This window comes from Tauraco erythrolophus, chromosome 8 (assembly GCF_009769465.1).
Source record: "Tauraco erythrolophus isolate bTauEry1 chromosome 8, bTauEry1.pri, whole genome shotgun sequence".
Lineage (NCBI taxonomy): Eukaryota > Metazoa > Chordata > Aves > Musophagiformes > Musophagidae > Tauraco > Tauraco erythrolophus.
Window position 1 is genome coordinate 4,089,012 of NC_141472.1, and position 115,532 is coordinate 4,204,543.

Genomic DNA, 115,532 nt, shown 5'->3' on the forward strand with positions numbered 1-115,532 from the left:
GTTGTAGAACAGATACCTACCATAATCAAGAATTACAATGAATTAATGTAAGTTCACATCTCTTTTTATCCTCTACCCCCTGGAAACTGGTGCAACCCTCCAGACTCTGTGACCAGGAGTAGTTTGGGACACAAAGCAAGAAGATATTAAGCTAAGCAAGTTACTTCTTGCACCTCACCAAGACCAGCCAAGCAAGACCTACCTCCAAACACCCAAACAACAAAAGTCACATTATTTACTGTCTTAAACCCACTTTTCCCACTGAGCCAGAGACTTGCTGTTGGCTCAGTCAAACCAGGTCTGAACAAAGTTTTGTTTCAAAACCCTGCCAAGAAGCACATTACCTCTGCAAAAAAACTGCTGTCCTTGCTTCTTCTCCGGGGCCACCCTCAACAGGAAGGTCACCTCCTCATCCACCCCTTCCCAGAAGCACCCAACTCCTTCTCCTTTACTAACAAGGGTGCTGTGGAGGGGGGAATATAAGAGAAACCCTGATCAGGAACACCTGTGCTTAAATGCTCCTCTTTTCCATAAGTTGTCAATCAGTCTCTAAGAGACATCAGTCACTTCTTCCTGCAAGACTCTGCTGCTTCTTTTCTTCTGATAACTAATCTCAGCTCCTGTGATTTTAGGATGGTTTTAGGGAAGTGTGATGCTAAAACTCATCTCTTGTTGATGAACAAGTCCCTCTGCTTTCATATAACTAAAAACGCCATGATGGAGGTAACAGAGAAAGCTGGAAGTAGATCTGGAGGCCTTCTAAAGGCTAAAACAGAAGAGAAGGTGACTAAAAAGAACAGCCAACTTATTATTGCTTGAAAAAGGCATTGTATGTCCCAGATGGCCAGGGCAAATAAACCAAAGCTGAGACTGAGTGTTGTTTTAATACACTGTGATATCCAGGTTTAATCTCATGCTGCCCCAAGGGCTGACTCGTGACTTTCAGCCAGTTGGGTTTGCCAGGATGGACGTACCTAAAATATAGCTGGTGGTTTCTCTGCTGCAAGGCTCTGGGGCTGAACCATGACCCAAAGACACCTAACGGGGGTGGGCTCAGCCCTGGCTCTCCCTGGTCTCTTTGTTTGAACATGGGCAAGGCAGTTCTTCAAGGGGTTTCAAGCCAAAGGAGCCCTAAAGATGTAGGCGTAAATCAGCCACTGAGTTTGGAAATCCCATTCAATGTAAAGCCCAGTTGCCCACCACCGTGGGGGGGTCACGGCGGGTGTTGTGGGCAGGGTAGATTTCGGGGAGATTTGCTTTTCCCTCTGCTGTGTTTCATGGCTGTAAACAGCCCCATAAGGCTCTCCGCAGCTGCTCAGCTTTAAAATCAAAAAAACCCACATGTTTGCTTCAGCTCTGTCATTTATTAGCTGGCAAGACATTAATTTTCACTAGTTTATCTTGATGCTCTGCTTGCTCCCAGCTGTTGCGACTGCAGAGGGATAGGGTGCCAGCAGATAATAAACAGGACAATGACGTAACTTCCTGCGTTTTGGAAAAGAAATACTTGCACTTTTATGGTGTACGTTATTTTAATGGGCTGTTTTTCCATAGTATGCGTTTTATTTCACGTTTTTCATTGATTGCTAGCAGCATTTTTACTCCTGATGGATGCTGCAAGACAAGCCCATCTCAAAAATCTTGCAGCTCTTCCATAAACCTCTTCTACCCAAAGGGAAGATGCTCCAGTGGAGTTAGATGGGTGGTTGTCACAAGCAAACCTCAGCTCTTAGACCTACAGACCTTTCTGCATTTGTTTTCAGGGGATGAACCTTTCAGATGGCTAATCCTGCACCCATGGGGACGCAGAGCCCAGCTTTCCCCCCCTTCGAGTGTCCTTTGGGTGAAACTAGGTTTTCTGGGAACAAGCTGTAAATCAGGGACACGGTCCAGCAGAGCAGGTTCGCTCCCACTGGAGGCACTGGGAGGTTTGGCTTGGACTCCGATAGCCGGGGGAATGGATGGGTGCCAGATAACAAGGATGACTTTTTAGGCTATTTATGAATGATGGTGTTACCTCTGGGCTGCAGCAGCTGCCTCTATAAATTGAGGAGTTGCCAATAACAGGGAAGACTTGTCATGTCTTAGTTGATACTGCATGCTAGCTGTTGGCTCTGGCTGCCTATTAAATGTATTTCCACTTCTTCTTCTTCTATAGAATCATAGAATGGTTAGGGTTGGAAGGGACCTCAAAGATCATCTAGTTCCAACCCTCCTGCCATGGGCAGGGAAATCCTCCACTACACCAGGTTGCCCAAAGCCTCATCCAACCTGGCCTTGAACACCTCCAGGGATGGGGCATCCACAAATACAAACATGGGCATCCCCATATACAAACATGGGGGGAAACATAGAGGCTAACTTTTGCCTGACTCATGCTATGTGACATTCATAAATACCATCTGGAGCACATGGAAGTGCAAACACTGGAAACCCCTTCTCCCAAGGAGGACCAGACCCCAGCCCAGCTTTTACACTCAGGGTGCCAGTGGAAGTGTCAGGGTCGCGTCGGATTTTGGGAAACAAAGCAGACACCGTCCCCTCCTTTCCACCAGCTCCTCCTCTGATAACCCTGAGGATTGTCTCTTCACTGGAAGAAGGATCAGCTGTTTGGATATTTATTTCCGAATTTTCCCCAATTCCCGGCACTTGGTTCTGTTTCCGGCTATCCTGATGATGGCCATCTGTGTAACTGTCATGGCTTTCCTTAAAGAGGGGGCTAGTCTTCCCACTAGCTCTCTTAGGCTCTTGTTATGACTCTTAGGTCATAATTCTCTGGATTGATGGAGTTGGCCAGGATGGTAATAAGAGTTTTTTTTTTTTTTTTTTTTTTTTTTTTATGATGACCTGGTTAGTAGCTTGATGTATTTGAATCGCTTTTGGCTCATTCGAGTAATTGAGCTCCTTCTGGGGAATGAAAAGTATTAAATCACTGCATTCCCTTTTGGGAGGATATTTTCTCAGTTAAGCAAGCCTTGCTGGTTTCTGCTCTGTAGGCTTGGAAATGAAGATTAAGTAATAAATCGGCCATCTCTATGACAACAGATAACACAGCTTTCCCGAAGAAGACATTGTTTCAGAAGGCTTGCCAGGTGGATCACAGATAAGAAACTTGCACAAATTACATTTTTGGCTCCAACACATAAAATGTTATTCTTGGTGCCTTTCCAAAATGTGATCAGCCAGCACAGGCTATTCCACCGCCTGGGCTGTGAGCTTGGGGCAGTCCAAGGGCTTTTTGCTGTACAGCCAGATCATGTGGCTCACTTGGGTCTGGAGTAATTAAATTTCCATTTGTATGTTTGGGACAGCCGAAAAGGTGAGCTGAGGCAAAGAGGGACGTTCAAGTCAATGATTATTACAGCATTTGTAAAAAATAAAATAAGAAACGGCAACAGCAAGAGGGAATGTGTTGGCCAAGATGTTTTAGCTAAATGGTGAGGAAGAGAGGTGAGAGACCATCATATATTTTGAGGTTTGGTGGTAGAAACCTCAGCTGGCCATTTTCTTACGTATTAGGTATTACCTGGGACAACATAGGCAAGAAGAAAGACATCTAAGTCCACAGGGGTGATTAAATGCCAATTATGTGACTGATGATTCTTCTTCTGAAGAAAGTCTTGCTCTGAAGCAGACTCTATCCAGCATTAAAATATTTTTTTCCTGCCAAAGTGCCACAAAAGCATTGCAAAACCATGTGGTTTGGCTTTTGTATCTTGTGCCTTATCCACGCCGGGCCAGCACTGCTGCTGTTTCTCAATCTCCCTGTTTTTCTCCCTTAGGTCTCACATTGGGTGCTTCTAAACAAAGAGAATTAAAGGAAAACTCAGATAAAAGACCAAAATGAGGAAACACCGACATTTGCCCTTCGTGGCAACGTTTTGCCTCCTACTCTCAGGCTTTTGCTTGGTTCATGCCCAGCAGCAAGCAGGTAAGACTGGACTGCTTCACCCGACTTCACCCCCGCGCAAACGTGCCGCTAGTTGTGCCATCTGGTTTTTAACACGCATGTGGATGGAACACGGTGGTTTTACCTTCTGCTCTTCAGCTCCCATTCAGCTGAGGGTCCTTTCGGACCCAGACCTCAGCCAACGCGCGCGGTGCTTTCCCGAGCATGTCGCTGGCCGGTGGCGTGCCTTTGAGGATGCTCTGCTGGGGACAAGGGTGCAGGATGTGCACCCGGGGTGGTCTCGAGCGGGTTTTTCTCCTGGGCGGAGTGGTTTGGTCCACCTTGCATGTGTAGGAGGGCTTTTTGAAGTGAGAAGAGCATTGCCACTGATCTGCAGAAAGCCTGTTTGTTTTTTTTTTTTTTTAAGAGGAGGCGCTGGCGCCTTTGGGACCAGAGCTGGCATCATGAGGAGGGGTGTTAGCAGCAGGAAAAATACGGCAAACTCATGCCAGCACCCAGGCTGCTTAAACCAAACAGCCCTTCCTTGAGCACTCTTGTGGAGCCAGCAAAGCCCTGAGTCAGCAAAAATTTGTGCAGGAGACCACGGGCAGCTAGAAGCTGAGCAAGCCTAAATTCACACGTGAAGCTGCGGGCGTCTTTGTCTGGCTCAGGGCTGGTGGTCAAAGCCGTATGGTGAGGGTCCAGGTGAGGAGAAGCATCTCGCTTCCCCCTCCCTGGGAAGGGTAGGTCGCATGCTGTCCCCTCCTGTCACCCAATGCCTGCGGTGCCAGGGCGCTGATGGCTGCCTGGGTTTTCTCCAGTGCTTCTCGTTTTGCTGCGGGCGATGAGGGGAAGCTGAGCTTCACTTTCACCATGCGAAAGAGGCTGTTGGTCGTTTGGGCGAGGAGGAGGAGGCATGCTTGCGCTGACCGATAGAAAATCCTAAACCCCCATCTGTTTTTTTAAAGCTGTCAAAACCGTTGCCGTGGCTGATATAATATTTCTAGTGGATTCCTCTTGGAGCATTGGGAAGGAACATTTCCAACTCGTTCGAGAGTTTCTGTATGATGTTGTAAAAGCTTTAGATGTGGGAGGAAATGATTTTCGCTTTGCCCTGGTCCAGTTCAGCGGAAACCCCCACACAGAGTTCCAGTTAAACACCTACCCCTCTACCCGAGACGTCCTGTCCCATATTGCCAACATGTCTTACACGGGGGGAGGCACCAAGACTGGAAAAGGATTAGAGTACCTAATCGAGAACCATCTCACTAAAGCTGCTGGAAGCAGAGCCAGTGAAGGCGTCCCCCAGGTGGTTATAGTGTTAACGGACGGACGATCCCAGGATGATGTGGCTCTGCCATCATCTGTCCTTAAATCGGCCCGTGTAAACATGTTTGCGGTCGGCGTGCAGGATGCAGTGGAAGGGGATTTAAAGGAAATAGCGAGCGAACCCTTCGACACGCACCTTTTCAACCTAGAGAATTTTACCGCTCTCCACGGCATAGTTGGAGACTTAGTGGCGAGTGTCCGTTCATCCATGACTCCAGAAAAGGCTGGGGCCAAAGGACTGGTTAAAGACATCACAGGTAATGGCTGACTGCTGGTGGCTCCCATCAGCACGGTGTCTGCTGGCATTGCGCTTTTTAAAGCCTTCGTAGGGGCAAGACTGAGATGGACGTTCAGAGGTTTAAAAACAAAGGTTTGAAGCGCGTGGCCCCGTGTTTGTAGCTACCGAGCGTGCCGTCGTTTGCAGACCGAGCTGGCATCCCTGCCAGAGCTGCCAGGAGGTAGCACAGGAGCCCTTGGATGGGCAGCAGCCCGCTGCAGACGTCCTTTTGCGCCCGTGGCGTGGAAATGCGAACGTAGGGAGCTCTGCAGTTATTAAATTGCCCCATCCTATCCACTCTGAAGGCAAGGAAGTAGGGGGATGAACTCACCAGCCATGACAGTGACTCTTTGAGGCCCTGTCCAAAAACCCTCTGGAGACCAAGAAGGTCGCTGCTGGCTGCAGGGACACCATGTGGAATGTCTCCTTGCAGCTAGCAGAGGAGATAGGCAATGTGCTACTCCAGAATGTCATATTTTTAGCTGAAGAGAGCAAAAGCGTTTTGGTGGAGAACTTCTCTGCTGAAACCTCATCCTTGAGCTGGCCCTTAGCCTCTCTCCTCATCGCTTGGAGAAGGCGTGTGGCTGGAGAGTCCCTTTCGCGATGCCACTCAATGCCTTTTTACAAGATGATGGCTTCCACCTGCCAGAGCACTGGACCCTTCCTGTAACCGAAACCTCTCTGCAAACCACGTTGGCTTCAATGGATCTGTGCTGACCGCAAGTCAGGGGCCTAATGTGCCCAGAAAAAAAATAAGACAGTCTTCCTCCGTCCTTTCTCTGTTTATGAAATTTCGGCGAGGAAAGGGCTTTCTGAGCAGCTTTGTTGTGTTTCAAAACAGAAGTCCCAGAGATCAAACCTTTCTTTTTATTCCTGAGACTCCATCTGAAGGTCAATAGCTTGTGGGGTGATGTAAGGCAACGGCAGTACAATGAGGCAGTGTAACATTAATCCCCCTGTGTTGTCTTGCCTGATTAACCCTCACGCCAGCCCCCCTGGGTGCTCTCCATCACTGCATGACACCGAGCAACACCAAAAAGCTGTGCTCACGTGTGTTTTTATTGTGCAAAGTGCTTGACAGGGCAAATATCCAGATCACGTGAAAGCCACAGGGAAGAAAAGCAGCTGCCCCAGAAAGATGACACAAGGTTCACCAATTCTAAGAAAATCATGTCAATCTATGCAGAAAAGGAATGTCATACCCAACCTGCTGACAGCACTGCAGTAGCTGTTTGACGTCTTTGCCATGAAGGACCTCATTGCTTCCCTGTTGAAATCAGTAGGGGAGTTGGTCTTTGGCAGCTGACTGTCCTCCTCTGGGGCATGCCAGCAGGTAACCCCATAGTACGTAAGCATCTGGAGTCACAGATATTTCTTTAAAAACTTTAAAGGAGAATTCCTACTTCATGTATATCATGCATTTCCAAGATCGTTTCTACTGAAAGATATCTTTTGCAAGGGTTTCCTTCCTCCTTTATAACACAAATTTATGCTAATCCTACTATTGTACTTTTGCCCCTGTGTGACGTGCATGGGCGATCTACGGAGTAGCATTAAACGTGGGAAAAGATTTTACAGAGCCTAAGCATTGGATGACAACGGTGTGCAAAGCATGGTACAATTAACCGTTTGCATAAGAGTTTCTAGAGTCATTTATTCAGCTGCTAACTCCATGTAGCATTAAAAATGTATAAAAATTCCATGGATGTTATGCTAGTGATGAGCCCTAATTTGAAACAAAAATGTAAAAAAAACAACCCAGTCCCATAGTACTTCCAGTACATAGTAGCGAAGCTGTTGGTCTGTGGCAGTTCCCAGAGCTGAGTAGGGTACGTGTGAAAGTCAGCCCCAAGTTTGCCCTGATGTATTTGTTAAATCTTAGCTGTCTGTCTCATCTGACCCTTCTTGCTTAGTTGTGTAACAAGCATGCTTTTATTTGTTCTCCAACACCAGCTTGTTCCATAAACGTGTGCTGAAGTACAAGGTTTTTTGACAGTGATGACAAATTATCCAACGCATCTGTTTCATACGTGTTTTCTCTCCGGCGGGAGCGACCCGTGCTGCTGTGATGACACCCATCGGTGTCTGAAATCTCGTTCCTCAAAAAGATGTCCATGGTCTCTAAAGCAGTGCTGGGTACAACCGCTCTGAGATTTCCCTTTCATTTATAAGATGAAGTAGAACATGTACATCCCAAACGAAAATGGCACAGTAAAGACAGCTCTAAGCACCCCTAAATTTCAACTCGATGGAAAAATAAATCCTGGAGCCCTTTGCAATTCTGAACTACGCTTATGTTCTCCAAGCCAACACTAGCCATTGAATTGGCCAGGGAAGCGGTGATGCCCTGAAGACCTCCTTTGTCGCTGGAGTTGCGGCATTGTTTGAATCTCTTGGTGGTATTGTGATGTACGAAAACATTTACTATAAAAACAACTAAACAGGAAAAAAAAAAATCATTGACTCTGTCGGTTAATAGCAAAGACCGCAGATTTGGCCTTGCTAAACTGCGTGCCAGTTTTGCTACTGGTTTCACTTTTGGCTTTCAAAAGTTGAGAGCTGGGTGGGATCTCCAAATGTTGCTTGTCATTCATTTGCAACTAGTCTGAAATTTGATTTCTTAACGAGATTGGAGAGTAATAGCATGGAAATATCTGAGCATGCTTTGGGGTCTTCTTTCCCCCTTTCTTGCATGCATGCAGCTCTTGGTGATGTTGATGGTAAAATCAGTTGAGCAAAAGGAATTAAAGCAGACACCAGGGTATTTTGGGTCTGCTTTGGTAAGTCTACCAGCAAAAATGCTTCCCCCTCAACAACTATGTTCATGCCGTATAAAAGTTGTATTTGGTGGGTGTATATTCTCAGCAGATGCTTGCGATCATCTGGATATGGTTACAACAAGTAGAGTTGGATAATTGTGTCATGACTGATTTCATCACCCTGTTTTAACCTGATTCTGCATTCCCTGATTGAATATCCAGAGTCCATATGAAAAATACAGACCTGACCCCTCTATCGATAATGAATGCATCTTTGTGCAAAATAATTAAAACAAAATGATTTTTGCGTGGCACAGGCTGACGATTCTGCGGGTCAGCTTGCTGGACAAATACCATCATGTGTGTGCTGGCAGCTGGTAAAAGAGTTACAGTGCAAGAACAATAACCAAAACCTGAAAAAAACAATAACCAAAGGCTGAAACTTTCCATGCATCCAGTAAATGGTGCGTATTTTTCCTCCCCAAAAAAGAAAAAAAATAGACTGCAAATGAGGAAAAACCTCCTACGAATATTACTGTCCTCACCCGCTATCTTCAGGGTGAATTATCACCAAACCTCACCTTTTTCTTTTGGCTCTGTCTAAATATTTGGACAGGACTGGCCATTGATGGAGTGGATCTAGAATTCCAAAGACTGTATTTTGCCAAGTTTTCTCCTCACCTGCCAAGAACATTGACCCCCGTGTGACTGCAGCCACCAGCTCAGGCTGCATCTGCTCGGGCCGCCTCTTGAAGGGCAGCAGGTGCCACCAGGGTGGGGCCGAGAGCTCGTATTCAATCAGAATGCAGAACTAAGAGGCAAACGTCACCTCCTCAGTGAACATGTGTTTTGTTTTCTCATTTTCGTGTTTCTTACTGGTTTTCCAAGAAACATGTCAGAACACTGTACAACCGCATGTAATCACCCATTTTAATGCTTTCACCTTTTGCATTTCTTTTTTTAAAGCTCAAGAGTCCGCTGACCTTATTTTCCTTATTGACGGATCAAACAACATCGGAAGTGTCAATTTTCAAGCCATACGTGATTTCCTTGTAAATTTGATTGAAAGCCTCAGAGTTGGAGCTCAGCAGATACACATTGGGGTGGTGCAGTATAGTGATCAACCCAGAACCGAGTTCGCTTTGAACAGCTACTCCACAAAAGCGGATGTTCTGGATGCCGTGAAGGCACTTAGGTTCCGCGGTGGCGAGGAAGCGAACACCGGTGCGGCACTGGAGTTTGTGGTGGAGAACCTCTTCACCCAGGCGGGAGGCAGCAGGATAGAGGAAGCAGTGCCTCAGATTTTAGTGCTGATAAGTGGTGGAGAGTCTAGTGATGATATCCGAGAGGGCTTGTTAGCGGTCAAGCAAGCTAGTATATTTTCATTTAGCATTGGGGTCCTGAATGCTGACAGTGCAGAGCTGCAGCAGATTGCTACTGATGGAAGCTTCGCATTTACTGCCCTGGATATCCGTAACCTTGATGCTCTTCAAGAATTATTACTGCCCAACATTGTTGGAGTGGCACAAAGACTCATTTTGTTAGAGGCCCCAACCATTGTGACTGAAGGTATGTATGCCTTTCTAGACTGTTGAATTTCGATGAATCAATGAATGAATGAGTTTTTGAACGCTTTAAAAATATATCTATATTTTTTTTAAATTTAATTTTCTATTCTGCAATGCATCTCTCTGGTCTGGTTATGGAGAAACAATGGGAAAGACTAAATAGACCTGCGGCTGATGTGCAGAAACTCATTTGCCCAGTGGGTCATCTTTTGAAAACTGTGAGGTTTTGTGTCAATAACTCGCAGGGCATGGGGTTTTAAAGGACACAAGCGGAGTATAAAAAAGCTCATCCAATCCTTATTGGGATATCTAAGCACCCCAGGGATTAATACTGCAGCACGATCAGTTTTGAAAACATTTATGTCGGGTGAGCTTACATTGTATGTCAGTTGAAAGTGCCATGAGAATGAAATTTGACTGGGGAAGCCAACAGGGATGTTAAATGGATCCCTGTTTCACAGAGTTGAAGTTATCAGTTTGCTAAACCAGTAAAATTCCTTACCTCACTGAAACCGTGTACTATCCTTGGGAAAAGGATGAAACTCCTGCCTTGTTGAACTGAAAAGCAAAACAGCCCTTAATTCTTCTGAAGTGAAATCCCTACCTTGCTGACATGTATTTCCCTCCAATCCATAAGTGGAGAAAGTTTGCAGCTTTCCATGAGGCCATGGGAAATGAAAACGTAGGTGTCAATATTCCACTTAGGTCACATTGTTGCTCTAAAGTCCCCGTTGACATTGTTCCTGGATGAGCATTAGCCTGGGTGCAGTAGAATAACAAATATCTGGATTTATGGAGCAAGTAGGTAGTTAGGAGTTTCTCACCTTATGGTTTTACGACTAAGTTAAATTTACTGATAGAGAGGCTTTATGAAAGACACAGCGTGTCGTATTTCAGAGGCCCTGGGAAAAGGCCAGGCTGGAGTTGTTGCACTTAATTACCAGGATACATCATGCAAACACCACTTTTGGGATCCAAGTGCCAGTCTGGAGTTCTGTACATACTGTTCAACTCACGATGTATGTTGACATACAAAGCTGCATTCCAGATGTCTTCACTGATCTATGTCTAAACATGATTGCTATCCTGTGGCTCAAATCAAAGGGAGGAATTTGCCTAAAAGATCATTTTATGACCTTGCCTTGATTATTCCAGGAAAGAACATAAAGAACTTTTGCTTCTAGCACCCCACGAGAACCATATTTAGCAAAATATATTGAAGTCTGCATGTCTAGCTATAATATATGTGCCAGGACCCATGCGAGTCAATGGAAAACCTCTTTCTGCCCCACTGATTTTTAACAGTTTGAATGGCAAGATTAAAAACGTTGGTACATTTGGTTTCATCTGCACTTGCATATTTTTCACTTAAAACGCCAGCTCGTTTGTAGAAGACACTACAGTAGCACCAGCCTGCGCAATTCCATATAGATGGATGTGCTAAATGGAGAAGTGGGTATTTTCAAAGGAGCTTTAGGGAATTTCCTTTCCCTAGCATTGATGGAAATTGATTTTGACTGGTCTGCTTGATTCACATCAGTGCCTTGGAAGTCTGCAGCATAAAGCTTGGCAGGCACACCGCAGCCTGAAAGGGATGCTAAACCAAGGTGCCAAGCGTTCCTGTGAAGTACTGAAGTCACCTTGCTTCACTGCACGCTAGTTCTCCTGGGATGAATGGATGTCTCAAAGTGACTTTCTGCCTCTCTCCTCTCCTTTAGCTACTGGGGGAGCCTGGATGATTAAATTAGTTGAGATGCTTCACCAAAGATAGCTCAGATGGCAATGAGGAGGGCACTATGGAGGGTTGAGTTCAATGCTGACGCCCTCCGACATTCCCAACTTTTAGAGTCAAAGATATAATGCTTTGATTCCAAGTTCTTTGAAATTCCTGGGAGTTTTGCCATCGACTTTACTGGGCTCTGGATCAGACCCTATGAGATGTGTACAGCCTTGCTTAAATGTGTCTATTGAAATCAGCCCCGTGGGCTGTTTCTTCCTGTGGGTTTTGGTTTCAGTTATTCTATTCCTCTTCTCCAAGGAAACATACTGCAGGATTTGAGAGCTGCAACAGGAATGAGCAGCGGAGGGAGATATTCCTTCCCAGCATCTCTCATCTTTGCAAAGCCCCTTTGATGTTTCCCACAAACTTCTATATAAAGTCAAAAGTTTTCAGGGTTTCCATTTTTGGGTATCTAGCTGCCAACAAACTAAAGAAGTGCTTTGGGCATCTCTCCTGGGTGATACAAAGCAGAGATTTCAGCCCGTGTTATCCATTTGGAAAGTCTCCTGTTTTCAGCCCTCTCCTCCTCGGAATGACTGATGAGACAAAAAACCTGGCTCGGGGATAAATGCTGGAAATCACGGCCCTGGGAAAGGGATTTCTTTGTGAGTAGCTCCGTTTCGACAGCCTGGGCAGTCAACTGCAAGCCACTGGCAGCTCATGTGAGGCTGTGGCTCAAGCTGGGTCCCACCACATTTGCTTCGTGCAGGTTCTCATCGTTTTGTGTCTGACAGCACCAAAACGGGCCATCTTAAGCTTCCAATTTTGACAAATCAATCCTTAATCAAACTATTTCCAGCAAGGCTCTGCGAGAGGCTTTTGCAAAGGCTCGCGTTTGCTGACGGAGGCACGTTTCTTGAGGGCAGAGGGGGCAGCCGAGTCACAGATGTCATCTGCAGCTCTAAATCACTCCTTGAGGTAGCCCAATCTCATGGTGCTCACCTGTAATGAGAAACCTGGCGCAGACCGGCCTTTGGGAGCACTGCTTTCTGTGGCCAGCTGGTGTCCGGCCAAGGAGGACTGCAGCCAAAGCTTTGCTCTTTGTTCAAATCCAAAGTAAATAGCCTCCATGCAGAGGAGCCCTGATGGGCCGAGGGGCTGCCCTTTTCCATCCAGGCAGGACAAGAGAGTGTTTGCTACCACTTGCCCCGAAGGGTGTGAGATCCCGACGATGCTGAGTCTCCTCTTCCCTCAGGCTGTGTGCTGGGCATAGCAGTGAGCTTGGGTGGTGATGGACCTGCCACCTTGAGTGTTGACCACATCTCAGGAGCTCTTAGGTGGGTAGGCAATTTAAGGACATCTTAAGTCCAAAGTAGTGCAATGATCCATAATGCTCCAGCATAACTCGGAAGCAACACAAGGTTTCCTTTTCCACTTCGATGGCACAAAAATCAGGGAAGCAATGATGTGGTCAGGTTGTCTAAAAGATGATATTTTCTCCCGTGATGATCATGTATAATGCTTTTATCATAATGGTATCAGCCTTGTTAATATTTATTGGGGTTTTTTTTGGTGTACATTTGCTGTATTAAATATGGTGGTGCTTTGGTTCCAGTGCTGCACAACAGGTTTTTTTCCCTCCCTAGCTGTCTTCCTTCAAACTTAGCCAGGGAACTGGAAAGCTAATTGCACTCTCTCTGTGTCCTATGCCATCATCAATAATAAAGTTCCAGAGATTACAACCTAGGGGACCCATTTTGTTAAAGACATGGCAACCGGAATAATTCAACTCTTCCATGACTGGGCTAGCTGTGCCAAGAAAAATCATAACTTCTTTTTGTTAGATAAGGAATAAGTTGTAGGAAGTGAAGACCCAAAGTCCAGGTATGTTCATAGAATTCATAGAATTCATAGAATTTCTAGGTTGGAAAAGACCTTAGAGATCATCCAGTCCAACCGTCCCTAATCCCCCATTAAACCATATCCCTAAGCAGTTCATCCACCCTTTTCTTAAACACATCCAGGGATGGGGACTCAACCACCGCCCTGGGCAGCCTATTCCAGTGGCTGACAACCCTTTCAGAGAAGAAATTCTTTCTAACATCCAACCTGAACCTCCCCTGACTAAGCTTATACCCATTTCCTCTTGTTCTATCACCCATCACTAATGTAAAGAGCCCTTCCCCTACCTCCCCACTATTCCTTCTCAAGTATTTGTAGGCTGTAATCAGGTCTCCCCTCAGCCTCCTCCAGGCTAAACAGCCCCAACTCCCTCTGCCGCTCCTCATAAGTTTTATTTTCCATTTTATTTTTTTATTTTTATTTTATTGTTGAGTAAGTGGAGACTGTTCTTTACTTGTGTCATCGTGCTCAGGAACCAAATCCTTCTGAGGCCAAACCACGCTCTGGCATGATTCAGATGGCTCCACTGCAGATAGAGGGAGCATCACCTGCTGCTTTTATCTCATGTGCCAGCTGAGTGCCAAGATGTCCCCTGACTGTTTGCCTTTTTTTCTTGTTTTGACATGTTAATTCTATATTAAGATTTATAAACGATGCAATTCTTGCAATTCTTCAACTCTTCTGTGGTTTAGAAAGGGGAAACGTTGAATCAGATTTCTTACTAGCTCTCTGCTAGAACCTAAAAAATAATTCTGTTCTGAAAGCAAGACCCTTTTAAAGATGTTGAGAGTAACAGTACTTCAAGCAAACAAGAAGTCCTAAAAATGTTGCTGAACTGTTGATGTAGACTTGATGTGCAGACTGTGGTGAAGGCTTCCACTAACATTATGTTCATGTGTTACTTGCAGTTATTGAAGTGAACAAGAAGGATATAGTCTTCCTGATAGATGGCTCAACTGCTTTGGGGTCTGGCCCCTTTAATTCAATTCGTGATTTCGTTGCCAAAATTGTCCAAAGGCTGGAGGTTGGACCCGACCTGATCCAAGTTGCGGTGGCACAGTATGCAGACACTGTGAAGCCAGAGTTTTACTTTAACACCCACCAGACCAGAAAGGATGTGATGGCTAACGTGAAGAGAATGAAGCTCATGGGTGGTACGGCACTCAACACTGGCTCAGCACTGGACTTTGTGAGGAACAATTTCTTCACCAGTGCTGCTGGATGCAGGGTGGAGGAAGGGGTGCTCCCCATGCTGGTGCTCATCACTGGTGGTAAGTCTGGGGATGCTGTTGACCAAGCTGCAGCGGAGATGAAAAGGAACCGCATAGTGATCCTTGCCATTGGGTCAAGAAACGCCGACCTGGCAGAACTTCAAGAAATTGCCCATGAGAGAGATTTTGTGTTCAACCCAAATGACTTCCGCGTTCAGTTCATGCAAGCCATTCTTCCCGAAGTGCTGTCACCTATCCGGACCCTCTCTGGAGGATTGGTTGTCCCAGAACCACCATCAGGTAATTAATTACCTTGTTCTAATTATGGCCACGTGGTTTATATGTTTGTTTGTTAACTCTATTCTATGAGTGTAGAGATAACAGGGGAAAAACATCAAGCAAGTGCTTCAGCATAGCTAAATGTTTGCTCTTTGATTTGCAAAATGTGCATGAACAGATTGGTGAATTTGGTAGCGTGCTTGTTGTTACAGCTTTGTCGTTCCTTCCAGGAGACTTTTGTCCCATTCAGTGTTTGTCACCAACATTTAAAGGCCTGGACATGAAAGACGTGCTTTACTAGTTAGGTACTGAAATTGTTCAGTGGAGACTTTTTCTTTCTTAGGGTTTGTATAACCTGTGAATAGGACACACTGTGCATGTTATAATCTCTTCCTCAGTTTGAAAACCATCCGTAGTGGTTATTTGCTCAAGAAAGCTTAGAAGTTTCTTCTGAGTGTAAAAAAATAAAGAAGTTTGTTCATGGAGATGTTCGGAGAAAGCTAGCCTTGACACTGTTGGACTGGAACTCACCCTTTAAGAACATATTTACAGTTTTCTTCTCATTTGCTCAGCTCAAGCCCCAAGAGGTATACCAGGCTATGGCAGTGTTGATTTTAATTTAATCTGTTTAGAAGATGATCCAAAGCCCCATGAAGCCAGTAGATTTTTTTTTGCTTGATCTTGCCATTGACAGCAGTAGACTTTGGAAGCAATCCAATCGCTAGTCATGCCTTTTGAGGAAGTTTCCCTTACGTTTCAGGAGGTGTTCTAGCTGCATGGAGATCGCATACCAAATTTCTCAGGACTTCTTCCTGATAGAGATGCTTGAGTTTGAATTATTGTTGTGCTAGATCATATTTGAACCTTGCATTTCTGTTCCATGGCATACGGACATTGGAAAAACAGGGCTTCATCCAGCTCCCATTGGCTTATGTGGATGTCAAACTACATCCATATTTTCTTCTAGTTTCTCCAAGTAAATTAAAATCATAAACCGCAGCTTAAAAGAAACTGAGTTTTATGGAAAGGATCCTTGAAAAATTAAAGCCTGTGACTGAGTTGCATGAAGCGCAGACACTCTAAAATCAGTTTACAAATACTTGTCCTTAATTAAGATGAATATCACAGGACTTAGCATTTAATAAGCTTTTTTTTTCAGAATGTGTTTCCTGCTAATACAATTTTGCATGGCTATACAACCAAACCTGACATTTTTATTTTTCCATGTAAATTAAAAATGTTCCTATATTTCCTTGTTCTTTAAAGCTCATTCATACAGCTTCTCTTTTTTTCCAGTCCTTTTGCTCTACTGTACTCACAGCTACTCACACACACAATAAGCCAGTAACCATATCCTACTCCATCGAACAACTATTATTAGTAACATAACAGATTTTGACACTAGGCAGTCTGTGTCACATTTCAACTAGATGTTGTCTCGCCCTGGGCCTTGAATGGCACTTTCCTGGGGAAAATTCAAAATAGAGAAAGCCAAGACAATCTGTAAAACGTCTGTACTCCAAAGAGTTCTTTTCTCCTTTTTGGTTTTAATATCTCAGTATTTATAAACTTTATATACAGGACAGCAAGATTTACAGGGACAAGGCAAGCTAGAGAGATGGATGAATATAGCCATATATCCATAGGTAAATGCTGTAAAGAGAAAGATATCGAACAGAATTAGCAACAGGCACAAATATATTCTCAAATAACTTACTTGAAGGAAGGCACCCAAGGGGGATGCATTAGATGAGCCCACTCATCAGTTCTCTGAGATCTTATTTAAAGTTTTGGCATTTGGTCTGCCGTGTGGACATGACGTATTTAGAGCAAAAAGCACAGGGGGATGATCCTGTGGTGCCTTTGGGGTAACATTGCAGATCTGTGTCTTGGGGCTGAGATGCTGGGAGACAGCCCGGGAAGGACTTAACCTTAAAAAATGAGCTGAGAGCTGGCTGTTTGCTGCCAAAAGTAGGAAATTTCTCCCCCTTCAATAGCCCACAAGATGGATGTCTGTAACTGCAGACATCAAAACGCAGTTTTCTGCATCAAATGTAGACATCAAAAAGGCAGGTGTCTCAGGCAGCCATTGCAGCCTTGTCTGGACCAGCTTCTCTAAACCTATTAGTAAAAGCTATTTTTAATACCCACTCAAAATACCAACCAAATTGGTTACTTGGCAGAAGTGTTTTCCCGTGCAAGTGGAACTTAACTCTGTGCTGCGGGCCAGCTGCTGCTGGCTGCACAGCATGACCATGGCAGTCACTGCAGGACAGGACATGGTTCTCCACATCTAGGGATGCATGGGAGCACCCTTGTGCAACAGGGATTGCTTAATAAGGGGGTGATAGCGCTGGGTGTCAAAAGCACACTTCAGGTGCCAGAAAGCAGAAACGTTCCCTAAAGCTTCGTTGGAAAGCTCCAAATAAATGCATGGTGACTTGCAAATAAGCAAGGCATCTGTAGGCGTAATTCAGTGTTGCTCCACCAAAATCAATGAAGTTGCCTTTTCCAGGCAAAGGATCCAGCCCAGAGCATACAACTCTGACATTACCAGCTGCTGAAAACATCTGCCGTGATGGAGGCTGAGCCCCATTGATAAACCTGACATTTAAAAGACTTTTCAACAAGTCAGAATCCTTCCCTGCCTCCCCTGTCCAATTTACTCATTTAGAGCAAGGTCCTTGTCACTGCTGTGCTGATCACACTCTTTCTCTCCTCTTTTTCTCCACACTTCCTCCTAACAAGGTTTACATGCGTGTGCAGTGTATGCTGTATGCATGCATGAAAAAAAATATCTATTTTTGTTTTCTGTGATGTCTCATGTTATTTTCTGTGCTCTACTGCAGTTCAAGTAACCAAAAGGGATATCATCTTTCTTTTGGATGGATCACTCAACGTCGGAAATGCCAACTTCCCCTTTGTGCGTGACTTTGTTGCCACCCTAGTTAACTACCTTGATGTCGGCAGTGACAAAATCCGAGTTGGCTTAGTGCAATTTAGCGACACTCCTAAAACCGAGTTCTTTCTATACTCGTACCAAACCAAATCAGACATAATTCAACGTATGGGGCAGCTGAGGCCCAAGGGAGGGTCAGTGTTGAACACCGGCTCTGCACTGAACTTTGTGCTTTCGAATCACTTCACGGAAGCTGGTGGGAGCAGAATAAATGAACAAGTGCCGCAGGTCCTAGTCCTGGTGACGGCAGGGAGGTCTGCCGATCCCTTCTTGCAAGTTTCCAATGAATTAGCTCGGGCCGGAGTGCTGACTTTTGCTGTTGGAGTTAGGAGTGCGGATAAGGCAGAACTTGAACAGATTGCCTTTAATCCAAGAATGGTATATTTTATGGATGATTTCAGTGCTCTGGCAGCTTTACCCCAGGAGTTAAATAAGCCTATAACAACATATGTTAGTGGAGGTGTGGAAGAGGTTCCACTCGCCCCAACAGGTAATACCTACCTTCCTTCATGTTGACTGCATTAAGTTGATTTTGTGTCTCTTGACTGTTTGTTCCCAATGTACACCTTCAAATCTGTCCAAGGCCCTGAGTCACCAAAGCGTTAACGCTGTGCTTAACCATCAATACATGGCTTGACACAGTCAGCCCTTCGTTTTGTTCAAGTCACTGCTAGCACGCTTTAAGGATGGCACAATTTTAAGTCTTTCGGCAGGTCAGGACGGAAGGAGAATCTGAGTGAGTCTATGCCCACCGGTCACTCACTCAGGTGTTGCCTTTTGGTTGCTGTAATAATGTCACAACCTTTAAATGCATCACCTGCACTAGCTCAGGTATGGCAGCACGCAGTTCTGGCCATGAGGAGTGGGGTGGAATGGTTAACGTCGTGCCAAAGAGCACAGGGGAGCAGAGGTCTAGCCAGGTACAGGTGGCCAAATCCTTCCCCAAAACCATTCTGCCAAAGTGTTTTTATCAGGCTGACAGAGAGGCTGAATTCGACTCCAGATGTGCCAAGTTATCCTCCAACATTAAACCCAAAAGCTGTTGGCAAGTTTAACCCTTTTAAAACAGGTATTTGCTTGCTAATTCCCTCATTGTGGCTATGTGTACGTGTATATGAAGACATAAAACCAACCAGGATCGCTTAGTATGGGAAGGAGACTGTTAAGATGAATATGAAAGATGTGAAGACACACAGATATGAGGTGCTTGGTTTTGCCTTGGATATTCAATAAGAATGAAAGGGCAGCAAACAGAAACAAGTAACAGGATTTTTCTCCTTCCAAAGTCATAACTTACCTATGGATTTAGATGCCTCCTTGTGATGCAACTGGGAGAAGTACTTCAAGAGAATAGAGAAACCGCTTTGTGTGCGCGTGTATGTATGAACTAATGTCTGTTTGTTAACTATTGAGCCTTTAAATAGGAAAAAAAAACCCTCAACCCTCCACTGCTGTTGTACTTCATGTCTGTATTATCAGCCTATTGCTAGAGCATAAACTTTGCTGGCCGAATCTGAAACAGCCAATTTATGATATGACTGATATGATGTGATGCAATACATGATATGATTGTCTGGTGCCTGAATTTATTGAGTCTTAGGATAGAGGTGTCCTTGCTTCCCTTTCCTCCTCAGATAAATATGTCAAAGATACTGTTTAGCCCTGTAGCCTTTGAATACTTTGGTAAATGAAAATCACTTGCTTTGCATATTGAAGCCCAGATAACTTGCAGAGAAGTTTCTAGGATGACGTTTAAGAAGAAAAATGCCTTCATATCTTTTTTTTCCCCTCTTTTCATTTGTGAATTTATTCTAGAAAGCAAGAAAGATATTTTATTCCTGATTGATGGCTCAGCCAACCTCTTGGGTAGCTTTCCTGCCGTCCGGGACTTTGTACACAAAGTCATTTCTGACCTGAACGTGGGTCCTGATGCCACACGAGTAGCTGTAGCTCAATTCAGTGACACAATCCAAGTTGAATTTGACTTTGCCGAACTCCCATCTAAGCAAGACATGCTTCTCAAAGTGAAAAGGATGAGGATAAAAACTGGGAAGCAACTGAATATTGGAGCTGCGCTAGATGAAGCGATAAGGAGGCTGTTTGTGAAGGAAGCTGGAAGCAGGATCGAAGAAGGAGTTCCTCAGTTTTTGGTCCTCCTTGCTGCTGGGAGATCATCCGATGACGTGGAGCAACCGTCAGATGCTCTGAAGCAAGCTGGAGTTGTGACCTTTGCTATCAAAGCCAAAAGTGCCGACTCTGTAGAGCTGGAAAGGATCGTTTATGCCCCACAATTCATTCTGACCGTCGACTCCCTCACTCGTATTTCAGAGCTTCAGCCAAACATAGTCAACCTGTTGAAAACTATCGAGCTTCAGCCAACAGGTACATGGACCCCTGGGGCTTCCAAGGGGCCAAAAGACACCACTCACATGCCTCCCTCAATTGGTAACTGGGGCAGTTTGGTCTGTTGATGTTTAAAACAATTATGTAGAAGCTGCTATTGTACTTGGATTTTCCTCTGCTCAGACGCTGATCCAGCAAAGCACTAAGGTCCAAACTGAATTTTAAAGATGAATAAGGAAAAAGCTTTTCATTTGGCTGCAAGAGCTGCAGTAGGTGCCATTACCAGTGTGTAAAACATAGTATAAACCTGAAATAAGAGGATCGTTGGTGCAGAGTTCTTGCATAAATTGATGTACAATGTTGGGAAAAGGCTAGAAGAAGCAAATGAAGGCTTGTCTCGATTTATCTTTCCATCCTCCCTTTTCTGGAGGAGTGGCAGGGAGTAAGGAGCACTGCGGCGTGCTGGATTCACTCTTGCTCCGCTACTTCTTGTGGAATATGACAGCAGTTTCTACATTTTGTACCTCTGCACCAATAAAATAGATGCTCTTGAATTACTTACCATTATAAGCTCAGTAGCTGAGTATGGATTAATTAAAGAATAAAAAAAATGTTATGAAAAGAATCGCATGGCCACAATTATAAATCACCACTGTGGTACTGGAAATCATACATGTCCAGCTGTGTGATTTCAGCAGCGTTAATTTGAGAATTAACCTGTCTCCCAACAGCAGGTAGGGACAGGGAAAAGTGTAAGAATGTCCTCGTCATCTCTCTGTAAAAGTCCTGGGCAGATGGACTTAGAATCATAGAAACATAAAAAAGAAACAGGGCTGGAAGGGATCTCAGAGTGCCATCTGCTACATACCCTTGTCCTCAACAGGATCTTCTTGTCCAGAACCAGCTGACATTGGTCCAGTCTGTTCTGAAAACGCTCCAGTAGAGGAGATTTTGCCAGCCTCCATAATCCATCTATTCAATTGCTTTTATCCTTATCTGTAGGTAGTTAGTCCTCAATGACAAACCTCTGTCTTTCTAGTCATAGTTTAAGCCTTTTAGATCTCTTTCAACTTAAGGATACAGATGTTGACTCATTCCCATGTTTTGTGTGACAGCCTTTCATTTACTTTAAGCTTGCCATGTACGTCTTGCCTTGGTCCTCATATCACCAGCTGTATAACCAGTTTATTCAATCTTTCCTTGTAGGTCTTGCAGGTTTTCTACCTTTTCACCCCTCTGTCTCAAACGTCAGCCTGCTCCAAATGACCAGAGTGTAATGATGGTGTCCCCTGGTCATCTCTTACCTCATCCTTGCCATGCAGAGTCATTGCCCTCCCCATATTTGTGCAGCTTCTACCTCAACATAGAATAGAATCATAGAAAGGTTCGGGTTGGAAGGGACCTCAAAGATCATCTAATTCCAACCCCCCTGCCATAGGCAGGGACACTCTCCACTACACCAGGTTGCTCAAAGCCTCATCCAACCTGGCCTTGAACACTTCCAGGGATGGGGCATCCACAACTTCCCTGGGCAACCTGTTCCAGTGTCTCATCACCCTCACTGTAAAAAATTTCTTCCTTAAATCTAATCTAAATCTCCCCTCTTTCAGTTTAAAGCCATTGCCCCTTGTCCTATCACTACACACCCTTCTAAAAAGTCCCTCTCCAGCTTTCTTGTAGACCCCCTTCAGGTACTGGAAGGCTGCTATAAGATCACCCCAGAGCCTTCTCTTGTCCAGGCTGAACAGCCCCAACTCTATCAGCCTGTCTTCATAGCAGAGGTGCTCCAGCCCTCGGATCATCTTCACGGCCTCCTCTGGACTCGCTCCAGCAGCTCCATGTCCTTCTTGTGCTGGGGACCCCAGAGCTGACGCAGCACTGCAGGTGGGGTCTCACGAGAGCAGAGTAGAGGGGCAGAATCCCCTCCCTCACCCTGCTGGCCACACTTCTTTGGATGCACGCCAGAACACAGTTGGCTTTCTGGGCTGCGAGTGCACATTGCCGGCTCATGTTGAGCTTCTCATTCATCAGCACCCCCAAGTCCTTCTCTTCAGGTCTGCTCTCAATCCATTCTCCACTTACCCTCTACTTGTGCTTGGGATTGCCCTGACCCACGTGCAGGACCTTGCACTTGGCCTTGTTGAACTTCATGAGTTTCACACAGGCCCACCCCTCAAGCCTGTCCAGGTCCCTCTGGATGACATCCCTTCCCTCCAGCGTGTCCACAACTCCACACAGCTTGGTGTCATCTACAAACTTGCTGAGGGTGCACTCGATCCCACTGTCCATGTCACCGACAAAGATGTTAAACAGTGCTGATCCCAGTACTGACCCCTGAGGAACACCACTCATCACTGACCTCTACTTAGGCATCAAGTTGTTGTCCACAACTCTTTGAGTGCACCATCCAGCCAATTCCTTATCCATCACGTGGTCCATCTGTCAAATCCATGCCTCCAATTTAGAGACAAGGATGTCATGTGAGACAGTGTCAATTGCTTTGGACAAATCTAGGTAGATGACATTTGTTGCTCTTCTCTTATCCACCAGTGCTGTAACCCTATTGTAGAAGGCCGCCAACTCAGTCAGGCACGATTTGCCCTTAGTGAAGCCATGTTGGCTGTCACCAACCACCTCTTATTTTTTGCATGTGCCTTAGCATAGTTTCCAGGAGGATCTGCTCCATGATCTTGCTGGGCACAGAGGTGAGACTGACTGGCCTGTAATTCCCCAGGTCTTCCTTTTTCCCATTTTAACATGGGAGTTATGTTTCTCATTTTCCAGTCAGTGGGAATTACACTGGACTGCAATGACTTCTGAAGTATGATGGATAATGGTTTAGCAACTTCATCTGCCAGTTCCCTCAGGACCCATGGATGCACCTCATCAGGTCCCATTGACTGGTGCACCTTCAGGTTCCTGAGACAGTCTTGAACCTCATCTTCTCCTACAGTGGGCGGTTCTTCATTCTCCCAGTCCCTGCCTTTGCCTTCTGTGTCATGGGCAGCGCACCCAGAGCTCTTGCCAGTGAAGACTGAGGCAAAGAAGTCATTGAGTACCTCAGCCTCCTCCATGTCCTGGGTAGCCAGGTCTCCCATTTTGTTCTGGAGAAGGTCCACATTTCTCTAGCCCTCCTTTTATCCCTGACATACCTATAGAAGCTTTTCTTGTTGCCCTTGGTGTCCCTGGCCACATTTAATTCTATCAGGGCTTTAGCTTTCCTAACTTGATCCCTGGTTGCATTTTGTCTGAACATGTGCAGCAGCATTTATTCTAAGTTCAGAGATGCCTCAGAAAAGCTTTTCTCTCCCTCTCTTCACCATCTCCCTGTAAGCACCCTCTCTGCAGTATGCTGTTTCGTTCAGAAACTCAGTTGTCTCTGGGAGCACAAGACCCCTGATGCCCCAGACTCCTTTTGCATATTGCAAAGCCATGTGCCAGCTTCCCAGTCCCCTTGGGAACAGACAGCTTCTCCCAGCCTCAGGTAGGAGATGGCACCCGGAGTCCCTTGGCACCCTATTTCCTATGGGTCTATGATTCTATGACTTGGTGGGTAAGACATGGCACGCGTTGCATTGCTTTTTCCACCGACTTCCACCCATCTGCCTCTTCGCCAAGGGATTGCATCCAATGGCAAAGGAACTGAACCACCCGTCCTGACATCTCGTTTGCCCCTCCCCGAGCTTTTGTACTCCTTCGGTTCAATGTATGCGGAGAATAATAATCGTTACAAAAGAAAATCTCACTCTTCCCCCTTCCTTTACTTGTCTCAAACAGTAGTTGAGAGAGGTGAGAAGAAGGATGTGGTGTTTCTAATCGATGGCTCAGATGGTGTTAGAAGAGGTTTCCCTCTACTGAAGACCTTTGTTCAAAGAGTTGTTGAAAGCCTGGATATTGGTCGTGACAAGGTCCGTGTTGCCGTCGCGCAGTACAGCAATGTTATACAACCCGAGTTCTTACTCGACACCCACGAAGACAAAGCAGATCTCATCAGTGCCATCCAGGAGCTGAAAGTTATGGGAGGATCTCCTCTGAACACCGGAGCAGCCCTCGACTATCTCATCAAGAACGTCTTCACGGTGTCAAGCGGTAGCAGGATAGCAGAGGGCGTCCCGCAGTTCCTGATTCTGCTGACTGCTGATCGGTCCCAGGATGACGTGAGGAGGCCCTCGGTGGTCCTGAAGACGAGTGGAACAGTGCCCTTTGGCATAGGGATTGGAAATGCTGACATCACAGAGCTGCAGACGATCTCCTTCCTCCCGGATTTCGCTATCTCTGTGCCTGACTTCAGCCAGCTGGATACAGTGCAGCAGGTCGTCTCGAACAGAGTCATCCGGCTGACCAAGAAAGAGATAGAGTCACTTGCCCCTGATCTGGTTTTTACATCACCCAGCCCAGGTGAGAAGATGTTTGTGTCTGCACCAAGAGCCAGCGGCAAAATATGATGTTTAGTAACATCATGGTTGCAACACAAACTGAGAAAAGCAAAGATGGTCACGGCTAAGACTCCAAGTCCGTCTTGGTCTCACTGTCGATGTATTTTTTTGACGTGCTTAGGGTTGGCAGGAGCTCTGTGATTCAGCTGAGTCACCTTTAAGCCCAGTCCCTCGAGGTGGTCCATGGTGTACCTACATGGAAGATCCACAAAGTGAATGCTACGACCTTAATTTTATTTTAACTTGATGGATCTTAAGTCCATGCTATTCCTCCTGGAATGGAAATCATGTCATTTAGATGACACAGGGACACCTTCATACCATTTTGATTTAAAGTCAGCTTTCTGCTAAATGTAAGACCTACTGATGTGTCTTATGTTTGCCATGCTCATTCACTGGGGGAAGGGAAACTGGAAGCGGGCATCAGGAAAAGGATCAGATCTTCCATTTCTGATCTCACTTGGAATGAAATACACCCAGCGTATGCCTGGGACGAAGGGTACCCACCCCAAATGAGTTCCTTTGAAGTCCACCATCCTACTCTATCTGTTCCTTCCCTTCAGAGCCAGACTGCTTTCCTCCATCCCTATTTATCAGTGTGATACTCAGTGATAATTCAGGCTCTGACCCGAATTACCACTGCAGAAAACACTTTATTAGGAAGAATAAAATCATCCTGGAAAGCCAGAAGCTGAGAGAATAATAGGATAGAAGCTGTCCTAGAGGACAAAGCCAAGGAAAGATGGGTGGTACTGAGTGTAAAACAACCCCAGGCTGCCTGGCAATCTGCCCTGAGTAAGGAGAATCACGAGGCTACCTTTCCTTTGGTGAAGATGCCACGAGGAATTATTGTTCCAAGTTTCCCCTGCTCCCTCTTGCTTCCTTTGCTCTGGAAGTTGCTGTTCTTGCACTGCCTGGGGATGTGCCTAGCAGACTGGTCCTGTCTCTGAGCCGAACCCAGAGCTGTCTGCTGGGGTTCCCAGGAGATATCACAGGGAACAAAACAATAAGCTTCCTCCCCATGGCCAAAGGCATGGGCCAGTGATGTAGATGATGAGCTTAGCTGCTCTCCATAAGTAATGCCTGAGGCATCTTCTGACCACTGCCTTCTTTCCTGCAGCGGGTGTGAAAAGGGACGTTGTGTTCATGGTTGATGGCTCCCGCTATGCCGCCCAGGAGTTCTACCTCATCCGTGATCTCATTGAGAGGATAGTGAACAACTTGGACGTGGGCTTTGACACCACCCGGATTTCGGTGGTCCAGTTCAGCGAGCATCCCCGCGTGGAGTTCCTGCTCAACGCCCACTCCACCAAGGATGAGGTGCAGAGCGCTGTGAGACGGCTGCGGCCACAGGGTGGCCAGCAGGTGAACGTTGGGGAGGCTCTTGAGTTTGTGGCGAAGACCATCTTCACCCGGCCCTCCGGGAGCCGCATAGAGGAAGGCGTCCCTCAGTTTTTGGTCATCCTCTCCTCCCGCAAGTCCGACGATGACTTAGAGTACCCATCACTCCAAGTCAAACAAGTGGGGGTGGCACCTATGGTGGTAGCAAAGAACGTGGAACCTGAGGAGATGGTACAGATTTCTCTTAGTCCTGATTATGTATTCCAAGTCTCCAGCTTCCAAGAACTGCCTAGCCTCGAGCAGAAGCTTCTGACTCCTATTGAAACCCTGACCGCGGACCAAATCAGAAGGCTGCTGGGAGACGTGCAACCCCCCACAGGTAAGGCTTGTCAACATTGGCTGCCTTTGGGTTGCTACTCGAGTAAATGTTGCCCAAATGTGTAAATAGCTTTCCATCCTTTCTCTATGAACCAAGGTTTTCCTCAGTTTAAAGCAAAGGTGGAGCACGTGTATAGTTTTAGAAGGAAACTTTTAGATATGTGGAAATTCGGCTCAAGTACCTAAACACATTATAACTTACGATTTTCCAGTTGAGTACCTAAATACATTACCTATTTTGATTATCAAGTCAAATACTGCAATGTGTACAATTGCCTATTCCCATTTAGCAGCTCTCTAACAAAGAGAGATAGATCTGAGGCAAAATGAAGCTGGAAGCATTGAGAAATCCAGATAAGAGTGTTAATGAATGAAACAGATAAGACTCTGAGTAATGCATGCTTTGAACATTAGGCAGACTTTGAATATTAGGCACGCTTGCACACAAGCCCTTTTGGAGAGGGTCCCCAAAGCACCATGCCTAAGGTCAGCTGAAATATGCCGTGCAGTTTTACGTAGCAGGTAGCACAGAAATCCTCCAGCAAAGCTGAAGCAAAACCAGCACACGAATAATTTCCTCTCTTCTTGCTTCTCTGCAGATGTTACTGGTGATGAAAAGGACGTAGTCTTCCTTATTGACAGCTCTGACAGCGTTAGGTCCGATGGGCTTGCTCACATTCGGGATTTCATCAGCAGAATTGTTCAGCAGCTGGAAGTGGGGCCAAACAAAGTGCGAATCGGTGTGGTGCAGTTCAGCAATAATGTCTTCCCTGAGTTCTACCTGAAGACCCACAAGTCCAAAAATGCCATCCTGCAAGCCATCCGCCGCTTAAGGCTTAGAGGGGGCTCCCCCGTGAATGCCGGCAAAGCCCTAGACTACGTGGTGAAGAACTACTTTATCAAGTCTGCGGGGAGCAGGATAGAAGACGGGGTGCCCCAGCACCTAGTCGTTATCCTCGGAGACCGGTCCCAGGATGATGTGAACAGGCCTGCTAACGTGATCACTACAACCAGCATTAAACCTCTGGGTGTTGGAGCCAGAAACGTGGACAGGGGCCAGCTGCAGGTCATCACCAACGATCCTGAGCGTGTGTTTGTGGTACAGGACTTTACAGGACTCCAAACTTTAGAAAAGAACGTGCAGAGCATTCTTGAAGAGCTTCCGATACCTACAACAGAAATCCCTGGAATTCCAGGACCTGGTAAGACCGCTATTCACCCTGTAGACTTTTCTGGACAGGGCACAGATAGAATTTGTATAATGTGAAAATGATTCTTTCCTATGCTCAACATAATAACACCTTTTGATTCCCAACCGTTTAGTCATATTGCTTTAAAGAAGACTTTGAAGAAGATCTTGTTGAGCACAGGAAAGAATAGAACTAAATTTGAAATGAGATGAGGGTGTCTATCACAAAAAAAAAAATCAATGTTGTACAAAGTACAATAAATGTGCTGTATGAAACCTTTCTTCTTGTATGAATGTAAAATTATGCCAAAGATTGATGAAACTAAAAAGGTAGAAGGAAGAGGGAAATGCAATGCTACTTCACAAAAGCATCTTGGACATTATAGGTGCCACAATTTTTAACGACTGTGTTTTCTCTGGAATCTTTTCAGGAGCTAAAAAGCAGGCTGACATTGTGTTTTTGCTGGATGGCTCGATCAATCTCGGGAGGGATAACTTCCAAGAAGTTCTCCAGTTTGTCTACTCTGTGGTGGATGCCATTTATAGGGATGGTGACTCTATCCAGGTAGGACTGGCCCAGTACAACTCAGATGTCACTGATGAGTTTTTCCTCAAGGACTACTCCACCAAACCTCAGATTTTAGATGCCATCAATAAAGTCATCTACAAAGGTGGCCGAGTGGCAAACACTGGCTCAGCTATCAAGCATATCCAGGCGAAACACTTTGTGAAGGAGGCCGGCAGCCGAATTGACCAGAGGGTGCCCCAGATCGCCTTCATTGTCACAGGTGGGAGGTCCTCTGATGACGGGCCGAGTGCCTCCTTGGAAATCGCACAGAAAGGTGTCAAGGTGTTTGCAGTTGGCGTGAAAAACATCGACCTGAAGGATGTCAGCCTTCTGGCAAGCGAGAGTGCCACAAGTTTCAGAGCATCCACAGCCCAGGAGCTGTCAGAGCTGAATGAGCAGGTCCTGGTTACACTGGAAGCCGCTATGGAGGAGAGATTGTGCCCAGTAACGACGGAAGTTTTAAGAGGTAAGTGCAATCCTTTTGTAATGTGCTCAGGTCATTCCCAAGGGTGGCTTTTAATATCCAACACGTTTTGACAGACTCATCCAGCCTGTTCTTGTTCTTATCCTATAGCCTGAGGTGCAGAATGGACTAAGACCTCCTCCATGAGCATGGTGGTAGGCTGCAAGCCTTTGGTAGGAGGCCATCGTGTTGGAAGAGTTTCAGACATGACAGACAGGCACTAAATCACTGACCTCCTACTACTGCATCAGAGGGGCTCCTTTAATTAGCTGCCTGTGGACTAAGTCTCACCACCTTCCACTCCAGATACATAGGCACATGATGCCAGTGGAACGTTGGCAGACCAACTTGTTCAGTGCCAAAACGAAAAGTGATGGTCCTTGTTTTGCCTGCTGCATTATAACAAGCTGATCGCACTCCTTGGCCATTCAGTCCCTGGCACACATGATGTGGCAGAAATCAAAACGTCTCTTGCCAGATCATCCAGGGTGCCCACTTGATCTCATGACAGGTATATGAGGAAAAGTCAGGGCACAAGTGGTTGTATTTCAAGGTGAAATTGCCTTAAGAAGGGATCTCGTGATTTGGCTCCTCCTGAAGCCAAGCAAGGCGAGCTGGGATGAGTAAGTGAGCTGGTGTTACTGTCGGACCAGACTCCCTGCAGCTGGTTTAACTTACTCCAGTACGGCAAATCCTACTCCCAGCACAACTGACTGTGGCTCAGCCCTCTGGCTTTTGAGCAGAGGCATCTCCCAAACCTCTGGAGAGCCATAGCAGCCCTGAGCTGAGCAGCACCTCCAGCCAGGATGAAAAACTGAGCGCAATGAAAAGCAAACTGGTCCTGACGGTCACCATAGGCGCTTCTCAAGTGCAGTACCAGTGTGATTCATATCAAAGACGTTTCAAACACCTCCCTGCTTGAAAGCTGATGTAGCTGCAGGAGGTGTTACATCCAGACAAAAGACAGCTGGCAGCCTGATTTGGGCAGTCTCCAGACCAATGGGTAGCTCGGACCTGCATGGTGGCTCTAAGCCCACGCTTGATATTCTTGCAGAAAGGAATGGCTTATCCCAGTGCTAAGCACAGGGAGAAAAAAAAATACACAGATTTTACCAGGTTATCATTGCTGTGATGAAGAGAAGTAGAAGGTGCTTATGTATCAAATGGTGACAGTTCTCGATGCAGAGACCACCTTCTCTAACGACTAACAGAGTAATTAAGAAAGTCACTACTTGAAAACCAATGGTTATTTTGCTCAACAGTGACACTCTCCTCTCTTTCCGTGTTTCCCTTTCAGATTGTGACTTAGACGTGATACTCGGCTTTGATGTCACGGATGTTGGGCCTGGCCAAAGCATATTCAATTCCCAGAGAGGTCTGGAGTCCAGAGTCGAGTCTGTGCTGAACAGAATAACGCAGATGCAGAAGATCAGCTGCACTGGCAACCAGGCGCCCAACGTCAGGGTGGCCATCATGGCCCAGGCTCGGGGGGGACCCGTGGAGGGACTGGACTTCTCCGAGTACCAGCCTGAGCTCTTCGAGAGGTTTCAAGGCATGCGTACCCGCGGGCCCTATTTTCTCACGGCGGATACGCTGAGGTCCTACCTGAACAAATTCAGATCTGCACCCTCCGGCAGCACCAAGGTAAGTCAAAACCAAGGCCACCGGCACAGTGTTGGCAAGGACAGCTGACTCCCGATTTTAGCTGGCAAAGCAACTGTAATTAATAATAAATTTTAAAATAAATAAATAAATAAATAAATTTATTCAGAATAAATTTGGTCATTTAAGCCTTACTTGTTTCCTGCACTCTCCCTGCATTGTCAAGGTCCTATCCTGACGATTGCTGAGCATCACTGCAGCCAGTACCCATGAGCACTGTTGGGCTGCAAACTATTGCTTTCCAGACATTTCCCTGTTTGTGCTTTAGCAACAAAGACCTGCGTGATACGATGCACGGAAACATGGCACAGAAATGCGAAGCTCTGTGGCCTGGAAAGGGTGTAGCAACTCCCCATCTCCTCTCAGATGAAGCATCCCTTGGAAGAAGGGCCCTTCAGGTTGCACATTGATTATGTTTCATACCTGAAGTGTTCTGGGTCCTGATATCGATTTGTTTCTCTCCCAGGTCATAATCCATTTTACTGACGGTGCAGATGACTCGATAGATCAGCTGGAGGCTACTTCGTCTGAATTGCATATAGAAGGTAACTTTTTTACTCTTCAAGGCAGTGATTATAGTCCATGTTAACATGTGGCCCATTTTACCACCATTTCTCATTAATCCACCAGCTTCTGATGATAATTAATAAGGATTTCATGGTTTCTACATGCACTTTCTGTTATTTGTTTGCCTTCCTGTGATATTTAGCTGCCTGCTGGCACCTAAGTGTGTGGGTAACCTGCTGAATGCGCTTGAAGGTGGTTGTTCTCGATTGAATAAGCTCCATTTGCAATCGAAGAGGTGGACAACCACCCATCCTTACCGGAGAGGGTGTGGGAGGCTCTGCAGAACACCTTGCCCCATCACAAAGCTCCTTCTGCTTCCTTTCCCCTCAGGTGTCAACGCTCTCATCTTCGTCGGGCTGGACCGAGTGAGCAATTTTGACCAAGTGATGCAGTTGGAGTTTGGTCGTGGGTTCACCTACAACAGACCGCTCAGAGTTAATCTGCTGGACTTGGATTTCGAGCTGGCAGAGCAGCTCGTAAGTAACTTGGCACAGGCAGCACTGCCTTGTAATGCTGGAGGAAAGCCGATGGCTGGATCTCCTGTGGGGCTGAACTGTGGCTCAATTACACCCTCTTGGCTCTGGTTCTCTCTCCTCCCTACCTCACGTCAGCTCTTTCTACAGATGCCACAGCAAATAAAGTTAAGAGCAGATCATGGTGCTGCCTGGTCTCGTACCACTCCTAGAGAAGTCCCACTCCAGCCAAGGCTACAGCACATGGGATTAGGTTGAACGGGATGGGATAAGATGCCACCAAAAGCTGCCGTGCCAAAAAGCCCACCCTCTGCTTATATTTATACTCTTTTTTTTTTTTTTTAACCTTACAAATAATGCACTGTCACGCCTTGTCAGAGCTAAATCTCTTGCAGGATCACTGCTTTCTAGGTTTCCTTCTGCAAGTTGATACACTGACTGTATTCCAGACATGCTTTTAACAGATGAAGTTTTCCTTTCTTCCCCCTAGATTTTCTTCCCTCCCATGTATGTAGTCTCTCTTGAGCTCATGGAGTTAATGTGCTGTCAACTCCAGTATGTCTGGCTCCTCCCAACTCCACATCTGCGAGTAGCATCGTTAGCCTCGTTCTCCAGCAGGTTTAATAAGATTGGGCTCAACCACCGATCCCTGCAGTAACCTTGCTGGGCCCTTCTCTGCAAATCAAAGTGCAGCCGCTTGGGAGCGAACATTGGGTTTTGGGATAAGAGCTAGCCTTCAGCCCATCCCCACGTAATTCGGTTGCCTAGGAAAATCCTTTCGAAATGTAAATGTGCAAAGCTGGCAGGAAACGTTTGCAGCCAGCAATGTACTTGGCAAAGAAAGGGATTTTTTTCTTTCTAGAGGATGATGCAAAACCAAGCTGTGATTTCTCTGAATCCATATCTTTCTTTTTTTTCCTTCTTTTTCCTCTTTTGCTGTGTGCTCACAAATTGCTCTTAGCCTGCAGGTTGCTGGTGAGCTACTCACTGCAATGACTTTCTCGTGGCCTATTCCACAAACTGGATTTGTTTCTTTGGAGATGAGATTGTTCTCTTCAGTGACAAGTGCTGCTCTGGAGACTGATCTCCTACTACATGCCCTCTGCAACTTCTGCCCTGCTCAGTTCCCATTTAAACCCTTGTCTCTGATGTCTGTACACAAATGATAACGTTGACTGCTACTTCCTAACCGTGCAGCCTAACCAGTCTGCCAACAGGAGCTTCCTTCTCCTGCTGTCATGGCTGTCTCAAGGCAAAGAGACCCCAAAATGCTGCTGGACCAAATTTATGCTCAGCAAAGGAGCGATTGTGTAGACCTGAGGACTTGCAGGAGTTATGATGTTGGGGCTCTGCTGGGTTTCTAACACTTTCCCACTGTGTCATGTGCGTTTTGCTGCAGGACAACATCGCAGAGAGGACGTGCTGCAAGGTCCCATGCAAGTGCTCGGGGCAGAGAGGGGACAGAGGTGTGCCGGGCCCCATAGGACCAAAGGTGAGTTGCTTCATTTGAGGATGAAGGGTCCCTGTGCAAGGCCAGTGTCCACCACGGTGGTGATGGGTGGGTGACGTGCAGGCTGCACACGTTGTACTGAGTGATGCTAATGGAGGTCATCTCCACTTACCCCCCACTTTAAAACTAGCCCTGGGCCATGCGCAGCCCTTTAGAGCTGCTCTTCTCTTTCCTCACAGCCTCCGTGTTGTAAAACAACCAAGAGGGCAGTGATGAGTGGCTGGAAGGAGGGGGCGAAGTGTCTTGTGAAACAGTTTGGGGACCTCGAAGGGAGATGGTTTCTCTCACTAACTTGTTCCCACAGACAACCAAGCAGATGATTTGTGCAAATGTAGGGAAATCCTGAATATCAGTTTAGAGGGAGATCACAGAACTATGAAAGAAATGCAAAACCCTCTTTGCTGTCTTCTAGGGTGCCACGGGTGATCTTGGCTATGGAGGCTATCCTGGTGACGAAGGAGGACCGGTAAGTGATTGCTCCTGCTCTGTGCGGTAACTGCTCAAATTAGGGACCTCACTATAGTGAAGCATTTGGAGGATTTTCCACTAAATATTTTCTGCTGTGACTGCGGGGGGTAGGTTAGATGAGAGAGCAAGCAGAACTTTATGTCTTCCTCACCTGATGGCCTGAGTCCCAGCTGCTCCTGGGAGAAGGTCAGTAAGGAGCTCCTTAAGAGCTGGAGAAAGCGTGATGAAGGGAATAACTCCCATTATTTGATATGATCCAGCTCTGTGCTATTCCTCCAAGGCAGGTGGGAATGTTTACAGCTGGTTCCCAAAACCTGTGAGCAGGGCAGTGTGATTATAAACACAATAAAATCCCCAACTTCATTAAAGCTGCAGCCTATGCCAAAGTTATCCATATCAAATGCAGACGAAAGATTTGAGTTAGTCCAAGAATGAGATCAAGAAGGGGTGTTTCTATCCATCACAGTGGCAGACAACATGAGTCCCATGACTTCTTGCTATCACTGTTGCATCCAAACTCTTACTTCATGAATCCCACATCACCCCTGGAATAAACAACTCTCCACACGTCATGCCCAGGAGGTGAAGCCGAGGCCAAGGGGCTGGCGGAGCTCATCGCTTTTCCAATAGCACAGGCAGGGGCCAAACACTGCTGTCAGATATCGCGTGCAATGCAATGTTGTCCTGGGGCTAGAAGGTTGGAACAGGATTAGACATCTGTGTTGGGCTCTGAGGGTTTTGTCTTGTCATTTTATTTTTGAAGGAGAAGTTTTCTAAAACTCTTCCACAGCTGAGAGTCTGGAAAGGATGTTTCTCAGCCATGAAGAGTTGCAGTTGACCTTTATGGGATGAAGGTTGCGGGCAGGAGATGGTCGGGTGGCTGGACGTTGACCTTTCAAAACCTCATTCACTGTTTTCTCCTGTGTTTCCAAGCCACCTCCCAGGCTTGCTGATGCCCAGTCAGCTAAAGAAACGCCCGCAGCAGGCAAACCCTGACCATTGTGTTTTCCTCTTCATGCCCCAGGGTGAGCGTGGACCACCGGGCGCGAACGGGACGCAGGGTTTCCAGGGATGCCCCGGGCACAGAGGAACCAAGGTATGTGTGAAAGGATCCTGAACGGAGCAGACCCAGAGTCTGGCTGGTGGGAGTCTGCTGAGGGCAGCTCCTGCTGCTTTAGGATGTCACGCAACAGCTGCCAAGTCCACTGGGGTGGTGATGTCTCCCTGACCAAGCACCGAGGCTTTCAGCAAGTGTCGTGGCTTTAGCATTGCTAAGAAGAGCAAAAGGGCAGCCCAGGGACACAGGCTGGATCTGCAGACTTATTTTCTGCAGTTTGGCTCTAGGGGAAAGATGTGAGAAGAGACGGATTTGTTCTTAACACCAAGAAATGGCGCGTGCATGTCTTGTCCCAAGGGTGGGATGGCATGACGGTGGAAATCTGCATTTGGAGAGGAGGGAGAAAAGCGAGCCGTGGCTGCTGATTTAAAGAGGAACCTTGAGCGAATTGTTCAGGACAGCAGCCGCGTCACAAGCCAGAAAAGGTGATGAAACGTATAATATTTATGGGAAATATTCAGTGATATTAAGGGGATGTTTCCTACCATTTGCTCCAGCCACAGGATCCTCTGGCAGGGCGCAGAAGAGTGCGTGAACCAAGCCCGTTAGTTGCAGCTGAGATACCGAGTCTCTTTAAAAAATTGTCCAGTCTTGGACAAAGCCACTGAGACTGGATCTGGATTCATATAAAAATGAGCGCAGGGAGAAAAGTCAGTGGAGAAAGAGTTGTAGCTAAGGAGTAAGCTATTTTATATTGGATCACCTGGCTAAAAGTCACGATGCACATATTTCATTTTGGCACGAGTGTTGAGGAGGCAGCTGAAGGAGAAGATTGATGTAAGAGAAATAAGGGGCAGTTGAACCTCAGTGCTGCAAGCCCTGGGATTGCCTCAGTCCTGGCTCTGGGTCTGCGACCAAGCACAGCCCCTCTTTTCCACCGCTTCCCATGGCGATGAAATGGGTAAAAGTGGAGTAATTCCCTGTTCTGATCTCTTTAGGGTTCTCGGGGATTCCCAGGAGAGAAGGTATGGAGCTGTTTCCTCATGCCACGGTGGTGAGCGTGAGCATATGGACACACTGGTATCCCCCTCCCCATTCCCCTTTCCCTCGGTGAACATTTGCCCCTCGCCTCTCTTCTTCAGGGTGAACTGGGAGAAATGGGTCTGGATGGCATTGATGGAGAAGAGGTCAGTCATTTTAATTGATTTTCTCTTTATAACGAGATGCTCTTTGAAGCATCTAAGAAGCTCCTTGAAAGTGGCAAATATTCTAAAATATTTTTCTTTTTTAGGGAGACAAGGGTTTGCCCGGCTCCTCTGGAGAGAAGGGATACACTGGCAGGAGGGTAGGCTTTTATCACGTTTACGACGGGGCTAAATGATGGTGAAAAGTTGGATTTCAGCCAGGGGAGGGTGGAAAGCCACCACACACCGCTCGGAACTCAGGACCCGGGCAGAGGTGCGTGACAGTAGAGATGCTTTTGGCAGGCAAGGGCCGCCCTCGCTGACTCTCCGTTTCTTCCGCAGGGTGATAAGGGAGTTAAAGGTGAACGAGGAGAACGAGGTGATCGTGGGCTCCGTGGAGACCCGGTAAATATTTCTAAGGCATCTTCTTGATGAAGTCCTGGGGGTCATCAGCTAGGATGCACTCAGGCTTGCTAAATGTCACTTGACGTGGGTAGGTCCGGTGACAGAGCAAGGACCCAGAGATGACATGTGGGTAACACGTGCCTCTTGATACCACCCTGCCAATCACTGTTTCAGTATATTAAAATTTCCCTTCCTCTTCTTCTTCAATATTATTATTTCTCAGTTGAAATGCTGTGTCTTTCTGAAAGAACCAACAATACTTTATCTAATTCAGTCAAAAAAGAAAAAAAGAAATGCTGGTTCTGAGCTACAGCGGAGCAGTTTATGATGTCTGACTTCCATGTCCCACTTACACAGATGTTTCTCATCGCTCTATTGCTTTCAGGGAGATTCAGGAGCTGATAATACTCAAAGGGGAACCAGAGGCCAAAAGGGTGAAATTGGACCAATGGTAAAGTTTCTTTGTTGTCTTTTGTTGTTTTTCGGTTTTTACAATTGGATGGGACAGAAAAAGTGAGAAAAGAAGATGCTGCCAAAAAGGTGCGAGTTTCTGAAACTCATCCTGCCTTGTCAGATGGAATATTTTTCCACTGGAAAATGTTGTTGGTTTGCAACCAAAACTTTCTCTGGGAAGATGTCCGTTTAGATGTTTTATGTAAGAAGTGCGCTTTTATTTTTTATTTTTTTAAATTATTTTATTTTACCATGCCTTTTGGGAGCTTGTCACTGAGAACAACTTTGTACTTGGAAATTAACTTCATATGTTCTTGCGGGTCATATTCAAAAGCAGAGAACCGTTTAGGCGATACCAAATCTGAATGTCCTGATTGACCTGAAACTTTGGAAAAAAAAAACAAACCACGTGTTCCTTGGAAAATTTCAAAACCCATTCGTTTTCATATCAACTCAGAATGAAAATGCATCTTAAAATGTCAGAAGGTATTTCACGAAGAATGGGATTGTTGGCATGCACTAGCTCAGAAACTTGATGGAAAGCTTCCATGAATTGTTAGAAGGATTTCCACCGATGTGGGAATACCAAGTAGCTTGTGTAAGAGCATGGAAGGACCCAGTTTTTGAGAATTGAACTTATTTTCCTCGTGTCTGCTTGTCTCGGGACTCTCACTTGAGTTTGGTGTTTCCCTTAGGGAGAGCCAGGACCGGTGGGTGTGGATGGCCAAGACGGTGGAGTTGGGAGGAAGGTGAGCTGCCAGACCCGCAGCCAGCGGGGGCCGAGCTTAGATTGACAATAACTTTTTCCCTCCTGCCTTCCCATGTATTTTATTTCACAAGCGTCAGGAGTTCAACCTAAAAAAAAAAAAGGAAAAAAAAAAAACCTCAAAAGGAAAATGCCTGGTGCTTTGCTGCCTTGCATAGACTTTCAAGGTCTAATCCTGAATTTATTCCCGTGCAAGTAACTCAGGGCTCCGATCGGTGAAACTACACCTGATTTACTCCAGCATATGCATCTGCATTTCACTACTGGTTTTTAAAAGGCAAAAAACAAACTGGAGCTGGTGTAGCTGGGATGTCCGGAGATGCTTTCCCTGCTGCTCCAATGCCACTTGTCCCTCGGGCCAGTGGCCCAGGGACTGTGGCATCCTTCTGCGTGTGTGAGTGAGCAACTCACCTGTGCAGAGGGCTGGGGGGTGCAAGGAAGGAGAAATTTAGGATTTAAGATTTAAGAGAGCTGGCTGTCTAGCAGAAGGTGGAGTGTGGATTTCTCTCTCCCTCTCCCCAGTGGTTTAAACTATTCAAACATGATTTTGGACTAAGAGAAGCGGTGATACACGGATCAAAAAGCAATAGAAAAATGTGCGTGCTTGCACACTGCGTAACAAATCTCATCGTTCCTTCATTCGCAGGGTATGGCAGGACGAAGGGGACCGATAGGCATTAAGGTAAGTGCTGATGGGGACAACGCCTTGGACTCCTGCCATGTCACCAGCCAGGCAGCCACAGCACCCAGAGGGATGTGCCAGGAGAAGAGACATGCAGACTTTGCTTCTTCCTCTCTGCCTCGTCTTTCCTCGAAATTTCCCTCCTCCTCCTTGGGCTCATGTCCCTGTATGCTCCTTGCTGGACTTGGTGCAAAGCCCGGCGTCCACGTGCCTGGGGCTGCCCATCCTCTGCAGTGTTCCCTGCTCAGATGCTTTGTCTCCACGTGCTGCTGAAGCAGCATAATGGGACCAAAGCATGAAGGAGATTGATGTCCATTGATTGCAGGAGGAAAATTACCCTCCTGGTTCTGATCTTCTAAGAAAAGGTGACCCACTTAGTGAATTAGAGAATGGCTGTGGATGTTGTCCACTTAGACTTTAGTAAAGGCTTTGACACTGTTTCCCATAGCATTCTTCTGGAGAAACTGGCAGCTCATGGCCTGGACAAGTGTACTCTTTGCTGGGTAAAAAACTGACTGGATGACTGGGCCCAAAGAGTTGTAGTGAATAGAGTTTAATCCATTTAGTGGCTCGTCACCAGTGGTGTTCCCCAGGGCTCAGTACTGGGGCCAGTTCTGTTTGATATCTTTATCAATGATGTGGATGAGGGCATCGAGTGCATCCTCAGTAAGTCTGCAGATGACACCAAGTGAGTGGGAGTGTTGATCTACTCCATAGAGGGATCTGGACAGGCTGAATCGATGGGCTGAGGTCAATAGTGTGAGATTCAACAACGCTGAGTGCCAGGTCCTACACTTGGGTCACAACAATCCCATGCAACGCTATGAGTTGGGGAAGAATGGCTGGAAAGCTTCCTGGTGGAAAAGGACCTGGGGGTGTTGGTCGACAGGTGGCTGAATACGAGCCAGCAGTGTGCCTAGGTGGCCAAGAAGGCCAATAGCATCCTGGCTTCTATCAGAAATAGAGTGGCCAGCAGGACTCGGGAAGCGATCATCCCCCTGTGCTCGGCACTGGTGAGGCTGCACCTTGAATACTGTGTCCAGTTTTGAGCCCCTCACTACAAGAAAGACATTGAGGTGCTGGAGTGCATCTGAAGAAGGGCAACGAAGCTGGTGAAGGGTCTGGAGCACAAGTCTTATGAGGAGTGGCTGAGGGAACTGGAGTTTTTAGCCTGGAGAAAGGAGGCTGAGGGGAGACCTTACCACTCTCTACAACTATCTGAAAGGAGGTTGTAGCGAGGTGGGTGTTGGTCTCCTCTCCCAAGTAACAAGCGATAGGACAAGAGAAAATGGCCTCAAGTTATGCAAGAGGAGATTTAGATAGGATATTATGAAAAATGTCTTTACGGAAAGGGTCATCAAGCATTGGAACAGGCTGCCCAGGGAAGTGGTTGAGTCACCACCCCTGGAGGTGTTTAAAAGATGTGTAGATGCGGTGCTTAGGAACATGGTTAGTGGTGGACTTGGCAGTGCTACCTTAACGGCTGGACTAGATGATCTTGAACATCTTTTCCAACCTAAAAGATTCTATTCTGTGCTTATTCTCTGCTATAACCATATTCTGAAAAAAACCCTCAAACAACTGTTCTATAGAATAACTGTTCTTCCCTGCTCTTGATGCAGCTGTAAATGCCCTGAAATCTCCTCTCCCTCCCCATGATGTTGACCACGTCCCCCACGCTAACCTACGTTGTCCTATTTTGCACTTCAAGGGTACCAAGGGCTCACCCGGACAGGCGGGGCCGGCTGGAGAACAAGGCATGAGAGGGCCACAGGTCAGTGAGCTTACGACAAGGTGAATGTCTTATGTCATGACGCTGTTGCGTTATTTCGTCACAGCTGCTCCCTCAAAGAGCCTCAGCAGTGAGGACTGCCAGGATTTGGGTATTTCTGGGTGCACTGTGGCCTGGCTGTCCTGCCCTGGGACATCAGGTCTGCCATTGCATTCACACCACCCGAGCTGTGACGTGTTTGAAAACCATCTCTTGGGCGCTGTAGTGTTTGCTTCCCTGTGCGATCTCGTGTAGCGCTGGTGTGCTTTGACACAGTCTGTCTTTTCTCCCTCCACAGGGTCCGCCCGGCCAGCTTGGCACACCAGGCTTAAGAGGAGAGCAGGGCATGCCTGGACCCAGGGTAAACCCTTCTGCTGCTCCTCAGCCATTGACCCAACTGTGCTCAGCAAGAACATCTCACTCAACTAATAAGATGCAGCCAATGTGTCTTCCCATTTCCCTCTCTAGGGCTCTGACTCTGTTTCATTCTCTTATAACACACCCTTCCAGTACAATCCTGCTCTCAGCTTATGCTAAAGATTTCTTCATCCTACAAAAGAGAAAGAGTTAAAAGCAACCACAAAGGGGTCAGGACTTCAGCGTTCGGTCCATTATGGTTTGCGATCTTAATTAAAGAACATCTCTGAGTGTCTGGCAGAGCCTCCTCTGTGATATTTCAACCTCTGAGGCCAGAGCACGACCATCTCACGTGTTTGATGGGGACGCCCAGGCATTTATTTCTCTCTCCTGCTGCTGACCCCAGCAAGACTCGTGTCCATAAAGCCAGACGCATCTTGCATTTCCCCATCCTGAGCAGGACTTTGTTCCTCTTGCTCGCACCTTTCCCAAGGGATTTTTCTGGAGACAATATAGGTTGCTGCTGATATTTGCATTCAGCTGACCTGGTCCTTCAGCTCTTCCCAACCGTGAATTAGACTTCTGAATTTCCTAAGGTGCTTTGAGAGGCGCCAGCCCTAGTAGTTAATACATGATTTCTACATTCATCCAATCCCCTAGTTTCTGGCACCCAGTTTTATTGATACATTGCCAACGTGCCTCTTCCTGTTTCTGTTCCAGGCTGGTGGTGGACCACCAGGAGTTCCAGGAGAGCGGGGCAGGATCGGTCCCCTAGGACGAAAGGTATGTCTTCACAAGCACGGGCCATCAGCAACTGAAACAGCAAAGAAAATCTTCTGGATAGAGTGAGCTCAGAAAAATACTGGAGATTAACATCTTGGAGTGAAATCTGCTTATCTTCACGGAATTGCAGTGTAGAGTAGAGCAAGGTCTGTGCTCTGGTTGTTTCGTTAGGCTTCCATTTTGTTACACAGAGGTGGAAATGCAATTGAGTAACTGAGATTCCCAAGGAATTTTCCAGAGTGGATTCTTAGCTGGTACCCACATGGGGAAGTGGTCATGCTGGATCTCTCCAGACCCTCCATTTGGTTCTCTCTCTCCAGATTCACACATGCTGGTTCATTTCTATAGCTGCTCCATTGTCCATTTGCACTGGCCAAATCCCCAGAGCTTGAGAGCTTTTATTTTTGCAGTTTTTATAAAAAACAAACACGATCCTGTGATGGGGGCTGGCTGTTCTCCCATGTCCCATTGCTCAGCTTTCCTGGAATCACTAAAGGTCCCACTAAAAAGCAAGCATTTTGCAGCATTGCTGGCCGTGTAGGTCCAGCCATGACTTTCTGCTGCAAGAACGACTGAAGACTGGTCTATGTAAAGAAACCAGTGCTGGTGGGGCGGGAAAGGCTCAGAGTTGCCTGGTATTTCAGCACATGCTTTAATAGATGCTCCTGTTTTCAGGGTGAGCCTGGAAACCCTGGACCCAAAGGGCCAAATGGACAGCAGGGCCCACGAGGAGAGATGGTAAGTGTGGCCATGCACTCACACCTTTGAGGATGCTGGGCTGAACCCTCTCCTGTGGCAAATGGGTCACAGTCCTTTAGAGTGGAGAGTTTAGCTCCCTTATGGTCTTTGTATCCTCCACAGTACATGGTAAGAGAGGGAAATCAGCCTTATGTCTTCAGCTGGCATAAGCACAGTTGGCGATGGTCATCCCTTGAGGAGGTGAATTCTATTGACTAGAAAAGTGACTTTTAACATCTCAGAGATCAGTCTGCAGGGCAGAGGCTGTCCAGAGTTGCTTGGCCTTGTCCTGGCTCATTGCGTGAGGATCATGATCATGATCTGAGCTGATCCTGTGTGCTAGTTGAAAGTAACCTGTAAAAAGGATGTATGGACTAAGTGAGCCCTTTCATGGGGTCTGATGCTTGTTACTCTGTATAATGAGGAGCCAACTGAAGGAAAAATGGTCTGTGCAAAGCAAGGGAGGACAAGCTTGGGTCAGACACAGCTATAAGTACACCCCTAGCGTTGACTGACCTCGTAACCTGCTTCCCATTGCTGACTTCCACCTGGGTTTTACACACTATATGTGTATACTAAGAGGGTTTTAATTCAGATTTGTAGTTTTGGCACCACTTTTTTTTCTTGTAATAGATTTATCTATAGAAGGACTTCTCAAAAGTCCATGGCATCAGTGGGTTCCTTCTATTGATGCCTGTGAGATTTAAACTATTCACATATGACTGCATATTAATGACTTCGACTTTCCAATTTTAGGGTGACGATGGACGAGATGGAATTGGTGGCCCAGGCCCTAAAGGCAGGAAGGTAGGTGTATGTTCAGCGTGCCCACCTACTGACATGAGTTACCAAGGACAAGGAAGTAGCCGAGGTCTTCAGGGAAGGTGGGCAAGGCCAGAGCCTGGGTGAAGTCAGACACATACATGGACAAAAATCTCCCCTATGGGTAGCCTGGTGAGAAAATAAGGCAAGACACTTCAAACCTTTCCCCTCCATCTTTTTCTTGGTTCTGCCTACGTAAATCAGCTTCTCCAAGGAGGAGGTATAATCTTTTTGTACTTTCTAGCCAGAAAGCCCTATGAATGTCTGTGGGAATTTGAAAACAATATGCCATCATTTCTGATAGTTCCTCTACAGCTGAAATCAGCCTTAGAGGAGCAATCAGACCTCAAAGAGTAGCTGTTTGCTCTCCGTTAATCATATGAAGAGCAAAGTTGCAAAATGAATTTGCAGCCTCGCTGTCTTTTTCCTCCGTCATTTAATTCCTTCAGTTGTTACAGATCTGCCTGTAGAATCGGGTTCATTTTCTAAACCCCTATATTGACGTAAACCCTTTTGTTGTTTCAGGGAGAACGTGGCTTCATAGGCTACCCAGGGCCCAAGGTACGGTGCCACCCATGAGCTATGCATTCATTTTCCAAGCAATGCAGCCATTGCCTATGGCCCTGTGCAGATTTAGAGCTACCATTTGTGTTTTTCCCCAACTAGGGTGGACCTGGTGACCGTGGTGGTGCTGGAGGCCCTGGCCCTAGAGGAAACAGAGGCCGCAGAGTAAGACCATGACACAATTTTTCCCCTCTGCATGAATGGCCTGAAAGATGCGTGCATCTTTTCCCAGTCAGTGTTGACCTATGCTGCTGGAAGTCCTCCTGCAGAGGTTCATGGAGAGGACTTCTTTGCTCTCTTTCTCTCTCTAGGGAAATGCAGGAGATCCTGGGACACCTGGTCAGAAAGGAGAGGTTGGATACCCTGGACCATCTGTAAGTGTTCATTGCTGATGGAGCCTCTGGCTTCCTCCCTGGAGAGACTCCTGATTGCCTCTCTGAGAAAACGTGGCAGTCCCTATTGGTGTCAAGGGTCAAAAAATATGTCCACCTCCATCTCCTGCTAATTTCAAGCTGGACAAATTCCTCTTTATTTGTCTGGGATGTGTCTCCGTAAATTTCTCACTAGCTGTTGATTGTTGATAAATATTCACCCCTGCACAAACTGCAATGCACAGCAGAAGGAAAAAGTCAAGAGACAGGCTCTTACCAGACACTAGGATTTCCCTGTGGCAGCATGTTACTTAAAGCTCCTTCCAGGAAGTTCTCAGCTCTTTATCATTTATTATCCGGTATAGGATATGGTCCATGATCAAATCTGACTGGCACAGAGCTCCCTAGAAAGGCCAAGGCCACTTGGTTTGCTTTGCATATGAACCTGGAGCATCATAAATATCCCTTTTGGGTTTGGTCTCCGCTAGGTTTACTCCTCACAGGGAAAAACATTTCCCTCTGTTGTTGGAAATACAACTGAAAACAGGCAGGTTTCCCCTTAGCTTCTGCATGACCTATGGGTAAATAATTATTCCAACTGGGTTCGTGGGGCACCCTGAAAATAAACATCGCACTCAGTTTGACTTTATTTTTTAAACAGGGACTTAAAGGTGATAAAGGAGAATCCAGAGATGTAAGTTGGCATCATTTCTCTCTTGTTTTGAAATAGTCCTTTGTTGGCTGTGTCACACATCTCTTTTTTCCTTTTTTCTCTCTCTTTCCTTTTATGTTCTAAAGCAATGTGCGCTTGTGCGGAACATCAAAGACAAATGCCGTGAGTACATTGGTGCTTTGCTAATTCCCTGTCACTACCCTTGCACGCCCATCACCTTCCACAAATGGCACTGACCAAACTGCTTTTTTCCCCCGTCTTTTCCACAGCTTGCTGCTATGGTAAGTCACCTTCAGTCCCTTACACCCCAGTGTGACCGTGTGCCAGAATTGTTTCTCTCCCCGCATACGCGGTATGAATGATTTACCCCTGACAAGGACATGGTCCTTGCACCCTGACAACTATTTGGGGCACTGTTTGTTCCCAACGGACGTTTCTGATAGGTCCCAAGGAGTGTCCAGTCTTCCCGACCGAGCTGGCCTTCGCTATCGACACCTCCTCGGGCGTCGTGACGGGTGTTTTCAACAGGATGAAGCAAACTGTGCTCAGAGTGGTCAACAACTTAACCATCGCTGAGAGCAACTGTCCTCGGGGTGCCCGGGTGGCTCTGGTCACCTACAACAACGAGGTCACCACAGAGATCCGCTTTGCTGACGCCAGGAAGAAATCAGGCCTCCTCCAGCAGATCCAAAACTTCCAGGCGACCCTAACGACAAAGCCACGCAGCCTAGAGACAGCCATGTCCTTCGTGGCCAGGAATACCTTCAAGCGTGCCCGAAGTGGCTTCCTTATGAGGAAGGTGGCTGTCTTTTTCAGCAACGGGGACACGAGAGCCTCCCCACAGCTCAATGATGCCGTGCTGAAACTCTACGATGCTGGGGTTATGCCTGTGTTCCTCACCAGCCGGCAGGACCCGGTTCTCACCAGAGCTCTGGAGGTTGGGGCCATTCACCCTTTCTTTCCTTTTCTGCTCATGATCTTAGTCTGGTTTGCTGGGGACACTGATGGCTTTGGTTCCTATGGGAACTTAGTGAGGTTATGACGAGTCATTTGTTTCCCTGAACTTGGCCCCAGGGTGCCAGCTTCGGTATGAAACCAAAGAAAAGACAGTCCATAAGCGAGAAATGTCTGATTGGACAGAAAGGCAAAGGGTGAGAAGGTAAAAGTCCTGTTGGCAGAGAGAGAGAGGAAGTACAGAGATTTAAAGCAACAAAAAAGCCCCAGACGAGCACACTGAGCACTTGTTCGAGTGCTTGACCCTTTTCTTGGAGTTTATGTCCCTAAACTCGACCCACTGACTGATGTCAGGCCCATTAGGCTCCTCCAAACAGGATCCACCAAAAGCAGCATGCTGAGCAGAGAATCCCTTAGGGTTATAGATTGCCCTCTCCTACTTTGAGCTGAAAACAACAGAAGGCAGCGCTACTAACACCATATTTTTCTCTTTGCATCTCACCAGATCAACAACACAGCGGTTGGACATGCAATTGTTCTTCCAGCCAGTGGCAGTCAGCTGAATGAAACTATCCGGAGGCTCTTGACTTGTCACATTTGTTTGGGTAAAACATCCAATTTCTTCTCTAGACAGTGCCAAATCCTTCCGGTCGCGCAGCAGTCAGTTGTCAGTGGTGCAGAAGGGAAGCCCAGTTGGGAGTTAGCCCTTTTGCTGCTGAAGACAAGGGTTTCATATTCTTAGACTGAGCAGGAAACGTTGGCGTTGGGAACGATGCTCGCTGTTTAGCATGGGTGTTCTCCACACTGTAACGAGAAGCTCCTTTTTTGGCCAGTTGCCATTTTTACAGCCCAAATACCGATAGCTGAGTGCTGTAAAACATGGCCTTCTGCCATTTATGACAGAGCACTTCAGGGATCCCTTTGGACAGAGGAGCGCATAAAAGCACTAAATGCATAACTAAATGTGTTTTGGGATGAAATTACTTTGGTATCAAGTAATGGATCAGTGAATATTCATGGCTTGACAGGAGAATTTCGTATGACACGAGATTTTTACAGCAACAAAGAGGGTCATCTTCAGTTCCTCCAGGTGAGACCTACTGTATTTCTTCCCTAGATGTGTGTGATCCTGATCCTGCCTGTGGTTTTGGTAGTCAGAGACCTGTATTCAGAGACAGAAGGGCAGCCCCAACAGATGTAGACACTGACATTGCCTTCATCATGGATAGCTCGGAGTCCACCACCCCTCTGCAGTTCAATGAGATGAAGAAGTACATTTCCCACCTCATAAGTAACCTGGAAATCAGCTCTGAGCCAAAAGTATCTCAGCACCACGCAAGAGTGGCAGTTCTCCAGCAAGCTCCTTATGAATATGAAACCAACTCAAGCTTCCCGCCAGTAAAAACTGAGTTTTCACTAACTGATTATGGATCCAAAGAGAAGATTATGAATTACCTTCACAACCAAATGACCCAGCTCCATGGCACAAGGGCTATAGGAAGTGCAATTGAACATACAGTGGCTCACATTTTTGAAAGTGCACCAAACCCTCGGGATCTAAAAGTCATCGTTCTGATGATGACCGGAAAAGTGAATAAACAAGAACTTGAATACCTGCAGAAAGTTGTTATCAATGCAAAATGCAAAGGGTACTTCTTTGTTGTCTTGGGCATTGGCAGGAAGGTGAACGTCAAGAATATCTATAGCCTAGCTAGCGAGCCAAACGACGTGTTCTTCAAATTGGTCGATAAACCAGGAGAGCTTCATGAAGAGCCCTTGCTACGCTTTGGGAGATTGTTGCCATCTTTTATCAGAAGTAAGTATAACATCCTGCAGCCAAAGTGCTATGGAAGGGGCAACGGGTGACATCAGAGGGGTTAATCTGCCAGGTTTGGTCTACCTGCCTTTTGGTTGGGTGGACTCTATCCTGACTGCCTCTCTGGGCAGTGGAGCCCACTGAAGTGTTAGTCTCTTTTTATATGTTCTATACTGTTTGGTCTGCTTTGTTGATGCTTATAGGTCTGTCTAGTTGAATATGTCTGGGTTTTGTTCACTTTGGCCTCCCCAGTTCACTCTGTGCAGTCTGTTCTGCCAAGTAGAGTCTATACTTTTGTCTGGTTTGACTTGGACTCTATGGGCTCACCTGTGCCATCTGACCTAATCCTGCCTGGCTTGCTGGTCACATCTGCAACATGTCCCATAAAGTCTGGTCCTCAGCCTTCTGCAACCCAGCAGCCTGCAAGCATTCCCCTCGAGCTCCCTGAACACCCAGCAAATCTTTCTTCCCAACTTCAGCATAAACACCACGTCTAGCAGTCATTTGGAGAGCTCAGGCTGAGATCTGGAGTTGGTTTACGCAGATTTAAGGACCGGATGAACAGGGTTCTTTGCTCGGGGATAAATAATGCTACTGTGTTTGGGATGTGCAGATTGTGCCCTGAAGATTTGCATCTCATCTTAGCTAGAGATCCCAGGCTGGATCTCCAGCCACAGCCAGCTGCCAGAGATCCTAAACAGATCTGACTAGAAAGGACAAGAAAGGGGCCTTTTCTAGGAAAGCTTGTTTTATCAAAAAAGTCCTGAAAATCAGTCTAGTGGGCTAATAAATCACTGATTCAGGAATGCCTTGCACTAAATAGGAAGTAAACACGAGCACATCTTTCCCTTAAAATAAATGTTTACGTTTTCTCAGTTTGCTTTTTCCATTTAGCATTTACAGGAGTTCTGGAAACTATTAACTCTTGAACAATATATTAACTGTATGTTTGGAAGTGCCTTGTTTATAAGAAAGCTGTTTATATGTGACAGACTAAGACATACAGCCCTCTGGTATCGTGTAGTTACTGCTCTCATGTTTGTAAATCAGAATAACAAATCTCCCAGCCCAGGATGCTGCAGTAACCACACCAAACATCAAGAGATATTCCATAACTTTTATCAGAGCAAGCAAGAAGAGGGTTTTTTGTTGTTTTTTTTTTCTTAAATCAAGAAGAAATAGATGTAATGCATTGTTGGTAGGTAAGCACCATCCTCAACACCAGTGTTTAATGCCAGGCTCTCTCTGTCTCCAGGTGACTTTGCTTTCTACCTGTCTCCAGAGATAAGGAAACAGTGTGAGTGGTTCCAGAGTGATCAGCAAGCCAAGAGCCAGAGCCCTGGGCACACTGGGCAGAAAGCAGTGTAAGTAGTGGTTTGTCTGCGAGAGAATGAGCTTTGCTAACAGCCCGTTTGGGGGAAAAGCCTTCACTTCAGAGCCCCTGTTTGGAAAAAGAAAGAAAAAGCGACTTTGATGCTAAAAATCAGGATTATCGGTGTTTTACTAGTTCCTTTAGTGCTGTGTCGAAAGAGCAACAGATATATCTACTAGAGAAGGGTAGACAAGTACACATGTGAAATTAAACCCAAATTTAAAATTATATTTATATATGTATAAAGGATATGAAGGAGGTATATGCTACTGTCATCATGCAGGTCAGGAATTCCAGAAATTACTAGAAATTTGGGGTTTTCCACTCAACAAACAATTTTCGGAGGCTGGGATGCCCCAGACTATCTGATATTCAGGATCCATCACAGAATATATCCTAATATTTTCTGAACAGGAGTGAGAGCTTGTGTCACCAAGACGTGCTCATCGGTGTCACAGAGCTGGTCCTGGCTTTAGGAGGTTGCGCCCCTTGAAATCAGGAACGCTACAGATCTGTCTGCCGAATTCACTCTTATGTGTGTAGAGTTGACTTATAGACAGACTTGGGCCCCAGGTTTCACTGCTTGGCTGTGGGCATACCTAAAGCTGACAAAGACTATTGACCTCAGCGAGGTTCTTGCCAATGGTTTCTACATCGACTCCTCTCCACTTGAAAATTCCGCTTATATAGGGGTGACAAAAGAGCTGTATCAGCCCCTTTTGCTTTGACAGGTACGTGGCACCCAACGTGACCATAAGCCGGACCCTCAGTGCCAGCACCACGGTCAGTACGAGCGCCAAGCCTGTTGCGAGCACCAACGCCCGTGCCAGAACCACCACTGCCAGCACCACGGCCCAGACCAGAACCACCGACCAGACCACAGCCAGCACCGTGGTCCAGGTGAACACCACCACGCAGAGCGCAGCAAGCACCACCACCCACGCCAAAGCCACCGGTCGCACCACCGCGAGCACCACGGCCGCCACGGCAGGTGGCAGGAGAAGACAAGGCGGTAGGTGAAAGGCTCTCCCTATGTGAGAAGGGCCTCTTGCTTGTCTGTACCACAGTGGGCTGCGGCTTTTTTTCCTCCCTAAGAGGAAAGTGACATTTCCCATAGGAAATGTCACTAAGAGGCCAAATGTCGTGCCTGCAGAAAACAAGTTTTTAGGTGCAAAACTGGAGATCTGCACTGGGGGCGTTGAGGCTTTGTCAACTTGGGTTGAGGATTTTGTGCAAAACCGGGTCTGGGGCAGGTTGTCTCTAGGGAAAACACAAGCAGGACATCTAAAGGTGAGACCATCCATCATCTGCTGCCTAGGTCAGCAGTACAGTGACAAAGTGCTTCTCTTTCTAGTGTGGCCTGTTTGCTTTCTATGTTTTCCTCGTAGCATTACCCCTCGGCTAAGTTTTGCTATTTATGGTGATTCATACAGTGGCATGGTTTGAATTCTCCGTCAGCTCATATAAATAGTTAGCCCAGCTAGTTCCTCGCTGACTCAGTGTGGAGACCTATTATTTGAGACTGCTAAAGCTCTTTCCTGTGAGCACACTTCACATAAAAAGGAGTTTTCCCCCGTGTTTTTTTTTTGCAAGGGGGTGCAGGGAGCTCTGTGTTAGCTGAACGAGTAGCAAAGAACATGTGTCAAAGCCCAGGGACGCTTAACCAGTCAATGAATGTGTGTCTCTCTGTAAATAATCAATAAAAAGCAATAACTAAGAGCGATCAGCTCTTACAAGGTTCAGGCTTTCATCAGCCTGCCGGGACTAAACGTTTCTGCACGTTTCTTGCTCCACTTTTGCTTCCAAGCAGTGTTTATAAAAGTTTCATCCAATACTCTGCCATAGCAGGAAAACCTTTCCCTAAGGGCTTCTTTGACCTGTCCAAGGTTACGTTCAATCTCAAACAGGCTTTGCTTGAAGATCTTCAGCAGTTCGGTGACTCCATTGCACCCTGGAGAAGGATTTGACTGGACAGGTTTACAGTTGTTGGGAAAGTTGTGCTGGGAATCACTTTTTTAGCTTTGATTTGCTAAATTGCAGCATATTTTTAAAAAATAAATAAACCACTTGGTAAATCACCTAGGCTATGAGGAAAAAAGCCTCCCCGCAGCGTGCTGGGTGAGGCAACTGAGGCAGCAAAGTCACAACCCGCTTTGCACATGCCACAACTGGCTGCAGATGAGTTTATTTGCTGCAGAGTGGGAATTTGATCCACGATTTCCTTGAGACCTTTCCTCTTCAAGTCCTCGCTTAGTGTTTCTTCTGATTTTGCATCGCAGCCAAGAGCCACGACATCCAGATCTCAGACGTGACGGAGAACAGTGCCAGGCTGCGCTGGGCCAGCCCCGAGCCACACAACGCCTACGCTTTTGATATCACCGTCACCTTGGCGCACGACCACTCTCTCGTGCAGAAGCAAAACCTGACCGGCACCGAGCACGTCATCCGAGGACTCAGAAGCGGACAGAAATACCTCGTCGTCATCACTGGCTACCAGAAATCCCAACCCAAAGTGACCTACACAGGGACATTCAGCACAAGTGAGTACCTCTTGAGGAAAACACAAAAACAGACACAAAAAATGGAAAAAGCCACGTGAGGAACGGAGAATCAGTTGGTACCAAGGATCCCAGTTGTGTCACTGCATGTCTGGCATCCTCCAGACCAGCAGCAGGACCTGGGTTTGAGATGCTGTGAATGCGTGTCCTTGGCAAATGCAAGCTGACACTGGGCTGGTGTTAAATCGACACAGATTCTGGGAGAATTACAGCCAATTCCAGAGGGAGGGACTTGTCTTACTGCGCGCACGGGAGGCTTTGCACAATGGGTCTTGGTGGGGTCCAGCCAGCGTTGCTGTAATTAGTAATAAGAGCCAAACTGGGTTAACACAGAGCAAATTCAGTCCAGCCCGATTGCAAAATAAGCAAGAAAACCTTCTTTTCCAATGGCCATTTCCATAGCCACCTAGCTGCTTTGCATACTGTATTATCAAAAAAAACTCCACAAAAAGCCTTATCTGTGAAGACTCGAGCGCCATATTGGGGTCTCTCCCCCACGCTGGATCCAGAGCCCCCTAAAGTCGCTGTGGTCTTCATGGGGGACTCAAAAAACCCATGGAGGGTTTAGTCCTTTGGGAATCCAAGCTCCATGTGTACAGATCACATGTAAACCTCACCAAACCATTTGGCTTCACCAAAAGTTGCTATGTAAGACACAGCCAATTTTTTTTTTTAATATAGTTTGGCGTCGAGGTGACTTGGCTTGGCGGTGTGGAGAAGTTTGTGCTCGTCCTGCCAGTGTTGCATCTGGTTTCTTCTGGCATTTCAGAGCCAATTTCGGTGCCCACAGAGAGCCTTTCCGTTGGCTTCAGTAGGGTTTGGACCAGGTCTGAAGTCTCTTACCTTCACAAGCAATAAACGTGGCCACAAAAATGTTGAGAAAAGACATCAATGTGTAGAAGTAGCATTGCATGTGCAGAGCTGGAGCTCTCGATGCCCAGGGAAGCTGAGTTTCCCATACTGTAAATCTCAAACGGGAACAAACTGGGCAGGCAGCGGTGATGCCAGCTATGCCCGCAAGCTGTGACCTGTATGCTGGGTAGCACTGTCCTCTTTACCCACACCCATAACCTCCACCAGAGAAAAGCAAATCCAACCCTTCCTGTGACTGCAGCCCCCTCCAGCCCCCTGCACAATGAGCCACGAGTTGCCCTAGAAAGAGTCATGATGCCATATGGTGCATTTCTGCAGGGCATGATGGAATATAAGCCATGTTCTCCTTTCCATCACAAGGGATTTCTTCCCCTGGTGACAGTCCTCCACAACATAGTTCCTAGAGGGATAACCTGCCCATGGCAGGAGGGTTGGAACTAGCAGATCTTTAAGGTCCCTTCCAACCCAACCCATTCTGTGATTCTATGTGAGGTTGTGATGTGCGTGTGATCAAGGAGAGGCATGCAAAGCATGGCCAGTCCTTGAGGACAGCAGGGGAACAAGAGAAGATCCATCATGGACTATTTGCTCCCCTGGAGGAAGCCTTTTTTCCCTGCCCTCTCTAAGGCCAGAGGAGCAAAGCTAAACGGGCTACAGAAAGGCCACGTCTGCTCCTCCAGAGCTCTCTGGTTGCATGCTGTGGGGTGAGCAGGGGCCATCCAAAGCAGTCGCCTGGGCCTCCTTCACAGTAACCCCCGAGGATGAGCCCGACCGTGCAGCAGAGCCACCAGCTGAGAAGAGCAAGCCGAACCCATCCCGGCGTGGCTGGGCGGTTGTGGATTACTCATCCCGTCAGCTGCCTCCAATAAACACTTCTGAAATGTATGTGCTAGGGTAAACAGATCCAGACCCGACTCCTGCGACTTGTGCACGTCCCCCGTGCTGGAGCTGGGGCCAGGGAGTTCTTTCCTGGTTGCGCCAAGGGCGCTGCAGAAGATCCCCTTGGCTGACCCCTCTGCTTCTTCCCTCCAGAGACCCCAGCGCAGACCAAGGTGTCCCTGGCCAACGTGATGCTCAACGCCGAGCCGCTGGAAGGGCCTGAGAGTGGTGAGTAAGGGCGATAGTGGGAGTGCTGGGCTGGGGGGCTCTGCCAGGAACCTCACCGAGAGCCTGGCCATTTGCACCGATCTTCCCTTTGCCTGCCCCCAAATCCAGCCTTTCTCAAAGCCCTGCTGGGACCAAAGGATCTGCGAGTCCTTTGCTTCACAGAGCCCGCAGATGATGAGCTAGATGACAGCCTTGTCCATGCAGACCTGAGCCCTGTATTGGAGTCTCTGCCCCATGCTGGATCCAGAGCCCCCTGAAGTGGCTGTGATCTTCATGAGGGACTCAAACCACCAGATCCTGTTTCCATCAGAAGGATGGGAGATTAACCAGGGCCCAAGCACTGGCTACTCTCCAGGGATAGGCTGTGCCCCGTGGCCTTTCCAGCATGTGTAGATGGAGGTGTAGACATAGCACATCACCTGATGCTTGCTCACTCCCTTGCTCCTGATTTGCGGCAAGGAGTAGGTCATGGCTCTCAAGAAGGGCTTGACCAACAGCCAGGGATTGCAGGGCTGTTAATGTCAAACATTGTGTAAATTTGGCTAATTGGTAGCCTCCCTCCAGTTTCACCCACCTGTCCGTCCCTTGTTTCTCCACCACCAGTGGCGTATGTATTGAACTGCTCAACGGGCAAGCTGTCAGATCCTACTCTGTTGTTTATCCCGTTAACTTGCATCAATAACCCATAATAATCACTGTAGCTGTTAATACGACATCTCATTGCTTTTGTTGACATGAAACTCATTACGTCAGCGCTACTACACTCAGTCGTACCGCGAGTGCCAGGCTGCCACCCTTCCTCCACGGGTATGGAAGGGCTCTCGGCCTTTGTAAAGCAGCACAGCCCTGTCACAGGCACCAACTACGGATCTGGCATCCAAAATCCATCCCCAAGTCATCACTCTCATGTTTTTCTTCAAGCATTTTGCCTGTGCTGTGGCTTGTTTGCACCCCGAGAAGATTTGAGAGCGTGGGGAGACGCTGCTGCTCAGCACGTTCAGCCAACGAGCACTGCAAAGCTGCTGTCGGGGTCCGGGTGTTTGCGTTGAAAGGGATGAGCATGGACCCTGGCTGGTGGTACCACCAGAGCTTGCTGCAGCAGAGGGGCTGAGGGCTGGTGCTGGTCAGGGACCATCTCATTTCTGCCTTGCTGCATGTCCCACCCTTCCCATGTGTTCCCACTCATTCGGTTCCCTCCCCAGCACTGACATCCCCTCTGAAGCCTTCACCTGGCTTGTCCCTACCAGGTGACACGCACCCCCATGGCTTTGTTTAACCCCTTGTGTGCCAGCCCTTTGGAAACGAGGTGTGTAGGCTCGTGTAGGTCTGCCCGAAGGAAAATGGATGTGCTGTGTACTCACTCTGCGCTTCAACGCAGACCTCTCAATCTCTCTTGTTGACCCCCCTGTAGCAAACATCTCTGCCCAAAGATTGATGGCAGCTGGCAATTTTGGGAGAAACATTCCCCAAGGATGCTAATCCAAAGTTTTTCAACAGGCTAAAGACATTAAACAGGGCAGGAGATATGGGATGGGTTGTTTAGCTGAGTCTTCTCTAGTTCTCTGTGCAACGGGAGAGACCCACGCGTAAATCTTCCAACAGACCTCGGAGGGAGCCCCAAATTCTGCCCTGCCTTATATAAGCAAAGCAGCCACTAGCACGAATGGCCTGTCTTTGCTAATAAAAACTCTGAGATTTGGACCTAAATTAACATTTCTGAGCAGGAAAAGAACATATGTTTAAATCTTCATCAAGCCTTAAAGTCTACCAGGTGTGGCTTGACTTCAGAGATAAAACAAACACACTTAAGGATTAAAAGTTACTTCCAAGACAAATATATTTGAGAAAAGACAGTGGGGAGTTGTGTGAGGGCCCGATCCAGTGTGCACCAACGGGGAGTAAGGGGCTCCCACCACTTTGGGCCAGGGACTTGGGGCTTGGATGCACAACGAAATCAAGAGTGGGGAGAGGCAAGCTGGAGGCTGGGGAAGGTTTGCATTCAGTGAGAGAAATCATACAACTAGGAAATGCCACCAGACCTATACTGGGCTTTTTTTTTTTTTCTTTTTCCTTCTCAACCTCTTGGCTTTTTCAGCTTTTAACCCTTTCAGAGTTACTTAACCTTTGCACCTTTTGACATGCAGATTGGCCAGACCCTTGCTTGCTGGACTTTGACATGGGCATGCAGTGCAAGGACTATCAGATTGTGTGGTTCTTTGACTACAAAAACAAGATCTGCAGCCAGGGTTGGTATGGTGGCTGCGGTGGTAATGCCAATAGATTTGAGGCCGAAGCTGAGTGCGTTAGCAAATGCTTGAAACCATGTAAGTACCACGTGGGGATTAATGCTTTTGTATTTTATCATATTGTCAAATAATGTTTGGATCGGAGAGAAAACAGCGTTTAAAATCCAAACCCACGCACTTTTTCCTCCAGCAGCAGCTGAGAAAGCGATGCAGCAGCCACCCCTTGAGAAAAGATTATCGTCAGGTAACATCCCCAAAAGATAATAATCACAAACCAAAGCAAATTCATTCTTTCATCTTGACCATTTCATAGCATGCATCGAAGCTTTTCCAACACAAGATCACCAGTACTATAGACTTGTTTTTTCACTTGCTCCTTGACATGACCATACCCTACCATCTGCTTTGCATGAGCAAGTCACTTTGCATGCCTGTTGTCACACCAGCACACGTTGTGTTTGTAGGGCCCGAGTACAAACCACAGCTATGTGGCAAAATCCTGTGCTGGGTTTCACAAGGAGCGTGTGGTCGCTGAACCGGAGCGTGGCGCGGTCCCAAAGCAATTCATGTTATCGCGGCGTGACTAACTGATGCCACCACTCAGCAGCGTGCCTTTGCTGAGATGCAAAGAATTGCAAACGTCTCACTGCCTGTAACCAAAACACTTGATGGAAAACTACTCCACGGGCTTGGGTCTTGTGCGCAGATGTTTTCCTTTTGCAGCAAGAGCTAAAAAGCAAAGTTGAAGGAGAGGCCCACAGGAAAATGGCAAGTAACTCCTCAAGGAGTTTCTGAGATTAAGGGGTTGTGTTTGCAAACCTCTTCAAGACTTGGGAAGGAAGTAGAGACTTGCCATCACCTGTGCTGGTGTGGGATGGGACCCTGACCCCAGCAAAGCCTTGCTATCATCCTTGCAGGGATGGGAGTGAAACCTAGGAGTGAAGTAGACTCTAGTATCTAATGGCAGGGCTTTAATCCTCATAGGAATCATGGAATCATAGAATCATAGAATGGTTTGGGTTGGAAGGGACCTCAAAGATCATCTAGTTCCAACCCCCCCCGCCATAGGCAGGGACACCCTCCACTACACCAGGTTGCCCAAAGCCTCATCCAACCTGGCCTTGAACACTTCCAGGGATGGGGCAGCCACAGCTCCTCTGGGCAACCTGTTCCAGTGCCTCACCACCTTCAGAGTGAAGAATTTCTTCCTTCTATCTAATCTAAATCTCCCCTCTTTCAGTTTAAAGCCATTGCCCTGTGTCCTGTCACTACACGCCCTTGTCAAAAGTCCCTCTCCAGCTTTCATGAGCATGGTTTTGAAAAGGCAAATTAAGGACCCCTCCCACCCATTTGATTTTCTTAGGTGTGTTTTAGGCTGCTTAAATCAGACTTAGGAATTTTTGTCACTGGCAGCGGTGCAGCCTGAGTCCAACCCCTGCAGAAATATGCAAGCGAGCAAAGAGAAGGCCACCACCAGCCATGGAGCTGCCTGGGGCTGCAGCAGCTTGCAAAAGGAGATTGCAAGGTGCTTCTGGGCTGCAAACGAGCATCCAAAGATCCACTGGTTGCAGTTTGAGGACTTTTCAGGCAGAGGAAGCAGCATATGGCTTGTTCAGAAACCCGTGGCTTCAATCTAGAACAGGATTTCACCCTCACAGAGCAGGGAAGCCTCCCTGATGTGTTTTTCTCCAGAAGGCGCGTGTTTCTGCTAGCCTCATCCCATAGACCAGCCCCTTCTGATCATCGTCACATGCCTTGATGATGTTTCCAGCAACTGTTGTTCAGGCTAAAGTGATATTTCATGAACTTGGCACCGTTCTGCCCTGGGCAGATAGTCAAGAAAAGCAACCGAGGGGCCCCGGAGGGATGCTCGCGTCTCTGCCCGCCCTGCCAGGGTCCCCCGCTCTGTTCACTGCTTTATTCTCTTTTCATTTCCTGCAAAACCAGAGCTTGGATCCACCATGGGAACAGAGACACAGGAGTTCACGTGCAGCTCAGCTGTTGAACTGCTGGGCGTTGGGTTGGGCTCTCGGTTCAGCTCACAGCAGGTACTGGAGCACGGTGATACACTGGGAAACAAGTTGGTCTCCCAAACCTTAGGGCTTTTTGGGTGCAAAAACACACCCCAGACCCACCTCCCATTTGAAGCCTTTTAAATGCTGTGATAACCTTTCCTTCTTGCAATTTTTATTTCTTATTTTGTTTTTCTTTTACCATGACAAAATGAAATCTAAGTGCAACTGAGGAGCCCAGGCACTTTTTCGCCATGAGATGAATTAAAAGCCCGGCTTAAGGAGGCTGCCCCATTTTTTGAACCTGCCAGAGTCAATCACAGCTTCAAATGTGTTTTAACTCCCTAGTTCTTGCTCTCCATCAATTCTTTGAAGTTTTTGGAGAAGCCTTTGCTTCATGTGTTTTGGGCTGGAGGTTTTTGGTAGGGGGAGAGAGTTTTCAGTTAAAGTGCCAGCCAGGGGTTCAGCCAGAGCAGTTGCTAGATAGTGTTTGATGGTTTTGGAAGGCAGGGAAGAAGGGAGATGGACTTTGAGAAAAAAAAATAATCTGAATATAAAAAGGCAAAGAACCTGCCAAAGGCGCAGAATCATATAATGGTTCGGGTTGGAAGAGACCTCAAAGATCCTCTAGTTCCGACCCCCCTGCTGTGGGCAGGGACATGGGGAAGCTTTTGGCTGTAGGAGCCCAAACTGGAAGGTCAATATTGATTCCAAATTCCAAGGAAAAACAGAGATTAAAAAAGAAATCCTGCTTCAAGAAGCTGCACTTAGAAGGGGGCGATGGGCAAGAGCATCCCTGCAGACATGTATCCTGTCTCGGAAAGGACATATTCCCAGCTGCTCCTATCTAACCACTAAACCCACTGCTCAAATGAACCTCCCCACCTCTGTCCCGACCGCAGCACAGACCACTGGGGTCTGACCCCTTTGACCGCAGCGTTGCTCCGGCAGCGATCCGTTCGGCCACTGGCAGCACGGAGGGACTCCTGCACGCAGCAGACGAGGGGAAAACGCAATTAAAACGAGCGGGCAGAAAGGGTTTAGATGTTTGGCAGGGTCTACCCAGAAGCATACCTGTGGCTGGGGTGCAAGGTCCGTGACACTGGTCTGGGCATTTCCACATCCATCCCAGGAGCATCCCGGGCTCACCGCAGCGTTCCTGGGCTCTGGGCAGCTGCCAGCACCAGCCGCAATTTCCTTTCAAGTAAACCCGCCGCAGGAGATTTCTTATTTTCTAGGGGCTGCTGCCAGACCTACTTTCTAGTCAAGATTTCAGGGATAATCTTCTGGGCCCTTCTTCCCATGAAATCTTTGGAAGAGTTTAGCGTCCCTTTGCTTTCACCAGACCCCAAAGAAACTTGCTTGCAAATGCACCTTTTTAAATACTCACCCTCTAGTTATATAATGTATAGTTTTCTATATTCATCTGTGGGTACATTGAGGCTCTGTTTCTGGTGAGACAGAGACCTGGGAAGAGCTCTCAGCCCCCTGCAATTAGCAGCTGATTGCTTGGGACAGGCAGAATCATAGAAAAGTGAATATAAAATTATTTTTTACCAGCATCGAGCGCTTGATCTCACAGAATCCTGCCTTGACGTGAGCGTGTCCGAGGACCACAGCTAGACCAGGCACCTTGACTGGTACCAAAGAGCTACTTGTGGGTGCCCTGTGTGATTCAGAAGGGACTACAGAAGCCTTCGGGGCTGTTAACCACAATTTCAGACAAGTCCTTTAAGTAACTTGATTTCTGGCACCCAAATTACAAAAGGCAAGATTATCCCAAGATAACTTCAAGACCTGAACGTCCTCAGCAGTCACTGCTGGTGTACTTTATATGCATTGATTTAGATTTGCTTTTGGAAAGAAAAAAAAAAAAGGTAAAGGACGTTTTTCCTTAAAAAAAGGGTGCTGGTGGCAAATACCCCTCTAGTAAGTGGAACTCCTGTCTGCCTAACTTCCCTATCTGACTCCCATCACCCCCATTCATTTTTTGGTGCTGGCTGCTTTACTAATTTACTTGTTTGACTGATGACTTATGCTTTTCACTCATGCCCAAGGCTGGACACCAGCAGCTTGAAGCTGTACCACTGATAAGTGGCAGCGATGAGCATGATACCAGAAATTTTGGGGATCTGCTTGACTCAGGGCTACGGTAACAAAGCTTTCCCAGGACTAACTGATGGCTGATGGTTGAGCAGAGGTGACATGAGCTGCTTTTGCATCCCTGTCTGCAGGGAATGCCTTATTCAGGACTTGATGGGGAATTAGCGGCTAATATCAGATTTTTTTACTTTTTTTTTTTTTTTTTTTAATTTATTTGGCAATTTCATTTGTCGTGGTTTTTGGACTGAGGGTCGAGACAAGAACCGAGAGGGAGCACCCACCAACCACGGTCCCGGGCAAAACATGACTCAGGCTTTCTTCTTAAAACAAAACAATTTATTAACAGTTACTTAACAAGAGACACAAGGGAACGGAACCGGTTACTTGAGAGGACAAAGAGAAAACAAGGCCAGATCTTAAACACAACAACCACCCCCCCCTCCGCTTTCCTTTTGTTCCCGGCTCTACCTCCCCCCCAGCTACGCAGGGGGACAGGGAATGGGGGGGTGCAGGTCAGTTCATCCATGTTGTTACTGCCGCTGCTTTCTCAAAGGAGGGGGAGTCCTTACACCATTTTTCCCTTGCTTCAGTGGATCCCCTACTCACGAAGAAAATCCCCACGCTTTTCCAGCATAAGCCCTGCTCGCAGGATTGTCATCCTTCCCCATGGATCGCACCAGTTCGGGCTTTACCAGTCTCGGCCCCTCAGGGAGCTGCTGCCACTCGCGTCGGCGTGGGGCGTCCCATGGATTCCAGATGCCTCCACGACCTCGTCGTGCATCCCATGCCCATTATTAACAGCACCTCGTTGTGCATCCCCTGCCCATTATTAATAGTACCTCGTCGTGCATCCCCTGCTCCACGACCTCTCCTGGGCTCAGGCATCTCTTCCCCGACGTGGGTTTCTCCACGGACCACGAGTGGGTCTCTGCTCCGCCGAGCACACCCTGGCTGCAGGGGGCCGCCTGCCATCTTCACACCGATTTGCAAGGGAAACCTCAGCTCCAGCACAGCTCCTCCTGCTCCATCTTGACTGACCTGGTCGTTGTGGTTGTTTTCTCTTAGATCTTAATCCTCTCTGGGGGAGCTCGGCCCGGCGGGCACCCCGGGAGCGAGGTGCTTCCCGAGCCCCCCATGCGACTCCCCCGGCACCATCTTGAGCACATGGCGCCGGCCCGGGCCCGGGCAGTCGCCCGGCCGGGAGCCGGGAGCGAGGGCAGCGCCCTCTGCCCCTCTCCTCGCTCCTGGGCAAAAGCCCCTTTCCCGCCCCTTTGTCCCAACTTAAATAGGGCAATTCGCAGAGGTGCCAATTTGGCTCAACCTCCCCCGGGGGGGATGGGACTCAGATCTGGTGGCACAGGGAGCAAATCCCCTCCCCTGCCACCAGAACCGACCCCCCCCCCCCCCATCAAACTATCACATCATTTTAAAACATGCAGGTACTTTGTTATTTTGTTCCCCGCTCACCCAGCAAGGATGCCACAGGGCGGTGTGTGGTAGATCCAGGAGCATCTTCACACAGAAGATTGCTCCTTTCAGGGGAAGCCAGTATTTTTAATAGGAAAATGATGGTGCCAATACTTTTCCCCTTGCAGCCCAGCCAGTCCTCTCCCAGTTCTGAGACCTGCCAACTCATTTCCTGCAAATCCAGGGGATTTGCAGACAAACGCTGCCGTGCAGCGCTCTCCCTTCATCTCAGCATCGCTCTGTGGATGCGTGACAGCAACATGGCCGAGGGCTTGTGGATGAGGGCTGCTGTCCTCTTGGGCAAGGAGATCCGAAGAAATACCTTCTCTTTGCAAACTAAGAGATGGGACTTAGTCACAGGAGACGTGCAAAGTCTACACTGGGGTTGCCATTTCTGAGCTTGCATGCCAGCCCTGCCCACAGGCATTTCTCTGCCATGCACCTACATTCAGAGAGCCTGTTGTTTCTACTGCTGACTCTTCTTGCTCCTGCTTTTATCCGCAGTCACGGATATCTGCCAGCTGCAAAAGGACGAGGGGACCTGCAGGAACTTTGTGCTGAAATGGTACTACGACCCCAAGACCAAGAGCTGCGCCCGGTTCTGGTACGGCGGCTGCGGAGGCAACGAGAACAGATTCAACACGCAGAAAGAATGTGAAAAAGTTTGTTTTCCTGGTAAGCAGCATCCCTGTGGCTGGAGAGGGGGGCATTTCCAGTCCGGTGCACGGCTGTAGTGAGCTTGGTTGTGGTGTTCTGGACTCCAGAGCAAGTCCTGGCAATTAACTCCCCCCTCAATATCCCGCAGGGCTTTGCCACACATGGAAAAAAAAACTAATTTATTTTCTCTTTTTCCATCAAACCTTTTTAGGTAACATCAACCCTGGCGTGGTGACGACAATAGGAACATAGAGCCAGCGACCTGCCAACACATACCTCTGGGACAGCCAGGAGCATCAGCCGTTGCCACCTTACCCCTATAGAAGCTAAGGGTATAGACTACCTTGCACTGTACTATTTCATGCTTTTAACTCCCGAGCAAACCTTGAAGAAAGTGTTTTGCTGCATGACCTATCAATATGGTGCTAAACTGTTTGTGGACTGAGTGCTACATGTGTCCGGGTTATATTGTATAGCTTCAACATTACCAAATATTTACCTAATTGCAGATTGTTATTGTCTCTCAACACCATCTCCAAATCACCCTTTCTTTCCGATTCCGGCAGTCTGCCTGTCTAAGGCAAAATAAAAATGAGACCAAAAAAAAAAATCATAATAATTTCACTGCAACTGTTACATGCTTGCTTTTATCGTTTTCATAACTGAGCATAACTTTACAGGGGAAGCCTTTGTGTAAGAGAGTAGTTAATTCTGATAAATAAGCGGTTTGATTCGTCATTCTTCCTTTTTTATTTTGTTTTTTTTTCTCCTTTTGCTGGATTAGATCTCAAACTAGATCTCTTGTATGCATTTGTAACACACGTGGCCAACCAAACTAGCAAGGAAAAGGAAGCGAGGGGTTTCCAAATGCAAATGCACTGCTGGGACCAAGGCCTCAGTTAACAAATTTTTAAATTGTGGTGTAGGATGCCTCTGGCATTCTTCTGATGTTGTATGTTTTATAAAATACAAAGCAAAGCAATTTGGGGAGGGAGGGCGGCGGGCGGGAGGGGGATTTTATTTTTATTGTGGATTCTGTGTCAGGAAGTCTATACAAAGAACTTTTAAATAAAGTCTAATGGAGATTTTGAGAAATTCACGGGTTTGTCTTTGTAAAAGCCATGGTGGGCATCAGTGGAGTCATTTCCCAGGGTCTGGAAACCATTTCTTTGGAAGGAAATCCCAGTGGTTTCCTCCATCCCAGGGAAGATGGATGGAGTACTGATATCTAGAGGGCCGCCACTGAGATGCTGCTGGAAACCTGGAGTTTTCCAGCTTGGAGAAAGTGGAAACCAAGATGTCTCGGTTGTGAAATCTCCATCCTGGAGGAATTTAAACTCAGCTGGATGTGGTCCTGAGCAACCCAGCCTCAGCTGGCCCTGCTTTGAGCAGAGTGTAGGACCAGAGGCACCTGGAGGTCCCTTCCAACCTGCATGACTTAACGACCCCATGGGCATTTTTCGGGTGTCTCCTGTGCTGTCCATAGCCATGACAATTTTTACCCCAGGGTATTCCTGTCCTTATCTGAGCTCCCCCAAGGAAGCTAAAATTCACAGAAACAATGCACGTTTCCCTGCCTCTCCAAAAATCCCCTCTACGAGCACAAAGCAGATGAACTTGACCTCTCCCACAGGGCACGGGGCAGCTCTGGGCTGTGGGGCTGAGGTCCTAAATTTCCCCAAGCCTCGGTTGTGGTCTGTAGGTGAGGGCTGGTAACACTTCCATGGCCCGGTGGAGGTGGTCAGAAGGAAGGCGTGAGCCTTGCGGTCACACACCACGGACAGGGCAGCTGAATGCCGAAAACCAGAGCAGGTCCACAGGGGAGAGGGCATCTAGTCACTTCTGGAGAACAGGGTTGCATTGGTTAAGCCCATCTTGGAAAGGAGACCAAGCTCACAATTTCAGGCTCGTTCAGTGTCTTCTTCCATGGGTTGGGGTTGGACTGTCACGAGAAGGTGACATGGTGCTCACCTGCCCCACACTTTGGGGTGCTACTTTCTGAAGCAGGTGGGTCTTCGAGGACTGTGAGACCAGACAATCCACGTATGTTGTACATGATGCCTTTGGAAGCAACCCTCCCAGCAGGATTTGCCTCCCATAACGCCATTTACAAGACCAAATTAAGCCGGCCAGACACCTCGGGCTCCCTGTCCAACGCTGCACGTGACGCCCAGGGATCCCAGCAGCTCACCTTGACTTGTCCAGGCGAGCGGGGCTGCAGAGTCCATCGCGGCCAGAGGAGCATGTAGGGCTGCTCTGGGCTTTGTGCCCATGGGGATTTACATTTTTAGGTGTCCTGGCTTTTATGCTATTCCCAGCATGTGGAACAGCCCAGCTCCCAAAATTTCCCATCAGTACCAAGCCACTTGCGCAGGGCTCCGAGACGGTAGGGACACTGCTCCCGTGGGGACTTGAGATCCTTGGCAGCCACACTTGGGAAGCCGTGCTCTTCATTTGGCACCCTTTTCGAGCACATCACAAGGGCTTCATTAAAAACAAAGAGTGAAATAGGTAACTTTTAAAAAAATTTAGGATTATAATTGGCTCTTGCAATGGCTGCACCCAGTGGTGGCCGCTCCGGAAGACAGAGCAGCCTGCCCTGTGTTCCACCGTGCACCGGGGCAAGCTGAAGATCCCTTCTTTTCACTCTCAAAGGGTATAAAAGTCACAGCTAGGTTAAAGCGACCCGCAAATCATCCTTCCCTCCAGCTCCCCCTCCTCTGCAGCATGGGAGAGGTTTTCCCAATGCCAGCGCCGCCTCCGTTTCCCGGGAAATCTGCTTTCATGCAGTGCTCCGGGACGTGAAGCCACAGCCTGGGCTTTCACGGCAGAGCACGGCGCCAGGAGCGGGTGGCCTTGGAAAGGGCCCCCCCATCCCCTCCCCTCCCCGGGGCCGCGGGGTGCTGCAGTCGCCTCTCCCGAGCCTTTTAAGGAAGCACGTTACGCCCCGGGCCCCCGGCCAGCGGCCACGCGGGGTTACACATGGAAGTCATCTGCAGCTGGGAGCACATCTGCCAGCGTGGCTGCGGGACCAGATCAGGAATAAAAATAGCTCAGCCCGGCCCGGCAGAGCCCCGAGCAGCATGCTCCGCTCCCAGCTGCCCATGGTTAGCCCTGACATCTGCACCCTGCTGCTGCTTTTGGGGTGGCCTTCGCCGTTCATTAGCATCGCCGTGCTGCGGACCCAGCTGGCATCCCCCCAGTCTTCAAGCCCCCCACTTTAGGAAAGGGGGCTGCTCCCCCTAATGTGTTTTTTCGCAGACAAATTAACTCTGGCTAAATAGTTCCCACCCCTTTGTGCAGCAGTTGCTTTGCAGCATCCTGAAAGAGACATGGGCACAGTGTTGAAGAACTCAAGACAGACCTGATGGATGTATCTGCTGTGATGCAGAGGACACAGTCCTTCAAGCAGGACTTCTTATGTAGACATCCCATCTAAATCCCCTGCATCAAAAACACCCAGGACTTTGTACAGTGTCAGTCTATCACTCCTCCCTGAGAGGGAGACAGCAAAGACACAAAAGCTGAACTCAAGACCAGCGTTTCCCCATAAGCTGAGAGCACGTTGTGAAATAAAAGAGCTTCACTGTGAGCAAAGCCTCCTGGTGAAGACCTATTCTAAAGCTGCTTAGAAAGTCTCTCCGTCTCCTGGCATGAGCTCTGAGCGAGACACTGGAGGACATGCCCCATGGTTGAGTTGATGCTCTCAAACGCTCAGGCTGTGGCCTGAACAGGACTTGAGTGCCTGCAAGTCTGCTTTCTTGAGCCAAATCAGCCTAAGAAAAGAGACTATCACTCCCTATAAACTGCATCGTTCATTGCCAGGAAGGTCTGACCATTGATATAGACAGTACGGGTGGGATATTGTTGCCTACATCTAGGCATGATGTGTCATTTCAGAAACCCTCAAGTACCAGTTACATGGTGTACGTGGGATCTTCTTAACCTTTACCACGTCTTCCAACCCCAAGCAAATATTGTTGAGGTGTGGATGCAGGAGGGGTTGTAGGACTTTGTGGCTTCCTCTGGGCAACCATGAGGAAATACTCCATGAGGAAGGTCACTGGTAAAATAAGGGCTGGTGGCTCTGCTGACTGACAGACAATTAGCATTAGGACTTGAAGACAAAGCATTAAATCCAAGACTCGCTTGGATGCGGGTCTCCAAGGCAGAGTGAACCTAACCCATGTCAGCCGTGCAAAGGTTTGTCTGACTTGTTCCCAGAAAACTCCAGAGGTTTAATTCCATAATTGCCCTAAAGGGCGAGAGTGGGCAGTCTCTGGGACAAACTATTACACGGCTTTTGCAATAGCCAGTTTCAAATCTCACTTGCTCTAATTGAAACCGGAGGGTTTGGGATGAACTTGTTGCCTTTGGATGCGAGCAAGTTACGAGTCAGCTGGTGAAAACCACAAGGTTCAACACCAGAGCAGAGACGTAACCTTTTATGATACTGATGGTATCATAAAAACGAAGAGCAGGACATGGAGCAGAGTTAAGCATTGCAGCCAGACCCTTACATGTAGGATAGCACCGGCGTTTGATGCTTGGTTAGGTTCTCTTAATGGTGGAGCTTTGCATTTCATCATAGCTTTCTCGGGAAACCTTTACAAGGAGATGCAAAGCGGCTCTGACACATTTTATGAGCCAGTATTAAGTTTATTACATCAGTAAAAGAAGCCAGTCTAAAAGTATGTAGATGTACACAGGTACCTGCCCAGCTCCTTTCAGCTAAAGTGGGTTTTCCAGCCACGCCACAGCAAGGCCCTACACCGCGAGTGTTGACACTGCAAGGTCAAGAGCTTAAGGAAAAGGAGGTCTTCCACGCCAGGCATTCCTGGAAATTAGGACTGTATCCAAGTGCTTCAGCATAGATGCAGATAAACTTGAGGCAGCTGAGGTTGGGGAAAAGGATCTTCAGATAGCTGGGATGTAAGCGTGGGCATTTCCTCGGCCACGGGCTTTCTGTGTGGCCCTCACCCTACCCTTCGGCCCTTCTTGCTTCAGCCTCCAGCTCATGAGATGGAAATAACACATCTCCACACCCTAAAATCAAGGAGAGGACAATCGGAGATAAGGGGATTTGGAAGATGCCGGATTTGGTGGGTGCTCATTTGCTTTCTGCCTACGTGTTGCAGCCCCCCTAAGCTCTCTGGGGCAGGGTGGTTGCTCCCGGGGAGCAGCACCTCTCCTGCCACCCAGACTGGCATCCCAGATGGCTTTAAATCCTAAAATAATTTTAAACCCACGATAATTCCTCATCCCCGAGCCCTGGCCCAGCAGCCAGGCAGCTTGCTGGAAGCGCAGCCGTTCCCAAAGCAAAACCCACGGCTGAATCGGACGTGGTGGGGTAAACAGCCCCAGCGAATAGCCGGGACCGCGCTCCAGCTGCGGGATGATGATGGATGAGACAGCAGGAGCAGGATTTTTCTTTGGTTAAACAGAGCAGATCCGAACCAGATGTCTAACCTTTATCTCGATTGCCGTGGAGACGGAGGAGCAGACAAGGGAGAGAGAAAGACGTTCGAGTTTCCATGAGCTGCCGCTCCGCTGTCTTCCAAAGTCAGCTCATAAAGAAAAATGAACACCCTGGGCCAGGAAACTTTGCTTTGGTGAACTATATGTTTTGTTTCGACCTCTGCTGCTATAGAGACCGCGCCGAAATAAAAGCGCGGCCGGCTGCGATGACCTCACCCTATTACTCCATTAAAATCTGATATTATAAAGATATAACCCGGGAAGATGATTGAAGGTTTGCACATAGGCATGGCTTTCGCTGTGGTCTCCGGGAAAGTGGGGCTGGGAAGGGCAGGTATGGGGGGAATGTGGCCAAGGCACCCGTCTTTTGGGATTTTTTCCTATTCAGGGAGTGAGTGAGACACATCGGAGAGAGATGGGCTCTGCCTCAGGCAGGTTCCTCATGCATTCCCAGGGAAGGGGTATCTTCTGGCTGCTTGTGATGAGAAGCTTCTGGGAAGACTCTGCCGAGGAGGGGAGACCACATGGTGTGGTTTCACAGTCCAATGTGAGCAATGAGGATTTCCAAACCGAGACCCTCCCAGCTCATTGCCTAGACAGGCAGCGAAATACCCTGGGGATAACATCCAGCTCCTGAACCCATCAAAATCAGCTTCCAAATCTGGGGTGAGAGCACTCCAGTGTGCCGCTGGGAATCTCATCTGAGTCGCGAGTGATTTCAGGATATTCCAGTGGGCAAAGGCCAAATATGTTGTCATTCTTTAAAAAAGATAGAAAATGCTTAAGCACGTACGTAATGAATGCATATTAGAGAGCTTAAAAATGGGACCTGTAAAATGGCGAGTGCGGACAACGAACTGAAGTGGAACTGAAAAAAAAAGCTGCTGGGGACGAAAGCAGTAGTTTGTTATTTCTCAAATACTTGTCTCGTTTTCCAGCAAGTGATTAATTCTGCAGATGGGGAGGTTGCATTGGAGGTTAATGAAATAAAGGAGCGTTGCATTAGACGGACTGGAATATTGCAGAAGGCATGACACAGCCCGCTTTGGAAATAACCGGAGCGCTGCAGCCGCTCTTCTACGGCGTACGTGTTCCAGGTTCTCCTGCCTGGCTCGCTGCTCCTTCCCTACTCCAGCCCTTGGAGCATCCTCCTATTTACCGATGGTTTAAGCGCCGCGCGCGTAAATCTCAGATGACAGCACTACCACTCGCTGTCTAGCAACTAGAAGTTTAAAACAAGTGCCATTTGGAAAGGAAAGTTAAATACGCTCACTGCTCGCGCTTTTTTTCCCCGGAAATCTGGCAAATTTTGTGGCAAGAACGGTTTTCTAAGTAAAAGATGATCAATGGTTTGAACGAGGCGTTTTGCGGCAGGAGGATCCAATACGGTGAGCCTCACATTTCCCATTAACCCACAGCTCTGCTGCTCTCATGGCATTACGTTTTGCACCAGTTCATTTTTTTTTTTTTCAGGCTGTTAGGAAGGAGAAATGATTTTGGAAAAGCCGGGGAGCTCGACCACCCAATCCTGCCCTGGGTGCCGGGGTCCATGCGTCCAGCTCCCTGGACTCCCGGGCTGGCGGCACTCCAAGTTATGCAGGGGTGGATTTTGGATGGACCGGCTGACAGTTTGACACACGGCAAAAAGTTGCCAGATCCCGAAGTCGTTTCCAAAATAATTACTCAAAATCCCCACCAACCCTGGCTGCGTTTGGAGAGTCCTTCATTTTCTCGGCGCTTTCTCGCTCCGTGGGCCCCGTCCCTTTTCCTCGGGATGCAGACCATGGGCAAAAGCTCTGCATGGCCCTCAGTGCCACCCCAGCAAGGGATGCAGGCGGTCCCAGACTGGCTCCTCACTGAGCTTTGCTATTTTATTCAATGCTAGTTCTCCCCCAGGATGGAAGGAGCCACGGGAGAAGGACAGAGGGAAGGAGCAGCCTGGAATTTGCACTCCTTCACCCCTAAAAGCCCGCTGGTGCACAACAGGTTGTAGGTGTCAATGTGGGACTAAAAGCAGCAAACTGTCCAAAGGGGAACCTAAAAATGAAAAACGTTACCCTGAAAAACTTCAGGAGGAGTCCCCAAGGTCTCTGAGGACAGTAACAACTCATCACACAGTGGGATAACACAGACTAAGCGCAGCTCGGGAATCTCAGAGCTCGTGGTAGCTGCATTCGGTGGTATCCACATATTGCCCAAAATTTTAGGAAACGTGCTAATTTTCCTAGTAAGAATTATGATTCTCCTCCCAAGGGAGGCTATTTCTCGAAACAGGCCGAGTCAGCGCACCCTCCCAAGGCAGCCCAAAGGGTCTGTTTTCACCCACTTCCCAGCAGGACAGGGTGGATTATCTGGGTTTAGCCGTCAAGCGCAAGAGCCTCGTTAGCTCTAGAAAAATATCTGCTGTCTGGAAGAGCTTCAGGAGCTCTGAAGTGCTGGGTACTGAAGCCAGCTTCATCCCGGAGGCGGCAAGAGAACAAGGAAGCCAGGCATGGTGCCTGCGTGGACTTAGGGATGAAAGAGCCTGATTTGAGGGTTACCTCTCATTTTTAGTACTTTTTTTTTCCCAATGCGACCAAAACTGTGTCTGCCCTGTTTTTCTGCCTCCAACACGGACCAGCCCCAGCTGCCTTGGGAAAGGGTGTGAGGATAGGGAAACAGACAGGGACCCTTTCCACATTGGACTTGCGGCACTCCGCGGCTCCGGGAACCAGTGGCCATCAGCGACGTTTCTCCATTTAACATCCCAGAGGGTGGTTTTCCCCCAGTTAGGTGCCATTCAACAGTTTTTTAATTCCCTCTAAGGCGTCCCTGGTCCATTTGATCTGCTCCCAGTTGGAGCCCTCCGTTTTGGCTGCAGGATTTCAGCACGGCTCAATTAGGAATGTGGTGCACTGAAAAACGGCACCTCGTTTCCCACCCTGCTGCAAGAGGCAGCTGCTGGAACAGCGCCTCCTTTTTTTCTTTCTTTTTTTAATTTTTTTTGGGGGGGAGAATAAAAAAGGCATTTTTGTTCGTAGTCCAGAGCCAAACTCATTGCAGAAGAGCAGGCTGTACTTTGGTCAGCCCTGTGCATCGTCCCTACAGCTGTGTTCCATCTTGGAGCCATCTAACGCTGGTGGTCACGTAAAGATGGGGAGGGGAACAATTTCTTTGACAGCCTGTCCCTCTACTGCGGGGTGCTGCATGCCCTGCAGCCGTGCATCCCACCAAGCCCCTCCAAGCATGATGAGAGGCCGCATGTGATGAGTTTCCCAGCCTCAGCTGGGAAGGAGGAGCTGGCACAAGGAGCGGCAGCCACACGCTGCCAAAACCCACCGCCTCCAAGGAGCTTTCATCATGCCTTTGCTCCCTTGGCATTTTTTTCAGCTACACGTGGAAATCACCTGGATGTTTGGAAGCTGGGCAGGGCATCTCCTGCACGTCAGGGAGCAGCATGCATGGCCAGGGCTGGCTCGAGCTGACTACGCCGTGCACGGCAGGGAGAGGTCCAAGCCCCATTCGCAAGCCCCCAGCGTGCCAGAGGCACAGAAGTAGCTACAAAAACTCCGTGGAGCAGCAAATCCTTGACTCTACCCCTAGTTCTGGTTTAATGTGGGTTGAATAACCCTTTTGCAGGTGTGGACTGGAGAGGATGGGTAGAAAGGATTTGTTTCTGCAGAAAAGCCATCTCCTAAACTGCTGCGTCCTCCTCCCCAGCCCCAGCAAAGTACGTGTCTGCATCAGAAATCTCAGGAATTTCCACTGCACCACGCTCAGGAAATCTCCGCATTTTTCACAGACGTGTCTATGGAGGGACATCGATTGCACAAGACGGTCTGAGCGCTGGGGAAGGGAGAGTCCAGAAAAAGAAAAAAAAAAAAAAAAGACAAAAATCCCGAGCAACGACTCCGCTCGGAAAAAGCAGTCAGAAATTTGAAGCACATCCAGACCACTGCTCTGGAAATCAAGCTGAAAAATCTTGTGACATCAGGCTCTCTCCAGAGGTTGCTGCTATTTCCCAGCTGTAAAGCCCTGGGAATGTTGCTAGCAGCCCATGGTGGACTTTGGAAGAGCTGGAAAGACGATGCCATGGTTCCCAAGCAGCGTCTTGCAGCAAACTTCCCATTGAACCCCACCATAAGACTCTTGCAGCACAGTACTGGGGAGCACAAAACCCAAATAATTCTCCATCGGTCATTAATTTGCTCAGAAGGTCCAACAGCTGGAAGGTGAACACACGCAGGGCTGGACAAAGAAGGAGAGAGCATCTTCCAGGCCTCCTTCTGGTCACTTCTTTACTTCAAAGAGCTCCCAATGCCTGGGGACAACAGGGAACTGCATTTCCTAAGAGTATTTTGAAAGAAAGGTTTGTATCGCACAGAGAGGAGGGTAGCAGGTAGGTCATGCAGATGTGGAGGAGGAGATGCAGGAGAGTGATGGTCAGATGGAAAGGGGGCTGAGAAGGTGTTTTCTTTGCCTTTCTTGTATACGTTTCTGCACTATCCCAAATTTGTCACCAATCACATCCTCTGGGAATAACACCCAACTGCCTTATTTTGGGGGTTGGCAACAGGAAAAAAGAAATTTAACACTAAAATATACAAGAGAGGTTTGTCCAGCCCACAGAGCAGCTGGAGGATGATGGATACACCACGGACATGAGTGACAGGATAGAAAGGGAGAACACAATCAGCCAAGACAGCACTAAGACTGGGCCTTAAAAGGTATCCAGCTTTTATGGTGTACATCGTATTCCCTACAAGCCATCATGCTGCTGCCTAATCCCTTGCTCCTGTGAGATGCTCTGCACCCCCTACAAACTGCTGGGACCCCTCATTGTCCGCTCCCGTCCCTGGGAGTCATGGTGGCTTGGTCACCTGAGACCATAGTGGCAAGAAGGTCCTTCCTAAATGTAAGGAGGTGCCCAACTCCCTCCTGGTTTGATTTTTCTTTTTTTTAATTTTTGGTGAGGAGAGAGTCTTTGTGAATGGATGCTTCTTTGCAAAGTTAAAAGGCAGCTCACAGGGGAGAGAGCACGTTGGCAAACGGGCAGGGCAGTGTCGGCACACCGGAGATGTTCACTTCCCCCAGGCCCCCCTCGCCCACCCCGTTGCCAGCCCACCCTTCCCTCTCCCCAGCGGCCACCACCACTTCCCTGTGCTGCCTATTTCATGCCATCCTATTGCTGTCAGCCTGGCAGGAATTGCGGCGGGGTTACATCTCGCTCAACGTGCTCCCACAGGCTTTACCTCCTCACGGTGGGGTGGGCTTGAGCCAGACCCCCAAGGCCCATCACCCTGGCCTTGGGGCAGCCAGCCCTGCTCCCCTCTGCGGGGTTCAGCAGTGCTTTACCCTTGTGCTCCTGTGTCCAGCAGCTGGGACCGAGCCCAAGCTCAAACCCTGGCTGATTTTTGCAAACCCTTCCCAGTCCCACCAGTAAAACGAGCGCTTGGCTATCTGGATCTGCCCCTCGCCTGCCCCAGCTCTGATGGCACATGGTAGCCCTGCGCTTGCCGGGCTGGAGCCGGACCCTGAGCATGGCCAGCACCGGGCTGAACGGTGGCTGAGCATCATCTCGCTGCTTCCCACGCAGATCCGGGACCCAGCGGTGAGCTGCATTAGCTCATCGCTGGGGTGAGGCCAACCAGACCAAGGAGGGAAAGGAAAGAGAGAAAAGGCAGCACAAGAAAAAAAAAAGGAAGACTAAAAAGAAAAAAGGAAAAAAAAAAAAAAAAAAACAGAAAAGGAAAAAAGAAAATATAGGTATGGATATAAAAATAAAAAAAAATTAAATAGAGAAGAAAAAAGAAAGAAGGAAAAAAGGAAAAAAGAAAACTGAGAAAGAAAAAAGGAAACAGAAAAATAAAAAAGAAAAATGAAAAAAGGAAAAACTTGAGGCCAAGTCCACGTGGGTCTACAGCAATTCACAGAGGTGACAAGGGGTGGGACAGGGACCAGGGCAGGCCACCAAGCCAAGGGAGCCCCATCTCTGCCGAAAACAGCCTTCACATCAAACCCAGAAACGGGGGAAAAACTCAAAGCTTCACAAGCCCTCTGAGCCCATATGAAGATCCCCGAGCCCTGCGTCTATTTAACACATTTCCGCGCGGATGACGCTGCCTCTCTGCCCAGGACAGGGGCAAGGGGCTGACCGTGAGGCTCATGGTTGAGGGACAACGGCCACATGCACTTGGCCAACGAGGGATGCGAGCGAATGACCCGCTGCTTGGAAAGCAGGGGCTTCTTGAAGACCCTGCTCGGCCGGTCTCCTCTCGGAGCTGGTCAAGACAGGAGCGTGATTTGTGGCCACGGACCCCGGCATGAGATTTGGAAGAGGTCCCTTGTTGACGTTACGGCCGCTGTCTCTTGCTCTAAGGGCCAGGCTGGTGGAAAAAAAAGGAGGATTTGGTGGACAATAGCAACAGCTTTAATATTTGTGCGATTGGCGTCATCTCCTCTGGCTCGGGCATGACCGGGACCACTACATGGAGCCAGGGTACTCTGTGAGAGCCTACGGGACAGCTTGTCCCCTACCTTTGCACATCACGGCCAGTCCATCCAGTAAAAAATACCATTTTTCCAGAAAATCTGCACAAATTCTGCAGAAATGTGCTTCAGCCACAGATAAACTCTTATTACCAAAACCCCACGTGCTCCTCATTGCACTATTTGTGCACAACAGCTCTTCTTCTCATTGTCTGGTACGACGGTCGTGGTTTTTGCCTCCATTCATGATCTGCTTCCCCACGTCAGCTCCAACATGGCCTGATGGAAGAAGCGTCATTTATTCTGGTACGTCACCCACCGCTTGTACCTTGGGTACTCCAGTAGTCCTCATCGTGTGACACACCCCTGATAAAACCTCTCAACCATCCTCTGAGAATCGTAGAAGCATCTATAAGGCAGGATTTTATCTGTACTGTCCCTGTGGGAGCCAGCTCGGAGGACATCCATGAGCTGGCTCATCCTCAGCGCCGGGCAGAGCATGGCAGAGGAGGAAATTTTAACGCCAAGACCCAGCAAACCGTGCAAACACCATCGATGAAGCCAACATGGGGCAAGAGAAAATCCAGCCCGTACGTAGCTACGGCCGCCCCACCTGCGCCGTGGTTTTCTGGAAGTGATTTTCCTGGCGAGGCAAGGTGGGTAAGGAGACTTTCCTCCCGATGGCAAACCCAGCCCCGCGAATCTCTTGAAAACATGTGAAAAGCGAGCGAGGTTCAAGCATGGTTCAAGCTGTTTCTCGTTAGTGTGGGAATCAGAGGCGTGTGGCGGGGAGCTTGGGGGGGAGCAGGGGGGGGCTGCTGCTCCGTGTGTCACCCACAGGGATGCCATCCTGCTCTAAAATGAGGTGATCAGTGTACCTAGTCCAGCCAGGATGGGGCTTTCCATCCTTCTGCAGTAGCAGCCTGTCTCCTTGCAGCTTTGTCCCCATGGCCGGGGGTCCGGCAGAGACAACCGCGACCTCACAGCTCGTCACCCGGGGCAGGAGATGAAAAAAATTGGATTCACAGGCAGCTTGTCATCGCTGCCTGAAGCCCCTCCGACGTGGCAGGGAAGAGCCAAACCCTGTGTGTGGCAAAGGGTCAGGGCAGGACACCCACGAGAAGAGATGGGAGGGTGGGGACACGGAGAAGAGAGTGGAGCAGAGATGTTTTGGAAGAGCAAAAAGGAGGAATGAGAAGCATGATGTGAGAGCATCAGCCAGCTACCGAGGAAGGGAGCTGCACGACCGAGCGCATCGGGCTGTTTGCAATCAGCCCAGAGGTGGTAGCAGCCCCATCACCGGGGACACACACAGCAAGCTGGGAATCTGCTGGAAAAAGGCTGCAGGGAAAGTCTTGCACTGACGCAGAAAAAGAGGTGATAACCTCACACATCTCTTCCAGCTCTAGGTTTTACGGCACCAGCACACATTACCTATTAAAAACACGAAATTAACCCTCCTAATGATGAGTACCAGGTACCACGACCCAGGGGAGCGTCACGTTCACTCCTGCACTCGCCCCATGCTTGCAGGAGTTTAAAAAAACATTACTCCTGCCCCGAAATTGAGGACAAACCCTGACACAGAGTAGGGAAACGCCTTTCCTCCTGTGTGTTCCCAGTTTGCGTGTAAAACCAGTAAATTACTCACTGTATAGGAGTGGAGATTAATTAGACTGCAATTAAATTGCAGCGGGGGAGTTTCAGGGTAGGTATGAGCAGAGGCAGCAGCTTTGCTGCTGCGCACATGGTCCCACCTTACACCGTTGGGCTCCATGGATGCAGCCCTTTCCCTCTCAGGACCACGTGTGGCACGTATAGATATATAAGAGAAACCCAGGACTCGTCTGTGTGCTGAACCCCATTCATGGACCAGAACCAGACCTTTACCAGCTTCCTGGAAGTAAGGAGCGAGCCAAACCACACATTTGGGAGATGCCGAGGGCAGCACTAGTATCTCCTAAACCTTTTGTAGCCCAGAATGGGATGAAGTCTGAGGGCAGGCACATCCCTCTGGCTCCAGCTGCAGTGAAGGGTGTGTGAGCTGGTTTCGTGGCTTTACACATCAATCTCCAAGGTCCACCAGAACGAAACCAGCCTGTGAGCCTAAAATAATTCGTTTCTCTATTCGACAGTGAGCAGTGGGAGGAAGAGCAACCTCTTGCACAGTCCGTGGGGCTGCAGCAGACAGGGAATCTCCTTTCCTTGGTGAAGAGCCCTTTCCCTGATGAACCAGCTGCTGTGCAATGCAATTAGTGGTAATTAGCAGGCTACGGGGCAGCAGCAGGATCACTTCGCCAACAGGGCTGGCTGCCCTTTCTCAGCTGCCACTTTACTTTTGTGCTCTGATGTCCTGGGGTTGGGAGAGCTTTGAAAAATAATTATTTCACTGTTTAGGATCATAAATTGGTGTCGAAAAGTCAAAGAGCAAAACTCATCTGACTCTTACTGATGCTATCCTAGACGCAGGGTAAACGACAGCTTTTTTTTTTGTCTAATTTTAACAACCTTGCTAGGAATCAGAAGGCAGAAACAGTTCAACAGTTCAAGTTCCAGTGAGTGCAGCAGCTTCAAGGACTGAGATCTTCCCATCCTCAGACACCTGCCCTGCTCTGGGGCCAGAAATCCTGTAGGTTTCGGCTCCCAAGCAGCCATACACGTGCAGAAAGCAAGCGGTAGGAGTGCCACCTGCTGACACTGGAGATTCTATAGCATTGCCTATACATTAATCCCTCCTCCGCTGAGGTCACCTTGCCTGTCTCCAAGGCAGAGCCATCCACTGTGTCCAGCCAACACCCGCCTCGGGGAAACACTGCTGGTAATGGTGATGGTGGTCCTCACCCTCCTGGCAGGAGAGGACAGCAGCAGCTGCTCTGATTTCAGACCCACCTGCAAGGCAAGGGGAGGAAGAGCTGTAAAACGGGGCTTTTTTTGGAGGGGAACCACCATGCCCCCTGCAAGCACCTCTTGCCAATACACCCAGTTGGTGGTAGAGCATTTTCAGGGCATTTTATTTGTAGCTGGTGGCTTTGTATTTTTCTGATATAGAGAGGCTGAGTGACTCTCTGGAGAGGCTCGAGGGCTTACAAAGCAGCACTGAAGCCCCATCAGCATCTCCCCACAGAGTAGGGAGAGCAGAGCCTTGGTAGGGGGAAGCAAGAGGAGGAACCTTCTATTTAAAACTGGAACAGGTTGCCCAGAGAAGTTGTGGCTGCCCCATCCCTGGAAGTGTTCAAGGCCAGGTTGGATGAGGCTTTGGGCAACCTGGTGTAGTGGAGGGTGTCCCTGCCCATGGCAGGGGGGGTTGGAACTGGATGATCTTTGAGGTCCCTTCCAACCCAACCCATTCTATGATTCTATTTTATGCCCCCTTCTTGTAAGGCCAGGTCCTGCTGGAGGCTCACTACACAAACCCTTACTGCAGCCTTGCAGCTTTTACAGACTCATTTTTCGGAGGGAAAGGGCAAACAGTAAAGCCCCAGCTCATTTTGACCCCAGTAATGGTCTGGTCATTGCAGGGCCCTCAGCAGCTAGAGAAGCTTTTGAATTTCTAAATCCCAAAAGGGATGAGTGTTCAGGAGGGAAGAAATCCCCTTGCAGCCCAGGCGCAGCTGATGCAGCCCCAGATGGATTCGGCCCCCCATAAATCGCAACCAGCAAGACCCTCCCTGCCTGGCACTCCAAGGACACCCAGGAGATGCACCTTTTCCAAGGCAGCCCCAAGCTGCTTCTCTCTAAAAAGCAAAAAATACATTAGGTTGGACTCTGAGCAACCCAGATGGCTAGCACTTGGTTTACCCAGTAGTCTCATTTTCCTGGCCACAAGCTGCTTTCGGGAAGCTCCTTGCAAAAAAAAAAAGGTCTTTTTTTTTTTTTTGACTCATAGTGCACTCATACCATCCCAGTTAACCAAGCCACTAAATGAGCTTTGATAGAGTCCCACAGTGGATGCCCACTGCAGCCCTACCAACGTGGCTAATCCTCGGGAAATGGTAAAAATAAGCCAGTAACCCATCCAGTGCTCGGAGCCCTTGGCTGTACCATTTTCCAGAAAAAATCAGGGATTGCTACCGGCTGATCCCAGGCAGAATTTCTAGCAATTTCCTCCAATTAGTATCTTTTTTCCTTTACTTCATTTACACGATTCTCTGCAGAATGCTTTACCATACCGTGTGGTTTCTCATGTTTTACAGGGACGGCCAAACACCGTCTTGAAACAGCGACCGACTGCCCGAGCTGGGCTTAAAGAAACTCAGCGCTTTCTAGTAATATCTTAATATGGGAAAAACTTCGAGCTTTACTCTTACTTTGCCCCCTCTGATTTCCTGGGGACATGGCAGAGCCCTTTGCTCATCCCAAATCCCTCTTCCACCCCCTCAGCAGTGCGGAGTTGACTGCTGGACTGAAAATGTGTCCTCAAAAGCTTCATTATTTGGCTGTCTTCCCTGTCGTTTTTCAGAAGAAACGTCCAGGCGATATTTCGCAGCAAATAGAAGCCAGGCGTGAGAGCCTGACTTTCCTGGCAGCCACTCGGGGCGTAAAGCTGGCAGGTACCCGCGTGCTGCTGGCCTGCACTGGAAAAAACGTCCCTGTCCCACTTCTCTACTGCTTCACAGCTGAAAACGTTAATCCTCCCTCCTTTAATCCAGAAGAAAACAAGTTTTTCTATGAAACAGCTTAAACACAAAAAAGTTAGTGATAGCCTAAATACCCTGCTTACTTCTCCCAGGGGCAGGAAAAAGCCCTGAGGACAGGGTGTGATGCCAGGCTGGCTGGCAGCAAGGTTTACCCACTCCTTCCCTACCACCGACGCAGAAGAGCAGCAGGTAAAGCCCAGCACCCAGTGCACAGGGATGTATTACTGAAGAAAGGAGAAGGAGACAAAGACATTCCTGCTTGCTTTCTTAATTTTTTGAAAAGTTCGGGCTTGCACAAAACCATCCTTTTTGGAGGATTCCTACAGCTCGCACTGGTGGCAGGGAGACGTGGCTGCTTTGGGAAAAATCATTTGCAATGATGCGCTGTGCTGGGGGACCGTGGGGAGATTTCAGAAGGCATGGCTTGGAAACTGTCACCATAAGTCTAAATATCACTCTAAATACACACCTCCCTTCCCACTGATACAAAAGAGCCTGTTTCATAGTGGGGCAAAACAGGGTTTGCATTCTCTGGGTTTTGGGATAGACTTAAGCTTGCTGAGCCCAGTTTTAACGTTATCAGGTGTGTAACAGAGCACAATGGTCCCATAAAGTTCTTTAAAATTCATTAAAATTCTCAGAAGAGCCATGTGGGTGCTCGGTTCCATGTTCACTAGATGCCTGCTAAGCCAGGGCTGACATAGTGTCACTGAAACACATCAAGCTTTGACCCAAAATCCCACATGAGAGCCAAAGTCTCTCTCCTGACTCTTCATCCCACTTTCCTATGTATGCAGCAGCCGCCCCTTCATCATCACCTACGCTATCATCACACAGCAGCAGCAACAAAAAGAAATTTATTTCCGTGGGCAAAAGCCTGCTGTTGTTTTGGCAAGGGGAAAACTACTAGAACAAAAAATAAAGACCCCGGAGAGATGATGTGGGTCACCAAGGAGGTCAGCTGGAGCAGGGTGTGTGTGCTGCCAGAGGCAGAGGGGTGATGCTGGGGCTCCCCACACTGATGCAGGGGATGGCAACATGGCACAGAGCACCCACCTGCCATTACAGAGCAGCCCTTGAAAAAAGCACAAAGGAATCTCCTTTACCCTGGGGAACAGCTCCGTTATGGGATGGAAATACTACAGGGAATAAGTGATCCATTAAAAAAAAAAAAAAAAATTAAATAAAAGTCAACTTGCTAGATGCTTTGGAGAATTGACTCCTTGTATGTGCACCCTGAAGCCAGTCCATGCACACTGCCCAGGCGATGCTGGAGCTTGCTCAGTGGTCCACATACTTCTGCCGAGATTTGGGACCCCAAAACCTGAGGAACGTTCCCCTTGGGCACACAAGGAATGGGAAAATGCATATCACAGAGAAGCCAGCCCACAGCTTTGTGCTTTTGCTGCTGAAAGGAGTAGCTGGTCCCATCGTGGTACGAACCTGGCAACAAAGTTAGCAAAGGAAAAGATTCAATTATTTAATTCAGTTCTTCAATATTCTGAAAATGAACGTGGGCTGCCAAATCAGAATTGAAACATGGCCATGAAAGGGAGGGGCAGAAGTTAGGTGAACTTTTAATTCCTGTGTTGGCTGAAAGCCTCTCCCCCAGAGACACCTTTCACTTAAGGCCTTTAACAGTTTGTCTCAGCAAATGAATACAATAACAGTGCTCACGGGTTGGGGTTTTCGGGTTTCCTTTTGCCTTCTGGCTGGCACAGGACATCACAACCCTTGCTCACGCCGGTGGTAGCTGATCAGGCTCTTGAGTTCAGAGATGAGACAAAAAGAGAAGGAAAAGAGCAAAAAGCAAGATTCCTAAGTCCGGATCGATCTAAGCACATGGTGTCTCCTCTGCATGGCTCTGTACCTCCACTTAGACACACACTGGTGGCCTCTGCGCTCCTGGCAGAAGAGGATGCTCTTCTCTCCCGCTGTGTCACGAGGCTTTTGGAGAGGTGCAAAAGCCTGTGCCTCTTTGCCACCCTCCACCACCCCAGTGCAGTGCAGCAATGTCAAGTCTTTGTTTTAAAGCACTGGTACCTTATGCACAGCACCTTATGGTTCAATCGCATTTCTCACTTCACTTTTGAGATTAATGATTTTATTAAGTGGTTTATTTGCCTGGTACAAAATACTCACAAAAAAAAAAACAACCCACCAAAAGAAAAATAGTTCTTACATTTATATATTTACTTTTTGGCCAGATACTTTCAGTGTTGCAAAATAAGTTTCAAGCCAAGTACACACTTGCCCACAGGACCACCACCAATCCTGCCCCTCTGTGAACGAGGTGGAAGAGGTGACATGGCTCAACCATGATGAGGATCAGGCAACATCAGACAACTACATGATTCCTTCAAATGAAGGACAGCCAGGTAGATGGCAAGAGGGAAAACCAACGTGTAGGGGGTGGATGGTGAGGGGTATGATTTGCCCATGTCCAGAGCAGGAGCACAGTGCTGCTGATGGTGGGATGACTGTCCAGGCAAGGCAAGAAATCTTCCCCCACTTCAGCCTCCACAGTCTAAAGGATTAGTAGAAGAGCTGTCCAGTCAGCCAGGGCATGAGCTAGGAGTAGGGTGACATGGATTTTCTGGGTCTCTACTTGGGACAAGCTTACTAGACTAAGACACAGGGAGGAGACACTTGGCCCCGCACCGACTCATTCTGCCTTTTCTTTCAGCAAAGCCAAGGAGATTTCTGCAGCAGTTGCTGTGCCCTGAGCTGATCTCAGCTGGAGCCAAGCCACCAGAAGAAGCAAAGTTGTGACCTGGTTTAACATGAAAGTCCCAGGCCAGTGTTTCTGCAAGACTTCCATTGTTTTTTGTAGGAAAACACAAAGAAAAAAAAGCAGAGAGGAGTGACAGCAGGTCACTCATCGGCCAGTGCCAAGGATGGCTAGCATGGACCACATGTTCCTCCAGCCATCTCCAAAAGGACTCTGGAGGAGCTCAGGGGAACTCAGTCTTACAAAGGCCATCGAGGTGGTACGTGCAAGCAAGGACACGCTTGCCTTAATGCCTTAATTCCCCAGCATCCCTCTCAGGGCACAGAAAGGACATCAGCTCTGCTTCACCTGTGTGTGTGCATCACCAGGGAGAAAAGACAGCAGGGTATTTTTAATATTTTTTTATTTTGCAGATGGGCTAAGTATCACAAGAGTGCAAGCACCAGCTTAGACTGCAGGTTTTTGGAGTGGGATCATCTCTTTGTCTCACAGGCAGGTTTCTGCAGTGGCTTTGGGGTGCTCCGGTACTGCCCACCAAACAGCAGCTGCCCATTTCCCTCCTGGGACAGAAAAGGAAACCATGTAAGGTGAGTGAAGTTATACCTAAGGCCAAAACCAGACTCATTAACAGAAGCACAAAGAAGAAACCAGCTTCACTGATAGCTTTGAGACATGCCTTTGCTAATTACTCTAAGGGAGAGTGACTATTGCCAGTATCTCTAGCAGGCACCACTATTTCTGAAGAGTGTGTGTAAGTGCTGCATTTTTTAAAAAAATATATATAGTGTCTTTGTCAGCCATCTCTAGAGTCATTGAGTAATGCCGAAAGTAGGTATTGACTTTGTTATCTCCATGATTTCACTATCAATATCAGCCTTCTCCTAGTTATCAGGTTGCTGCTAAAGTCTCCCAAGCCTGCACTGTGCTAGACACCAGCTGGGAGCTCCTGGAGCAGTTCCTGTTGAACTCAGCTCACACTGTTGACCAAACAGCTCCAAGATAACACCCAGCTGACCTGGGTAGCTTAAGAATAACAGACATTTCCCCCAGATCACACGGCCTCGCTGCACCAGTCCTTAAACAACCACCCATCTGCATCTCTTGGGGCTCCCACCCTCCGGCAATGGGCCAGCTGGAGCTGGTGGATCAGGTTCTTGGGCCAGCCCAGGAGAAAGGTTGTACATACCCCTTTGCACTTGCCGTTTGCTCTTGCTGCTACTTGTGACCAGAACTGGAAAGTGCTGGATGGTTTTTGCCTGCTGAAGAGAAACAGCCTTCGCCTGAATTCTACTCGAGGTTGCTCGTTTTCATCTGCAGCCTGACGTGCAAAAAGCTGTCCTGTTTCAGACGCGATTCTTCAGCAGTTTCTCCAAACCTCTCACACGATTGCGCTGGCACTGAAGCCAGAAAAGTTTAGTCATGGCCTATGCTCCTCCTGTGCCAAGGAGGACAGAAGTAAAAACATCCACAACCAAAGCTAGGAGATGGACTGAATCCCAGCCCAGAGCTAATGAGCTAGAGAGGCATTTATCCTGGGAATTTGCCCTAGGCAAGGGAGCATTAGCCACACGGTCACCTTCTAAGTTAAATAAAAGGAACCTCTGATTCAAAAAAAACCTTAAGCTTTCAGGCCAATGACCGAACAGGAAAAACCCACAAGGTGAAGACTTTGGAAAAAAAGTTTCTGTCACCAAGTATTTCCCAAGCAAGTGAGACTTGAGCTCTGCCTCAAGGAAACAATCCTCCCTCCCCACAGCAGTCGATGCTGGAGACCTCGTCTTCCCCTGCTCTCCCATCCCAGCCTTGCCATCGCCCCTCACGAAGCTGCATTTCCATCTCTGGCCACAGCCTTCCCAAAAAAAGATGAGTCAAGCTTAGGAAAAATCCTGATGTTACCTTAAAAGTCAGGATTTCAAAAGAAAAAATTGTGTCATTTTTATTTCACTTATTCCTGTGGGTTTTAGGGGTTTCATACTGAAGCTCACCTGGGAATCCTTCCCCAGGATGACTGGAGACTCTCCATGAGCTGGGATTTCAGGGTAGAGCCCAGACCTGTGCGCTGCACATTAAAAGTGGGCAGCTCTGCAATCATAGTGACTCCTGTGGCTCTCACTCTCATTTTTCCTATTTCTGAAAGAAAAAAACAAAGCAAAAGAAAAACTCACCAAATGCTTTCCTTGTTTTTAAAGCAGAAATTCCTAGTTTGACTGTTGACACCATCCGAACCAGCCTCTGCTGCAGTTAGTGCTCAGAGGGTGCCGAAGTGAAGACTGCCATGGAGCAAGGGCAGCCAAAATCCAGGCCTCCCGACACTAAACCTCACTCCCCTACCCTCTAGCTCCATGCCCAGCTTGGCCAGGTCATTGTGCTGGGAGACACGGCTACCAATGTCCGTGGCATGAATCAAGGCAAGATTTTGCCCCTTTTTCCTGCTGAAGAACCACACGGACTTTATACAATGTGTGAGTACATATCTGCACCTACAGACACACACGTTAATCCATAGACTAATTCCAGTAATAAGGATCAGATGTGCAGGAATGGCTCTGCTAATTTTTTTTTCCTGGAACAAATATTCCCGTTCCTGATCCCTGATCTTAAAAGAAGCGGAACAGCCACGTGCTCCCTATTGATCCTGATATCCCTGCCACTGCTGTGGCTGCTTGCCTGCACCCTGCAAGCAGTAGCCAGACCTGGATTAGATTTGCTTGTATTTTGCTCACACGTTCAGGACGGGAGTTAAGTGAGGACCACGCACCATGCAAGAGAACAATGAAGCTCCGTGACTGGCTAACTAGCTCTGGTTTAGCTGCACAGCCATGCCTGACACCCCAGTGGGAACCCCTGCGTGGAATCGTGACACAGCTGTGGCTGTGCTGGTGTCGGATTTGGTTCTGAAACTAAGCTACGGAAGGAAGCTGTGGATTGGATGCAGTTTTTGTCAATTCTGTAGAAAAACTGACTTTTTTTTGCAGACCTTCGTTGAAGATCTTCACTGAGCCATGTGGAGGGTCAGACTCTAGGAGATGTAGGAGGTGGGTAATACAAAGCAGACCCCAACAGGGCTGAGAGCTGGGGTGACAGACACGTACGAAATGTCAAGCTGAGCTAGACTACAGAAGCAACCAGTGAAACTCCACACGATGCGACACAAAAGAGATGAGTTTTGCCAAAGGGCTGCAGAAAGCAGAGACAACAGGTCTGCAGACATCATCAAGGAGCTTTTGGGAAGAAAATGCAAGAGGGAGAGAAAATTCTGGAGAGATGATGGGCTAGGCAAAGTCGTAACATGGAAACGAATGTGGAGAGAAGTTAGCTACAAAATAAGAGCTTGCATTGGTCAAATGGCCAAATTATGGAGAGCTTCATAGAGAAGGACAAGCAATTCAAGTCCCTAGTCCTTAAATGGATAAAAATGCTCAGATATGTTGGAAGCGACATCAGGACAAATGCTGTCCACAAGCTCTGGCACGGCAGAGACTGCACAACTGAGATAGCTGTGGGCCAGACACTCCACCAGCTTCAAAGGACATCTGGAAGGAACTAGTGTCCAGAGCTACTGCTAAACAAATATGCTTATCTGGCCAAATACCTTCCTAGAATCAGAATAGTTTGGGTTGGAAGGGACCTTTAAAGGTCATCTAGTCCAACTCCCAATCTTACCTGTAAATATCTTCATGATACCACCCTGCTGCAGCCATCTAAGCAGAAATACAAGAGGTAAAAACTGTGATAGCAGAACATAACCAGTGTCTTGGGATTCAGGTAGGTCAGGTTGCCCAAAGCCTCAGGGCAGGTCTAAAAATGGTGAGAGTAGTTAAAACCAAAATCAAGAGAGACCTGCAATCTTGGGATCCCAAGCAGAGAGGCAGGCTAGCTGCTCCTCTAGCCTTGATGGATCATTCCCAGGGTGAGGAGTCCCATGGTATAGTTGGGTTTTGCCCATACGGCACGGATGGACGCTTGACTGCTCTCCACTATTGAAGAACAGTCTTTTGCTGCTAAACTGTGCAAATAAACTCCCAGTATAGGATTTTCCAAGTTCCCATTTTAATTTGTTGTACTAACGACATGCTCCAAACATTGATTAAGCCCTAGGGAGTATCAGAGCAAGATGAGCAGTGACAGATCAACCGGCAGAGGTTGGATCCCAGAGAACAGTAGCTTCTTTTCAAGAAAGACAACACTATTTAGGCTAAAGTCAATTTACTGGCAGGTACAGTTAAATTAAGGGGATTTTAGAGGGTGCAGAGTCCCCGCTACTCATCAGATCTACAGCAAATAGTGCTGTTCTCCTTCCCTTGAGCAGCACAGGGACCAGCAGCGGTGAGGGGCACTCACCATCCACTTGCTGATCTTGCCTCCGAGAGTAGTCCTCTGCCAGGAACAACATATGGGGATATTTCCATTTTAGGAAGTGAGATGTTATTTCACTCCTTCTGGCCAACATTGATTTATGCAATTTGACACAGATGAGGGACAGAGCCCTTGCACAACACACTTTACTGTCCACAGTACTTTCAATTTTCAGTAGATCTCCCTGTCTCCTTTGTACTCAGTGATGGTTGCTCAGAGTGGTTACGAGCAGAAAGGCAGATACAAGGACTGATTTTGGAACTCTCTTCTTCATAGCTAGAGTGAACAACTACTGTGAAGATGTCAAATATTGCTTTGAATCATTTATTAGCTAGTAAGTGACATGGCTTTGTTCTGAGCTGCATAACGTATCATCAAAGCAAGCAATCACAGGGCACAGCGTGCAAAGACGTGGTCCTTCAACAAGGACGCACAAAAACCTCACAAACCAATCCCACTGAAGCCTGAGGGACAGCAAACATCACAAGGACAGGGGTGTGTTTGAATGACAGCCACAGCAGCTCCAAACTCAGAGTCTGAACCAGGTAAACCACATGCATGACCAGTCCAGGTCAGCCCAGCCTCCTGCATCTTCACTTCTACCATGAGGTAGACCATTTTTGCTGGATATTCAGCTCATTGCACATTTGCCACCTTGCAGAGCCCCCAGCCAGCCTTCCAGACCGAGGCTGCTGTGGCACACAGCCCCGCTCTGCTCTGCTGCAGAGTCACAACCCGGCACGGAGTTCTGCCAGGGACACGACGAAAGGGGGACTGTGACAAGGGTTTCTGCTTGCAGACGTGACTCACCAAAACCTGGCTTTGAGCTAACAGCTGCACCCAGCTAACATTAGACCAATAAACCAACCCCGTGGGGCAATGTATCTGGCACAGCCTTCCTACCACACTGGATTAATTGTCACCCAGTGCTGCCTCAACACCATCAGCACTTGGCCACTCACCAATATGAGCCTCCAGAGGCAACGGCTGGAGGCCTCCAGCAATAGCAACAGGACATGTGAGGGCAATCAGACCATCGGAGAAATGCTGCTTTTTCTCCTCCCAACAGGGAAGGAAAGACGGCTGCATCACCAGCAATGGGTCCAGCAGAAGATGTGGCTTCCAGGCCACTGGGACCATGAAGCATCTGAAGACTTGCCTATCACTTCATGCACTGATGGGCAGGTAGACACAATGAGCTCCAGAGAGGTCATGTTCAGCCCCAGGCCTGTAAGGAGGGAAGAATAAAAGGGCTGTAACCTTAAAGATCAGGGCTGTTTGAGGTAGGACACACACACTTGGCCCAAAGCACACGCAAGGAAGCTGCTTTGATTTCTCCTTGAACGTATTAATGTGCAGAGCGGAAATATCTGGCGTTCAGCTGGGACAACATACAGCACAGCTGGGGACCCTAGAGGAATCTGAGGCTTTCTGAACTTCTTCAAACACTTCCTCCTTCTTTTTCCCCTCCCTTTTCTTTTTTTTTCCTAAAAAGTGTTTCTTTTCCCAGGGAGAGATATTAAATTCATGATGTAATAACTGCAGTGAGAGCTGTACTTCAAGTAAATAGGGATGTGCGGTCACAGAAATATGAAAAGTTACGGGGAAAGTATCTCAGATTAAATTAGCCTCCTCTCACTCAGCATTGTGGAGAATTGATCTTTGAATCCCAACTCTGCCTTCAGGTACACACGACGCTAACCAAAACTTGCAAGCCTTGTTCATATGTGCCCAGATAATTCTGCCTGACTTCAAGCAGCAATTTTTACATGTCTTACTCTAATTTTGTACTTGATTAAAGCACAAGCCAGCTGCTCAGCAGCTAGGCTGGCTACTTACCAACCCACAGAGGTACCAGGGAAGTACAGTCACTTCATCCTGCCTTGACAGCAAGGAGATCCATAAGAGGCAAATATGTTTGCACTTCTGGGACTTCTCACGGTCCCTGAGACTTTTTGCAGTGTAACTGAGGACTTCTAAGTTTGGAGTTGCACAAACCAGGGGAACCTCTACCTGTGCTTTCCCCAGAGTGGGATTAGGGATGTCCCATGTCCCTGGCTGTTCATTCCCCATGCATCCACTCCAGTAGCCACTGTTTTCTTTCCATCCTCACTCATTAAGATCAAAAGCCTAAAAAGAGCCTGGGCAAGCTTCAAATGCTCTTTACTTCTCTGTGGCATTGTGCTAGACTGAGCTGAGGCTTCGTTCAGTATTTCCAAGCATTCATTCGCTAAGTGAGTGCAAACTCCTTTGAAAAGAGAAATTAAGATAATATTAGCATCCTGCAAAGATCCTACAAATTAAATGCCTACCTAAGCTAGGCATGCAGAACTCTGCAGCCAACTGAGACAGAGACAAGTAGTCATGAGAGTGAGTCAATCTGTCCAAAGATAGGTGGGAAGGATGTCAGCCTGTCGTTCCCTTGGGAAAGCAAACCCCACTTTGCAATTTTTTTACATTTTATCCCAACAATACAGTAATTTCCAAATGACTTTTGCCCTGTTTTGCAACATGTCCAATGTCTTTGGGAGCCTTCTGGAAGAAAGGCCTCTATCCATGTAAGCTGTGAGTCATTCAGAGGAAAGGGAAGCCCCTTGGACCTGGGGACATAACTGGTTCACAGGGCTGCTCGTAAGTCTGGAAGAGTTGTAGGCGTCTGCAGGCACGGAAATCCATGCAGGGGCTGGGGGAGGGCTGGGAACAGTGACCAGTTAGGTCAAGCCAAACCAGGGCAAGATTCTTGGCTCAGTGAGTCCGATGTCAAATTATTCCCTCAGCTAATGGATATGGTCAAGAATGTCACCAGGATGACAGCTGTGGAAATTGCTACCAAAAGGCACAGAGCCAAAAGGAGAGGAAAGGAGGAAAAGAGTCCCCACAGAGTATATCCCACGTACTATCTTCCCATCAGCAAGTATTCACTGGACATTCAACAGGCTCAGATTTTCTGATATGCTCCTTTTCAGCCCTGAAGAATACCACAGGCTTCTCTTAATTCAGTCTCCCTTGGCAGAAATTATAATTTGAGGTTATATGGAAATAGCAGGACTGAGGTTTCAGGGCACACAGAAGCTTGCATACAATAAGTATTTTGCCAGGCTGAGAGCCCACACAGTTGACACAACGCCCATGCCAAGGTATTTCAATCAGATACAAGACTTGGAGAGAAAGCCAAATTTGTAAGGAGTGCTCTTTTTGCTAAAGTTCTCCCATTTTAGATAATCTTACTGGAGGCCTGAAGAAACCTGCAAGTGGCCTCCACAAGGTTACTTCTGGACATCGGGAGCAGGCAGGAAGTGGCAGGGAGCATTACAGGACTGCTCTGGGTTTGTGGCTACGCAAAAAACATCTTTGCCAAGAGATGAGCACATCTCTCCATCACTGCTGGTGGTCCCCACACCAACAAGCAGCTCAAGGCTATGGAATGACACGAGGCAGAGAGACAAACCACAGGGCTGGATGGGCCACATAAAATGAGATTTTCAGCCACAGCCATCTTCCTTACCTCTGGTTTCCCATTCCAGTGAAAACAAGGGTGTAACAGCACCAGTAAATGGCTTCCCACGATGTGTTGTATTAAGAGGGAGTGAGACAGGCTGTTGATGTGGGGTACAGACACGTTCCCTTGTGTGCAGCTCTCCTCATCAGCTAAGGCAGATGTGCACCTTGGTGGCACTGATCTGAAACTAGGACAGAGATACAGCTGGTGAAAACCTCACAGAAGAGGGGAAGCCAGCCCAATGGGTCAAGTCCTACCCATTTCCAAATATACAGGGCAGACATCCCAAAGGCAGGCAGCAGTTCCTCCAGATAAGAACCTCACATGTGTGATTCCCACATAAAATGTCTGGGACATAAGTTTTCTGCAAGACATGGTGTTTTGTCTGCTGGCATTACCTCAGTTATGAGAAAGGAAGGGTGGTAAGTTAGAGAAAAGCACTGGGACATGTGCAAAATAAAGTCATAAAACGGATTTCTCTCTGGGCAAAAAAAAACCCAAAAACCAACAACAAGAAAACAACAGGTTTTAGAAATAGAGGTTTCTTAAGCAAAGATAGCCCTGGCCAGCTGCCATCCTCTTTAAACCCTTGCAAAACACCAGCACCTCTTCCTCAGACAAAATAGCACAGACTCCATTCAGAAGTGATGTATGAACCTAAGAAGCAATAAAAAAAAAAAGGTCTCGGGCTTACACATTGACTGACATTCACCTCTGTATGAAGCCAGAGCTGCCACAGAAAATACCTGCATACTGTCTCAAAAGGCTGCCAGGTGAAACCGGACAGACTTCAGGAAGAATCAATTTTTACCAATTTAAGTTCTTCTAAGTTCACTGAATTTTCCTACTGCCCAAATGAAAGCACTCGTACTACCTCTAGAACTGTCCAGTTTAAGTTTTTATTACGTGATAAATACAAACAATGACAATTCGTTTTGTGTTACAAATGATTCTGCTACTGACATGCTAAAATGCTGTCACAAGCCTAGCAGAGGTTTAAATATACTGGTTTGGGGTTTATTTCTTTTGATGGAAAAGCACATAGAAAAATAGTTGTCCCTGGCTACATTTGGGAGCACTGAAAAGATGTGGATAAATGTCTTTAGGCAATCCTCTAGCATGAAGTAGTTCTTTCCGGTTCAAAGAGCAATCTCCAAAGTTAAAAACTAATCTTTTTGTCAGGATAAATTTCTCTTGGCTTTGAATGGGAGCTCCAAAGAGACTGAAAGGTCTATTTACTCATGTCACTTGACCTCTTGCTTCTCCTGAGTTTTATTAACAGTATCCTGCTTCAACGGATTTGCTTTGAACAGCACATCAAAAGTGGTGTTAGTGTAGGAGTTAGAACTATATTTGGTTGCGGGACCTTGTAACAGGAAACTTTTCTTTCCTAGAAAGCTCACAGAATGCTAAAAAAATACATCAAGGATGGAGCTGGCCTGGCCCAAACGTTTGGTAGGTGAGACTTGAATGAAGCAGACCCCTGGCAAGCTGCATGCTATCATGCCATCTTAACAGACTGTTTATTCTAAGCCCGGGTAACTGCAGCATGATGAAAGGCTGGAAGCTGGACTATATTTCTCATCTTGTAACCCAAATTCCGGACAAACCTTTGCCTAAGATCTTTTACTTCAGCATTTGCTTCACATGTATCATCTAACATTTCTGAACAAAGGCAAGACATCACAAAGCGCAAGCGTCAGCCTGAAGTGTCCCCAGACTCCTAGATTTCCATGGGAATCTGGAATTTAAAGCCTGAGGCAGGTTTCCTTGAATAAAGGAATAGCTGTTTACAAAGCCATCAGAACACTTTGAAATCTGTAAACCCAAACAAATCCTGCTGCAGGCGAGTCTGTCTTCAATCACCCTGTGTGTAAATCTGCCCTAACTCACTACCAGTGTTGTGCATTTGTGCATCTACAGAGCAACGGGCCCTCGGATTCCTTACAGAGGACTGTAGGGTTGACTCCAGAGCAGGCAGGAGTTGCAGCCTCCTCTTCAAGCCAGACTCCTCTGCACCAGATTTCCATTTCAGCACACCCCAAATATTGCAGCCCCTACCCTTGTGTTGCAATCCGGCTGGCCAGTCCTCACCATTTCATCCAGTCTCACCCACACGGAGTCAAAAAAGTCTGCTGGCAGTGAAATCAGGCTAGCCTTTGGATGAAGTGGAGTAGAGGCCATACATATGGTGCAAAGTACCTACCTGAGTAGGACCACGAAACTACAATAATCTGTTTAAGCACTTTATGACGCTCAAGTTTGGCTTTTATGTTAGGAATAATCCTGGTAAGCCATTAACCCAGCAAATTCAAAAAGATGCATTAAGCACTCTTGGGATAACCTTCAGAAAATAAGAATTCTGGATGGGTGGAGCTGTTGAGAAAACAAATTTGTGCAGGATTATATTTTTTGATTTCCTGTGATGCCACAGCTGAAGATACACCACCTTTCAAGAGAGGGAGGAAAACTTCTGTTTCCTCAAGGACACAGCAAAATTTTAAACAAGGGAACAGAGTGCTTGCTCCTAGAAGAGCTTTACAAGGTCCCTCACTACAGAAGGTTGGGATCTCAAGAAACCATCGGCAAAACAGAATGGAAAACACAGGTAGCACCTGATGGAAGTCCTGTTGTTGTGTGGGAGTCCTGGAACCAGTGTTCATGGTTTCATCTCCCTCTGATTCCCTGCACAATCTTTGGAAAATAAGTTCTCTCTCCATTCCTAAATTCCCCATAAGTAAAACAAGAGGATTAATATCTCTGTTGGCTATTTTATGCAATTACACTAGGCAGGGACTTTTGTATGGTGTCCAACCTCAGGGTCAGTTCAAGTCCCTGGGTGCTGTTGTAATTCAGATCCATTTAGTAACCAATACAAAAGTGGTAATGTTACATTACTGCAGGTTCTTATTTCCAGATCACATGGATCATGAAACATGTTTATAAAGGGACTCTTTCTCTAGTCACATGAATGCATCCTGATCTCTGTAAAAAAGATCACACTCAGGCAGGCTGGCAAGTGTAATTCTTGTTTTCTGGAAAATCCCATTATTTTGCATATGGTCCCAGATCTAATAAGGCTAATTAAATAAAAATTGCATTGTGGAAACTTATCTTAAAAAAAAAAAAAATCAGAAAAATCAGTACAGTTTGCTTTAGTAATATTTTTTTTCTGGTAAGATAAAACCTCTTCTTTTTAATGATGTAGAAATAGTTTGCTGCAATAACACTAAAAAATAGAACAGGCTATTAATATACTATAAAAATAAAATAGCATATAGCATACTAAAGTCATATTCTAACAAAAGGGACTCCATCAAAAAGGCAAAGTAGCACATAAAATGAGGTGTTTTGATAGTGCCAAAACAAACACTGTTCTCCCAAAGCACAGGAAACCTATACCAGCCCAGGAAGACTGAGCTCCCTTTCTCGGCATCAAATGAAATATCCTGACATTTTTATCATGAGCCTTTTGCCTCCCCACTGGAGTCAGATTCCTGATAAGTGATACAGGAGTACAGCCTGATCCTGCCTGTCCCAGAGAAGTCAGCTTCCTTCAGACAGCTGTTGATGGCCAGTTGCAAAACGGATGAGCAGAGCACATCACGGTCCATCTCCGAGCACGCACAGCTGCCTTGTGGGCAGCAGATGATGTGAACACAAGCTCCTGACAGCAGCACTAAGTGGCCTTGCCCCAGCAGGAGTGCTTCGTTAAGGCTTCGGGGATAATTACATCCATGGGACCTCATGTGCTCCTGGTGGGGCCCCGCTTCCCGTCACCCGGAGGTGAGCTCTTCCTAACCTCTGAAACACTCCTCAAAGGGACAGCGTGAGCATCCCAAAACAGAGTCATTCCACTGGCTTGGGGTCAGATTTGCAGAGAATAAACGAAATCCAAGGCGAACCCTTGAGCATTTCATGGAAAGATTCCCACTGGCTTCAGTAGGTTTTCATTTGGCTTCTTGGGCTACAGTGCCAAACACGGAGTTCTCCAGATCAGAGGTGGGTTTCGGTGACAAGAGAACACCTCCGAGATCCTTGGCTGCAGGCGGAGGCAGTCCTATCCCCTTTCTGAGCAAGGAGCTGGAAGGCACCCCAGCGTGGCACGCAAAGAAAGAGTTAGACAGCTATGTTGTTTTTGCCTTTGTCATGCAAATACAGATCATCTCCCCAAGTGCTCAACAGCTGGAAACAGCTGTGCAGCTTCCTAAGGCAAAACCGCTGGAAGCCACTCCACTGTAATATTTCATAAAATACTACACCCTGGTCTGTTTTCGTGCATATATATGTATATTATCTGTTTGCCCTATGCATTGTAAACTGCAGAAATATTTTCTATTTCCTGGCAATCGTGGAAATCACAAATGACCTCAGAGCATAACAGATGGTCTTGCCCTGCTTGTAAAAAAAAAAAAGGAGCAAAATTTGCAACACCTGTTCAGAGTCCTACAGCCAGCTCTGCTAGTGAGAGCCCAGCGGTCCAGAGGGACCCAGCTGCTCAGTGTACACACAGCTCATCCCAAGGCATGTCGTGGGCTGAGGCACAACCTTCAGGGACCTCCCTCTCTCAGCAGAGTGTTTTTTGCAAGTGTGCCTGGCTGATCTGCGCTGTGCAGCACCACTGGTCAGACATGTGCTGGAGAAGCTGCTGTGGTCCCCCTCTAGTGCAGGCAACGGGTTTGCGTGAAGTTCAAGGTTGCTTCACGCCGACTGGTACGACACGTGCTGTTCTTTCACACTTGGTAGCATGGAGTAGAGTCAAATCCTGTGTTCTTGACCCCGGTGCAACAGCTCTGATAGGAAACTCAAAGGAGAGCAGCAAGAGAAGGACATTCACTCATTCTCTCATTAAAAGGGCTATTGCAGGAGCAGCGACAGCCAGGACCAGGCATGCTAGGGCATGTACATGAACATAAGAAGGGACAGCCTCTGCCATGAAGAGCTTAAAATCCAAACAACTGAAGAGAAAATTGCCAGAGAATTGAGGCAGAGAGGAGTTTAAGAAGCAGGCTGAAGGTCACGTGGAAAAACCTCTGGCAGAGCAACCATCTCAACTCACTGTCCTGAAAGAAACCCAGCATCCTGCCCCAGCCCTTCACGCTATCTCTCTGCCTGACCCCCGGCATGACTCCTTCACCGGATCTGCCCTGCTAAGGGTGCCAGCAGTGCTGGGGAAACATTTTCCTGCTGGAGAAGAAAATAAAGGGTGGGGTGAGATGAGACTGACTACGAGGGAATTGGGGATTATTATCATCATTGTGGGGTTTCAGACTTTTTTTTGGTGCCTCTCCATTTTCAGCTTTGCAGATGGAGGAGAAACTACAGCTATCGCCACTGAAAGTTTTCCCTGGCACTTTGACTGTTGCCCTGACTCTGACCTCGCTTCGAAGCAGGAGCTGGGAAGAGAAAGGAGCCAGCAACTGGGAGCAGCACAGCCATGTGGCTTCCTTAGCTGCAGCCTGACAGCAGTCAGAGGCGAAGTGTCTCTCTTCCTCCGTACAACTGATCGAGGACATGGCTGACAAGGATGCAGTCACCCTCAGCCCTTACTTCTGGAGCAGACGAGCTCCTTTTCGTCTCATTAAAACCCTTCTTAGAGAGCCAGCTCCATTTGAGAAGGCATGTAAAAGCAGCTAGAGGAACCTGGCCTTCAGCACTCACATTTGACTGATCCTCCTGTTTCTTCTAAGGATTTCAAACTTGCATCAGCCCCTTTATTACTATTTCTCATTTCTTTGGTAAGCATGAAGTTTCTCAGGAGCAAGAGACCGTCCCTTTGACCTTGCTCACATAACGCTGGGGGCGGTGGGTGCTATCACTGCACAACTAGCTCAAGGAATTTCACAACAGAGCCAGTGTCTGCTTCCCCAGACACAGTCCTGCAAGACAGCAATGCCTGTCAGATTTGCTGGTTGTCAGGATTGCCGTAACATTTTCAGGCCTCACCACAGAGTTCTTGTACCTCAGGGATGTCACATGTATTCAATCATCTCCTAGTAGCCACCCCCAGTTCTCCCAACAGCTGCGCGCAGAGGAAAATACCCACAGCCATGAGTCAAACAGCAATAACAGCTCAAAGCTCCCAAAGCCTAATTTTCTGCCATTTGGGGCTTTTTCCCAAGCCTGCTGACCGCCTGGGACTCTTCCCACCAACCTAAGAGGTCAGGGATTGGGAAATGCAACTAGGCAGAGGCTGTATCCTCACTGAAAAGCATCTGTCTGCAAGGTGAACATCTTGGGGCAGGGTGGGCTGGATGAGCTTTGCTCAAAGTGTTCCTTTTTCAATCAGTTCCCCTCACGTTGCTTCTTCTGCCTCTTGCTCTTTGCCAGTCAGTCCGTGAATGGAGTCTGTTACCAACATACCCAAACCTGCTTGCTTGCACAGGGTGCAGCCCTGTACCCATTTCACTGCCAGAGGCCTGAGCCCATCCCTCCTATTGAACACAGTCGAGCTGGAGGAAGGGAGCTTGCTCAGGTATGGCCAACCCCATCTGTTGCTGACATGTTCCTCACTAAAAACAGCAGCATTGACTCAATCTGCTTACTCACCTCCTATACTCCAAGGGAGCAGCTTTTCCCTCTGGTGCAGCAGGCAAGCAGGCTGTCCCAGTAGCCCCTCGGACTCCTAGGGTCACCTCTGTTTCTGTTACACCAGCTCCTTTCTTCAAGACTGAGGATTTCCTACAAGGGAGGAGCAGAAAAGCAAAGAGGTGAAATTCTGGTTTTGGCTAACTCCATCCCTCCTGCTTGCAGCCAGGGCTGAGCTTTTATCTGCTTCCCCCAGGCTTTGCAGAGCAGATCCTGACAGTCTCTGCTCTACACTGGGGTCTTCACTCACCACATGCCACAGGGTTTATCCCTGTGCTCTCTCTCCCTCCCTCCTCCCCACCTTTTGGACCACACCACACAAACTAGTCTTTCACCACTGCATTAAACTTCTCTGGGAGTTTGGGGTAAAGAGAACGTCAGAGAAGGTTTTTGGTAGTGGTTTGGTTTCTTTGGGGTTTTTTTTATGTGTGTTTTTTCATTGTTGTTTGTTTTTTCCTATTGGAAAAGCTCTCTCACAGCCTTTCACTGGTGATGCTTATTCTAGCATGGTCCACTCGATGCTGACCAAGGGCAGACAAGCAAGAAAGATAAAAGTAAGAAGCTGGGTCCAAGTGGCAGGTCCTATGGAACATGGGGATCTCACACAAGGAACCATGGGGAAGTCAGCTCTTGATTAGAGGGGAGCTTGCCTTTGGCAATGACATTGAAGCCTGTCCTCAGGAGAGGTGATTTCAGCTCCTGGCTCTGACACGGACCTCCTGCCTGACTTGGCCAACTCACTTAATCTTTCTCTCTTTCTCCAATGGCAGCAATATTTCTTTTGCTCTGTCTTGTCTATATTTATCACAATTTTCTTGGAGAAAGGGTAGGGCTAGGCATGTGCTTTCTGGACTTTGCTGAACCATGGCTGTGATTTCCCAGATCTGCTGGGTATGATCCTAATGTCTGCCTTTCTGGCAAACCGTAAATGCCCCTTCAGCCTAAAGAGGATCCTGGCTCCACGTAGGATTTTTTTAAAACCAATTAGTATGACAGACATGTCTCAGCTATTAGCACATCATTAATCAACATATCACAGATACGGCAGCTTTTTTGCTATTTCAGGCCCTTCTCCAAGAGACTATTCTAATTGTTGATGACTACTTTGCCTATATTCCGGTGATGTGTTTTTGGATGCAGTTTTCTCCCACTCACCTCATGAAAAGTCTTGTTTTGTCAGAAAAAGAAAACGCATTTTTTATTAGAAAGGAGTTTATCTGTATCATGGAAGGGTTTTTGTCAGATCCAGAATAAGTTTCCTAGCTAGATGGGAAGAGCACAGCCTGGCATATGCAGTGCTAACACGAGAAGCAGCAGACTAAATTTTGATTAACACAGCCAATGAGACAGAGCAGCACTTTAAAGAAGTCTTTCCAGATCCCACAAAGGGTTGGGATCAACTAGGGTATCAGCTCTTATGAATGCCTCTCCACCCACATCCTCATTCGGGAGAAAAACAAACCCTTCTAGGAATATTTCTGAGAGGGCTATTATCATCATGATACATAAAAACTGTTCTAAAGGCAAAACACCTCTTGGTGTTGATTAGCCTTGATTACAACAGTGCCACTACTCTGAGCCAAAGGGTGCACCCCCTCCGCAGATCGGTTCCGAGCATCCCTTCAATGGGAAACGATGGCCATCAGGCTTGGATTTGGGCAGCAAAGGGAATTAAAGCAGCTGTGAGGAGGAGCTCAGCTCTTGTCTTCTCATTCTCTCATCTATGGCTACTGCTCTGGTTTCACAGAGCCAGCCTGGCCCAGAGCAGCTACAGCAGTAAGGTGTATATGGGAGGCCTGTTTCACAGCCAGTATTCCCCACCTGCCTGTTGCATCTCCCCTTTATGTTACATTTCAAGCAGGATGCCTGGAGCCTTGGCCTCAGTTTTTTTTTATCCCAGATGTGGAAAGGAAAGACAAGCATCTTTTTGTTAATAGGTGTGACCTTACACCAAGCAAATCCTTCATCTTTCTCTCTGGAAAGGGACATTTGGCTCACCATTTTTCAAGCAGTTGCTCTCCTAGTTTTTCAGCTTTCTCCTCCACTTTAACATGAAATATCTCACGGTTAAACTCAGCTGTGACCTAAAAAAGAAAATGAACTACATTGATCTTATTTCTTGCCCTGCTCCTCAGCCAGCAGGCAAAGCTTTACAAGCTGATGTTTTTCCCCTCCCACCTCCCTCATGCCCTGAAGTCTGCAAGAAGCATTTGCCTCAGGATTTCATGCACTCAGCCCACGAGAGGTGCTTGGTCTCTTACGCTATGTGCATGATGCTGTCCAGGTCTGCACACTGTGATTCCCAAGAAGAGCGAAGCCAAGAATTGCATCTCGGCTGCTGATAGGCAATCGGCTCCCATCAACTTTCCAGCACGCATCCCCAGAGAGTGACTCAGGCCTTAAAAACTGACGCCAAAAGCCAATGGCTCAAGACAGACAGGAAACAGAACAGTTTCTATTTAACAAAGAAAACACTCCTGAGACAGGCTGGGATGAGGAGGAGGAGGAGGGAAAGGCCTTTCCAAGACTTTACCATGGAAAAGGAGGAGCCCTTGGTGTTAACAGGGCTGCCTCTTGTATCCTTTTCCCTTGAATTCTGCAGGTCCTTTGAATAGAGATAATGTAAGCGACAGACAACAGAGCTGAAAGCTCTCTGTGGGTTTTTCTGCCCTCATATTTCTCCTTCCATCACCATAATCCCAAGGAAATCCAGATTAGCACCTTTTCAGCAATGTATCCATCTATAACAGGACCCTTGAGACAACGCTGCTTCTGCCCTAAAAGCAAAGGTCAGCTTAAGAACAGTTAATTCTATTGACTAGAAGGGAGTAACAGCACTTACTTTCATTTGCTGGCAATATCTAACCCTTTAAATGATATCAGATGGGCATGAGTCAACAACCTAGCCTTGAATAACGTGCCTCTCAGACTGCCTATAAATAGATTTGACTTTCCCTCTTCCATGCAAAGCTAGCTCCTACGACAGCTACACACAGCCAAGGGGTCTGTTACGGACAGACAGACACACGCCTGGAACAAGGGGGTATTGAAGGAGCTGCATTCCCTCTGATCTCTTCTTGCCAAAGGGGCCACTAAAAATACAGTAGCCACGGAGTCTCTTTAGCTCTCATTACGGCTGGGTGGTGCAGGAGCAGAGAACAGCCGCCAAATTCTTCATATCTCCTCAGTCTCGGCTGAAAAAAAGCTCCAAAGCAGATGATAATTAAGCCCTTAATATTTCCAACAGATTTAAAATATGGCTATTTTTACCACGCGGACACACAGAGCCAGGAACACACACTGCACACAGACAGGGAGCGGCAGCTCTCTTCTGCCTGCTTGGACAGCTGGAGTCTTTACAGTGGTACATCTGGGAGATGGAGAACTTCAAAAGTTGGCTTTAATGGAGTTTTCACTCCAACTTCAGAGTTTTGCCAAGCCAGGTGATACCGAGGACACTAAATTATTTTAATCAGCTACAGGAAAAAGCTGTGTTACCTCTTTTGAGGGGATGCAACAATTTTCTAGTTGGGACCCAAGAAACGGGTCACATAATTTGAAAATCCTAATCTCTTGATTAAAAGAAATAAGAGAAATATAAACCACCCAGTTCATTTTGGTCAGGTTTTAATTCTACAGCCCGACGACACAGATTTCAAGGCCAGGATTGTTGCTGCTGATAATCTTAAACATATTTCCCCTAAGACTAATGTCACTATCTCTACGTTAGAGCAGAGGCCATTCACCAAAAAGTCCTGACACTTCAAGACCAAGCTTCATTTAACTCAAGATCACACATTCACATATCTGATCACACATTCACATCATCTTTTGTTCAGATTATTTTTTTGTATCTGTTTTCCAGGATAAACAGAGGCAGGAACATTCAGGCAAGTTCAGAACCCTCTGCTCCCACGTTGTGTGCTGAAATGAAGGGGGAGAATTTCATGTTCATTTAGGGTCTCTTGTTGGGATTTTCTTACTTGTCTTTAAGGAGAAATGAGGATGGTGAATGACAATCTTGGCTTCATCTGTGGGATTTTACAAAACTCCTATTGTTGCTCTAACCCTGACCCATGGAAATCAAGATCATTCACCACCTATTTCAAGAGAAGTGGAGTTCATAGGGTAAGTGCTTTGCAAAAATCCCATCTTATGTCTCACAGCTGCTGAGGGTTTATGAAAAATCTTGTTCCCCACTGCAGGCCATACATAAGAGATAAAATGTTCGGGAAAATGTCCCACGGAACCTGGGGATGAGGATAAGGAGGAGACTGAGACCACACAATTAGGTTAGAAGCTGCTCATTCCTCATCACACATTGAGAGTAATGAAGGTCCAGCTCACACCACGGGGCACAGAGAACAGAACTGTCAGAGGATTAACAGGACACGATTTTGCAGCATGTAACAAAAAAATTCCCAGGAAGTGAGCCAGTAGAAATCAATCTTTGTGTCAAATACTGTATGTACTGGGGCAGGGTGACCTACTCAGCTAGGAGTCTAAGTTAGGTAACTGAGTCATCTCTCTCTCAACCTGTTGAATGAAATCCAAAGGTTTTCTCACTTGCTTTGACAGAAATAGAGACACATATAACAAGTCTCTGATTTCAAGGCAAATTTCCTTCTGCTGCAGCTCAGGCAGGGCCAGCTTGTACCACAGAATATAAATCAGTTACAATTTACAGTCTGTCAGGTATGGTCATGTTTCTTTCCTTTTTGCTTTTTTCCTGCCCAGAGCCCAAGTCTGAAAGGCATTTAAGATTTTTTTCCATTAGTCAAAGATTTCAGCATCTGACAGACCTCTTGACAGACGTGTGCAACGGTGAATGGCAGCTCAGTGAAATCCAGCTCTCAGAGGGCTACACATATGCTATACAATCAATTTGTGCATCCAGAGTAGATCTGAATCTTCCATTCAACAAGTAGACTCGTTACTGTCTGAATATGCTGGGAAATCCCAGAGCAAACAGCAGCTGCCTTAGGAAAGGGAGGCCCCACGTTGCTGGAGAACATCTGGTCCAGCACATAAGGGATTACACAAACAGCCAAGAAATTCCCAGAGGGGATGGTGTGGTTGGCACAAAATTCCTCTCTAATGTCAGTCCTAAGAACAGAGCTAAAATGAATGAGCATAGCCCACTCATGCAATAACGTAATATAACAGCGTTCACGCAATAACAGTGCTCTGAGGCACTATAGAGAGCATATGTGCTGGACCAGATTACCCCACCTCACCACAGGATAGTCTCTCTCCTGCAATTCAGTGCTACATTCTTGTTGTCCTCCACCCTTAGCTACTTTCCACTACATCCTTGACACTAAGCATTGCACGTCCTTCAGTTATAAATGCAGAGACTAAGGCCAGAAGGAAGGATCACACTACCTCAACCGAACACTGGTTTTAATCCAATTATTCTTCACCACGCTTACCTTTTGATCTTATTCTAAAGTCTGCAAGGGCTGAAGAATCTACGATTTGGTGAAAAGTAAAAAAGCTATACACAGTCCAAAGAGTCAAACTCAAAAGTCAGTAGAAACGTCTTCTTGTTTTACTCCCGAGCTAAGCCTCCATCCTTCCAGAATATTATAAATACACTATTACTTTAGAAGCTGGTAACAATTGACTGAGATCCACAGACAATCACAGACCTAAATAAAGGCAAAGCAAAGCGTCTTTCAAGTACCTAAACAAAGGAGAAAGCCTTAAGGAAGACGCGGGAGGCAGCCTGTCTAAGGAGGAAAACAGAGCTTTTGGGGCAGCGAGCTTGCTAAAGAGAATTGGACATTTCTGACAAGGAAACTGTTTGTTTCTTTTGAGATCATAGCAACAGGACATCACGTACACGGTGTGCAAGTAAATCATGATTTTTCCAAGGAATACCTTTCTCCAAAGAATATAATCAATTTCTCCTCTTAATGGACAAAAAACCTACATGAACCTGCCAGGCTAGAGAGACAACACTATCCTCATCCAGCACATCTTCTGTTTTTCCAAAAGCATTTCCCAGCTTTAATTCCAAGGTGGTGAGTCCTCTCATCCAGAGAGTTGAGCAGCCTATTCATGAGATATATAAATCACAGACAAGGAGGTGACCTAGCCAGTTCTTGGAAACAATACAAAACTAGTGTTTGTTTGCTTTCAGCTCCTTCCTCCAGGCCATCCACATGGCTGCTGCTGGGCACTGGTCTGCTAGTTTCTGATGTGTTTTCAGCCCAAGATACAAGCCATTCTCCCATAGCAGCTTTGCAGGTAACAGTTACTTTTGCTCTGGTCTCTCTTACCTGTTACAGTCCAGCAACACCCTCCAGATTAAGATGGGGGGATTTCAAGAGACTGGGAACTCTCTTCCAGTTGTTGGCTGCCTTCAGTTTCAGGCACAGGTCATTGGAAAGGATCCCAGGTTATTTCCCATCTTGTAGTAAGGAATGCATTTCTCCTCCTTGACTATCTCTTTTCCCTGCAGAGCACAACTGAAGATAGTTACACCATAGTATGTCTGGATTGCAAAAAACTAAACACTTCAAACCTGTGTGTTCCTTGTATAACACAGAAAACATGGCCTTCAACACTATCAGCAAAGCGGGGAAATTGCTCCATGAAAGCGTTTTGTCCTACTAATCAGCTCCTTCACTGATTGGCAACTTCAGTAACAGCTCAAGAGAAACAAGAGCAGAGACTCACCCTAGAACCCAAGATGAGCTGGTGTAAACTGGCACTATTTTGCTGCTACCAGTCTTTCTCTACTGATTACTGAAGGTCTCACTCCTTGTGTTGGATCCAGTGAATGGCTTCTGTCTGCAGGGAACACAAGATGCCACCAGCTACCCTGAGGAGGGCTGATAGCAGAAAACTTCCCAACATGAAGAACAAAGTCACTATCAACAACAGTCACACTCCTGTATATTTCTGTTTGCATTCCTCCTTTCTTTTCCAGCTTCTTTTTGCCTTGCAAACAGGAAGAAATAAACTTTATACCCATTGCATTCTTTTTTCACTGTATCATTTCAAGTAGTTTACTTCAAGGGCTTATTTGGCAATAGAGAGGTGTCATTCCCATTACAGACTGAGCTGCTGTGACCCTGCTATATGGGAAAATTGAATGGAAGTCACACTAATCTGAAGCTCAACTGAACTCTTCTGCTCAGTCTGGAAACATACACTCTTCTAGGGGTATCTGTGATATCTGAAAAATTTTAAGGCAGAGGCATAGTAGAAAAAAAGCATGTAAGAAACTGGAGATAAATAGATTTAAGTAGTTCCTGGGTTGAAAATTGCTGAAGGACAGGAGAGTGTAAGGCACCAACCTTGAGCTTTGTCTTTCTCAGGCATCCACTCATGGCCACTGCTGTAGGCACGATGCTTGGCAAGATGAACCCTTGGGTCTGTCTGATACAGCTATTCTTATCAGCTTGGGTATCATCATATCTGTAAGTAACAGTATTATAACATATCAGACTAATAGAATGCACACACTTTTGCTATCTAGAAGTGATTGAAACCACTGAAGAGTTAGTTGCAAATGAATCGGTCAGGCCTGTACAGATATGCTGTCCAGTGTCTTTCCAGAGATTCTGATGTCTGCAAAAGCAGAGGGAAAGTTTTTCTTTAAATTAACTCTCAAGGGGCTGTAATTTTTCTGAAGTTGAAGACTATAATGGAGGTTAAACTTTCTAAAGGACGGTTAAAAAGGATGAGAGTATTTGGGAGCCACAGAAGATTTTTTTTAAATTTTCTGAAAAAATAATCAGCAATGAAAACTGTATTTTTCATTTTCAAAACGTATTTCCACTTGGTAATTTAGGAAAACTGATGCCAGCAGAGTCAAGCACGAGTGATGCATTGCAAACAGGGCCATGCACAGAGTTTACTCTTTTTCTCTGCTCCCTGATACTTAAAAGAAAGGAAAAGGGCACACCACGATGTTGGTTTAAGAGCACACTGAACAGACGCTGCTCTCTACTTGATTTGTTTGCTCTACAATTGATTCACAATCATCATGTGTAAGTAGCAATTAGGTACTGAAGAGCACACATTATTAACATCCACAATTTCACATCCCTTAATCAATCCAGTCTTAACAGCAGACTTGAATTCAACAATATCAGTTGGATTCTTACCTCATCTTCCATCCAAATCCAATGCATACACAGTTTAGTGGAGCAAGCCCAGATGATTATATTGAAGAGAGACTTCAAAAAGTTTTTGGTTGAGGAGTTCCATACTGTGTCCAGATGCTTTCATGACTTCATAAACATGACAAAACTATGTATCCAGTCTCAGCTCTGAATGCCCTGTTCTTAAAATAAAAACTTGGAGGAAAGTATCTTAAAGAAAACCTTGATTGCTCCTGTGTTCCTGGAATATAAACAGGCTTTTTTTTTGTTGTTTTAAGTTTCAAAACTTCAGGTTCCAAAAAAACAGAATAGACATTTCTCAGTAGATAAAAAGATCTTTTTCTAACTAAACATACTGATGAGAATGGGTTCATAAGAGCCAGAAACATTTCGGACATTTTAAAGGCCACAGTTGCTTTGGGAAGCTGATTTCTTTGAGCCCATTGCCCATAAACGCAGCAACTTGCCACAAACTCTCCATGTTCATTCCTGTATTCAAATGATTTTGAAAAAAAAATCATATGTCATTCATTTCAATATGTCCTTTATTTAAGTACAATCAGAGAAAAGACAAGACACTTTTGAGTATACAAAAATAACTGTAGCAAACAAACATTACAGGAAAGGTTGAAATGCTTGATTACACCGCTGTTCAAGATACATTATTTTAAAAGGGGAAGGTGGGGTCCAGTTGTCAAGAACTTAAGTCTAAGAAGAAAACTGTATCTCTAGGTGGGATCGTGCTCAATCAGGAACTCATCCTTCAACTCTCATCCAAACCATTGCTCCAGCAAGATGCTTAAACTTATGTCTAACTTTAAACACAAACAGTGATGCTGGGCCCAAGACCTCCTGCCTGCCCTGAGGTACATGCCTAAAAGTCTCGTTAAACAAAGGAAAGCTTCACGGTGGGGACTTCTCCTATCACCCTGCCAGCCAGCTGACTCTACCGCAGACCTTTACAGCACCCACGTTCAGCTCCTTCACTGTGCTTCAGCTGTGGGCATGTGAAAGCTCAGCATTAACACTGGACAATACCTAGGGACTGCAGGCACCCTTTTTTTTTGGCTCAGGAAGCAGCCTTTTCTTTGGTCTGCTCTTATTCAGCATTCTCATTGCCTGTGCAAGGCTAGGGAAGAAGTGTGTTAGCTCTTCCTGCAGCGTTACTCAGAGGGTCGGCGTCTGAGTCATGGCTGGTTTGAGACCGTGGTCTGTGTGTGATTAGTCACTGGAATTTGGTGGGAGGCTATATTTAATAGTACCCTTCACTCCAGAGAAACAGAGAGCCAGAGAATCTTCAAGGACCACAGATGCATTATAAACTCTTTCCATAACCACAGAAACGGAGCCAGCAAGACGACAGCCAAATTAGCAAAAGAGTATATATGTAGGCGGGAGGGCTGTGCTGTTGTACCCCTCTTCTGTAACACGAGCAGAGCTTCAGCCAAGCACCACATTCCCCTGCCATCATCTGCAGTGGCACTGCTGCCCTCTCGCTGTAGGATCACTTAGAAGAGACTCTGCAAGCACTGGACATCCTCGCTGCCTTTGGTGCCAGACATACCAGTATGAGACACTGCCAGATCAGCACCTGAACGGATGTAGGATACGTGTTCAGCTGAAGGTCTCACTGCTTTGTCTCCAAAACACAATATAAACGTAGAGACTCTTACCTCAGTGCTTTGGAGAATGAAATAAAGGCAAAGAAAGCAATGACAAGTGAAGAGTGTGCTGTCATAAACATCAGAACAGAAAAAAAATCTGAAAAAAAAAATCATATATACGGTTTCATGGTTATAAGTCACACACACGGGCTCTACTTGTGTTTTTCCAGCACAGCTGAGATCTGAAGCATCTTTGCTTCCCTTTCTCCCTGACCACCAGCAGTTTTGCTAAACAAGGGTCTTGTAGCACACAACTAATAGCAAATATCTGCTTTCCTCTAGTGCTGCCACCAGCTTCCCCCAAGTCATTCCAAGCTAAACAAACGAGGATTGCTGTCTGTTCATGCTCCAGTTTTATCATCTGAAAGAGAGGGATAACTGTCATAACTTTGTGCTCCACAGGGGCCACTGAAGATGCAGCTATTAATACTTAAGAGATGCTCAGATGGAAGACAGGAGATTGGCCCTCAGCCAAGAGTTACCACAGTCAAAGGAAGATTTCAGTGGAGTTCAGGGGACTCGGTGCTTCGAGACCTAAACATGAGAAAGACATTGGCATCACCAGCGACACATCATAGTAGCTTGATGTCACAGAAGAGACAACAAATCTGAAGTGCGTTTAGTCTGGAAGTGATTGCTTATTCAGATGCATTTGATGTTTGGCCACACACTGCAAATATGGTCAGCTGGCCTGGTTCCAACCAAGGAAGAGAGATCACAGCACCATAACCAAAAGTGCATTACACAGGACTGAATAATATATCCACGCCATAATTAAAATCCCACAATTTAAACTGTGGAGCCGATGTTTTATGGTGGCTAGGACGAGCGTGATAAATGTTCTCCATTTTCAAATAGGGCAATGTTTCAGGATACATGGGAAAGCAGATGTTTTTAATAGTCTGAACCCTTAAAGAAGCTTATTCTTCCAAACTAACTACATGCAGTCAGGAGTGAGACACTGCTGCAGGAACAGATCAAAACGTTCCTTCTGTCTTTACTCCAGTGGAAAATGTCCGTTCTGACCAAAATAGATATTTTCACATTAAGACTTACTTTTCCCCAAAGCAGCCAGGTTATCAATTAGATGGAATTAAAAAAAACCACAATTATTTTCTTTTTCTGTTTTGATTTGTTAAATCTAAATGTTTTCAAATAACAGATCTTAAGAAGTCATATCTGGAGGAAAAATGTTACCCAAATCCTACACTCTCCATCAGAACTTTTCCTTCTTCACACATTTGACTACAGTAAGAAGCTGCGTAATCCTATGGATATGTTTATCACTCAACTTTTCATGGCGCAGATACTGCCTACGATGCCTCCATCCTTACTTACACTGAGTAAATCCATGGATGTTACTTAGCTATGCACCCACTGTGGTGTCATCTGAGGTGGCAGAACCAGGTCCAGACATAAGGGGATCCCATGGATCTCCTGTGTCTAACTTAGACCTGTTACAGCGTTGCTGTATGCACCCACTGACACGAAGGGCTTTTCTTGTGTTCAAGGCCAGGTTGGATGAGGCTTTGAGCAACCTGGTGTAGTGGAGGGTGTCCCTGCCCGTGGCAGGGGGGTTGGAACAAGATGATCTTTGAGGTCCCTTCCAACCCAAACCATTCTATGATTCATCACATGCAGACTGGAAGAAATAATAGACAGGTTGAATCTGAGAAAAAAAAAAAATATATCTGAGTGCAATGTTTTCTCTATGGCCTTACATTAAGGCTTGCTTGCTTTTCCAGCCTGCTATGGAGTACTGAAGAGTGGACTTAAAGAGCCTCAATCACACTGTGCTGCAGGCTATAGAATCACAGAATGGTCTGGGTTGCAAGGGACCTCAAAGATCATCTAGTTCCAACCTTCCTGCCATGGGCAGGGACACCCTCCACTACACCAGGTTGCCTAAAGCCTCATCCAACCTGCCCTTTAACACTTCCAGGGATGGTGCATCTACAACTTCTCTGGGCAACCTGTTCTAGTGCCTCACCACCCTCTGAATGAAAAATTTTTTCCTTATATCCAATGTAAATCTCCCCTCTTTCAGTTTAAAGCTGTTGCCCCTTGTCCTATCACTACATGCCCTTGTAAAAAGTCCCTCTCCAGCAGAAAGCCAGGAGAGAGCAGAAAAGCAAACCTAGAAGAAAAAATAGAGAGTATCAATCACCAAGGAAAGAAAGCGCAGAGGACTATTATGAGCAAGGATCTCAGGAGGCAGTTTTACAGGTGGGACCACAAGCATTCGATACAGGAAAGTTTTCAAAATAAGCGTGGCATGGGTTTAGACAAGAAGCTATAAAGCACAGTTGCCCTGATCATCTTACGCCATTAAGAGAGAAGAGAAAGTTGCCTATTCAAGTGTTGCTCTTTCTTGTCACCAAGAGGACACAGGCTGCCTTGATGATCCTCCCCTTCTGCTCGGTACAGAAGGCAGTGATCCCTCTAATGAAGCCAACAGAGTCATCTTAAGAGCAAGCAGCCAGGAAACCATTTCCAAACAACAAGTTAGCTACTTACAGATCTCTCTGTCCACATCTTCCACTGTGTCAGACCACTGAGACACCTACCCCCTGCTCTGTGCCAGGCAAAAGCCTTTCCCAGTGAAGATGCTTACATACTGCTTGCTCTGATATCTTCCTTGAGATCCTCTTTTACATTGGAAGGGGTTTAAAAACAAGGTAGGAACACACAGCAAGGACCAGGCAACAAGCTACAAAGGGGGAAGGTAGGCTGCTCTTGGTGCTCTCACTCAGACACAGACTTAGTGGGGCTGGAAGAGCTAGAGTTGCTCAGCAGCCTGCTTGGGCATGCTCCCAGCAAGGGAAGTTTCCGAGCAGCAAGCACAAAAGGCCTGTCTCCATCTCTGAATAAGCTAACCACCTAATAATAGGAGGATGCTGCCTTCTCCTACATAGATTTGGTGGGGGACCTCAGCCAAAAGGTACATCTTGTGCTTTGGGCTCACCTTATTGGGTACAGCAAGGGATAGGGCCAGGTTGTGGAGGTTTGGGACCTCTTCTGCCACAGCTGCATCCAAATCCCTGAAAACTGGTCTCTTTTCCTAGCACCAGCCATGCTGGGCACATGCCACACCAGATGCAAGAGTTATAACAGTACAACATGGAAAGCATTGCAATCACTCCAAGCTTCTGATGTGAGGCAGCTCCTGAACAGGAGAACTTGAGGAGGATCTCAGTTTTGTATTCAGTCACCCAAGACTGTGGTCTAAACATTGCAAGCTGCTCCCTGGTGAACACAGTGCTCCTACAAATGCCAGCTCAGCAACACTCAGGAGGTGGGTTTTGCAGGCATTTGTAGGAGCTGCACAGCTTAGGTGACAGGACATCTGTACTCTCAAGCACTGAGAGCACCCCTCATTGCACTAGAGCTCATGGGGGGACTACCAGGGCATGGAGTTGGCAGTGAATACTAACAGAGAGCAAATCCCATTTATCCCCCTTCACGGGTTCCCATTAAGCTGCCCAGTGCCACACACGAAATAGATGCTTCGTTCGGAGGAGCAGCTCAGCTCCTTGGTTTGCCTAGACCAGAGGTTTTCATCTGGAGCAAACTGCAGCTGGACTGCACAGGCAGAGAGTAAGCAGCATGTGGCCCTCAGGGGCAATCTGCATCAGATCCGAGCAAGACAGACATCAGCAAGGTCTCTGCATCCCAAACCTCAAGAAAGATGCAATTGCATCATGTGAAATCCTTTTAAATACATTCCCTCGCTTTCCTTCGCAGTAACAGCAAGGAGGGAGGAACTGGCAGGGTCCCTGCTCCCAGCTGCACGCTCTTAATCCAGCTGAATTTTTTTCCATCCTGATTCCCGGAAACATTTGCTGTGGAAGAAGCCAAGCCTTTTACTGCTTCCAACTCCAAAGATACTGCTTCTGCATCATCCATTTTTTTACCAGCTGTTCAAGCTCATGACCAGGGTTAGACCAGAAGCAATACTGGAGAGCTGCAGGACCCTGACTCCCTTTGCTGCACAAGCAAACTAGGTCTCTTGATAGAGGACAGGCTGCCTCCTCCGTCCCAGGTATTTTGGCCTTGCCCTTCCTCTTCTTCACATTGATCAACTCCTGCCTTTCTCTTTTGGGTACTTCTTCCAGCCCCCAAGCATGTGCCAAACTGTTCTAGGTTTCCCAGCAAAGCCTTGGCTTCCCTGGAAAGCCCCAGTCAGTCTCCAGCTCAGAAACACACTTCCCTCACCCTGCCTACAGCAGACCACCATGGGGGAGCACCACCTCACCCTTGGACAGCCAGAATGGCAGAGCAAGACTTGTCCTTTTCCTCAGCAACAACATGTGCTGTTGTGGGTAAACTGGGTGCTGCCATAGGCAAGAGTGTCTTTGAACTTGGTCCATCAGCCCTGCTGGCTTCAAAACAGATGACACACACCAGGAATGGAGCACTGTAACAGGGACAAGGGACACAGTCACCTCCTAACTCAGGCTATGAGCAACTGGCTAAGCAAACATAAAGGTAGATAGACTCTCAGGAGATGTGGGCTCTCTTCTCCACATTGCCACTAGCCCAATGAAAGGGCTTATGGAGAAATCAGCCCCTTTCTCAGGGCTTCTCTTTCTTCCTCTCTTTTGTTGGCATTTCTCATCTGTTTAGCCATCTTGGAGCCAGGACCTGGTTCTCACAGGAGGTAAGATCTTCAGGGATTTGAGAGAGCTGTCCTCCCAGCCCTTTCCATAGCAAAGATGGCACAAAAGAGAGAGCATCTGCTCCTCAGGCACTGGTATATCCAGCCCAGCATACGAAGAGCTCTATCACACAGACCGGGCGTTCCCAACCTGCTGATGTTAGGAAATAGCATCAATTACTGTGGATAAGGAACTAGAGCTCCTGGGGAAGTTCATACTCTGCTGCTCTTCTGCCAGGAAGCAGTGACCTCCCTGCAGCAAAACAAAGCAAGCAACCACTGTTCTCACCTTGTCAGCTCAGTGTTCCGTAGACCAAGGCCTTAATATCTAGCAAGGGAAGCAAAAACAACATAACAGGCGAACACGCTTGCCTACACGATCCAAAAACCAGGAAAACAAATCAGCTCCCCCGTCTCCCAGCTATTCTCCACCATTTGCTAAATGAAACCCTAAGTGCCAAGTCATATTTTCCAGCCCTGCAAATGTTTTCCCCTAGCTAACAAAAACAAAATAACAAAAGGTATGAATTATTTTTCTGCATCCCTCCACTCCTGAATTCCCACTCCACAGCTCCTCATCAGGCCTGGTGCTAATTAGAGCAGACTGTCAAGTTCACTACATCTGTGCAAAAAGGCAGGGGTGGACAGACACATGACACGAGCTATTGCGAAACCTCCAGGTCCCAAAGAACTGACCCGTATGATGTCGACTGCTTCTTTCAGTCACTTTTTAGAGGAACTGCGAGGTATTTATCTTCCCATGAAGCCTACTAAAAAGAAAGGAGCTTACAAAAAAACCTCAAACATTTTGAGGGGGAGAGGGTTATTTTGTTTGAAGGTCTTTCATTAATAACCCTCTTAATAACAGGTTTTATTTGTTTGTAAATGTTCCCTTTCACTCAGACATTTGATGGCATCCTTGGCAGCGACAGCCCATAATTCTTTACAGCATGTGTGTACGTCTGCTGTTTGGAGCAGACCAAATTAAAGCAAGGCTTGTGGTTGAGGCTCCAGCATTTAGTTCAGTGCACAAAAGGAAAGGAGGGCATCAGTCTTTAAAGTAACAGTATTCATATTAGAATGGTAGCTCACTAAGACACACACAAAAAAATTTCAAAGATTAAGTCACTTATTTTGCAAAGTACTTACTCTAATCTTCCAAGAACCACCCTGGAAAATTTGTCTCACCTTCTTGAGTACTGGATTCAAACTCTGACCTTAAGACCTTTCTATCCATTCAGATTTGCCTCCTTATCCACTCTTCCTAAGCAATAATACAACTGTAAATTTATAGTAGGAAGTAAATATTACAATACCTCTTTTAGAGGCAGATGAACAGAATAATAAATAGAGCTGATTTCACAGCAATTACACTGGGAAAAAAAAAGAGTGATACACAGCTTTTCTGAGAATCATATTTGAATGATCATCATATCACAGTTTGGATAGAGAGGAAAAGCGTGCCTTTATCTGGATCCCACTGACCTCACTGCTGCACTGAAACTAGGGAACTGCATCTTATGCACGAGTCAGTTTGGTGTTTGGACTCTCTCTGGTCTTGCAAAGCCACAGTAGAAACATTATGGTACAAACAAAGTTGGAAGCTGTAGGACTTTGGAGCAGCTCCTGCAGTCCCTCCTGTTCACTTGGCTACCTAGAAGGCTTTTGGAGAACAGCATCAGGACCCTAGATTAATATTCTCAGGAAAAAAAAAGTGAGCAGGAGGTCTGGCAAATAAGTTTTCGCTCTCCCTGTGATTCACAAGGAAGCCAGACAAGGAATGTCTCCATCAGCAGACAAATGGGCTAGGCTGAGTGGCATCTTTAATGGTGACATATTTCTTCATTAACTGCCAGTTCGTTACTGGAACAGCCTCAGTACAGAACAAGAATGACTTCTAGTGCAATCCAGGGATACAGCAAGGGTTATTGCTTGGCATTATCCCTATATGTGTTTGACTTCATCAGTCTGTGATGCCTAATGCAAGTCAGACTTGATCCAAACTGCAGAGTGCCTGTAAAAGTGCTGGGGATGATGCTGCCTTGGTGAAAGCCAAAGCCTGGTCATGTTCCATCTTATGGACACAGAAAGGCAGGGCATCCAAGGTAACTTCATGAAGAGACAGCACACACGTGGCTACTTGTGGCAGTGGTAAATTAGATTTCCTAACTCAGGAGCTAAGTCAACCTCTGCAGAAAGTCTCTTCAATTACAGTGATAGATACACCACAACTTGTGTTTCCTTACCTACCAGTTTAAGAGTTGAGATCACTACCCTTTCCCTGTCTGATATTCCTGAATGAGGCTGAAGCATCCCTTCTCCACGCCCCTCCCTGACCCTTCAGACCTGCACAGGTACCACGAGCAGGAACTCAAGGCAGCCTGGCATCTCCTGCACCCCATGATCACGAGCTGTGCTCACAGCCAGGCTGCCTGGCAAACAACAGCCTTGCAGGGAGGAGGAGCGGCCGGACCAAGCTGACCTGCCTGCAGAACAACTGCTCAGCCCGGGAGGTTGTGCTCCACTTGGGCAGGCTAGTCACACTGCTGCTTCCACAGCCCAGGACCCTCTGCCTCCCTGTCCTGGAGAAGAGCATAAATATTTTCTGAAATCAAAATTAGAATTAATAAACATGAACAGTCTGTGGCTCAAGAAGCCTTCCGGCCACAGTTGCTGGAGATTTGGAGAGTATCTGGAGAAAGTATTGCTACAAACGTGCTATATTTTTATGCTTGCTCCAGACCATGCAAGGAACAAGATATCAAGCCAGGCAGACATGTGATCTGACCCAGCAGAGCCATCCTTATTCTCTTAAATATAGAAAAGTTTCTGCTTTCTCCTGTTGTTGGTTCAAACTAATTTTGGTTTGCATTTTTGAGTCTAACCGAATTCACAACCCTTCCAAGTTAACACTTCAATCTACCCTGCTGAAGCCATGATCTGCAGAACCTCCATCCATATCTCCCCACTGGTACCCAGACAAGAGCATGTCACCAGCTCACCAGAAAGCCACAGGACACCAAGAATCCCTGGCTGCATGGAGCACTGCTCCCTCTCTGGCAGCTGGGACATGCATAGACCCTTCTGCAGCAGAGGGTGCAATTCATCAGGGATTCTTCAGTCACCTCCTTAACTGTGTGACCAGACTGGTCTCTCAGCATACACCAAGTGTCCCACAGGGTCCCGCTTCTCCCTCTTGCCTGATGGTGATCTGGGGGAAAGTTAGGCACATAATGGCAGCATGGTCAGTCTAAAAACTTTAAGAACCATAAACCCATCACGCCCAGCATCACCTTTCAGAGTCCCACTCTCTCTGCCTGCACGCTGAGTGTTACACTGTCTTCAACTAATGGCAAGTACAAACAAAAACCCAGTATGCTTCTATTCAGTGTTATAAAAAACCACAGTAGACAGATGTTCATCTGTCCAAGGATAAAACTGGAATATCAGAGAAAAATAATGAACTGGTTAATACAGTTCCTACTTGGTGCTGCCTTCGTGCAACCACAATGTCAGCTGAAAACTGTTGGCAAGTGAAACCAAGAGGGATGCACCTCAGCTGAAGAGCGTATGTTCACTGGGAAGCAGAACACAAGTTGACCGTAACTGTGTGTGGCTGTCCTGTTTGTTCAAGATCAAATTCTTGGCTGTGCATGTAGCAGCCTTCTAAGAATCACAGTCCAGGACGTCACCCAGGAGGCATGGTGCCAGATGTCTTCCTTGCGGCTGTGCTTTTAACAAACACAGCCCCCAAAAGAATTGCATGGTATAAAAATGTCATGCTTAGTTGCCGCAGGTGAAGCGCTGGGTGCACGGATGTCAACAGGGATGTTCTCATCACTTCAGCAAGCCAGGACTTCACAGAGAGGTTATCACATCACACTCGTCTAGGGATCTAATGCAGTCAGCCAGAACATTTCTCCAATCACTTAACAGAGAAAGAGACCACTCCAGAGGGTATGGCACATCAGAAACCTACTCTAGGTGCTCCAAATTCCCAGGAATCTTTTTCTACACTGGCCTGGAAGTACCTTGAGTACCTGAGGATGAGTGACAGGAAAGAGGAAGACAGGCTGAGAGAGTTGGGGCTGTTCAGCCTGGAGAAGAGAAGGCTCCGGGGTGATTTTATCGCAGCCTTCCAGTACTTAAAGGGGCTACAGGAAAGCTGGAGAGAGACTTTTTACAAGGGTGTGTAGTAATAGGACAAGGGGCAATGGATTTAAACTGAAAGAGGGGAGATTTCCATTAGATCTAAGGAAGAACTTTTTCACTTGGAGGGTAGTGAGGCACTGGACCAGGTTGCCCAGAGAAGTTGTAGATGCCCCATCCCTGGAAGTGTTCAAGGCCAGGTTGGATGAGGCTTTGGGCAACCTGGTGTAGTGGAGGGTGTCTCTGCTTACAGCAGGAAGGTTGGAACTAGATTATCTTTGAGGTCCTTTCTAGGACCAAACCATTCTAGGATTCTATGATTCTATGAAAGTGATCAAGTTTGATACATAAGAGTGTTCAAAGCATGGCAGCAATTTCTGTGATGTTTATAGCCAGAAATTCAAAGACAGAAGTAAAAACACAAAGCACTGAGCCTTCAGCATGCTGGTCTCTGCAGTCTCAAGCACAATATCACCCAGCTGATCAGAATAACTGAATGCAGCTTTGAACTTTAAGTGCTCCTTAATGCAAACATACCTGGACATATCTCCTCCCTTCATCAAAAACCTTCTTAGAATAACAGTTGATTCCAATTCAAGGAAGAGAGACTTTTTAGAGGCGTAAAGTATTTAGGAATATTTCACTAAAACATTGGAGCGAATAGAGACCTCATTAAAAATGAAAATATTCATAGGAAAGAGTTATTCCAGATGAGTCCTCAGCTTCAAATTTCTCAATATGTTTCACTGTAACATTTTTCAAGGGAAAAGCTCCAAGTTTAGAGCCTGAAATGGCTTCATTTAAAACAATGTTTCTTTCTTCTACAGTTCCTGTTTTCCAAGCTCAGCTGCTGAAGCTGAACTGAAATGTAAGAACTTTTTCATGTCCTCAACAGGTCCAATAACACACTTTGCTCCTCTTTTATTAGAGGTGCGATTTCTAGCCCCTCAGATTCCAAATGGAAAAAGAATTACAGCTCATCTTTTTCATTCCTATTAAAAAACTTCCCCACCCACACACAGTGAAGAGGGGAAAAAAAAAAAGCTTGCACCTCTGTCTCCCAGATAGAAACCAGAGTGCCTCCTGCATTCCAATTCAAGTGCCTAAGCAGCATGACTTCACCTGGAGTAGTGGAGCACACTCAGCTTGGGGAGCAGAGCAGGATTAAAGAATTAAGGCAATGGCTAACGAGGGGCTGGTTTGGTTCAGAGACATCCCACTCTCTTCCCCCATGGCTTTGTTGAGTTCTTTGCTCCCAGGAAGCCTCCAGCAATCCCTGCAAGACAGACTCAAAGCCTTTACTGCAACAGTAGTAAGTCATGGCATTACATCCCACACCCAGGACATAAGTACTGGCTGTATGTTCCAGGCTGCTGCCAAGGCGATGACTCTTTTTCCTGCATCTTTAGTTCTTGGGCAAAGTCACTTTTCTAATCTGTACATGATGTTCAGTTTCATCTCTTGCAGTTCATGGACTTGAACACAGAGGTAATTCTCACTGCCACTGGAAAGAACAAATTTCCCCTTGTTCCTTGCAAAATTAAAAAACCTCTGTCAAGGCAGACACTCCAGTCTGGGCCTCTTCTCAGGTAACACAGGGAAAACAAAGCACCTGGAGAACTGCCTTACAGTGATGACAACCAAGTTTCTGGAGACACGGGTTTTATTTCTAGTTCTTACACAGGCACCTAGTGTGAACTTCTGCAGAGTCAACTTCTGCAGGTTCTTGAAGACCTGTCTCTGGCTGAGCCAACTCTTTAAAGCCTGAGCAGCCCATCACATTAAAGCTGTGAGTAAAATCAAATGCTGCTTTGCAGTCAAGAAGTCAGAACCACATCCTGAAGTTCTCTGTATATCAGTCCTGAACCAAATAAGCATCTGGACTCCTTCTGTTTTCTAATGCTGAATTTCCTTCCAAAACAAAAGTTCCTAATCCTTAGTGCCAGGCAAACTTGTCAATGGTTTATCACTGAGTTAGGGAGAAGCTGCCTCTCACCATTGCCAAGATTCAACCCAGCTAACCACAGGCATTGAGTTCCACTCCCAGTTTGCTGAAGCTCTTTACGTGGGTAACGAAGAGACAGACAACATTATAAGGCAGTTCAG

General features: G+C 47.2%; 1 protein-coding gene across 4 annotated transcripts; it reads left to right on the forward strand.

The window, feature by feature from the left end:
• Positions 1 to 3,843: 3,843 nt before the first annotated feature.
• Positions 3,844 to 61,334, forward strand: COL6A3 (collagen type VI alpha 3 chain). Of its 4 annotated transcripts, none has more exons than XM_086615462.1 (45): positions 3,844 to 3,931; positions 4,858 to 5,475; positions 9,221 to 9,823; positions 14,353 to 14,955; positions 17,784 to 18,383; positions 19,709 to 20,275; positions 24,014 to 24,634; positions 25,793 to 26,392; positions 26,991 to 27,593; positions 28,012 to 28,614; positions 29,909 to 30,255; positions 30,740 to 30,818; positions 31,171 to 31,316; positions 32,713 to 32,805; positions 33,236 to 33,289; positions 34,316 to 34,387; positions 35,347 to 35,373; positions 35,491 to 35,535; positions 35,640 to 35,693; positions 35,875 to 35,937; positions 36,323 to 36,388; positions 37,086 to 37,139; positions 37,803 to 37,838; positions 39,550 to 39,612; positions 39,908 to 39,970; positions 40,687 to 40,749; positions 41,425 to 41,487; positions 42,244 to 42,294; positions 42,835 to 42,870; positions 42,976 to 43,038; positions 43,185 to 43,247; positions 43,906 to 43,938; positions 44,043 to 44,079; positions 44,187 to 44,198; positions 44,361 to 44,854; positions 45,377 to 45,476; positions 45,989 to 46,687; positions 47,943 to 48,051; positions 48,791 to 49,071; positions 50,339 to 50,599; positions 52,523 to 52,597; positions 54,742 to 54,921; positions 55,034 to 55,087; positions 60,930 to 61,100; positions 61,294 to 61,334. In XM_086615462.1, exons 1-45 carry the CDS (start codon positions 3,844 to 3,846, stop codon positions 61,332 to 61,334), a joined length of 9,654 nt encoding a protein of 3,217 aa, XP_086471588.1. The 4 variants fall into 4 exon arrangements, with proteins under 4 accessions (XP_086471588.1, XP_086471589.1, XP_086471590.1 ...); XM_086615463.1 differs by having other exon boundaries at positions 24,017 to 24,634; XM_086615464.1 differs by lacking the exons at positions 4,858 to 5,475; positions 44,187 to 44,198 and having other exon boundaries at positions 44,043 to 44,091.
• Positions 61,335 to 115,532: the final 54,198 nt, after the last annotated feature.

Coding starts and splice junctions, on each gene's coding strand:
- COL6A3 (XM_086615462.1), top strand. CDS start 3,844: ATGAGGAAACACCGACATTTGCCCTTCGTGGCAACGTTTTGCCTCCTA. Junction 46,688..47,942: donor GTTGCCATCTTTTATCAGAA/GTAAGTATAACA, acceptor CTCTGTCTCCAG/GTGACTTTGCTTTCTACCTG. Junction 52,598..54,741: donor GCTGGAAGGGCCTGAGAGTG/GTGAGTAAGGGC, acceptor TTTGACATGCAG/ATTGGCCAGACCCTTGCTTG.